This window comes from Anomaloglossus baeobatrachus, chromosome 1 (genome assembly GCF_048569485.1).
Source record: "Anomaloglossus baeobatrachus isolate aAnoBae1 chromosome 1, aAnoBae1.hap1, whole genome shotgun sequence".
Classification (NCBI taxonomy): Eukaryota; Metazoa; Chordata; class Amphibia; order Anura; family Aromobatidae; genus Anomaloglossus; species Anomaloglossus baeobatrachus.
The window spans coordinates 919,388,524-919,532,702 of NC_134353.1; the positions used below are offsets into that span (position 1 = coordinate 919,388,524).

General features: G+C 50.0%; 1 protein-coding gene across 1 annotated transcript; it reads right to left on the reverse strand.

The window, feature by feature from the left end:
• Positions 1–9,935: 9,935 nt before the first annotated feature.
• Positions 9,936–72,679, reverse strand: LOC142256777 (tetraspanin-36-like). Its single transcript, XM_075328701.1, has 7 exons — positions 72,668–72,679; positions 72,312–72,503; positions 47,464–47,538; positions 39,598–39,693; positions 31,255–31,401; positions 30,406–30,489; positions 9,936–10,079 (listed from the first exon to the last, which is right to left on the reverse strand). Exons 1-7 carry the CDS (start codon positions 72,677–72,679, stop codon positions 9,936–9,938), a joined length of 750 nt encoding a protein of 249 aa, XP_075184816.1.
• Positions 72,680–144,179: the final 71,500 nt, after the last annotated feature.

A 144,179-nucleotide genomic window follows, 5' to 3' on the forward strand; every position in this document is an offset into this window, starting at 1 on the left:
GCAGCATTATTCAGTTTTCTTATATTGATGCATGAATGCTGCGACAAATACAGTCAGGGCCAGAAATATTTGGACAGTGACACAAGTTTTGTTATTTTAGCTGTTTACAAAAACATGTTCAGAAATACAATTATATATATAATATGGGCTGAAAGTGCACACTCCCAGCTGCATTATGAGAGTTTTCACATCCAAATCGGAGAAAGGGTTTAGGAATCATAGCTCTGTAATGCATAGCTTCCTCTTTTTCAAGGGACCAAAAGTAATTGGACAAGGGACTCTAAGGGCTGTAATTAACTCTGAAGGCGTCTCCCTCATTAACCTGTAATCAATGAAGTAGTTAAAAGGTCTGGGGTTGATTACAGGTGTGTGGTTTTGCATTTGGAAGCTGTTGCTGTGACCAGACAACATGCGGTCTAAGGAACTCTCAATTGAGGTGAAGCAGAACATCCTGAGGCTGAAAAAAAAGAAAAAATCCATCAGAGAGATAGCAGACATGCTTGGAGTAGCAAAATCAACAGTCGGGTACATTCTGAGAAAAAAGGAATTGACTGGTGAGCTTGGGAACTCAAAAAGGCCTGGGCGTCCACGCATGACAATAGTGGTGGATGATCGCCGCATACTTTCTTTGGTGAAGAAGAACCCGTTCACAACATCAACTGAAGTCCAGAACACTCTCAGTGAAGTAGGTGTATCTGTCGCTAAGTCAACAGTAAAGAGAAGACTCCATGAAAGTAAATACAAAGGGTTCACATCTAGATGCAAACCATTCCTCAATTCCAAAAATAGACAGGCCAGAGTTAAATTTGCTGAAAAACACCTCATGAGGCCAGCTCAGTTCTGGAAAAGTATTCTATGGACAGATGAGAGAAAGATCAACCTGTACCAGAATGATGGGAAGAAAAAAGTTTGGAGAAGAAAGGGAACGGCACATGATCCAAGGCACACCACATCCTCTGTAAAACATGGTGGAGGCAACGTGATGGCATGGGCATGCATGGCTTTCAATGGCACTGGGTCACTTGTGTTTATTGATGACATAACAGCAGACAAGAGTAGCCGGATGAATTCTGAAGGGTACCGGGAAATACTTTCAGCCCAGATTCAGCCAAATGCCGCAAAGTTGATCGGACGGCGCTTCATAGTACAGATGGACAATGACCCCAAGCATACAGCCAAAGCTACCCAGGAGTTCATGAGTGCTAAAAAGTGGAACATTCTGCAATGGCCAAGCCAATCACCAGATCTTAACCCAATTGAGCATGCATTTCACTTGCTCAAATCCAGACTTAAGACGGAAAGACCCACAAACAAGCAAGACCTGAAGGCTGCGGCTGTAAAGGCCTGGCAAAGCATTAAGAAGGAGGAAACCCAGCATTTGGTGATGTCCATGGGTTCCAGACTTAAGGCAGTGATTGCCTCCAAAGGATTCGCAACAAAATATTAAAAATAAAAATATTTTGTTTGGGTTTGGTTTATTTGTCCAATTACTTTTGACCGCCTAAAATGTGGAGTGTTTGTAAAGAAATGTGTACAATTCCTACAATTTCTATCAGATATTTTTGTTCAAACCTTCAAATTAAACGTTACAATCTGCACTTGAATTCTGTTGTAGAGATTTCATTTCAAATCCAATGTGGTGGCATGCAGAGCCCAACTCGCGAAAATTGTGTCACTGTCCAAATATTTCTGGACCTAACTGTATTGCTATGAGTGATAGATTTGGGAACCTCCTTATGTGAATGATTGGTGACGTGTGAACAAACACATGATATGGGAAAAAAAACACTTTAGGACTACTTATGCCTAGACTGGGTGCCACGGACTGTGTAGCAGGGTTGCAAGGATTGCTCATTGTCGTGGCACTGTGTCGCCCGGGGACCAGGGGTACTCAGATCCGGGCCACGGGGTCACTTCTGTGGGTATCACGGTGGCGTGACCCGGTCTGTGATCCCAGGCTCCACAGTAAAAAGGGGATTGGGTAAGGGAGATTGTCTGTGACGCCACCCACGGTTGTGGTGATTGTGTGGACACAACCGCTGCTCTTTATGGGGATCCCGGGAGCGGTGACCGGGAGCAGCTGAGTTGGTGATTCTCCCCTCCGTGGGTAGGGGGTTGGTTGTCCCGGGGCCCGGTGATGGGGTAAGCAGGGAACAGGGCGCAGTGCTGCGGTGCGGTGCCCGAGGGCACGGGCGTACTCACAAGAATTTCACACAGAGTCACTGGTAAACTAGGAATTGCCGGTGTCCGCAGCCTTCGGTACGGGGGGTGTTAGTGTCCCACACACGGTGCAGCAGCTCCTGTTCTTTTCCTGCAGCCAGGTGCCTTTCTCTCCACTCTCTTCCTCTTTCTCCTCAGCCGGGAATGGGGAATCCACTCCCCTGCAGTGATCCGGGTTACCCTAGGTATCGACGGCCACTATCCTGCTCCGGCTACCTCTGGCCCCTTCCTCACTACAGCCTGTCCCGGCCCTTTCGGAGCACGCTTCACTATCAGCCTGGGAGCTACCACTCCAGACTCCTCTTCTGTCTGTCTCTCCAAACACTCTGCTCCAGCCCCTCCCCTCTGCTTTTCTCTTACCCTGGGGGATGTGGTTTGTCCTGCTGCACCGGTGTGGGATCAGATTACCAAGGAGGATTAACTCTTTCTGTGACAACCTGGCTTTGCCAGGGCGTCACACACCACCTTGGCAAAACACGGCCCGTCCTCGGGCCGTCTGGGTACCAACATTTATTAAAACTGGAAAAAGGAAAAATAAACACATTACAATCATACATCTTCCCACATCAGGAGGTACGTTTTCTAAAACTTTAAACTGTTCTGCCACCCCACACCTGCGGAGCAGATGGCCTCCTCCTGAACTTGAGGACGTTCAACAGGGGTGACAGTCCATAAAACAGTCAACTTTTTAACTTGTGGGTAGCCGTCCATGCTCCACTACCACTGCCGCTGCCGCCACTCCCAGTACGGGGCACGGGTTCCGTGCTCTGCCTCCTGCTCAGAAGCCAGGCCCACTTGGATGTCCTCAGCGGCGGCTACAACCGGCCTCGCTAACTGCCGAGGGCTCCATCTCTCACTGGCCTGCTCCTCCTCTCTGCAGGTGCACTCCGGCTGCTCCACAGCCGTGACGGGGTACCTGGGAGCGGCTGGCGCCACATCTGGGGCAGACTTCCAATCGGGTGCCACCTCCTTTGCGGCCGGGCGGACTGCCGGAGCCGACGTCATCACCATGGCGGCTGGGCGGACTGCCGGAGCCGGGTAAGATGTCATCGGGGTTGCGGCTACTGCTTGTCCAGGAACGGAATTAGGCAAAGTCCTGGCGTCCCTGCCTTTACAGTCCTGGTCACATGAACTGCGGTTCCTTCCTCCTGCTCCCCCTTGGTACTCGGGAGCAGTCCTTCTAGCAACTTTTAAAGTTTTCCTTTCGCTTCCGGTCCTCCGGAGCTTCACTTCCGCCCGCGGTCTCAGGGGGCAGAGCCTCTTTTTCGCGCCCACCGCTTGGCGAAGAAGGCGCTGGGCGGAAGATTTTTGCGCCCAAAATGGCGGCAAAGATGGCGACTTTCAAAATTTTCAGCCGGATACCTCCGGCGGTAACAAGGCGCACCTCTACCAAACGGCAGAGCGGTAGGATCCTGTTCGTGACGCCAAATGTGTCGCCCGGGGACCAGGGGTACTCAGATCCGGGCCACGGGGTCACTTCTGTGGGTATCACGGTGGCATGACCCGGTTTGTGATCCCCGGCTCCACAGTAAAAAGGGGATTGGGTAAGGGAGATTGTCCGTGACGCCACCCACGGTTGTGGTGATTGTGTGGACACCACCGCTGCTCTTTATGGGGATCCCGGGAGCGGTGACAGGGAGCAGCTGAGTTGGTGATTCTCCCCTCCGTGGGTAGGGGGTTGGTTGTCCCGGGGCCCGGTGATGGGGTAAGCAGGGCGCAGTGCTGCGGTGCCCGAGGGCACGGGCGTGCTCACAAGAATTTCACACAGAGTCACTGGTAAACTAGAAATTGTCGGTGTCTGCAGCCTTCGGTACGGGGGGTGTTAGTGTCCCACACACGGTGCAGCAGCTCCTGTTCTTTCCCTGCAGCCAGGTGCCTTTCTCTCCACTCTCTTCCTCTTTCTCCTCATCCGGGAACGGGGAATCCACTCCCCTGCAGTGATCCGGGTCACCCTAGGTACCGACGGGCCACTACCCTGCTCCGGCTACCTCTGGCCCCTTCCTCACTACAGCCTGTCCCGGCCCTTTTGGAGCACGCTTCACTATCAGCCTGGGAGCTACCACTCCAGACTCCTCTTCTGTCTGTCTCTCCAAACACTCTGCTCCAGCCCCTCCCCTCTGCTTTTCTCTTACCCTGGGGGATGTGGTTTGTCCTGCTGCACCGGTGTGGGATCAGATTACCAAGGAGGATTAACTCTTTCTGTGACAACCTGGCTTTGCCAGGGCGTCACACCCCCCCTTGGCAAAACATGGCCCGTCCTCGGGCCGTCTGGGTACCAACATTTATTAAAACTGGAAAAAGGAAAAATAAACACATTACAATCATATATCTTCCCACATCGGGAGGTACGTTTTCTAAAACTTTAAACTGTTCTGCCACCCCACACCTGCGGAGCAGATGGCCTCCTCCTGAACTTGAGGACGTTCAACAGGGGTGACAGTCCATAAAACAGTCAACTTTTTAACTTGTGGGTAGCCGTCCATGCTCCACTACCACTGCCGCTGCCGCCACTCCCAGTACGGGGCACGGGTTCCGTGCTCTGCCTCCTGCTCAGAAGCCAGGCCCACTTGGATGCCCTCGGCGCCGGCTACAACCGGGCTCGCTAACTGCCGAGGGCTCCATCTCTCACTGGCCTGCTCCTCCTCTCTGCAGGTGCACTCCGGCTGCTCCACAGCCGTGACGGGGTACCTGGGAGCGGCTGGCGCCACATCTGGGGCAGACTTCCAATCGGGTGCCACCTCCGTTGCGGCCGGGCGGACTGCCGGAGCCGACGTCATCACCATGGCGGCTGGGCGGACTGCCGGAGCCGGGTAAGATGTCATCGGGGTTGTGGCTACTGCTTGTCCAGGAACGGAATTAGGCAAAGTCCTGGCGTCCCTGCCTTTACAGTCCTGGTCACATGAACTGCGGTTCCTTCCTCCTGCTCCCCCTTGGTACTCGGGAGCAGTCCTTCTAGCAACTTTTAAAGTTTTCATTTCGCTTCCGGTCCTCCGGAGCTTCACTTCCGCCTGCGGTCTCAGGGGGCAGAGCCTCTTTTTCGCGCCCACCGCTTGGTGAAGAAGGCGCTGGGCGGGAGATTTTCACGCCCAAAATGGCGGCAAAGATGGCGACTTTCAAAATTTTCAGCCGGATACCCCCGGCGGTAACAAGACGCACCCCTACCGAACGGCAGAGCGGTAGGATCCTGTTCGTGACGCCAAATGTGTTGCCCGGGGACCAGGGGTACTCAGATCCGGGCCACGGGGTCACTTCTGTGGGTATCACGGTGGCGTGACCCGGTTTGTGATCCCAGGCTCCACAGTAAAAAGGGGATTGGGTAAGGGAGATTGTCCGTGACGCCACCCACGGTTGTGGTGATTGTGTGGACACCACCGCTGCTCTTTATGGGGATCCCGGGAGCGGTGACAGGGAGCAGCTGAGTTGGTGATTCTCCCCTCCGTGGGTAGGGGGTTGGTTGTCCCGGGGCCTGGTGATGGGGTAAGCAGGGAGCAGTGCGCAGTGCTGCGGTGCCCGAGGGCACGGGCGTACTCACAAGTATTTCACACAGAGTCACTGGTAAACTAGGAATTGCCGGTGTCTGCAGCCTTCGGTACGGGGGGTGTTAGTGTCCCACACACGGTGCAGCAGCTCCTGTTCTTTCCCTGCAGCCAGGTGCCTTTCTCTCCACTCTCTTCCTCTTTCTCCTCATCCGGGAACGGGGAATCCACTCCCCTGCAGTGATCCGGGTCACCCTAGGTACCGACGGGCCACTACCCTGCTCCGGCTACCTCTGGCCCCTTCCTCACTACAGCCTGTCCCGGCCCTTTTGGAGCACGCTTCACTATCAGCCTGGGAGCTACCACTCCAGACTCCTCTTCTGTCTGTCTCTCCAAACACTCTGCTCCAGCCCCTCCCCTCTGCTTTTCTCTTACCCTGGGGGATGTGGTTTGTCCTGCTGCACCGGTGTGGGATCAGATTACCAAGGAGGATTAACTCTTTCTGTGACAACCTGGCATTGCCAGGGCGTCACAGCACAATATAAAATCAGCATTAGCCCACATGCCCATGACCTTGGGAGTGTAAAGACAGCATTATCGATTTCTGTTTCTCACCGAGGTCAGACACATGCAAACAAGCTAGAAGGCAGAAGAGGAAGAATCCAAGTGGCTCTGTCACAGCTAATAACTGGACATAAGCAACACTCACTACTAGAAGCTGATACATGGTAGCAAGTGTAATAGGGTGACCAGTACCCCCCACTTCTCTGCTGGTGAATGATGGAATTGTAATGTATTGGATTTTTGTAAACTATCTGCATTAATGTACCTTTCCCTGTGTAGTACGGCCGGCTGCCACTAGAGGTCCCGAGTCCCTCAGAGAGAAGGGATGGACTGGGAGATGACAGGGCAGCAAGGGGTTAAGTGAAAGGAGAGCTCATCAGCACAGGAAGATATATACTGTGTTTCTCCAAAAATAAGACACTGTCATACTTTTTTTGCCCCCCCCCCCCCAAAAAGCACTAAGCAGTAGGGCTGATTTTTGGAGGTGGTCTTATTCTTGCAGAAACATGGTTGGGGTTAAGTTTATCCTCCCAAAAAAGTAGACCCCCCCCACTTCCCAGGAAACTCATACTTACCAGACCCGGATATCTGCGTGGCTACCAGGTCCTCCTGTGATCTCCAGTGGGTCCTCCCAGCAGGTATGCTGCACGTCGTCCTCCCCTGCTTCTGGCCGACAAATTCACACACATCAGATCGCACATGCACACACAGTAGATCACACACACAGGGACTCACTCACTCACCACATCCAGCGTTACAGAATGCTTCTTGTCACAGGGAACAATGGGAGGAAGTCACGTGTTGCAGGTCCTGTAAGAAAGCATTGCGGCAGATCCTTGCGCTCCACTGCACTACCTCTCAGGATTCTACAGGCGAGAAGAAATCAGTGTCGCTGGATGTGATCAGTGTGTGTGAGTGATCCGATGTTTGTGTGTGTGAGATCGGATATGTGTGAGTTTGTGATCTAATGTGTGCGGTGCTGCGATCACTGCAGGTCCTCTGCTTGGTGGCTGGTGAGTGTGATTGTGCGGGTGTCTGCTGTCTATAATGAAGTGTCCTGTGTCGCGGGCGGAGGAGGGGACGCCGTGCTCTCCCACTGCTCGGGGTCCGGCTGCCGCTGCTGCCGCGGCCGCTGCTGCTCGGTGGCTCGAGCGATGGGCCGGATCCCGGGGACTCGAGCGGCGCTCCTCGCCCGTGAGTGAAAAGGGGGGGGTTGGTTTTGGGGATTTATTGTCTGTGACGCCACCCACGGTTATGGTGATTGTGTGGACACCACCGCTGCTCTGTATGGGGATCCCGGGAGTGGTGGTATGGAGCAGCTAGATGTTGGCCCTCCCCTCCGTGGGTAGGGGGTTGGTGGTCCCGTGGCCCGATGATGGGGAGTTAGGATGGTTGACAGGCGGGTTATGGGGCCTGTTGAGGTGCAGGGACGCAGGGGCAGCGCTGTGCCGCACGGCACGGAGGTACTCACTCAGCCCAAGGATGATGACACAGTTCACGGTAAACAAGCGGCTGGTTGGACGGGTCCCTCGGACGGCTGCGGTGTTGATGTTCCCTGCAAGTTAGCGGTGACTGTCTCTTCCCTGCACCTAAATACGGTTGTTGGTAGCGATGGATTCCCACTGGTAACCCGCTCCCCAGCTTGGATATGAGCCGGAGGAGCCCCTCTCTTGCCCGCAGGCGCTGGCCCTGAGAAACTGGTGCCTTGGCGGTGGCGGTGTCTCTCCAATATGGTTGGACGGTTGCCTTCAATCGGGACTTTGGCTGTTGGGAGACCCGGAGGTCCCCTTCACTGACGGATTTGGCAAATTGTACGGCGACTCCAAGCCTTGCCGGGATCCGAAAGGCCCCTGCCAATGGTGCTGGCTTCTCTTTGTGTACCGGTCCGGTACCGCCGGGCCACCACCCATCCACGGTCCTTACGGTAGACTCCAATAGGCCACTCCTGCAGACGGTCACCGCCGTCTGTCAACCTTGCTGTCTCAGTCTGGGGCACACACCCGGACCAACTTCAGGCTGTCACTCTCCTTCACTTCAGCTCCTTTCACTTGCTCCTCTACCACTTCCCTCTCACTTCAACTCTCAAACTCATCTGCCTGGTTTTCCCGCCTCCAGGACTGTGAACTCCTCGGTGGGCGGAGCCAACCGCCTGGCCCACCCCCTGGTGTGGACATCAGCCCCTGGAGGAGGGCAACAAGGGTTTTGTGTTCTGACCTTGATGTGCCTGCAGGGAATGTGGGGTGTTTGGTGGTGTCATGACCTGTGACCCCTGGCTTGCCCAGGGCGTCACACCTGCAGTATCTTTAAAATTTTTAGCTGCATGGACACTTGAACCGTGACTAGGGCTTATTTTTGGGGTAAGGTTTATATTTAAGCCTTGCTCCGAAAATGCTGAAAATCCCTGCTAGGGCTTATTTTAGGAGAGGTATTATTTTTTGAGAAACACGGTAGGAGAAGAAATTTCCTGTTACAGGCACATAGGGAGATGCTGTGATAGTGTGAAGAACAAGAAAGAGAGGTCTAGGACTGTCAGAAGAGCAGAGTGGAGTGCATAGGGTGGAGGTGACAGCAGCAGAACAGAGACTGGACAGAAAGAGAAAGAAGAGAGAGAAGCAAAGATACCTCAAGGGGGCTCGACTGCAGAGGAGTGTAGGTCCAGTGTGTCATGGAAACATAAAGGAGAAGTTGGGGCGCTCCTACATTAGGCTAGCACCTACTAGTACGTCAGGGAATGCAATCGCGGCGGGAGGGCAAGAGAGTCCATCCGTCCAGTGCACCAGGCCATGCGATCCGCTGCCATGTTGAAGGAGTGGGTCCGAAATGGTAAGATAAGTCGCCCCTTTACGGCCATCCCTGCAGAGCCGAGCTAGGTACAGAAGTTGATGTGCTTGAGATATGATGATGACAAGTCTGTTGTAAAGAAATGGAAATTGTCTGCCGTCCCTGCAAAGCCGAGCCGGATACTTGAGTTAATGTACCTGAAAGATAATGAGGAGGACAAGTCTGCTGTAAAGAATTTGAAATTGTCTGCTGGCAAGTTACTCAGTAAAGTTATGCAAGCCTTACTGGGTGTCTGTCTCATTCCTGACCAAGTGAGGCACAGGGCCCATGGAGGTGAACAGGACCCAGATGTACGGTAGCTGAAAGGTAACACCTCCACACCAACTACCACCCACACCACTCTGCCCCCCATGTCTGTACTGTGCCGGGGTAGGTTGAGGACCGGAATGACCCTCGCTCTTGACTGCCCCTCTCCGGCGCTTTACACAAGCCACATTATTGCATTAGTTGCCAAATAGTACATGTACTGGGGACATCGGTACACTCACCTTCCTGGCTGCCCAGTGGTGACTACTTTGTCTCTGACTCCTGCTGCCGGCTCCCAGGGCCTTTGCATGCTGCATAGGCCTCCTGGGAGCACTCTTAGGGTGTGCACATACACCTATTCTTAAAGGGTTAGTGCCTCTCAGCCATAGATATTAAAAGCACCCTCCCTTTATAGAAGATGCCTGGGCAACGTGGACTATTCATTTGAGATGCGTTTCAAGTTGTCAGGTCTCTTGTGCTGCTGCTGTCACTTTATTGCTGGGAGAGGCTACCCTAGGTGAGATCAAGTTCTCTCTGTCCTTATTCATATCTGTGTCTGTATCCTGTGGCAACACCTGGTACGCCGAGTCAGCCTTTCAGGCCATTGTGAGTCTTTACTGGATTGCCATCTATCAACTTCAAGTTCCCATTGCAGTGACATCTATGAATGGGATTCCTCTGTCTGAAGGTATCCAGTTTGTCACTGAGCAGGTTGAGCTTCAGGTGGGAATACTGCACATAGAAAAAATTACTTTCCATGTGTTACCAGGGATGTTGCGCCCTCTGCTATTGGGTTTGTCGTGGCTTCAGAGGCATGAGCCTGTCTTGAACTGGAAATCAGGTGATGTACTCAGCTGGGGTCTGTCCTCTCATGAAAAATATCTTTTTACTGTTCAACCTGCCAGACTGCCCGTGATGCCCTCAAATCTTCTGGCTTTGCAGCACCATCTACTAGACCTACGCAGATGTCTTCGACAAGAAGGCAGCTGATACTCCGCCACCACATAGGCCATATGATTGCCGTAGTGACCTACTTCCCAGTTCCATCCCTCCCCATGGCTTTATCTACCCTCTGTCACAAGTGGAGACCCACAACATGTCTTAGTTCATCAAGGAAAATCTGGCAAAATGATTTATCCTGCAGTCTTCCTCACCAGCCAGATTTGGGTTCTTCTTTTTAAAGAAAAAGGATGGTTCCCTGTGCCCCTGTATCGATTACAGGGGACTGAATCAAATCACAATGGAATGCCCTACCACAAGAGGTAGTAATGGCAGATACTATAACAGCTTTTAAAAAAGGGCTGGATGATTTCCTCAGTACACACAACACTGTTGGTTATAAATGACTTAGTGACCAAATGTAGAACTGGTGGAGGAAGGTTGAACTAGATGGACCTAGGTCTTTTTTCAACCTAAGTAACTATGTAACAGTCAAGAATAATTATCCGCTGATGCTTATACCAGAATTGTTCTACTGCCTCCGAGGTTCCAGGTTCTTCCCCAAACTCGACCTCTGGGGTGCATATAATCTTGTCAGTAAACTATCAGGTGACAATTGGAAAACTGTCTTCAATACCCGTGACATACCCTATGAGTATCGGGTAATGCCATTTGGTCTCAGCAATGCTTCAGCGGCCTTCCTGGCATTTGACAAAAATATCTTCCTAGGTCTTCTCTATTCATGTATGGTGGTGTACCTGGATGAAATTCTTGTGTTCTCTCTGGATCTACCCTACACACAGCAGGAATGTTCGCTAGGTTCTACAAAGGCTGAGAGAGAATTGCTTACACATCAAAATTGAGAAGTGCCTCTTTGCACGGTCGTCCCTTCCTTTCCTGGGCTACATCATCTCTGACACCAGCTTGGAGATGGAGCCAGAGAAGGTGTCAGTGGTTCTGAAGTAACCTCGTCCAGATAGAGTGAAGGCGATTGAGCAGTTCCTTGGCGTCGCCAATTACAATCGTCAGTTCATCCTGCAATTTTCGTCCCAGATTCTCCCCATCCCAGCCCTGACTTGCAATCATGTGAATCCCAAGATATGGACTCCTGAAGCTGAGCGTGCATTCATATCACTTAAGAACTTAAGCAGGCCTTCTCTTCAGCTCTGGCGCTGCATAGGTGGAGATTAACAGGCAGTTCTTTCTGGAAGTGGATGCTGCATCTTCCAGGGCTGGTGCGGTTCTAATGCAGAAGTCTTCTACTGGTAAGATGGTAACCGGTGGTTTCTTTTCCAAGGCCTTCTCAGCACAACTGTTTGAATGGAGATAGAGAACTGTTGATGATGAAGATGGCTCTGTAGGCGTAGCGATACCTACTGGAAGGGGTGGTGCATCCAGTTATCACCTACACCAACCACAAAAACTTGGCTACCTTCAGTCGGCTCAGAGGCTGAATCCGCTCCAAGCCCAATGGTCGCTGTTTTTCGCTCGTTTTGACTTTGTCTACATTTCCGTCTAGCCAAAAAGAACATCAAGGTAGATGATCTTTCCAGGTCCTTTCTGTCGGAGGACAACACATTAGTGAGCCCTCCAAAATGCTCACAGTAGCTCCGGTAATTGTGTCTCTAGTATCTCCAAGGAAGACGTTCATTGCAGAACCTGACAAGAAGAGTGTTCTACAGTGGGGTCATTTCTTTAAGTTGGCACATCGGACAGAAGAAGACTTCTCTGCTAATCTCTCAGCACTACTGATGACCAAAGCTGCATCAATGTGTCGCGGGCGGGGAGGAGGGTGTCAGCACACTACGCTCACCCCCTTCTGCTCGGGTCCGGCGGCTGCTGCTCAGTGGTGGCTCGAGCGGTGGGCCGGATCCCGGGGGTTTCTCGAGCGGCACTCCTCGCCCGTGAGTGAAAGGGGGTTGTTGGGTGTGGGAATTTTTTATTGTCCGTGACGCCACCCACGGTTGTGGTGATTTCACCACCGCTGCTCTATACGGGGATCCCGGGGATGGTGATGCGGAGCAGCCAGGTGTTGTGTTGCCCCTCCGTGGGTAGGGGTTGGTGATCCCGGGGCCCGGTAATGGTGAGGGAGGTGCAGGGCCTGGTGGGCGCAGGGACGCGGGGGCAGCGCTGTGCCTTGCGGCACTGTGGTACTCACTCAGCCTGAGACGTTGACACAGTTTTTACGGTAAACCAAACGGCTGGTAAGACGGTCCGACGGACGGCTGCACTTGCTCTCCCAGTAGGTGACGGTGATGTCCCTCTTCCTTGCACCTTTGTTTACTTGTTGGTTGCGATGGGTCCCCACCGGTAACCCGCTCCCCGGCTTCAAGCTGGACCGGAGGAGCTCTACTCTTTGCCCGCAGGCGCTGGCCCTAAGAAACTGGTGCCTTGGCGGTGGCGGTGTCTCTCCTACTCTGGTTGGGCTGTTGCCTTCAATCGGGACTTGGCTGTTGGGGGATCTACGTCCCCTTCACTGACGGATTTGGCAAATTATGGCGACTCCTAGCCTTGCCGGGGTCCGAGAGGCCCCTGCCCTGGTGCTAACTGTCCTTCGGAACACTGCTCCAGACCGCCGGGCCACTACCCGTCCGCGGTCCTTCCAGGAACTTCCAAACGGTCCCCCTCCAGACAGTCACCGCAGTTAGCCCCCTAAGAAGCTTCCCTATGGGTCACGACTTCCCTTACCGATGCCGTCCTCTCTGTGGCAGCACATATCGATGGACTTTATCACCGACCTGTTGAAGTCCTCTGGATGCTCTGTCATCTGGGTAGTAGTCGACATGTTCTCCAAAATGGCCCATGCAGCATATTTTTGGAGATGTTTATGTTTCACAACTATTGCATTAAAAAAAGTCTTATGTTTTTATATGTTGCCATTTTGTGAGCCTGATTTTTTTTTTATTCTTTCACGACTATTTTTTTTCTCTTTGGATTATCTTATCAGATATGTAGTATGCAGGGTGAACAAAAAAACAGCAATTCTGACCCTTTTTTTTGTCCTTTGCTTTTTCGTTTTACATTTGGTGTAAATGATATGCTTACTTTATTTTTTGGGCACGCAGTATTATGATGATGCCTAGTTTGGAAGACAGGATACCACAACCCAAAAGTGAGACCCAACTTTTTCTAGTTGGGCCTTTTAAGTACAGTTTAGGGACAGATTTTATTTATTTATTTATTTATTTATTTTTACTATTGAGAAGTGTCTAATAATTATTTTCTTCGAAAAAAAAATTGCCATATACAGGTGATAGGTGCTCTCAAAAGGGTCTGTATCGTCTTCTTAAATGAGTAAAATTGCAAAGCGTTTGTAAAAACAAGCAACTTTACATTTTACTTTTGAATAGAGGGATTCTTTACTCTTTAATTTACTACCCATTGCCTAGGTGACAGGCCACTACTGTAGTTTATCAGAGGTGGACAGTCTCATAGGCAAGGATGGCATTTTTTTGCGAGCTCTTTGCTATAGAGCTTCCAATCGTTGCGCTGGCCATATTGCTGGATCCAGCTAGTTTCAGTGCCACTGCGCCCCCGTGATGTGCTAGCTGCATGGGAGACTGCATAGTTTTGGCCATTAGCATGACCATGCTCCTGGGCCAAGCTGCCAATCATTAGGAGTGTCACAGGAGGCTGGGGAGCAGTGTGCTCCTGAAGATTGCAGATTAGAAAACAGTTTTAATAAATCTGTTCACACTGATGCTGTGAGACCAATTAAACCACTGCTAGACCCTCAATGCCCTAGCAATCTATAAACATTCTGCTATTGCACTGCTGAAAGATCGAAGAATAACAAAAGCAGCTCCATCTTCCTGTCTAACCACCTAGATATGGTTCTGACGAGATATACATAGCTCCCAAATGCCCCAGATTCAGTAGGACTGTCCCGATTTGAGGGCTCAGTCCCGATGTCCCAGCAGTCAGGGCTTTGTCCGGACTTCCTCTCATCTTTCCTTGCCGACTTCGTAGCTCTGAGGTGGGGGCAGCACTTCTCTGATAAATTAACAATTCTTTTCTCTGGTCTGCTTGAGATTGAAACTCATGAAATTCTAGTCCGTAGGCAGCAGCCTTATTTATGAGCCACAAACAAAGAAAAGAAAGTCCAGCTCACCTGTTCAAAAGAGCACACCGGATAAAAAGTTCCAAATGGCCAATACACAAAAAAAATATCCAGCACTTCTAAAAAAAAGACTTTTATTTCTTCAGATTAAAAAAAGACTCAAACAGGGTAAAGATCCAAAATGTAGCAGTTTACGTGTTTCAAGGTTGAAATGCCTCATAACCATAATTTTAGCCTTAAAACTCATAAATCATTATATCTTGGATCTCATAGATAGGCATATTTTCAGATTCTTGACATCAAGACACACACCACCCAATTGTCGGCAACATTGTGCGACGTGCCTAACAGCAAATAACTCCTCGAAGGAAGCCCACAGACATATCCTATTTACTGTCTATGGATAGATCAAAAAATAATAAGGAAACATATTATTCATATCTTACGTTTGAGACGCTCAGAGACAGAGATATGGGTAAAACTGGAAATCCACATCTCTCTGGACAAGTAAAAGGTGGGAGGAGACATGGAATGTGGCCAGATTCAGAACCACAATGCGGACATTTTGAGTTGTTCTTCTCCGGGTGGTCTTGTGCGATACACATGGGAGGGGTCCCAGGAAACTTGTGGCTCCACAGCACCTCCCCTGTGCCAGCCAATCACCATCCATATACACAAAGAAACAAGGTAATTGATACACCTGCATATCTGTTTGTAACCACATCTTATCTGTAAATGTACTTCTGACACATATTTTCTGGGAGTCCCATCTTGTATATAGTGTATTATCTTGTGTGCCCTTAAGGTGATTAAATATATAATTTAATCGTGAGCTGTTTCTTTTATCTTGATTCCGAACCCCATGTCTCGGAGCTCGGCTTAACACACTACCTGGGCTGGTTTCTGGCCCAATATAATCCTGCAAACAGACCAGGCCTATATCTAACAATGAACTAGTGGCAGTCTACCGCACTGTACTGCACTGGCAGAATTCTGTTCCACTGGGGCTAGTGGAGAGTTCATGTCAGCCTGTCAGGGTTATGGGAAGCTGGGTACTGCGACGGAGGCTGCGCGGCTGACTCGGTTGCACTCCCCGAGGTGTCAGAGCTGCATTGTGCCAGGCGGACTTTACGTACCCCTTTGGGGGCGCAGAATATCGCATGTTGGCGGAAGTGATGAGGTTGTCTCGCGTGGCCTCGACGTATTAGAGGTGTCAGAGTGGGGCTGCGATGTGCAGTTTCGTCACAGATTGACGGGGTCGCTACTGAGTAAGGAAGTCCATGACATATGAGAACCAAAACTCTGTCTAGGGAAGGGGGAGATGATGACTCCTGACCAAACCTACCACTGGTCCCGGGGATCCCTCACTACCCTAGATAGGTTCCGCACCTATGTGCCGAGTTGGATACTTGACGCTAGGTATCTTTAGTGCTGGGCCCTAAATAGGAAACGGATGGAGTGAGCTCTTCGTCAACCCCACACTATAGAAGACACAAGGAGGACACACAGGGGGAAAATACATGAACTACTTATCCACAGATGACTCAGGTAAAAGTTCAGCAAAGTTTCAGCAATAATACTACAGAGGAGTACTAGCCTCCTGCTTGCAACTAGAGCTTGAATGAACTGAATAATATCACTAGCACAAGTTCAGGGAAGATGGGAACATTTAAGCACTTAGAGAATACTGGTAATCAGCAGCGGGATGGAAGGAGGGTTCCGCTGGGTATTACAGGGAAAGAGATGAAAACCCAGCAGAAAAGCTACCTAGTATAATGAATACTAACAGCAGGAACAATAGAAAGTCAGGGAGCATTTGTTGCAGCCAAACACGGTGACCTTCTACTGCCAGAAACCAAATAACGGTCTGTCACCCTTGACATACCCGTGATAATAGACATTGAAATGTATAGTTTTCTGGCTCAATTCTTGCCTTAGTAAAAGGGAGCAGTCTACAGATGAACCAACAATTTTTTAAAGTAGGTATTTGCCTCAGGCCTAAGATTAGGCATGGGATCTGTCCCTATCGTAGATTTTTTTTTTTTTATTGCTTCAGTCTCATCCAAGTTGTTTTGTCTCCAACTGAACGCTGAAAACTATTCTAAGTTTGCATCTTTTCACTTTGGCTGAGCAATCGCCCTAATCTTGCGGAGGGCCACAGAATCCCCTAGGAAAGGTGTGCACCACCATTTACAGGCGAGATTTTCCTGCATATGGTTCCTGTTGCTCTAGGAGGGTTGAAACTGGTGAAGCAACACTTGCACCATCCCTGATTATAGCAGAACATCAACAGTAAATGAGGAAGAAATAGAAATAGACAATTTTTGTTGTCTTGCTGGTGTTAAAGGAAGAGGAACCCAACATGTCCTACTGCATGCTCGAAGGCTGACCTAATGTTTGCACGGCTTGAAGATTGCCACAAACAGACTTTGTCCAGCAAGTTTTATAACATTCCTCCTAATGATGTAGCAGAATTTAAAGGGAACCTGTCACAAGTTTTGGGGCGTATAAGCTGCGGCCACCACCAGTGGGCTCTTATATACTGCATTCTAACATGCTGTATATAAGAGCCCAGGCCGCTGTGTAGAACGTAAAAATCACTTTATAATACTTACCTAACCGATTGCTGCGGTGGAGTTGAGTCATATGGGCGTCTTCGTTCTCCGGTGCCGGTGCCTCTTTCGGCCATCTTTGTCCTTCTTCTGAAGCCGAGGTGCATGACGAGTCCTACGTCATCCACACTCACCGGCATTGAGGTCCTGCGCAGGCGCACTTTGATCTGCCCTGAGCAGGGCATATCAAAGTATTGTAAGGGCACCTGCGCGGGAACGGCGAGTGTGTATGACGTAGGATGCGTCATGCACAAAGGCTTTAGAAGGAGGATGAAGATGGCTGAAAGAGGAGGCGCTGTACTCGGAGAACGGAGACGCCCATATGACCCAACTCCACCGCAGCGACCGTTTTAGGTGAGTATTATAAAGTGCTTTTAACATTCTACACAGCGGCCTGGGATCTTATATACAGCATGATAGAATGCTGTATATAAGAGCCCGGTGGTTGTAGCCGCAGCTTATAAGCCCCAAAATTGGTGATAAGCTCCCTTTAAAGCCTGCTTTACACGTTACGATTCTGCATACGATATTGTATGCGATCGTAACCGCTCCAATCGTATGTGCGGCACGTTCAATTTGTTGAATGTGCCGCACAGACGATTCACCCCCGTCATACGTACTTACCCGTCCATACGACCTCGATGTGGGCAGCGAACATCCACTTCCTGGAGTGGGAGGGACGTTCGCGTCACATCGACGTCACGTGGCAGCCGGCCAATAGAAGAGGAGGGGCGGAGATGAGCGGGACGTAAACATCCCGCCCACCTCTTTCCTTCCGCATTGCTGGCCGGGAGCCGCAGGACGCAGGTAAGATTTGTTCATAGTTCCCGGGGTGTCACACATTGCAATGTGCGCTACCCCGAGTACGATGAACAATCTGACGTTCCATTCATGAGGAATGTATGACGTGTGTCGTGGGCGGAGGAGGGGACGCAGCGCTCTCCCACTGCTGCCGCTGATCTGTGGTGGCTCGAGTGGTGGGCCGGATACTGGGGACTCGAGCGGCGCTCCTCGCCCGTGAGTGAAAAGGGGGGTTTGATTGGATGGTGGGGATTGGATTGTTGTCCGTGACGCCACCCACGGTTGTGGTGAAGTTAGTGACACCACCGCTGCTCTGGACGGGGATCCCGGGAGCGGTGACAGGGAGCAGCTTTATTGTTAGTTCTCCCCTCTGTGGGTAGGGGGTTAGTTGTCCCTGGGCCCGGTGATGGGGTAGGGATGGATGGCAGGCGGGTTACAGGGCCTGGTGAGGTCCAGGGTCGTGGGGGCAGCGCTGTGCCGCATGGCATGGTGGTACTCACTCAGCCAATGATGAGGACACAGTTCTCGGTAAAACACACGGCTGGATGGACGGGTCCCACAGATGGCTGCGGTGTTGTTTCTCCCGGCAGGTTGATGGTGACTGCCTTTCCCTGCACCTATGTACGGTAGATGGTTCCAATGGGTTCCCACCGGTAACCCACTCCCCAGCTTGGATATGGGCTGGAGGAGCCCCTTTTGCCCGCAGGCTCTGGCCCTGAGAAACGGTTGCCTTGGCGGTGGCGGTGTCTCCCTCTCTTGGTTGGACTGTTGCCTTCTGTCGGGACTTGGCTGCTGGGAAACCCAGGAGGTTCCCTTCACTAACGAATTCGGCAAATTCACGGCGACTCCTAGCCTTGCCGGGGTCCGTAAGCCCCTGCCAGATGGTGCTAGCTTCTCTTTGTGTACCGGTCCGGTACCGCCGGGCCACCGCCCGTCCACGGTCCTTACGGTAGACTCCGATAGGCCACTCCTGCAGACGGTCACCACCGTCTGCCAACCTTGCTGTACCGCCAGGGCCACATACCCGGACGCTGTCAGTTAGTTGCTCCACTACCACTTTCCTTCCTCTCACTTTCACCTCCAAAGCTAAACTGTTTACTTTTCCCACCTCCAGGACTGTGAACTCCTCGGTGGGCGGGGCCAACCGCCTGGCCCACCCCCTGGTGTGGACATCAGCCCCTGGAGGAAGGCAACAAGGGTTTTGTGTCTGACTTCGGTGTGCCTGACCGGGAGTGTGGGGTGTGGTGGTGTTGTTCTCTGTGGCCCCTGGCTTGTCCAGGGCGCCACACGTGCATGTGATGAACGTTTTACCGTTCAATCACAATCGCACGTACCTGTCACACCCTGCAATGTACCTTACGATGCCGGATGTGCGTCACTTACGACGTGACCCCGCCGACACATTGTAAGATACATTGCAGCGTGTAAAGCGGGCTTAAAAGCTTTGTGTGCAATCATAAATCTATTCCAAAATAACAAAAAAATAAAGATGCCAACATCAATTTGAAAGTTTTGTAGTTTTTTTGTCTGTTTTCCTTTCTGAGTCGTCTAAATTCACCTTTGTCCTTTTCTTTTGCTCTGTGTTTGTAAAGTCTTTTGTAAATAATGATTTAAGCAAATGATTAATGGAAAAAGAAAGTAATGCAGTCAACCAGCATAATTCCTATGTAATATCCACTGTCATCTATAGACAGATACTAAGTTAAAAATGTTTAAAAATTATTAAGATTTTTTATTTTAATAGTAGCAACCTATTCCGCAGTGTTTTACAATTTCGAGTAGAAGCAACATCAATGAAACACCAAAAGGAAAATGGATATTATCGAGAAAAGCTGTCCACGTCTACAGTAATTGTAGACCAGGCATGGAAAAGAAAAAAATACAAGAACAAAAACTCAAAGTGCATCAAAGAATATAGAAAAAATACAACATGACCACCTCCCTGTCGGCCAGCACTCAGACATCCTCTGGCATATGTATACATGGACTGGGGGAAATGTCAGCATACCGTCCCAAGAAGAGGACATGGATGATCAGAGGCAGGGGCGTAACTACCGCGGTCGCAGGGGTCGCCTTGCGACCAGGCCCGCAGCCGCTTTGCAGATCAGTAGCCAGCTCCTTTCTATGAGAGAGGAGCTGCGCTGATCTGTTGCCGACCACTCGGCCGTTATATGACCCACTGCCGCCGCTGACAACGGGCCCCCCTACCCGGTGTCAGCGGCGGCATTGGGACCCCCTCGCCCATCATCGCACACAGCAATGATAATGCATCGAGTGGCCGGCGCTGCTCCATGCATCATCATTCTCTCCCTGTGCCTATGCGGTGATGTCTCTCCTGTTCGACTGCTGTGCTGAGAGCACAGGGCACAGCATGGGAGGATGCTGACCGGAGCAGCGGGGAATGAGGACAAAGGTGAGGACAGAGCAGCGGGGGATCGAGGAGAGAGGTGAAGACAGAGCAGCGGAGGAACGAGGAGAGAGGTGAGTACTTGTTGTTGTTTTTTTAGATAAATTAGTGAGTACACGGTGGCCTGGGGAGGCTGGCTGCATTATTCTACATAGAATCCTGGGGAGGCTGGCTGCATCATTATACATGGAGGCCTAGGGAGACTGGCTGCATTATTATACATGGAGGCCTGGGGAGGCTGGCTGCTATATTAGACATGGAGGCCTGGGGAGGCTGGCTGCATTATTGTACATGGAGGCCTGGGGAGGCTGGCTGCATTATTATACATGGAGACCTTGGGAGGTTGGCTGCATTGTACATGGAGGCCTGGGGAGGCTGGCTGCATTATTGTACATGGAGGCCTGGGGAGGCTGGCTGCATTATTATACATGGAGACCTGGGGAGGCTGGCTGCATTATTATACATGGAGGCCTGGGGGGGGCTGCATTATACATGGAGGCTGGCTGCATTATTAAACATGGAGGCCTGAGGAGGCTGGCTGCATTATTAAACATGGAGGCCTTTGTAGGCTGGATGCATTATTAAACATGGAGGCCTGGGGAGGCTGGCTGCATTATTATACATGGAGGCCTGGGGGTGCTGCATTATACATGGAGGTCTAGTTATACATGGAGGCCCGGGGTGCTGCATTATATATGGAGGTCTATGGGGCTGCATTACACATGGAGGTCTATGGGGATGCATTATACAACATGAAGGACACCTTATACATGGGCTAGGGGTGCATTATACATGGAGGAGTATGGGGTTGCATAATACAATATGAGGTTTTATGGGGTTGTGTTATAATACATATAGGACTATGGGGGCTACATTATAATATATGGAGGACTATGGAGCCTACCTTATACATGGACTATGGAGTGCATTATAAAACATGGAGGACTATGTGGTGCAGTATAATATATGGAGGACTGTGTGGTGAATTATAATACATGGAGAACTATGGGAAATGCATTATAATACATGGAGGACTATGGGGGTGCATTCTAATATATGAAGGGTTATGTGGGACCCTTTATACTATATGGAAGGCTATGTGGGGACCATTATAGTATTTGGAGAATTATATACAAGGGGGGACAAAGATACAAGCATGGGATGAGAACATTTTGTGCTGAGGAAAAAAGGCTCTTTCCCATCAGCACCCAGCTTTCCCATGCTCTGCTGTACATCTCTCAGCACCCAGCTTTCCCATGCTCTGATATGGGAAATCTGGGTGCTGAGGGAAAGATGTATAGCAGAGCATTGGAAAGCTGGGTGCTGAGGACAAGATGGATATCAGAACATAGGAAAGCTGGGTGCTGATAGAGGGATTTCAGATCATGGGAAACCTGGGTGCTGAGGGTAAGAGCCAAGTGTCAGCGCTATTATCCCGTACCCCAATTGTCGGTGTACGTGGAGAGGGGGGGCCAAGATCTGAACTTTGCACTGGGGCCCATCAAACTCTAGTTACACAACTGATCAGGGGCCTTTCACATCTGGCCGCCCCATCAACTGTGACCCTTGCCAGGTTCCAGCAGTTTTCTGGGGCTACTTAAGAAGAGGAGGAATGTGACAAAGTGCGGGGGGGGGGGGAGTTGTTCTTAATTAGTCCAGATGTTTGGGTCCATAGCTTGTTAAATTAAGAGACGTTAGTCATTGTCTCTTGCCAGACTGATCAGAGCCCCATTGTCTGTAAATGTGTATTCCCTTAGCCCTTCTGATTACATAATTGAGAAGAAAATTATGCAGTCGGATTTAACTTGCAACCAATGAGAGAGCAGCCATCTCCACCAATCTTGGAAGGGAACTGAGCGGTATAAAAGGGCCTTGCTTCTGTCACCAAGGACAGATAGATTCTACATGAACCCAGCCAAGGAGCTTTGGTTTGAGCTGAGGGAACCACAGAACTGCTCATTTGGGATATTCTATATGACCTCAGCTGAGGAGCTACGGTTCCAGCTGTGAGGGATCACAGAACTGCTTCACTTTGGATATTCTACAGGATTTCAGCCAGGGAGCTACAGTTCTGGCTGAAGGAAAACAAAACTACTTCACTGCCCAATGCTGAGTCCACAAATTTGCTTGGAGATCCTAGGTTTGGACGATTTGGACATCTGGTTAGATATCTTTCTGTGCTTGGTCAGCTTCCTAAGCTTACCAGTATCTCTTGTCAGTAGGTGCCTGTGAAAAGTGCTGTGCTGCTGGCTGGGATAGTTGGCCTTGGAAGCCCCAAAGTCACGAAGATTGTAATCCCTGGGGGGCCAGCAGGAGGGTCAGATTCTGTTGATCATACCATCTTATGTTTTGTTGGGAAAGTAAGATATGTTTTTGCCTGTTGGTGAACCAATAAAGGCTTATTAATGTGTGGTTGCCTCACCCTATGTTGTCAGAGTACTATTTTGCTCTAGGGGCAGAAGTGCGAGCGTTTAATGGGATGTGCCCTGATCCATACGGTCTTTCTGAAGACAACTAGGCCAGTGGGCAAGAGCATCCACTGACCCTCATGTCTCTACCTTGCCCACTCAGGAATAGTGGAAAGAATGCAAATCTAGGCGGGTGTTAATCCAACCATTTCACTCACTGTGGAGGCAAAAAACGTCATGGTTAAAATTCTCTGTGTGTACCAATGGTCTGGAAAAAAAAATTGACACATACGTTCGAGAATGGTTTTAAAGATCATACTTACCGATTTAAGGTCTGTTTTTTACTAAATGATTTATAGTAGAAGCTTAAGAAAATTTCCATCAGACTTTTTTTCTCGTACGAGAAAAACAGATGACACGTAGAGTAAAAACAGGCACATGGACTCAAAATGTATTAATATCAGATGAAAAATATATGTTTTTTCCTATATCAGAAAAGAAACTGAAATGGAATTCAGCTTAACGAAAGGCAACATGCTTGATGGTTACAGTGTGAAGCAAAGAGCTTAGTGGTTTTAGCAGTCTTGTAAAATACAATTTTTTTTACCAAACTATCCGTTTGCATGTGTCTGTCTGATGACTTATTTATTTAATGGCCTTCAGCTCGATCTCGAGCCATGGCGAATTGATGGATGAACGGTTTGTAGGAAGATCGATCTTGTGCAGCTTAGATAGATCCACCAGGGTCTTCTCTCCTGTTATCTTGATAGTATCAAGTCATCGGATTACTGGTTTTACTCTTCTCCTTGTTCCTTCTATTCTTTTGATCATGAGGTTTTTCTCCAGTAATTGCTTTCTTTGTATGATGTGTTCAAAGTAGGCAAGTTGTAGCTTGGTGATCTTTTCGAGTGACATGTCTGGCTTGATTTGTTCTAAAGTTTATTTTTGTTCTTCTTGCCATCCATGGTATTGATAATATCTTTCTCCAGCACCACATTATGAAGACATTGATTCTTCTTCTGTTTTGTTCCTTTTACGTCCAGGTTTCGTATCCATATGTTACTCCAGAAAAGACCAGACTATGTACAAGCCGTAAGACCAGACTATGTACAAGCCGTAAGACCAGACTATGTACAAGCCATTTCTTCGTCACCAGTGAAATGTCCCTCAATTTGTGGACTTTGTCCAGTGACGTCATTGTTGATTTGCCCATAGCTCTTCTCCTATTGACTTCCAGTGTCGTCGCATCTTGAGAGATCATTGATCCCAGTAGGTTGAAGTCTTTTACAATTTCCAATTAGTCGCCGTCTATCATGAATGTCCTGGTCCACTAGTGGGGGAAATTGGATGTTTTTTATGGACTTGTCTCATTGTTAGGGGCGTGATCTTGCAATCTAATGCTTACAACTTGGGTAACCAGATGGGATCTCTTCTACAACATAGTTAAGGGTATGTTCACACTACATTTTTTCCAGCATTTTTAAAGCAAGTCCCCTTCAAATAAAGCACTTATAAAACTCAAAAGAATCTTTATTTTCATTGTTATGGGAAAAATGATTTGCTGTTCACATGTTTAGACTTTTCAGGCTTTCAAATACTCCAATAATATAGTTTCTTAATTTTTTAGACATTTTCTACAAAGTGACTCTGCATACTTTACAATAGAGGTCAATGGGAAGGATAATACATGCCCAGAAGACACTCAGTAACTTTTTCAGTGTTTTATCAGCGTTTTCGCTTGAGAAAAAGATAACGTATTGATTGCTTAATAGATATCATAAACATCCTAAAAAAAAGTCAGTTTTGTTTTTTTTACAAATTAAATTTCTTTTATTTCACCACAAAAATATGAAAAATAGACACGTTTGGGATAGCTACAATCGTACTGACCTGGAGAATAATGTTTCAATAACATTTTTATCACACAATAAACAGCATAGAAAGAAAACCCCCAAAACAATGGCAAAACTGCATTTTTTGGAGAGGTGGAGGGCTTCACAATTTTATCCCACATGGAATTGTTTTCCTAGATTCCATAGTAAAATGAATGGTGACATTGAAAACTACAATTCCTCCCATAAAAACAAGCCCCCCCATATGACTACGGTATATGACTATATGGATGTTAAAAAAAAGTTATGTCTTGAAAAACGGCAAAAAAAAATGAAAGCACAATAACTAAATACCGTATTTTTCGGATTATAAAATGCACTTTTCCTGCCAAAAATTTTGGGGGAAAGTGAGGGGTGCGTCTTATAATCTGAATGTAGCTCACCGGTGATGGTGGAGAGGGCTCACAGGAGGCAAGGGCAATACTGCGGGGCTGCGGAGGCTGTGCAGGGTCTGCAGCAGCTGGTGCAGCTGTGGCGGCTGGTGCTATGGCGGCTGTGCAGGGTCTGCGTCGGCTGGTGCTGGGGCGGCTGTGCGGGGTCTGCGGCGGCTGGTGCTGGGGCGGCTGTGCGGGGTCTGCGGCGGCTGTTGCTGGGGCGGCTGTGCGGGGTCTGCGGCGGCTGGTGCTGGGGCGGCTGTGTGGGGTCTGCGGCAGCTGGTGCTAGGGCGGCTGTGCAGGGTCTGCGGCGGCTGGTGCTGGGGCGGCTGTGCGGGATCTGCGGCGGCTGTGTGGGGTCTGCGGCAGCTGGTGCTAGGGCGGCTGTGCAGGGTCTGCGGCGGCTGGCCTTGCGCTGCAGGGCAGGCGGTGAGGACTTCAAATAATGCCATCCAGATTTGGCGTGTGCGCAGATGGAGCTCTCGGCTCAAGCTCTCATCTGCACACGCGCCACCTCCAGCCCATTTATCTTCCAGGATCTTAAAAAAATGGCATACGTAGGTGGCGCTTGTGCAGATGACATCTTGGCTTTCCATTGAGTCGAGAGCTCAATCTGTGCTGACTCCAGGCGCCATTTATCTGAAGTTCTTCCTGCCCGCAGCCACCTCCACTGCCGCAGCCCGAGCCCCAGCACAGCTACCCCAGCTACAGTAGCTCTAGCACAGCCGACAGCATCTCGGACACCGACCGTCCCTGCCTCCTGTCACTCTGCTCCACCACCGCTGCCGCTCCCTCCGGTAAGACACCACCGGATTATAAGACAGATTTCTTTTTTTTTCTTCAACTTTCATTTCCTCTGAATTTGGGGTGCATCTTATAATTCGGTGCATCTTATAAACTGAGAAACATGGTATTCCTGTACAGCGGGACTAAGCCGTCAAATACGGACAGTCCCAGACTGATGGGAGCTACATTGTTGCCGGCTCGTAGGCGGATCATCTACTGGGTCTCTAGATAAGTGTACTAGATAGGAAGTCCAATGGCGCCATCTGATTAAAATCACTTTTATTGCTAGTTTGTTAAAACCGAGATAAAACCGTGATCATTGCAAAAAGTATAAAACATAATACAAAATATTGACATAGGAGAACAACTTTTTAATGAAAGTTACACCCATGGATTCTATTGGTGAGAAAGTCTATAATCGGTGTGATCCCCTCAAAAAAACAGGAGATCTACAAACTATAGACTCTCACCAAAAGGTTTAAATACCGTATTTTTCGGACCATAAGATGCACTTTTGTCCCCCAAATGTTGGGGGAAAGTTGGGGGTGCATCTTATGGTCTGACTATAGGGCTGCGGCCGGGAATGAGGGTGCTGCGGTGGAGAGGGTCATCGGGGGCACGAGCAGGCTGTAGCAGCACCTGCCGTGACCACGTGGGCCCGCTCATTACATATGCACGCCCATCCTCCCGCCCATTTCTCAGCGCAGAAGAGGACGAGCGGTGAAACGCGCATAGTAAAGAGCCGGCCCGCATGATCACCACTGGCAACTACAGCCTGGAGTGATCATGTGCGGCTGTATTCACTGCCCCCCGTGCGTCATCATCAGCGCGGGGTGCAGTGAATCAGTATAACTCACCCGTCCCCGTGTGTGGAGCCGTCCCCCTGCAGCACGCGATGTCTTCCTGTCTGTGCCGGTCAGCTGATCGGCACAGACAGGAAGACATCTTGTGCTGCAGGGGGACGGCTCCGCACACACAGATCAGTGGTGCAGAAAGGAAGATGATCGCTGCTGCATGGAGTGAGGAACAGGTGAGTATAAACGTATATTTTTTTTCTCTGTGCTATAGGATACAGGCCATATACCAGGATGGTATATGAGCACGATAGGGGCATATAGCAGGATGGGGGTATATGAGCAGGATGGATGGGAGGTATATAAACAGGATGGGGGGTATATGAACAGGATGGGGGGTATATGAACAGGATGGGGGGTATATGAACAGGATGGGGGGTATATGAACAGGATTTGGGGTATATGAACAGGATGGGGGGTATATGAACAGGATGGGGGGTATATGAACAGGATGGGGGGTATATGAACAGGATGGGGGTATATGAGCAGGATGGGGGTATATGAGCAGGATGGGAGTATATTAACAGGATGGGGGTATATGAACAGGATGGGGGTATATGAACAGGATGGGGGTATATGAGCAGGATGAGGGTATATGAACAGGATGGGGGTATATGAACAGGATGGGGGTATATGAACAGGATGGGAGTATATGAACAGGATGGGAGTATATGAACAGGATGGGAGTATATGAACAGGATGGGGGTATATGAACAGGATGGGGGTATATGAACAGGATGGGAGTATATGAACAGGATGGGGGTATATGAACAGGATGGGGGTATATGAACAGGATGGGGGTATATGAACAGGATGGGGGTATATGAACAGGATGGGGGTATATGAGCAGGATGGATGGGGGAATATGAGCAGGATGGATGGGGGAATATGAGCAGGATGGATGGGGGTATATCAATAGGATGGGGGTATATGAACAGGAGGGGGTATATGAGCAGGATGGGGGTTTATAGCAGGATCATATACAAGGCAGGAGGATCATTACCAGGATGGGGTACCTTAGTAGAGAATTTGGGGACATTACCCCATAACAGTGTCAGCAGCAGATCCTCGCCCCATAACAGTGTATCATGACCACATTTTTTTGCTTAAAATTTTATTTTCCTATTTTCCTCCTCTAAAACCAGGGTGCGTCTTATGGTCCGGTGTGTCTTATAGTCCGAAAAATACGGTAAAATGAAAGAATTCAATAATCTCCGCAGAAAGGAGCTTTACATGGAAGAGTCAATTCACATTCAATCCCGACATCTGGTGGTCAGATCTAACTATTACACCACCTCCTAACTTGTGCACATCGTTCCATACATCCTATTAGGGTCAGCACACACGGCGAGTAATACAGAGCGAGTGGAATGTGATTGAAAAAAAATATCGCATTCCACTTGGACCAATATTACTCTATGGAGCTGCTCCCATGAGCGATTGTGTTCTTACCCCAAATTGGACCGAGAGAACAATCGCATCATGCTGCGGGTGGAATGCGATCTTGCTCCACTCGCACCCATTCAAGTCTATGAGGAGAGAGAAACATTGCACTGCACTGCGGTGAGATTCTCGCATCAGAGGGCAACGGAGGAGATGGGGAGATAAATCCCTTCCTCCCCTTTCGCAGTGCCAGCCGTCCCCTCCGCAACTCTGGTCTGATCGTACGATCGGACCACAGTCGCATGACACTCACATGACACTCAGCTCCCGCTGCGCTGCGACCGTGTACTGAGTGTCATGCGAGCACTCGCAGTAATCCCCGTGTGGACTCAGCCTAAGGGTACGTTCCACTTGCGCACAGCTTCCCATGTGAGGGCATCAGAAGCGATATGTTAATGACCCTCTGCTGCGAGCGTCAGCCGAGAGTCATGCGACTGTGATGTGATCTTGTGATCGGGTCACAGCTGCGGAGAAGAGGGAGCATTTTCTCCCCATCTCCTCTGCTGCCTGTCTCTGCGTACATCGCACTGCGGTTGGATTACATGCGAGGGCAGTGCAATGTTTCACACGCTCACATAGACTTTTATGGGGGGGTGTGAGCCGGTGTGAGCCAATACTCACTGCCAAACGCAACATACTGCTATGGCATGAGAAACCAATCGCAGATGGACACTGCCTCATAGTTTTGCACTAGAGTGAAAGCAATTCGATGTTTTATCAGAATGCACTCGTCCGTACAAAACCGTGGAACAAAACCCTTAGTGGAATATTCAAAATAGAGAAAAAAAAATTCTACTGTCACATTCATGGACAAAATTCTTTATGTTTTATTGAATCAAGTTAAAAACCAAACCACCATGGTAGTGGTTTAAAAAAAAATTTATCACACCCACATGTTTTTGGCGTTAGCCAACTACTACTCATAATAATCTTTATTTCCACAGCGCCAATATAATCCGCAGCACTTTACAATTTAAGGGGTTAATATAAAAACAGTCATAACTAATACTTATTGAAAATCAATAATTAAAGCAAAAATAATGACAACCCTGCTCGAAAGAGCTTACAATCTACAATAGGTTGAGGTGGGGGTGACAAAGTACTGGTGCTTAATTACAACGATGGTCCAGCAATCTCGAAGAAATGGGGGATTGATAAATACTGCATGAGTTGGTCACCAGCCAATCTTTGTGATGCTTTTGGCTGCGGTGGAGTCTGACGGAGAGTTATGTTCAGAGAAATAGTGGAGGGGATATATATGAACTGACTTTGATGAGGGAGGGTCATAGACCACCCTAAAAAGATTTGTATTCAGGGAGTGTCTGAAGCAGTGTAAGTTGTGGATAATCCTAGTTTTTTGAGGTAGAGCATTCCAGAGGATTGATGCAGCTTGGGAGAAGTGTTGGAGTTGGGCGTAGGAGGTTCGGATTAGTGTGGATGTTAGTCGAAAGTCGTTTGCAGAGCGTAGAGAACGGGTAGGGTGACTGCCAGAGATGAGGGTGGAAATGTAAGGGGGTGCCGCACTGTGGATAGCTTTGTGGGTGAGAACAAGCTATTAATATTGGATTCTATAATGTATGGGCAGCCAGTGCAATGACTGGCACAGAGCGGAAGAGTCCCAGCAATTATTAGCCAGATAGGTGACCCTGGCTGCTGCATTAAGGATGTACTGGAGAGGGGAAAGTTTAGTGAGGGGGAAGCCAATTAATAGAGAATTACATTAGTCAAGGCGGGAATGGATCAGGGCCACTTTGAGGGTTTTTGTAGTTTCTACATCCTACATTATTTACAATACACACTTACATACATTTTTCTTGTAATACAATAGCAGTTCTATGTAGGAGTGGACGTAGTTCACCACCTCCTACAAAAGAGTTATCATACATTTTCCCCCATTTCCTACATCATTCTAGAGGATGTTCCGGAGCGGTTCTAGAGCGTCTCGTATTCTCTTCTTTTATTTCTGCACCAATTGATGAACAAGCAGAGTAAAATTATTGCCTGAAAGATAAAATAAGCACTTGCTGAGACAGAAGCCAATAAACCCAAGCTACACTGATGTATTATGGACAAGTTTCCCAATTCCCTGGTGGATAATCTTATCATGAACATAATATTGCTTTGTGTTCCCTCGTAGAGCAAATTCCTCACTTTCTGTAGTAGTGACAAAAAATAAAGTTCTTACTACCACCACTAGGTGGAGCTACTGCAGACAGATTTTTAGAGCTCCATCTAACATATCTACGAAAAGCTCCCCCTTGGGAATCAACTATATATATATATATATATATATATATATATATATATATTACACACCTCTTTAAGAAGACCATTCCCACCCCATCCAGATCAGATATCTTGAGACAAATTTTGAGTTACATCATATATTTTGAACACTTATTTGGGTAGGAGTGAAGGGGTATCATGACTTATTTATTAAAGGGCCCAAACATTTCCATGTCTAGCCCTTTCTTCTACTTACCTCTGTTAAGAGAAAAACGTATACCACCTTCATGAGCAACTCCAGATTCATGAGTATCAGAGACGCCAGTTTGTCTTCACAGCCCTATAATTAGAAAAAAGGGGAAAGTCAGGTAAAAAATATATCACATATAGTTCATAAATCTGGACAAAGACAATATAACAATCGATGCACAATGCCAGTCTGCTGCAACAAAGATACAGTAAATTAAAAAAGTGATTACAGGTCATTGTTACTGCAGAATAAAGGCTGGGGGGGAAACAAAACCTGAAAATGGCAGAATACATGATCATGAATGGGGTAGAGAGATTTAAATCGCAAGAGGACATGACAGTGGTTTTCCACCATAATTCGGATACTGTGAACAGTGATATTTCACCATCAGCCCTTATATTATGCGTATTTCATCTTCCCAATGGTTTTTGCTGCCAGGTCTAAAGGGCGCCATGATTACCAAAAATGTAAATTCAAAAATCGGGAAAGCCCCTTAACCCTCAACTAGTGAGGTGGGATTTTTGTCACGCAGCTGGTGATGTGGGGCTTCCTATATCCCAGTGTTTAGAAATCTCTAATTTTTACAGAAAATGCAAAGATCACGTTTGTTTTAATCGTTTTCTTATTGGCGATTGATTACACATGAGTATACCAAAGTTTTGACACCCACAAGTATCAGAAAATGTAATACATTGATGATTCATACCAGCATTTTCCAATGAATGCCAGTTGAACAAACTTTCCCTGGGGTGTTGCAAACCCCACCTCACCAGTTGAGGGTTAAAACCACTTTTGAGTTCTGGAAGACTTGAACATGACGCCATCTCATTGGCCAGCGGATGGTCACCATCCTACCTCGGTGTTGATCTTGTTGAGGGCGTCCAGTTTCCCCTGACAGTCCGTCTCGTTCTTCTTACAGCAGCTCACGGGCACTGCGTGGTTGGCCAGGAACCATGCTGTGTTCTCCCAACTGGTGTAGTTCTGTATCCCACAGCACAGCAACTATAGACAGATACCGGAAAATCAGGATTAATATATTGTGTACTCCCCAAATCCTCCTGCGTATCTAAGTATGGTCAATAACAAACATGTACTTCACTTATTTCTTTAATTGTTAATGGGGTGTTCCCGCAAAGTATGATTTAATTAAAAAATCATGGAATATTAAGATCCACAATTTGATGTACTAAAAATAAATGTTCAGTTTTCTGAGTTAATCTTGTGAAAATGTCTCTCCTATTTAGTGTCTAATTTGATATTTCCAACTATATAGAGCTGGTCCACTTCATGGTCAGCACATACCACAGCTCCCGGACAGAGGAGGAAGTATAGAGGACACAACAGGGGACTTGTGTGGTGCCCCTGAGGCTCCAGTCGCCATAGATGTACTGCACCTCAGAGGTGTGGTATCCAATTCCCGGGTAAGGAGGACGTCACAGGTTGTTGCACACAAACACAGACACTCTTTCCTTAGTGACAACCCATTAGACAACGGTTCTGTTTCAGCCGGCTTGGGGGTGGGGTTTAGTTAGCGGGAGCAGACTGTAGAAACTTAGTCAGATAGGAAGGAGGAGCGGAGGAGTGAAGACCTGTGGTCTGGAGCTGGGCAGCTCGACCCAGGTTGAGGAGAGAAGGGGTCCTAGAGCCCACGGGAAATGTGCCATACACCCGTGGCCTCGATCCACAGTCGGCATACCGTAGTGGAGGGACTTGGCCGCATCAGGGCACCGGTCCCTAGACTAGTGGAGAACAACCAACAGGCTCAACTAGTAAACTGGAGGCTAAGGATACTGCAAGCACCGAAGCCGCATCTTTACACATCCAGTGAAAAGGTAATCACATAGAGCCAATGGACAGAGCTTCAAACCACCCGACAGGGTCCACAGACACCGGCACTGGGCACTGTGTGCGTAGGCATGGGGCAGGCAGGAGAGGCTAGCGCAGGAAGACGACCAGGGAAGGAACACAGAAGGGTGTACAGGGTTGTGCCTCCGAACTATCCAGGGATCAGCTGGAGCCCATCACAGCAGGACCCAGCACTCCGGGGGCAACATTTGACTGGTCACGTTGTAGTGGCCCAGAGAAGGGGGTACTCGGTCCTGGGCGGTAACAAATGGAAATGTCTCTCTGGTGGCCGTTGCCCGGTCCCGTGCTCTGGGCCACTTTAGTTAATGGGGGTTATTTACAAGGGAGATAAGAGTTTGTCATATGACGCCACCTGCGGGTTGCGGTTAGGGATGGAGAACCGCCACTGCTTAATGTAGGTACTCCCAGGGCTGGTGGTAGCAGCAGCTATGATGGTAGGCCCTCCGCAGGTAGGGAAGTGCCTGGGAGATGTAGAGGGGCAATAATTGAGACCATACCAGGTTGTCTTTAACAGTCTCTACTCACTGTGGGCCCTCGGCTTGCTAGTCAGGTCCCCGGAGGACCAGTGCCAATGTAGTGCCCCAAGTTGTTCTGCCCCCGCCACTCTCTGTAGATTGAGTCCCCATAGTGTGGAGCGTTTGGGGACCCCGACTGTCCATTGTGGGGTACAGTTTCTTTCTCCGTACGGTAGGCAGTGCGGACCCTGCGGAGAGGTAAGTGTCCGAACCCCAATCCTAGTTTACTGCTATTGCCCCCAGATTATTTGGTTCAGTGAAGTCCGTGAAGGTGTCCTCACCGGCCAGGAATTTGTCAAACAGTCTAAAACTTGCGCTTGACCTAGGGCTCTGTGCCCCGTGCGTGCTCCGGTCCCAGCTGTATCTCAGTATCCATATGGCAACCTCTCTCCTGTGCCCCCGGGGTCACCGTTACACGGACCCAGCTCAGGCACGTCCGCACACCTTCCCTGTGTGCTACTCCACTTCAGACTACTCTCTGACCCCTCCCACCAGGCTGGCTATACCCAGGGACTCGTTCCCATGGCGACCATCCCCTTACGTGGTTAACCCTCTATGCGAAGCGTGGAGATGAGAACAAGGATTTAGATTGTGTATTGGTGGAAAAGGCACTGATACTCCAGGTCCCAGGGGGTAGGTCCTGCATCCCCAAGAGGATGCAGTTCCCTGTAGTGCCCTGAGGGTCTCAGGGGCGCTACAATGTAAACCAGGAACTCTCAACAGTGAGTAAAATCTTGAGTGTTGTGAATGTTAGTTATGTTTTGGCTGCTGGGAGGCTCCCTCTGGTGGCCAGGAATGGTTTGGACTTGGACCAGGTGTGTTGTGCAGTGGGTGTTTCCTTTGCTAACTCTCTGCTTATTTAAGTCCTGGTCTGATTGCAGGCTGTTGCCGGATGTCAGTTGTTCTTTGTATCTCCAGCCTGCTTAATCTTGCTCTACACCACATCTACTCCAGATAAGTGCTTGCTCTTTATTTATTGTCTGGTTCTTTTGTTTATCTGGGTTTGTCATTTGTTGTGGTTGGTTTCAGTTTATTTCCTTCCAGGGATTTTCCCCCTCAGTGGATTGTTGAGGAACTCCCTGCAGTTCTGTGTGGAGTATAGCTCCTTTGGGTCCATGTGTTTGTGGCTTGTTGAATTTGTTAGAATTCTTGTTTTCTGTTCATTGGTATGACAAGGGCACCTGGTATAGGACGGAGTTCAGATCGTGCGACCTGAGGGCCTTTTTGTACTATCAGGAAGTTGGTATTTTGCAGGGTTTTTCTCTGGCCACCATCTGTCCCTTTCCTGTCCTTTCCTATTTTAGTCAGCGGGGGCCTCACCTTTTGCTAATCCTGTCATCTACCTGTGTATTGTGTTTTTCCTATATCACCGAAGTCTTTGAATGTGGGTGGCTTGCTATTCTTGTCTATTTTCTGAGGCAGATAGTTATTCATCTTTCCTACCTTTAGGATAGTTAGTTCTCCGGCTGGGTTCGCGGTGCACAGGATGTTAGTTCACCCCTCGGCTACTTCTAGTTGTGATTGTTAGTAAGGGGATGGCGGCCAGATTAGTTGCCAATGCTCTTGTCATCTTTTGCCAATGATTTATGGTGGTCTTCCATGGTTCCGGATCATAACACTTGAGACTACATCCATGTGTTGTTCATCTATTTGCCTGTGCCTCCGGCCCTGCACCCACCTTTACATCTCCACACCATAGACTTTCGCCATCATTTGTAAAGACTACTATTCCCAACAGCCCTGGGGAGAGCTATACCAACTCAGCTGCGTCACCATCTGCCCCAGCAGTCCCATCCCGCAGTGTCGGCTATAAGTGGCCGAGTACCTCAGATGGCATCATGAACTATCATCCCCTGTAAATAATTCCCCACCACCATTTATAACGACACCACAGGGGTCACGGAACCTGTCTTTGCCACTGCAAAATCCGTCCAGGACAGAACTGGCCCGGTAACGAGTGCCCCACGGCCCCGGTGGGCGTGTCACTTGCAGCTGCTTCTTTCTGAGGTAAGAGCCAACTGGGAAGAAATGGGTCTTCTTCCAATCTCTGACAGTGGCACTTAACGTGTACCAGCAGGGGGCGCATTGTGCTCATTGATATGTTGTCATAACAACCAGGGGTCTGCTGAAGACCCGATGTCTGTTAGACTAGTTTCACACTTGCGTTGAACGGCATCCGTTGCATTGCGTTGTGTGACGGATGCAACGGATGCGTTGCATATAGTGGCACAACGGATGCAACGGATCGTACAAAACAACAGAAACTGATGTTTTTTTCCTTTACAGTTTTATCGGAGGCAGACTATTGTGAACGATCAGCTGATCACCTGGCTGCCGGGTGATCAGCTTATCGCTCACAGCAGCCGGCCGCCGGGTGATCAACTGATCGTTCGGCCGCCGAGAATGTGTGCGGGGTGTGTGTGTCTGTATGTGCGCGTGTGTACATGCGGAGTGGAGTGCGGGAGGGGGCAGAGCCGAACGGGTAAGTGTCAGGCTCCCTGCACACGTAGCCAGGGTAAATATCGGGTAACTAAGCAAAGCACTTTGCTTGGTTACCCGATATTTACCTTGGTTACCAGCGTACACCGCTTAGCGCTGGCTCTTTGCACACATAGCCAGGTTAAATATCGGGTAACCAAGCAAAGCGCTTTGCTTAGTAACCCGATGTATATCCTGGATATGTGTGCAGGGAGCCAGAAAGAGCGGATTACGCTGCTCAAAAAAACGTTACATGCTGCGTTCCGTCCGCCCGACGCAGCGTCAAAATAACGACGCTGCGTCGTCCAGCGGATGCAACGCTGACACTTGCATTACAGTGCATCTTCCATACAAGTCTATAGAGAATAGCGCAGTGCATTAACAGACTGCACTATGCTCCATAGTGATGGACTGCGCTGAACGCAAATGTGAAAGTACCCTTATCACAGTACTCTGAAAACCAGCCCATGGCCAGTGTTCATAGGAGACTGATTTCTGATATATAAATTAATTTTATGGCATTGCTGTATATTGAACAATATTGAACAAGTGATAAGAATATTGCAGGTTTAAGTTCCCTAAGGGGACTATTAAATACATTAAAGCGTAAAAAAACAAAAAATTAAAAAAATGCAAATTGCCTCCTCAGAGAGGAAGAGGGCTTGAACTCTAGTGCTACCTATTGTCACACAGTGACTACTGGGCTTCCGCCAGATTCAAGGGAACTCCCGGTAAGCAACGCAGCATACAGGGGATACAGGGAATACAATACAACGGTGAGCCCTGGCTAATCCCTGTACTCCCTAACGTCCATATACAGGTCCTTCCCTCCATCACCATTCAAGTGCATAGAACCTCGCTTGCCCTGAACTCACCCTTGCTAGTGAGAAGGTTGACTAGGGTACTAGTCTCACCACTGCAATAATAAAACACAAGGAAAGGGGGAAAATAGACAAAAGGAAAACTCTCCAAGCTCCTCCAGACCAGACTCAATATGAAGTGTTTCGTGGTATTGCCCCATGTCAGCGCAAAGCATGAGATCTGATTTAGCTTAGCTTCTCGTCCAGCCAAATCAGATCTCATACTTTGCGCTGATGAAGGGCAATACCCCGAAACACAGTGTCTGCATATTGAGATCCTGGTTTGGCTTATATCCTAAGTCATATGGCAAGGCTCGTTAAAGGTTCGATATTGACTTTTAAGATTACTACTTCCAATAGATGACACTAGAGTTCAAATCTAGTGATGGGCAAACCCTCCGATGTTCAGGATGGGAGCCTCGCCCAAACTTTTTGTACAGTCCGTGTTCGGGGTCGAAGATAACGTAAACTTGCGTCCGAACCCCGAACAGGAATATCATAGGATGGGGTGGGGGGGGGGGGTTGTAAAATAAAGAATATAGTTAATAATAAACATTGTCCTTATACTTACAGGTCCCATGACCATGACGTGTCCTGCAGACCCGCTCAGCCGCTGTCTGCTGGCCGTTTCTGCTTCCGGGTCCGATCATTAACTTCCGGGGGTATACACTAAACTGCTCATCACTCGACAGTCTTCGGCTGGTTTCGGCCATGTTCCCGGTGACGTCAGGGTTCACCCAAGTCCATGGCTGCCATGGACTCGATTGAACTTTGAATTTCACTGTGCGAGTCTCGCATTGGTATCACCCGGCACAGCGCACAATCTCCTGACAGGAGCAGGTCGGCTGCATGTATTTCCATGCAGCTGAGGCACTCCTGTTAGGAGAGTATTAGGCCGTGTTCGGTCATACCAATGCGAGATTCGCATGAGTCATACGCAAGTGGAATCATACCCCTCAGTGTCAGCCTGCATCTCGCTCTGTAGCGACGCTTGTCTGTGCAGAGTGATGAAGCAGAGCTGACAATGCTCTCCGCTTCTCGCTCTGTATAGATGCTTGTCTGTACAGAGCGATGTAGCAGAGCTGCTTTTGCTGTACCTGTGGCCCACGTCAGATTAAGTATTTTTTTTATAATAAAGATGGAGTCTCTAAATGTTTTTTTTTGTTTTATTTCTAATAAAAAAAAATTCTATGAGTTGTCATTTTTTTTTTACTGTTTACCAGAAATTCATGGTGGTCATGTCTAATTTGGCATGACACCATGAAGTTTGGGCTTAGTACCAGCTGAGAATATAAAGCTGGTATTAACCCCTTTATTACCCAGCGTTCCACCGCCATAAGAGCCGCTGGACAAGCCGGTAAGGCACCTGGAAATGGCACTAAGAAACAATGTATTTGTTTGCCAGTCAGGCAAAACCAGGCAGCTGGGGGCTGGAATTCTCAGCGTGGTAAGGCCCAAGCGTTCTGGGCCCACCACACTAAAATCTGCAGCCCGCAGCCGCCCCTGGAAATGGTGCATTGTTTCTTAGCGCCATTTCCCAGCGCTTTACCCGGCTTGCCCTGCGGCCCTGATGATGGTGGCACGCTGAGTAATAAAGGAGTTAATACCAGCTTTGTATTTTCAACTGGTACCAAGCCCAAAATTCATGGTGTCACGCCAAATTAGACATGGGCATGATGAATTTCAAGTAAACAGTAAGAAAAAACCCCACAACACATTGAAATTTTTTTTTTATTAGAAAGAATACAAAAAAAAATTTAGAGACTCCATGTTTACTATAAAAATCTCCTTAGTCCTACGTAGTCCACAGGGAGAGCAATGTCAGCACTGCTTCATCGCTCTGTACAGACAACCGTCTCTACAGAGCGAGAAGGAGGCTGACACTGAGGGTATGATTCCACTTGCAATGACTCGTGCAGTCTCGCATCGGAATCACCCAGCATGGCCTAATACTCTGACAGGAACGCCTCAGCTGCATGGAAATACATGCAGATGACCCGCTCCTGTGCACCGTGCTGGGTGATACCAATGCGAGACTCACACAGTGAGAGTCAAAGTTCCAGCCATGGACTCGGGCAAGCCCTGACGTCACCGCTGAACAGCCGAAGACCGCCATGTGATGAACAGTGCAGTGAATACTGCTGGAAGTTAATGAACGGACCCGGAAGCAGAAGCGGCCGGGAGCAGTGGCTGAGCGGGTCTGCAGGACGCGTCGCGGGATCTGTAAGTATAATCATAATGTTTTTTTTGTTTTTTTTACAGCCCCTGGACCCGAACTGGACCCGAACTGTAACACGAGTTTCCCAGGAAAGCTCATGTTCGGGATCATGTGCACGAACATTATGTGTTCGGTATGGACCCCGAACTTTACAGTTCGGGTTCGCTCATCACTATTCAAATCCTCTTCCTCTCTGGAGAGGCAATATACATGTGCAATTTCACAGAGGATTACGTAAGGTTTTAAAGTCTCCTCATACTGGCATGCCAGACCTGGCTTGTCACTCTCCACAAGGAGAAAACTTACCCCTTAGATCCCCAAAAATAAAAAAGTTAAAATCACCCAATTTTAACAAATTAAAAATTAAGAAATACATATATTTGGTACCTGCATTTGGAAAAGTTCGATCTATCAATAGGTAAAATAAATTATTCCGATTGGTAAACAGCATAATGACGAAAAAAAAAAATCAAAAAGTCAGAATTGTAGTTTTTTGGCGCATTAACAACAAAAACAAATTAACAACAAGCGATCAAATCATTGTATACACCCCAAAATAATATACATAAAACAAAGGCACGTGTTGCAAAAATAGGAACTCACAAAGCTTTATATCCCAAAAACTGAAATGTTACAGGTCTCTTGGAAAGTCATGACAAAAGCAAAAAAAAATAAATTTCAAAACGTCAGACTTTTTTTTACCACTTAAATAAAACAAAACTATGCATGTGTGGTATCTGACCAGAAGAATCATATTGTCAAAATGGCAAAATGAATACTGTAACAAAAAGTCTGAAAAACAATTTCACTGCTTTTGCTATGTTGCCACACTTGGAATTTTCTTCCCACTTACAATTACATTATATGATAAAATAGATGGTGTCACTCAAAAGTACAACTTGTCCTGCAAAAAACAAGCCCTCACATGGCTATATCAATGGAAAAATTAAAAAAACATTATGGCTCTTGGAATATGAGGAAAAACAAATGAAAGCGCAAAACTGAAAAATCGCCCGGTCCTTAAAGGGTTAAATCAATGTGTACTAATTTCACTCATTTTCCTAGAAATGTTCTGAATCCCCACAAGGAGAATCAGCGCATATCATTTAAATAATATTTGCTATTTAGGATCTGGGCGTCCGAAAAGTGAATTTGACACTGGTAGAACATGTTACGACTTACTGGCATTACCATCATGGTGTGCATTTGTGGGAGAATTACCAAATACAGATTTTGCGGTTTGACTCCATACCGGCCTTACCTTTTGTTGGATGATATCGACGGCAGAACTTTCGGTAGTTTTCCCATCATATTCTTCAAACAAACAGTTCATGTTTTCCTGAATTTCTGGACTAACCTAAAACATGAGAAAAATTAGAAAAAAAGGATAATAATAATAATAATATTTTTTTTATATTTGGCTTCTATATGATCCACTTTGGCAATTATTTATTTATTTTTTACAAAATAATCAAATAATGAGTGGCATAACCGTTCTTTGTGTGTCAGAGATTACATTTATTCCACTATGTAGTCATATCTATAATCATGGAGATAAGGAAATCCAGCTCACCTTTGCCACATTGTTATCCGGAACAGGGGTCAGCTTCTCTGCCAGGACATGGCTATGTAGGTATTTAAAACAAAAGTGTCCAGCTCCATGAACGTGCAATTTTTTTTACTGAGTAAAGAACGTCTACACTTTTCAGGTGCTCACAGCACCCTTAATCATCATTGAGGATGCTATGAGCACCTGAAACTCATAGATGCATGGGGATTTTACACATGTCACCCCCTTTGTATTTATTTAAAGGGAACCTGTCAGGTGCAATTGTACGGCCCCGCGCTCGGCTGCAGCCGAGCCACTCGGATCCGGGCTCGTTTGTGGGTGGCTCGAGCGCCTCCGGACCGGGGGTCACTTCACTCTGAAAGGGGCTGGCGCTTTGAGGGGGTTTAGGGTTACGGCCAAGGCCATGGTTTTTGTTAGAGTTCGTGACGCCATCCACAGGTTGTGGTGAATGTGGACACCACCGCTGCTGTTTACTAGGCACCCGGGAATGATGTTGCGCAGCAAAGGTGTTAACCCCTCCGTGGGCAGGGGTGATGGCCCCGGGACCCGATGGATGTGATATGTCGGTGCTTGGCGGTGCAGGGCGATGCGTGTCCCAAGGGCACAGTTGTACTCACTATTACAGATGCACAAGAGTCTCTGGTAAACTAAGATGATGGTGGTCGGCCGGCTGCGTCTGGTCCCCTACTCGGGTTGGTGGTCTCCGCCTTTCTCCTGCACCTTCTTTGTTGCTGTGGACAGCCTGTGCTTCAGCAACGGGAGCCCGCTCCCCGGTGTTGTGTGTCGGGAGAGCCCATTTGCCCGCAGACGCTGGCCCGTGGGATCTCTTTGCCTGAGCGGTGTCTTTTTATCCCTCTCGGTGGGCTGTTGTCTTCAGTCGTGACTTGGGTGGGAAAAGACCTAAAGTCCAGACCTCAATCAGTTAATTAACTGGGTCCACTGGTTTCTGGACTGAGTTGAAGGGTCTGCGTACCCCCCTTTTGTGCTCCGGTTTCCAGTCGGTTCCCCGGTTCGGTACCGGCGGGCCACTACCCTGCCCCGGTCCCTTACGGTTCCACCGAGCCATCTTCCCGGCTCCTGCAGGCTGAGGCCACCGTTTGCCTCCTAGCCAGAGGTGACTGGGCTCCAACCCAGACACCGGTTGTTAGACTGCGGCAGACCTGGGCACAGGTCTGCCTCTGCACTTGAACCTCACTACTCCACTCCTCAAACTAATCTAACTGTTTTTTCCTGCCTCAGGACCTGTGAACTCCTCGGTGAGCGTGTCCAACCGCCTGGGCATGCCCCCTGGTGTGCCCATCAAATCCTGAGGGAGGTGACTAGGGTTTTAAGGGTGGCTGATGACACCTTTTTAAGGGACGGGTGTTGTGCAAGGGCCTACCTGTGACTACCTGGCTAGTCCAGGGCATCACACAATATGCACCCAGGACCACGAGTAGTTCTGGGTGCATATTGCTAATCCCTGCCTAAAAGTCCTTGTATCTAGTAGCATATGTAAAGTGATCTTTAGAAAAAGTATTCCTAAAGATCTTTTATCGTATGCTAATGAGCGCAGGGACTAGTCGCAAGGGCGTTATATCCCCCCCCTGACTAGTCCGCCCTCTTAGCATGTTAGCACGCCCACAGGGGTGTACTAACATGTTATTCAATTCAGCATCACCACCTGTGTATCTGTGTTTCTGGTGTCCTTCGACAGCTCTTTGGTCTTCATCATAGTGGAGTTTGAAGTGTGAGGTTGTGGACAGGTGTCTTTTATACTGATAACAAATTCAAACAGATGCCATTACTACAGGTAATGAGTGGAGGACAGAGGAGCCTCTTAAAGAAGAAGTTACAGGTCTGTGAGAGACAGAAATCTTACATGTTTTTAGATTACTAAATACTTATTTTCCACCATAATTTGCGAAAAAAATCTTGCCAAATCAGATGCGATGATTTTCTGGATTTGTTTTCTCATTTTGTCTCTCATAGTTGTGGTCACCTATGATGACAATTACAGGCCGACCTCATCTTTTTAAGTGAGAGAACTTGCACAATTGGTGGCTGTCTAAATCCTTTTTTTCCCCACTGTATATGTATAACATTATACCCAGACCACCATATTAATGTGTGTGCTGTGGTGCCATTATGGATCCGGTGGACATTTGTTTGCTCAACTAGGCCTTGTCTCTGGAAGTGACAAATATCAAGAAGCATTAGAAAATATGAAATACAGGAATTCATCATATACAGATCATGAGCTGACCGAAATCACCATATCATAAATTAGCAAAAAAAGATTGACTCAGTCCAAAAGTCTGTAAATTCACGCAATAATATCATAGATACACACAATTGTTGAAAAAATACAAAGTATTTATTATTTTGAGTGTGATACATGCAAGACAGCACAGAAAAAAGTGAATTAAAATCATCACAACAACAAAGGGGGCGGTGTGACAATGAATGGAGCCTTTGTTATATATATATGTACCCCACAAATAGTGGGTTTCATTTGGGGAGAGAGCTTAGATTGAAATTATGACAAGAATTTCAGTCAAATACAGCAGGGACCACAAATTATTATTATTTATTATTATTTATTATTATAGTGCCATTTATTCCATGGCGCTTTACAAGTGAGAGAGGATATACGTACAACAATCATTAACAGTACAAAACAGACTGGTATAGGAGGAGAGAAGGATCCTGCCCGCGAGGGCTCACAGTCTACAGGGAATGGGTGATGGTACAATAGGTGAGGACAGAGCTGGTTGCACCGTGGTCTACTGGACTGAGGGCTATTGTATGTTGTAGGCTTGTTGGAAGAGGTGGGTCTTGAGGTTCCTCTTGAAGCTTTCCACGGTAGTGGAGAGTCTGATGTGCTGAGGTAGAGCGTTCCAGAGTATGGGGGATGCACAGGAGAAATCTTGTACGCGATTGTGAGAAGAGGAGATAAGAGAGGAGCAGAGAAGGAGATCTTGTGAGGATCTGAGGTTGCGTGCAGGTAGGTACCGGGAGACTAGGTCACAGATATAGGGAGGAGACAGGTTGTGGACGGATTTGTATGTCATGGTTAATGTTTTGATCTGGAGTCGTTGGGCGATGGGAAGCCAGTGAAGGGATTGGCAGAGTGGCGAGGCTGGGGAGTAGCGAGGGGAGAGGTGGATTAAGCGGGCCACAGAGTTTAGGATAGATTGGAGGGGTGGAAGAGTGTTGGAAGGGAGGCCAGAGAGCAGGAGGTTGCAGTAGTCGAGGCGGGAGATGATGAGGGCATGCACTAATGTTTTTGCAGATTCTTGGTTAAGGAAAGCACGGATCCGGGAGATATTTTTGAGTTGTAATCGGCATGAGGTGAAGAGGGCTTGGATGTGTGGCTTGAAGGATAGAGCAGAGTCGAGGGTTACTCCAAGGCAACGAGCTTGTGAGACTGGGGTGAGTGAGCAACCATCGAGTTTGATGGAAAGGCTTGTTGGAGGAGATGAGTGAGGAGGAGGAAAGACAATGAACTCTGCTTTGTCCATGTTAAGCTTTAGAAATCGTGCAGAGAAGAAGGATGAAATAAGTACAACATACATAATGATCTTAAATAGGATTGTATATCCGAAGGTAGTAATGATACATGGTACTAAAAACAGGTTTTACTTTTGATTATTAATAAATGGCTGGTATTGTATGTCAAGTACACTCAGAGGAATACATAAGACCAAATTGGTTCATATTAGAAAAGTGTACATAGTCAGACATAGCCAAATATAAATAGACACAAATAATCAATGTTTATCAATGAACCACCACAATCGGCTATCGCAGCTGCTAGATGACATGAATGTTAGGACTACATAGTCCAGCCAGCCACAACAACGTTGTTGCACAAGTAGGTGAGGAACCACAAGATAAGGCTAAATAGCCATAAGATAGGAGAAAACCCGCTACCTACTCTTTCCTCTCCTTGTGACCCTGCTTAAGATGACTGAGCCTACTGACAGGTTCCCTTTAACCACACATTTTATTTTAAACAACTAGACAAAAAAGTATAAGGCCTAAAATAATTTTTTTGAATCAAGAAAAAAAAAAAAATTACATTCAACGTTTGAAAATGGACAGCAATGGACGAGAAGGGCTGCAGAAAAATAGCCAACATTCATATATAGAGTATACAATTTTTGAAGATCTCCACATGCAATAGATAAATGACCTATTGTATCAAAAATAGATATTTCTTCTTTATGTAAAAATATATACCAAGAAAAGTTACTCAAAATTTTAAAGTGCTAGTGCATCAATATATATGCTACAAAAAGAAGAACTATTTTGACACAATAAATTATATAAGTGGAATAAAGTGTCAGGTGCTAAAGTGCACAAGAAAGAACAACTATTGCATGTGTTGCTATATAAATATTTAAAAGGCTAAGTAAATACTATTAATTGCACTGGGGTTTTATCTAATATCAAAGAGCAATAATGCAAAATCAGTCCCTTAATATATTAGTGCAAAAGCAAGTATGTAACAACCCCCTGAAGGTCTCAATTTAATCAAACATGTAAGATACAGCAAGTGTATATGGAGATAGTCTGTCCCTTTAAGAATATATAATCCAGCATGCCCAGGTGAAGGTCTAAGTAAACCAATACGCAAGTGTCACACTAGGGACAAGCATAGATAACAGTGCAAACAATTATACTGCCAGGCCAGAAACAATAGAGGTATATGTGACCAAACAACAGGGGGTAAATTACATCACTTACAGAGTAAATATGCAATTGTTTACGTCTACTCCTATCGCCCCAACGTACGTCTCATAGGAAAACTTCTTCAGGACTACAAGTTATTTACCTATTGCAAGTGGAGATCTTCAAAAATTGTTTTCTCTATATATGAATGTTGGTTATTTTTCTGCAGTCCTTCTCATCCATTCCTGTACCACCATTTTCAGACGTCGTATCATATGTAATTTTTTTTTATTTTAATTTATTCAATAAAAATTATTTTAGGCCTTATACTTTGTTGTATAGTTGTTTATAATGAATTAAGTTTCACAGCATTTTATGCATGTATTAAAGGGTACGTAGTGTGCACACATTATTTGGGGAGTTGTAGAGTTTTTTCCTACATTTTACCCATTAGCTTTCCAATAGAAACAAAATGTATTAAAATGCACATATAAAAAATGCCCCAAAAAAGTATTACCTTCATGTTTACAAGCAAAAAAAAGTGAATGTGAAAAATGTAACAAATAAAAAAAAAGTAAAAATAGTATATATATATATATATATATATATACAGTGGTACCTCGCCTAACGAGTAACCCACATAACGAGAATTTCGCTTAACAAGCAAAGCTTTCTGTAAATTTGTAACCCGCTTTACGAGAAAGCTTTGCTGTACGAGCGAAATTCTCACCCCCACACACTTCCGGTTTCATCCATCCACCGTGCTCTGACCCGCACATGCAGTCCACACAAGCACACACATGTATGCACAAACACACACAAACACACACGCATGCACGCACACACAGTATTATGCTCACCTTACCTTCCGTTCCATCGGCGGTCTGATGGATCTTGTAGTTCCCGGGTACATCGCGACGTCCTCGCGGCGAACTACAAGACCCAGGAGGCCAGCGATGGAACGGAGGGTAAGGTGAGCATATAACATAGTGTACCTTACGTTTCATCGCCAGCCTCCTGGGTGCTGTAGTTTGCCGCTCCACTCCGTTCCACGCTGTGATTCTGCCTCCATAGCGACGAGGGAGGAACTTCCTGTCACCGCTGCTGAGTGGCAGAGCGGTGGCCAATCAGAGGCAAGCAGCTCTGCCTTGACGTCAGCACTGTGGCAGGGAAGTTCCTGCCTTGTCGTTATGGAAACGCGATACACGGCCCGGCCCCGTACTGGTGAACAGCAAGTCATATGTGCGTGTGCATGTGTGTTTGTGTGAGTTTTTGTGTGTTTGTACGTGTTTGTGTGTGTTTGTGCATGTGTTAGGGGACCAGGATGGGACATTTAACCCATTGTGGAATGGATCGTCAGCACTGCAATGATTTCCTATGGGAAATCTTGCTTTGCTGAACGAGTACCTTGTTTAACAAGCACAGTCCCAGAACGGATTGTTCTCGTTAAGCAAGGTACCACTGTATATATATATATATATATATATATATATTATACACACTGAAGTATTACAAGAATAAAAAGTGAAAAAAATAAATAAACAAATTTATCCATATTGTTTGAACATGTCCTTATACGAGGGGATGCTGATAAGTCTTTGGCTTTACCCAGAAAGAAACGATATGGGATGATGAAATTACATTTATTCCACATACTCTCCACTGATGTCAACACACTTATTATATTGGTATTTCAAGTTCTAGAAGCCTAGCAAAAAGAAGGATTTCGGTTGTGCCTCAAACCAGGCATCTGTAGCAGCCATGGCAACAGAAATGGTAGAAATTTGGTACCCTTGAGGTGTTTCTTCAGGTTTGGAAACAGATGATAGTCGGAGGGAGCTAGATCTGGTGAATAAGGTGGGTGGTCACCAGCTGGAAGCCCAGCTCTGCCAGTTTTGACATGGTCGCTTGTGCAGTGTGAGCAGAGGTGTTGTCTAGAAGGAACAAGATTCCTTTGGACAGCTTGCCGCGCCTTTTGGCCTTGAGAGCTGCCTTCAATTGGTCCAAAAGTTCAATGTAATACCTTGCATTGATGGTGAAACCCTTTTGAAGGTAGTCCACTAGCAGCACGCCCTCCTTATCCCAGAACACAGATGCCATCACCTTAGTGGCCGATTTTTGCACCCTGAACTTCTTTGGACGAGGAGAACCACTGTGTCTCCACTCTTTTGACTGCTCCTTGTTTTCAGGGTCATTCAAATAAATCCAGGTCTCATCCATAGTGACTAGTCGCTCCAGGAAGTTCTTATCAGTCCAGAAACGCTGACAAATGGACCGGGAAGTTGTCACTGGCATGCTTCTCTGATCTGTTGTCAAACATTTGGGTACCCACTTTGCAGATCGCTTCCTCATTTCCAAATGTTCATGGATAATGACACAAACACGTTCACGGGAAATCCCCATGATGTCTGCTATTGCTTTAACTGAAATTCGTCGATTCTCCAGTATGAGGTTGTGCACAGCATTGACGATCTCCAGAACAACAACGGCTCGTCCAGGACGTTCCTCATCATTCGTGCTGAAGTGGCCCGTTTTATATTTGGCAACCCGGTTCTTATCTGTGGAATATGAAGGGCATTGGTCCCCCAATGTCTGCGACATATCACCATGAAAATCCTTCATGGACTTTCCTTGCAGAAACAGGAATTTTATCACTCCTCTGCTCTCAATTGCTGTGAATATCTCGTTAGACGCCATCATTTTGTTTTCCCGCTTGCGTAGAACACTGTTGCCATAAGCAACAAACACAAAATTTTGAAAATATATATTAGACACATAAGGCTTTCATGTGATGTAACATTCATTACCATAGAAACAAAAAAAAAATCAGAAGGCCAAAGACTTATCAGCAGCCCCTCATATCCTTCTGTAAAATGTCTCTTTACAATATTTGTATCTCACCTTATCTTTATAGGAAGCTGGTAAGATCAGTTGGATCAGGATTACAGCATATACGATACATCTCATGAATGTGAACTGAAAAATTAAAGAAAGTGAGAAATCTTACTTGGCATTTTAGTGGTATTGGGATTCATTGAAATAATTCATGGAGTTTTAGAAATGAGAATTAGTAGAAAAGTATAAAGAGAAGAAAAAAAAGTAACCACAATGTCTGTCTGCTATTTCATAGTATCATAGTATCATAGTATCATAGTTTTTAAGGTTGAAGGGAGACTCTAAGTCCATCTAGTTCAACCCGTAGCCTAACATGTTGATCCAGAGGAAGGCAAAAAAACCCCAATGTGGCAAACAAGTTCCAATAGGGAAAAAATTTCCTTCCTGACTCCACATCCGGCAATCAGACTAGTTCCCTGGATCAATACCCTGTCATAAAATCTAATATACATAACTGGTAATATTAAATTTTTCAAGAAAGGCGTCCAGGCTCTGCTTAAATGTTAGTAGTGAATCACTCATTACAACATCATGCGGCAGAGAGTTCCATAGTCTCACTGCTCGTACAGTAAAGAATCCTCGTCTGTGATTATGATTAAACCTTCTTTCCTCAAGACGTAGCGGATGCCCCCGTGTTCCAGTCGCAGGCCTAGGTGTAAAAAGATCTTTGGAAAGGTCTCTGTACTGTCCCCTCATATATTTATACATTGTGATTAGATCCCCCCTAAGCCTTCGTTTTTCCAAACTAAATAACCCCAAGTTTAATAACCTGTCTTGGTATTGCAGCCCACCCATTCCTCTAATACTCTTGGTGGCTCTTCTCTGCACCCTCTCCAGTTCAGCTATGTCCTTCTTATATATCGGTGACCAGAATTGTACACAGTATTCTAAGTGCGGTCGCACTAGTGACTTGTACAGAGGTAGAACTATATTTTTTTCATGAACACTTATACCTCTTTTAATACATCCCATTATTTTATTAGCCCTGGCAGCAGCTGCCTGACACTGTCCACTAAAGTGAAGTTTACCATCCACCCATACACCCAAGTCTTTTTCTGTGTCTGTTTTACCCAGTGTTCTACAATTAAGTACATAATCATAAATGTTATTTCCTCTACCCAAGTGCATGACCTTACATTTATCTACATTAAACTTCAATTGCCACTTCTCAGCCCAATCCTCCAATTTACATAAATCTCCCTGTAATATAAAATTATCCTCCTCTGTATTGATTACCCTGCAGAGTTTAGTATCATCTGCAAATATTGAAATTCTACTCCGCATGCCCCCAACAAGGTCATTTATAAATATGTTGAAAAGAAGCGGGCCCAATACTGACCCCTGTGGTACCCCACTATGAACTGAGACCCAGTCCGAGTACGTACCATTAATAACCACCCTTTGTTTCCTATCACTGAGCCAATTTTTAACCCAGTTACACATATTTTCCCCTATCCCCATTATTCTCATTTTATGTACCAACCTTTTGTGTGGCACCGTATCAAAAGCTTTTGAAAAGTCCATATACACAACATCCACTGCATTTCCCTGGTCCAGGCTTGAACTTACCTCTTCATAGAAGCTGATCAAATTAGTTTGACAGGATCGATCCCTCATAAACCCATGTTGATACTCTGTCATAAGGTTATTTTTCTTGAGATACTCCAGTATAGCATCTCTCAAGAAACCCTCAAGGATTTTACCAACCGTAGAGGTTAAACTTACCGGCCTATAATTTCCCGGCTCAGTTTTTGTCCCCTTTTTGAATATTGGCACCACATTTGCTATGCGCCAGTCCTGCGGTACCGACCCTGTTATTAAGGAATCTGAGAAGATTAAAAATAATGGTCTATCTATCACAGAACTCAATTCCTGTAGTACTCTGGGGTGTATGCCATCCGGGCCCGGAGATTTGTCAACCTTAGTGATTTCGAGGCGGCGGCGTACTTCCTGCTGGGTTAAGCAGGTAATATTCAAGGGTGAATTTATGGTATCACTGGTCATGTCATCTGCCATGGCATTTTCTTGTATAAAAACCGTAGAAAAAAAGTCATTCAGCAGGTTGGCTTTACCCTCATCCCCTTCCACCATTTCACCAAGACTATTTTTAAGGGGGCCAACACTATCGCTTTTCAGTTTCTTACTGTTTAAGGGTGGTTATTAATGGTACGTACTCGGACTGGGTCTCAGTTCATAGTGGGGTACCACAGGGGTCAGTATTGGGCCCGCTTCTTTTCAACATATTTATAAATGACCTTGTTGGGGGCATGCGGAGTAGAATTTCAATATTTGCAGATGATACTAAACTCTGCAGGGTAATCAATACAGAGGAGGATAATTTTATATTACAGGGAGATTTATGTAAATTGGAGGATTGGGCTGAGAAGTGGCAATTGAAGTTTAATGTAGATAAATGTAAGGTCATGCACTTGGGTAGAGGAAATAACATTTATGATTATGTACTTAATTGTAGAACACTGGGTAAAACAGACACAGAAAAAGACTTGGGTGTATGGGTGGATGGTAAACTTCACTTTAGTGGACAGTGTCAGGCAGCTGCTGCCAGGGCTAATAAAATAATGGGATGTATTAAAAGAGGTATAAGTGTTCATGAAAAAAATATAGTTCTACCTCTGTACAAGTCACTAGTGCGACCGCACTTAGAATACTGTGTACAATTCTGGTCACCGATATATAAGAAGGACATAGCTGAACTGGAGAGGGTGCAGAGAAGAGCCACCAAGATTATTAGAGGAATGGGTGGGCTGCAATACCAAGACAGGTTATTAAACTTGGGGTTATTTAGTCTGGAAAAACGAAGGCTTAGGGGGGATCTAATCACAATGTATAAATATATGAGGGGACAGTACAGAGACCTTTCCAAAGATCTTTTTACACCTAGGCCTGCGACTGGAACACGGGGGCATCCGCTACGTCTTGAGGAAAGAAGATTTAATCATAATCACAGACGAGGATTCTTTACTGTACGAGCAGTGAGACTATGGAACTCTCTGCCGCATGATGTTGTAATGAGTGATTCACTACTAACATTTAAGCAGAGCCTGGATGCCTTTCTTGAAAAATTTAATATTACCAGTTATGTATATTAGATTTTATGACAGGGTATTGATCCAGGGAACTAGTCTGATTGCCAGATGTGGAGTCAGGAAGGAATTTTTTTCCCCATTGGAACTTGTTTGCCACATTGGGGTTTTTTTGCCTTCCTCTGGATCAACATGTTAGGCTACGGGTTGAACTAGATGGACTTAGAGTCTCCCTTCAACCTTAAAAACTATGATACTATGTAGTTAAAGAATATTTTAGGATTATTTTTACTTTCTCTCGCAATGAGTCTCTCTGTCTCAAACTTAGCTAACTTAATTTGCTTTTTACATATTTTATTTAATTTTCTATAATTATATAATGCCTCATCACTACCTACCCTCTTTAATTCTTTTAAGGCTTTCTGTTTTTCTTTTATTGCTTCCCTTACAGCTCTATTTAGCCATAGGGGTTTCCTCCTATTTCTAGCATGTTTGTTCCCATAGGGTATATTTTCTGCACAAGCCCTATTCAGGATGCTCATAAAAGTCTCCCATTTGCTTTGTGTACTTTTATTACTTAGTACATCATCCCAGTTTATTGCACTAAGATCATCTCTCAACCGTTTAAAATTTGCTTTCCTGAGGTTTAGTGTCCTTGTAGCCCCTCTACTATACATCTTACTAAAGAATACATGAAAACTTATTATTTTGTGATCACTATTCCCCAAGTAACCCCCAACTTGTATATTTGATATGCGGTCTGGCCTATTGGTTAGTACAAGGTCTAGTAGTGCTCCCCCTCTTGTATCATAGTATCATAGTATCATAGTATCATAGTTTTAAGGTTGAAGGGAGACTCTAAGTCCATCTAGTTCAACCCGTAGCCTAACATGTTGATCCAGAGGAAGGCAAAAAACCCCAATGTGGCAAACAAGTTCCAATGGGGAAAAAATTTCCTTCCTGACTCCACATCCGGCAATCAGACTAGTTCCCTGGATCAATACCCTGTCATAAAATCTAATATACATAACTGGTTATATTAAATTTTTCAAGAAAGGCATCCAGGCTCTGCTTAAATGTTAGTAGTGAATCACTCATTACATCATGCGGCAGAGAATTCCATAGTCTCACTGCTCGTACAGTAAAGAATCCTCGTCTGTGATTATGATTAAACCTTCTTTCCTCAAGACGTAGCGGATGCCCCCGTGTTCCAGTCGCAGGCCTAGGTGTAAATAGATCTTTGGAAAGGTCTCTGTACTGTCCCCTCATATATTTATACATTGTGATTAGATCTCCCCTAAGCCTTCGTTTTTCCAGACTAAATAACCCCAAGTTTAATAACCTGTCTTCGTATTGCAGCCCCCCCATTCCTCTAATAATCTTGGTCGCTCTTCTTTGCACCCTCTCCAGTTCAGCTATGTCCTTCTTATATATCGGTGACCAGAATTGTACACAGTATTCTACGTGCGGTCGCACTAGTGACTTGTACAGAGGTAGAACTATATTTTTTTCATGAACACTTATACCTCTTTTAATACATCCCATTATTTTATTAGCCCTGGCAGCAGCTGCCTGACACTGGCCACTAAAGTGAAGTTTACCATCCACCCATACACCCAAGTCTTTTTCTGTGTCTGTTTTACCCAGTGTTCTACAATTAAGTACATACTCATAAATGTTATTTCCTCTACCCAAGTGCATGACCTTACATTTATCTACATTAAACTTCAATTGCCACTTCTCAGCCCAATCCTCCAATTTACATAAATCTCCCTGTAATATAAAATTATCCTCCTCTGTATTGATTACCCTGCAGAGTTTAGTATCATCTGCAAATATTGAAATTCTACTCCGCATGCCCCCAACAAGGTCATTTATAAATATGTTGAAAAGAAGTGGGGTCCTTGTGGGGTCCTGTACCATTTGTGAAAGGTAATTATCTTTCATTGTTATCAAAAATCTATTTCCTTTGCTGGAACTGCAAGTTTCTGTTCCCCAATTTATATCAGGATAGTTAAAGTCCCCCATAATAATTACCTCTCCGAGACTCGCTGCTTTATCAATTTGCTTTATGAGGAGATTTTCTACCTCTTCCATAATATTCGGCGTCTTATAACACACCCCTATCAGTATTTTATTATTCATTCTCCCCCCCCTTATCTCCACCCATAGGGACTCTACATTCTCAGTACCCTCACATATGTTGTCACGCAGGATGGGTTTTAAGGATGATTTTACATATAGACACACACCTCCCCCTCGCTTATTTGTACGGTCATTCCTGAATAGGCTATAACCCTGTAAATTAACAGCCCAGTCATAGCTCTCATCCAGCCATGTCTCTGATATCCCCACTATATCATAATTTTCTTCCAACAATATTAATTCTAATTCCTCCACCTTATTTGTGAGGCTTCGGGCATTAGTGTACATGCACGTTACGTATGACTCTGTACCTATATTCCTGCTTACTGTATTGACTGTCCTAACCCTTGCCCCCGTACCACCCCCAATTTCATTACTTGTGCCCTGGTCACTATCTGCACTACATTCCCCTTCTATAAAGTGAATACCCTCGCCCCCCATTCCTAGTTTAAACACTCCTCCAACCTTCTAGCCATTTTCTGCCCCAGCAGAGCTGCACCCTCCCCATTAAGATGCAGCCCATCCCTAGCATAGAATCTGTAGCCAACTGAAAAGTCGGCCCAATTCTCCAGGAACCCAAAACCCTCTTTCCTACACCAATTCCTGAGCCACCTGTTAACCTCCCTGATCTCTCTTTGCCTCTCTGGTGTGGCTCGTGGCACAGGTAGTATTTCCGAAAATACCACCTTTGAGGTCCATGCTTTAAGCTTACAACCTAATTCCCTGAAATCATCTTTAAGGACCTTCCACCTACCTCTAACTTTGTCATTTGTGCCAATGTGTACAATGACCGCTGGGTCCTCCCCAGCCCCTCCCAGTAATCTGTCAACCCGATCAGCGATGTGCCGAACTCGAGCGCCAGGAAGACAACACACTGTTCGGCGATCCCTGTCTTTGTGACAGATTGCCCTATCTGTCCCCCTAATAATTGAGTCCCCCACTACCAGTACCTGTCTTGCCTGCCCTGCACTCCTATTCCCCTCCTTACTGGAGCAGACACTCCTCTGGCATTCAGAGGTCATGCCTTGCTGCAGCAATGCTACCCCTGTAATGACATCCCCCTCATCTGCCAAGTTTGCAAACCTATTGGGGTGTGTCAGTTCAGGACTAGCCTTCCTAGCACTTTTCCCTTTACCCCCCTTTCTAACTGTCACCCAGCTACCTACCTCACCGTCCTGCCGCTCCCTACTATGATCCTCCCCCACATCTGACCCAGCAAGCTGCTGCTCAGTGAGCAGCACACTCCTTTCCATATTGCTAATGCATCTCAGAGTTGCCAGCTGCTCATTTAGATCCAGTATCTGGGCTTCCAAACGTGCAACTTGCGCACATCTCGAACAACAGTATGCACCCTCCAACGGCTTTTCAAGGACTGCATACATGAGACAAGATGTACACTGGATTGCATTAGCAATAGTGGAGCACATTTTCTAATGGGGATAGCACTAAACAAATGTTAAGTAATTAAACAACTAAATACAAACAATTCTACTCACACTTACTTTTGCTCACACTTTGCTCACTCACGCTCACAATGAAGAAGACAGGCTAAAATTCGCTCGCGGTGACTCTTCACTTATCCCAGAAGGCACTGGGAATATGCAAATTATCCTCGCAAGACTCCTTCCCTGGCTTTCAGAAGTCTTCCTTCCGGCTGTAATGGCCAAAACCCGGTTCTCCTTGAGCTCGCGGTGACTCTTCACTTATCCCAGAAGGCACTGGGAATATGCAAATTATTCTCGCAAGACTCCTTCCCTGGCTTTCAGAAGTCTTCCTTCCGGCTGTAACGGCCAAAACCCGGTTCTCCTTGAGCTCGCGGTGACTCTTCACTTATCCCAGAAGGCACTGGGAATATGCAAATTATCCTCACAAGACTCCTTCACTGGCTTTCAGAAGTCTTCCTTCCGGCTGTAACGGCCAAAACCCGGTTCTCCTTGAGCTCGCGGTGACTCTTCACTTATCCCAGAAGGCACTGGGAATATGCAAATTATCCTCGCAAGACTCCTTCCCTGGCTTTCAGAAGTCTTCCTTCCGGCTGTAACGGCCAAAACCCGGTTCTCCTTGAGCTCGCGGTGCTCTTCACTTATCCCAGAAGGCACTAGGAATATGCAAATTATCCTCGCAAGACTCCTTCCCTCATTTCATCCTTTTTTTTTTTGCTTGATTTTTAAAACTGAACATGGACAAAACAGAATTCATTGTCTTTTCTCGACCTCAATCAACCACCCAAATGACCTATCCAGCAAAGTCAATGGCTGCTCACTCTCCCCAGTCCCACATGCTCGCTGGCTGGGGGTGTCCTTTGACTCTGCTCTCTCCTTCAAGCCACACTTCCAAACCCTTTTCACCTCCTGCCGCCTCCAACTCAAAAATATTTCCCATCTTAGGTCATTCCTTTCCCATGAAGCTGTAAAAACCCTAGTGCATGCCCTTCTGATCTCCTGCCTGGACTACTGCAACCCCCTGCTCTGTGGCCTTCCTTCTAAGTCTCGCACCCCTACTATTTAGTCTAAACTATGCTGCCTGAATAATTGACCTGTTCCCTCGCTACTCCCCAACCTCCCCTCTCTGCCAATCCCTTCACTGGCTTGCCATTACCCAATGGCTCCAGTTCAAAGCCCTAACCAGGACCTACAAAGCCATCCACAACCTGTCTCCTCATTACATCTGTGACCTAGTCTACTGGTACCTACCTGCACGTAACCTCCAATCCTCACAAGATCTACTTCTCTACTCCTCTCTTATCTCCTCCCACAATCGCATACAATATTTCTTCTGTGCCTCCCCCATACTCTGGAACTCTCTACCCCAACATATCAGACTCTCACATACCATAGAATGCTCCAAATGAACCTGAAGACCAACCTCTTCGGACAAGCATACAACCTGCAGTAACCCTCAGTCTGATATAGCTCCACACGACCATCTCCACCCTCACTTACTGGATCCTCACCCATCCCCTGTAGACTGTGAGCCCTCGCAAGCAGGGTTCTCTCTTCTCCAGTATCCTCACCCATCCCCTGTAGATTGTGAGCCCTCATGGGCAGAGTCCTCTCTCTCCCTGTACCTGTCTGTGCTTTGTATTGTCTACAATTATTGTACTTGTCTATGTATGCCTCTTTTTCACATGTAAAGTACCATGGAATAAATGGTGCTATAATAATAATAATAATAATAATAATAATAATAATAATAATAAAAAATAATAATAACCAAAATGAAGAATTTGCAAGTGTCAGGTATATAATTTCACTTTTTCGTTATAAGATGCTGACAGCAGATATTTCCACCTCTGACTTAGGCTTCACCACCCATCATTGGTTTTAGCATCATATTTATTACTTTATTACATCGAGATATATCCCACTATCCTACACTAGAGAGGAGGGCATTGGTTTGGATAATTTCTTTACTATGTCAGTCGCAGGGTGTCTTACTACTGGTTTATTTTACCTACAGCGCCTCCACAGGAGATGCAAAGCATTACTTTGGTCAATCCATTCACTAAAGAGAGAAAAACGGGGTAAAAAAACAAAAATTGAGAGGATGCAACTTCAAGAAAATCCACAGCAGCTCCTTCCACCAAGGTGGCTTTCATGCAAATGGCTTTGTATAGTCAGCAAAGTTTGCTGGGAGATCTATCTATTTAAACACAAGGGGTTGTGACCACAAAGCAGGTACAGCTGACCTTAACTGCAGGAGAGCTGCTGGAAGAAAAACTGACATTAACTACTTCAATACCAAAGGAAATAAAACAACATTTAAATGCAGAGTCCCAGATAGAGATAAGGGGCTCCAGTCCTCAAGCTGCCACTAGTCTCCCAAAACAGGAAGATGGCCGTGACATTGCACTGGGGGTAACAACAGCGTGATAGGATGTGCACCAAACAAAAAAAAAATAATATTCCTTGCCCACCCGTCCCTGGAAGTGATTTGTTTATGGCTGGCTGCATGAAGGTAGAGACCCAAAATGCCCAATTAGTGACTTCCATTGGGGTTCAGGTCAAGTTCGGGTCTCAAACCGTACTTTATCTAGAGTCCGGCTGAACGTCGACGTATTTACTCGTCTCAATCACCTGAGCCCCTAGTAGTCTGTATAGCAGCTAGAGCACCCCACCAGATATGGAGGATAATATGGAGTCTAATCCATGCTTATTACACTTGTACGTTATTATCTGTACATGTCACCACTTAATTGTAAAGTACTGCAGAATATCTTGGTTCTATATACCGTATTTTTCGTTTTATAAGGTGCACTGCATTTTAAGACTCACCCCAAATTTAGAGCTAAAAAAGGTAAGAAAAAAATGGGGTCCGTCTTAGGGCAGCTTTGCACGTTGCAACATCGCACGTGCGATGTTGCTGGGGTCAAATCGAAAGTGACGCACATCCGGCGTCACTTTTCACATCGTTGTGTGTAAATTCTAGATGATACGATTAACGAGCGCAAAAGCGTCGTTATCGTATCATCAGTGCAGGCTCCGACTTTTCCATAATTACGCTGCCGCGACAGGTACAATGCTGTTCCTCGTTCCTGCGGCAGCACACATCGCTGTGTATGAAGCCGCAGGAGCGAGGAACATCTCCTACCTGCCGCCGGCGGCTATACGGAAGGAAGAAGGTGGGCGGGATGTTTACATCCTGCTCCCCTCCGCCCCTCCACCGCTATTGGCCGCCTGCCGTGTGACGTCGCTATGACGCCGCACGACCCGCCCCCTTAGGAAGGAGGCGGGTCACCGGCCAGAGCGACGGTCGCAGGGCAGGTGAGTGCATGTGAAGCTGGCGTAGCGATAATTTTCGCTACGCCAGCTATCACAAGATATCGTACCTGCGACGGGGGCGGGGACTATCGTGTGCGATATCGCAGCATCGGCTTGCGATGTCGCAACGTGTAAAGCCCGCCTTATACTCAAGTGGTGTCTTACCTAAGGGGGGCCACAGCAGTGGTGGAGCGCGGTCACAGGAGGCAGGGTAGGTGCTGGAGTAGGGTGATGCTGGCTGCTGTGTGGGCCGTGCTGGCTGTGTGGAGCTGGGCGGTGCAGCGGGTGTCCCAGATACTCTATCGGTGGTGCGATCTTCAAATATTGCCTCCCGGAATCGGTGCCTGCATGGCTCAATGGCAATCTGAGAGCTCCATCATCACTCCTGTCGGCATTATTTGAAGATAACACCGCTGGCAGAGTGGCTCACCCGCCGCAGCCAGCACAGCCCCGCACCACCGACAGAGCACCTCACCCGCCGCAGCCAGCACAGCCCTGCACTGCCAACAGAGCATCTCACCCGCCGCAGCCAGCACAGCCCCGCACCGCCAACAGAGCATCTCACCCGCCACAGCCAACACAGCCCCGCACCACCAACAGAGTATCTCACCTGCCGACCGAAGCCAGCCCAGCCCCGCACTGCCGACAGAGCATCTCACCCGCCGCAGCCAGCACAGCCCCGCACTGCCGACAGAGCATCTCACCCGCCGCAGCCAACACAGCCCCGCACCGCCGACAGAGCATCTTACCCACCGAAGCCAGCACAGCCCCGCACCACAGACAGAGCACCTCACTCGCCGCAGCCAGCACAGCCCCGAACCGCCAACAGAGTATCTTGTGACGCCCTGGACCCCAGGGGTTACAGGTAATTACATCTACCACATACACACACACACCCACCCCCTGTGAGGTCACACACATGTCACCCGAAAGGGCCAGTAGAGCACACCAGGTCGGCGGAGTCAGGCGGAAAGGCACGCCTACCGAGGAGACTACTGTCCTGGGGCAGGAAGTTCAAACAGATAAGTTTTGAGTTGACAGTGAGTGATAGTGGAGCAGCTGTCAGGGACCCGGGTAGGAGCCTGGGCCCCCTTGGAAACATCAGGCAGGCAGACGGTGGTGGCCGTCTGCAGGAGTACCGGTACAGCAACCGGCGGAACCGTACGGACCGGGCCTGAGTTGGAGCCCGCCGGTCCCGAACCGGGGAGTCAACCGTGTACCTGAGCACCAGAAACCGAGTACTCAGACCCCGTCCTAGCTTAACCTGCAGAGGATGTCTGTTGAATGGAGTAGATGCACCTGAATGTTCATGGGCATATTGATGTGTTCCCTGTGCTCTGCAGAATAAGGGTACCTTCACACTTAGCGATGCAGCAGCGATCCGACCAGCGATCTGACCTGGTCAGGATCGCTGCTGCATCGCTACATGGTCGCTGGTGAGCTGTCAAACAGGCAGATCTCACCAGCGACCAGTGAACAGTCCCCAGCCAGCAGCGACGTGCAAGCGACGCTGCGCTTGCACGGAGCCGCCGTCTGGAAGCTGCGGAGACTGGTAACTAAGGTAAACATCGGGTATGGTTACTCGATGTTTACATTAGTTACCAGCGCACACCGCTTAGCTGTGTGTGCAGGGAGCAGGGAGCCGCGCACACTGAGCGCTGGCTCCTTGCTCTCCTAGCTACAGTACACATCGGGTTAATTAACCCGATGTGTAATGCAGCTACATGTGCAGAGAGCAGGGAGCCGCGCACACTGCTTAGCGCTGGCTCCTTGCTCTCCTAGCTGCTGTACACATCGGGTTAATTAACCCGATTTGTACAGCAGCTACATGTGCAGAGAGCTGGAGCCGGCAGCACAGGCAGCGTGAGAGCTGCGGAGGCTCGTAACTAAGGTAAATATCGGGTAACCACCTTGGTTACCCGATGTTTATCTTGGTTACAAGCTTACCTCAGCTGTCAGACGCCGGCTCCTGCTCCCTGCTCGCTTCATTTGTCGCTCTCTCGCTGTCACACACAGCGATCTGTGCGTCACAGCGGGAGAGCGCCTTTGAAGAAAACGAACCAGGGCTGTGTGTAACGAGCAGCGATCTCGCAGCAGGGGCCAGATCGCTGCTCAGTGTCACACACAGCGAGATCGCTAATGAGGTCACTGCTGCGTCACAAAAAGCGTGACTCAGCAGCGATCTCGGCAGCGATCTCGCTGTGTGTGAAGCACCCCTAACTCTCTTTGTGAACTGTTCACCTTATTTAAGCAGCATTTGAGATAAATGGTATATATCACTACTATAGGGCATGTCAGTAATTGACTGGATGCACCCTGACTGCTGTGCCCAGGCAGTACAGGGTTAAGCATTCTTCCCATGTCCGATTTAACACACCCTCCCCTTATACATTTTGCCTCTCCCCTTATAGATTTTGCCCAATGGGATCGTTCCCAGAGTTCCATAGTTTTCCCCTATATAAAGTCCCTCTCTTCCTGATTCCGGCCTCTCCTCACTGCGTGAGAACCGGATTAAGCTGGTGAGAGATGACTGACATGCTTGGTGACGCTGTCAGGGACAGGATCAGGAGGGAAGGGGACGCATGGCTTGCTGCAATTCTAGGTGAGCAGCGTTCCCCCCCCTCCTGAGGCACAGACACTACAACCGGTGGCTAGGCGGCCTGCCCGTTTAATCCGCCCTCCGGAGCGTCTGAGCCCCTCTGCAGGAGCGTCTCAGCGCAGGCGCGGGGGGCGTGTGCGCGCCTCGCGCTCGGGACGCGCGCGTTCACGTCCCTCATGTGAAGCCCCGCCCACCCGCCCAGCTCCAACGCATGCAGCGGCCGCAAGCCTTACCTGTCCTGCAGGCAAAGCGGCGCTGCCATCTGTACAAGTAACGCTCCCTGCTCTGCTTCCGTCGCCTGTTCCCCAAACGCTGCAGCGCTCCGCACCTCCTCCACCTCCTGTAAGGCCTATTCCCTCTGCTATGGGAGGCCATAACAGCCGCAGCAGCCCCTCCTCCTCCTCAGCAGAGGAGTGTGCTGCACAATCAATGCCCCCAATAGCAGTGGCTTATCCTTCCCTCACACCCTGCAATGCCTCAGAAGTATGCAGGGTGGGATCTGTGTCAGAAGCCACAAATGTAGCACCCCAAACACTGCCACAAATCATTAACAATCAAGGGGGGATGGCTGCTCATTCTGCTATGGCTGCAGTGATGGCTTGGCCTCCTGCAGCATCTGCGGTGATGGCTTCGCCTCCTGCAGCACCTGCGGTGATGGCTTTGCCTCCCCCTGCAGCACCTGCGGTGATGCCTTGGCCCCCTGCAGCACCTGCGGCGATGGCTTTGCCTCCTGCAGCGCCTGCGGCGATGGCTTGGCCTCCTGCAGCCCCTGCGGCGATGGCTTTGCCTCCTGCAGCGCAAGCAATGATGGCCTTGCCTCCCACAGGGCAGAACGTACCCCAGCCCCCTCCTACTCAATCTGCCCCCTGGGTGGATTATGCAGCGGGTGCTGGAAGCACGGCCCACGGTCGGCGACGCCGTGGGCGCGGTAACCACTCTGCTGCCTCCTCAGCCTCTTCGCATTCCCGAAGCCCTTATAGGCGTAGTCGCTACGATAGGGATCAGGATCGACATACCGGCTATTCTACGCGCCGGTCCAGGTCCACTCGCCGACGGCATCGTTCACGGTCCTCAAGATGGCGTTCGCCTTCAACCACGGCGGAGTCGTCAGATGAGTCTGGAGTGTCTGGTAGGCCCTCTCGACACAGAACCAGCCGCCAGAGGGACGCCGAGACATATATGGACCAGGCGCACGTTTCAGCTGCTCCACAGATACCGCTTAATCCTACAGATCCACCTGCTGTCGGTGAGTACAATTATTCGGGGGCTTGGGCAGGGCCTGATACAACGGCTATGTCATTACAAACACTGCTAGCACATATTAATACCCCGGGTAATAAGATATTAGTTAACCCTTTATTACTTGGCCAGCCTAAACAGAGACCCGACCCCCCTCCCCGTGCGGATATACATAGGGATACGTTTTTTTGTGGTATTTCCCCCTTGGGTTCGCACCTTGATACCGAGACTACTAATAAAATATGGGCCAATGACTACATTGACATTTGGTCCCTGGTATCCACTGAACAATTCACAATTGACAAAGAACGGCGGTCTGCTGAGCGGCCTTTTGAGAGAAAACCCAGAGTCGCGAAAACAATTAACAATTGGCTGCAAGCCTTTTTTGTCATGGGTTGCGTTATGGGTCAAAAGCACCCCGAACGTTGTTCTGAACTCTTTATATATGCCGATTCAATTTATAACTCTTTCAAAGCGCATGGAGGCTCGGCCTGGTGGCGCTATGATGAAGACTTTCGGCGCCGTTTAGCACTCCAACCCCATTTAGGTTGGGGAGTAAAAGCTACGGACTCATGGTTGCGTTTCATGATGACACCAAAAACCCCCTTTCCGTCTGCGGCCTCTGGCAACTCCGCCGGTTCCAGTTCAGTGGCCGTGCGTAGACCCGGCACGTGCTGGTTGTTCAACGAGGGTCACTGCCGATTCTTCGGCCTCTGCAGATATAAACATGAATGCTCCAATTGTGGAGGCACACATGCTGCAGTCAAGTGCTCTCGACCTTCTCCAAAATTGCCAGCTAAATCGTCAACTCCGTCCGACCAGAAAGACCCCAGTGAGCGTAGCCGCGATGGGGCCGTGGCTCGACCGTTACCCCAATAAAGAGGCGGCCGCGCAGTTGCGCTTTGGATTCAGTTTCGGGTTCTTCATCCCCTTCAACTTTACCAGACTCCCTCTTTTTGCTCAGAATCTTAAGTCCGCGTATGAATTCCATGACGTCCTGCTAGACAAGCTTAATACTGAGTTAACAAAAGGCAGAATTGAAGGCCCTTTCCTTTCACCACCATTTTCCAACTTGCGGGTGTCCCCCCTTGGAGTCATACCAAAAAAAGAGCCTGGAAAATTCCGTTTGATACACCACCTATCTCACCCTAGAGGTTCTTCCGTTAATGACGGTATACTCGAGTGTGAGGCGTCGGTGACTTATGTATCTTTCGACAGAGCCGTTGAGTTGGTCAGGAAGGCGGGTCCGGGTGCGCTCATGGCCAAGTCAGATATTGAGTCGGCTTTCCGCCTCCTGCCGGTCCACCCGGATTGTTACCATTTACTTGGTTGCTTCGTAGATGGTTATTATTACTTTGACACTTGCCTTCCTATGGGATGCTCAATCTCATGTTCCTATTTCGAATTATTCAGTTCGTTTTTGGAGTGGGCGGTTAAGGTTGAATCCCGTTCCCAATCTGTCATTCATTATCTTGACGACTTCCTGTTTGTGGGCCCTCAAGGCTCCTCCCATTGTAAAGTCTTATTGGATACGTTCTGCACCCTCATGGCCAGATTTGGCGTTCCGTTGTCTGAGGACAAAACTATCGGTCCTTCCCCAGTCCTGTCTTTTCTAGGTATCGAGATTGACTCAAACGTAATGGTCTTCCGGCTTCCAGATGACAAGGTGTCGAGGCTGCTGTCCATGATAAAGGGGTTCTGCGCTGTACGGAGTGTGACCCTACGTCAGATGCAGTCGTTGCTGGGCCTCTTAGTATTTGCCTGTCGGGTCATGCCAATGGGCAGAATTTTTTCCCGTAGGCTCTCACTGGCTACAACAGGTGTTCGGCTCCCACATCATCGTATCCGGATTACCTCCCGCTTGCGTGAGGATTTGGCCGTGTGGGAAGAATTTCTTTCCAGGTACAACGGTCGCACTTGTTTTCAAGACAGTTTCGTGTCCAATACAGAGCTACCACTTTTTTCTGAAACATCTGGGTCGTTGGGTTTTGGCGTTATCTTTAAAGACCAATGGTGTGCGGAGCGATGGCCTTCCTCCTGGCATACCAATGGTTTCATTTCCGATATAACGCTCCTTGAGTTGTTCCCCATTGTGGCAGCGGTGTCTATGTGGGGCCCTGCTATCCAGAATAAGCGGATTTTATTTTGCTCGGATAACTCGAGCGTGGTCCACGCGATTAATCACCTGACTTCGTCTTCCCTGCCTGTTATCAAGCTGCTGAGATTTTTGGTTTTTAAGTGTTTGGAGCTCAACATTTGGTTAAAAGCTCGCTATGTTCCTGGTACGTGTAACATGATAGCTGATTCCTTGTCCTGTTTTGACTTTCAGAAATTCCGACACCTTTACCCTCAGGCCCAAGCAGAGGGACTCTCGTGCCCATCCAGCATGTGGGACCTGCTGGACTGCAGTTGATGCCGTTGGTGACATCCTCCGTGGCCCCGGTGACATGGCGTTCTTACGGTAAGGCATGGGCCGAATGGTTAGTTTTTGCTGCGGGCCTCCCGATTGCTACATCTGAATGTTCCAGGCTGGAAGCGACTTGCCAATACCTGATGAATATGTATAACAATGGTTTGTCCAGCGCGGTTGCTAAGAACCGGTTGTCCGGCCTCGCTTTCCATTTTAAGCTACGGGGATGGTCTGATGTTACCAAATTTTTCATCGTGCGGCAGGCAGTCAAGGGATGGAGCAGAGGGCGGCCTGGCAAGGAGAGCAGGAGGCCAGTTTCCTTTAGCCTCCTGTCTCGCATCATTGACGGCATACCTGCCGTCTGCCCTTCTCCTTTCGAGTCCGCCCTCTTCTCCGCCTCTTTCGCGTTGGCCTTTTTTGGTGCATTACGCATCGGGGAGTTGGTGTCTTCTTCTAAAGGCACCCAGGGTGGCCTCTGGCATGACGATGTTATTTTGACTAATCTGGGTTTACGTATTCGCATACGTAAATCCAAGACTGACCAATCCGGTAAGGGCTGCTGGATTCCCTTATTTTCCATATCCGGACCAGTGTGCCCCGTTAGATTAGTTCAAAATTATATGGCGGTCCGCCATGGGGAATTTTCCTTCCTAGTTCATGAAGATGGTTCCCCTATGACGAGATTCCAGTTCCTGTCGGTTTTTCGGAAATGCCTCAGGTCCTTGGGTTTTTCTCCATTGGAGTTTGGCACTCATTCCTTTAGGATTGGGGCTGCAACGGAGGCAGCCCGGGCGGGATTGCCCAATGAAGTTATTCAGCGTATTGGCCGCTGGCGTTCGGCTTGTTTTGCGCGCTATATCAGACCGGAACTACTGCTTCATTGATAATTTCCTTTGCAGGTTGTCTGTTAAAATGCCAGTTGCTGTTCCCGCACTAACGGTTTTTTACTTTTAGGCGCTGCTAAACCGGTGATTTGGCTGCTCGGCCATTCCTATATTTTCTGGGCTGGACAGCGAGCCGAGAATCGACCTGGCGGACGGGTTCGACATCGGCAATTAGAAGGGGACAATTCGCCCCTCATGATTACGGATGGCGTTCATTTGAACGAAATTGGTTTAGACATATTCTTGTCTGGCCTACAAGACGGCATAGAACAAGCGCTGTGTTTGATGGGTGGGGGTCGGAGCGCAGCCTAAAGTCTTTGCTCCTCCGTGGCGGTATTTATCCAAAACTGGTATGTTTGTTAAGCTGAAGTGCGCCGGGAGTCCGGCCTGGCACAACGCTTCGTTTTGGAAGTTGCTAATAGTGATGGTTATCTTTGCTGTGACCGACCTACCTCCACAAAAAAGATGAGAGTATATGAGTGTTTTTGATAAAGCTCTCCAATAAAGTTTTATATGTTTGGTTACATTGGTGTCGGTGTGTTTAATCGGACATGGGACGTGTTGGTTGGGGTTCAGGGTCTCAGCAGTCTAGCTGCTAAGTGTGACCAGTTTATGTTATAGATCCATTCAATACAATATAGCATTGCTTCTAGTGAATAGTCTGCCCTAAAAGGGACACATTGGCACTGACTGTACAATTCTCTGGACAACAGTCCATAGAAAGCACATAATTCACACATTCAAGCTATGCTAAATACAAGGATTGCAATCAAGCACACTGACCTACACATATAACCTGCAGAGGACGTCTGTTGAATGGGGTAGATGCACCTGAATGTTCATGCGCATATTGATGTGTTCCCTGTGCTCTGCAGAATAATTCCTTTTGTGAACTGTTCACCTTATTTAAGCAGCATCTGAGATAATATGGTATATATCAGTGAATGTTATAGATCCAATTAATTTAATATAGCACTGCCCCTGGTGAAAAGTCCGCCCTAATAGGGATATACTGGCACTTGTCCATATAGTGACTGTACCTCTCTCCGGACAACAGTCCATAGAAAGCATATAACTCATACATTCACCAGGCAGGCTATAGGATAGCAATTAAGGTATAAATATGTCAATAAATTTACATATGGAACTAATATGAGCCACTATTATTGATATAGACATAAGTATTTACCCCAAGGCAAATTAATTGTGCAAAATCTGTATGATCATACTTTACATTAAGATCAGCATTTATCATATGATTTTGTGACGCCCTGGGCAAGCCAGGGGTCACAGGTCACAACATCACATGCACCCCACATTCCCTGCAGGAACACCAAGCTAACCTAAAATCCTTGTTGCCTTCCTCCAGGGGCTGATGTCCACACCAGGGGGTGGGCCAGGCAGTTGGCTCCGCCCACCGAGGAGTTCACAGCCCTGGAGGCGGGAGAACCAGGCAGATGAGTTTAGGAGGAGGAAGTAGAAGGAGGTGAAGTGGTAGAGGAGCAAAGGAGAGGAGCTTGAGTGAAGAAGTAAAAAGAAACAGTTAAGAAAGCCTGAAGTTGGTCCGGGTGTGTGCCCCGGACTGAGACAGCAAGGTCAGCAGACGGCGGTGATAGTCTGCAGGGGGACTGCTTGGAGGTTGCTGGAAGGACCGCGGACGGGTGGTGACCCGGCGGTACCGGAGCAGTATACGAAGAACAGTCAGCACCAGGGCAGGGGTCTTTCGGATCCCGGCAAGGCTAGGAGTCGCCATAATTTGCCAAATCCGTCAGTGAAGGGGACCTCTGTCTCCTAACAACCAAGTCCCGATTGAAGGCAACAGCCCGACCGTGAAGGGGAGACACCGCCACCACCAGGGCACCAGTTTCCCAGGGCCAGCGCCTGCGGGCAAAGTAGGGCTCCTTCGGCCCAGATTGAAGCCGAGGAGTGGGTAACCGGTGGGGACCCATCGCTACCACGAGACTTTACATAGGTGCAGGGAAGAGACAGTCACCGCCAACTGTAGGGAACCGCAGCACCGTAACCGTCCGAGGGACCCGTCCAACCAGCCGTTTACCGAGAACTGTGTCGTGTTTACTGGCTGAGTGAGTACCTCCGTGCCGTGCGGCACAGCGCTGCCCCTGCGCCCCTCCACCTCCACAGGCCCCATACCCGCCTGTCCACCATACCAACCCCATCACTGGGCCCCGGGATCACCAACCCCTACCCACGGAGGGGCAAAACAACAACTGGCTGCTCCATACCATCACTCCCGGGTTCCCCAGCCAGAGCAGCGGTGGTGTCCACTTAATCACCACAACCGTGGGTGGCGTCACGGACAATAAACTATCCCAAAAACCAATCCCCCTTTCACTCACGGGCGAGGAGCGCCGCTCGAGTCCCCGGGATCCGGCCCATCGCTCGAGCCACCGAGCAGCGGCAGGCCGCAGCAGCCGCGGCAGCCGGACCCGAGCAGTGGGAGAGCGCGGCGTCCCCTCCTCCGCCCGCGACAATTTTATTCTTTTGTACTATAACAAAAGCCCACCGAGACCAGGTGAGCGCCTCCGCCAAGGGCCAAACACCCGACGGGCCAGCGGCTGCGGGCAACTGAGGGCTCCTCCGGCAGCTCACACCAGTGCCATCTGGGCACGCCACTACACCGCGGCACGGTACCCTGCACCCCGACAACAACATCAGCGCTCCAGTTCCACACCAAACCGGGGCCCCGGGACACACCGCCCCTACCCATGGAGGGGCTAACATCTAGGCTGCGGCCGTGACACCGATCCCGGACGAGCCCGCCTTCACTCCAGCCGCAGCGGTGGTGCATCCCGTCACCACGACCCGTGGGTGGCGTCACGACCCATTGGAGACGACCGCGCGGCCCTCCCCGGCTGCGTGCCTCGTCCCGTCACCACCACCACCACAACCCCGCTACCTCTCCCCTCTAACAGAGCGATGTGGCCCCCCGCTCCGGAGGCGCACGTGCCACCGATAACCCGAGCCCGGACCTCAAGCGGCTCGGCCCGAGCAAGCGGAGGAAGCGGCCGGGCCCCTCTCAGGGTGGTACACATTGACTCTTCTGGCGTCACGAACAGGATTTGGACAGTCCACTTACCTGTGGAAAGTGCGCCTTAGAAGTTTCTGTCAGCGGCATCCTGCCGAAAAAGTTGAAGTACCGCCATCTTGGCGCGAAAATTTCCCGCTCGAGTCATCTTCCCGAGCAGTGAAGGCGCGTAAGTGAAGTCCCGCCCCCGAAGGAGGAGTGCGAAGAGAAAACCAAGGGGGAGGCAGGCGAGAAGGCTGCCTGATGTAACCGAGCAGATAAAAAGGCAGGGACTCCAGGACCCTGCATCTGTACTGTTCCTGGACCCCGTTGGTGCAGAAACAGCATGTCTGCCCCATCCGCGCAGCCCGAGGGTTTGGAGCCCGCGCCCGGAACATCGGCATGGCTGGAAGCCCAGACGATGCTGACGTGTCGCCGCAGCCAGGTGGAACTACGCCGCCTGATGGCCCGATTGCCGGCCGAGGTGGAGGAGCTGGTTACAGCCGCGCGGTTGTACGAGGTGGAGGCTATTCTGGAGGAGCAGGTAGGTGACCCACGCCCCTATGTCCCTGAGGAACTGGCCGCTGCGGCTGAGGGACCCGGTCTACCCCCGGCCCTTATCCAGTCTCCCCTGCTGCCCGCGGCGGCTGCTGGCCTTCCTCCACCTAGCCCGCTGGCGCCTCCACCGACAACGGAGGCCGCGGTCCCGGCTCAAGGAGATCCACCCGCAGAGAGGACCACCAGCAAACGAGAAGAGGCTACAGTTCCCGCGTGGGCCTCCGGAACGGCGCCCACCCAAGACGCAGAGGCAGAGACGGCCCAGGACCCGTGGCCGCCAGGGACGGCGGTGTGGCTAGCGAACAGGTTGGCACAGTTCTGCATCCAGTTGTGGGTCGAATCAATGCAGCAGGCTATGAGTTGGAAGCAGGGGATACAAGAGATGGCAGCCGCGGTGCAGGCGAACGAATGGCCCGCCTCGGAGAATGCGCCCCGGCCTCCACACCACCAACCCACGAAGAAAAGTAGGCAGCGGACTTCCCGTTGTAACAAAAAAGACCCGTCCCCGTTGGGACTTGTGTTTGGAAACCCCGTTTACCCTGTTGTGAGAGTGACTGCTCAGACTGCTCATGGACAAGGCCGTGGACTTGCCGGCCACCCAAAAACTATTGGGCTTGTAAATATTGCCCTGTCTGCCCCCTTTAACATGCCTTCCAGTTCCGTTAGCCTCCGGAGAGGCAGATTGGAGTTAGGGCCCGCAGCAGAGCAGGCTGGGGTCCGGTCACCACCGGGACCGGTGACCATCCTCCGGGGAGCCCTTGACAACTGCCGGATACGCCGCACCATACCCGTTCCCACCTGGGTGACCTGCCATGTTCCTGTTTCCGGACTGGGGAAAAGGGGTGCTGCCCGTTTCTTCAGGGCAGCATCAAGGCTAGGTTGTTTGGGTGGGAAAGGCGGAAGGACATGAACCCGTTCCGTTTAATAAAGTTTGAAACATTAAAGTAAAATGCCTCCCGTTATGGGAAGACCTTCAGTAACCATAGTTTGTACAAATGTTATTATAATTGTAAGTGTTTTCCCGTTTTTCCCGTTTTTACAGTTGAAAAATAAAAATAAACCGGAGTTGGTCGGGCAGCCCGCGGACAGTCTGCATTAAACCAAGGGGGTATGTGACGCCCTGGACCCCAGGGGTCACAGGTAATTACATCTACCACATGCACACACACCCCCACCCCCTGTGAGGTCACACACATGTCACCCGAAAGGGAGACCTGATGCCTCCCTCAGGGCTAGTAGAGCACACCAGGTGGGCGGAGTCAGGCGTAAAGGCACGCCCACTGATGAGACTACTGTCCTGGGGCAGGAAGTTCAAACAGATAAGTTTTGAGTTGACATTGAGTGGTAGTGGAGCAGCTGTCAGGGACCCAGGTAGGAGCCTGGGCCCCCTTGGAAACGTCAGGCAGGCAGACGGTGGTGGCCGTCTGCAGGAGTACCGCAAGTACAGCAACCGGCGAAACCGTACGGACCGGGCCTGGGTTGGAGCCCGCTGGTCCCGAAATGGAGTCAACCGTGTACCGGACCACCAGAAACCGGGTACTCAGACCCCATCCTAGCTTAGAAGCCACTGAGTATAGGCAAATTGACTGATTGCTGGCTGGACCTCACGGGTTCATCCACACCCAAAGTCCCGAAAGAAGGCAAAAGCCTACCAAGACCGGGTGAGCGCCACCGCCAAGGGACAAACACCCGACGGGTCAGCGCCTGCGGGCAACTGAGGGCTCCTCCGGCAGCTCAACGCCGGGGAGCGGGCTACCACTGCTCAGGCAGGGAAGCCAAGACACAACATCCAGAGGTGCACGGAAAAAGGGGCCACCATCAACCCCACAGGGGACATCAGCAGCCGGCCGCGGGGACTGACCACATCCGAACTTTGGTTTACCAGTGACTCTGAGTGTGAATCAATCGTGAGTACACCAGTGCCATCCGGGCATGACACTACACCGCAGCACGGCACCCTTCACCCCGACAACAACATCAGCGCTCCAGTTCCCCACCAAACCGGGGCCCCGAGACACACCGCCCCTACCCACGGAAGGGCTAACATCTAGGCTGTGGCCGCGACACCGATCCCGGACGAGCCCGCCTTCACTCCAGCCGTGGGTGGCGTCACGACCCATTGGAGACGACCGCGCGGCCCTCCCCGGCTGCGCGCCTTGTGCCGTCACCACCACCACCCCGCTACCTCTCCCCTCTAACAGAGCGACGTGGCCCCCCCGGTCCGGAGGCGCTCGTGCCACCAACAACCCGAGCCCGGACCTCGAGCGGCTCGGCCCGAGCAAGCGGAGGAAACGGCCGGGCCCCTCTCAGGGCGGTACAATCTCACCTGCCGAAGCCAGCCCAGCCCCGCACTGCCGACAGAGCATCTCACCCGCCGCAGCCAGCACAGCCCTGCAGTGCCGACAGAGCATCTCACCCGCCGAAGCCAGCACAGTCCCGCACTACCGACAGAACATCTCACCTGCCGCAGCCAGCACAGCCCCGCACCGCCGACAGAGCATCTCACCCGCCGCACTGCCCTGCTCCACACAGCGCCCATTTTCCACCTCCTGGTAAGCTACATTCGAATTTTAAGACGCACCCCTCATTTTCCTCCCAAACTTTTGGGAGGAAAAGTGTGTCTTATAATCTAAAAAATAGGGTAAATAAAATTATTATTATTATGTCTTTTGATGTCTTGTCTGTTGATATTATCTTTTTATATATTGTACATTTTTTTTCTCCCTTGTATATTTTTTATATTTTGTTTATGCATTTCTTCTTATCATTTTAGTAAACTTTATAATTCATTTTGCTATTGTACCGCCCCGCGGGCTCGGCTGGCTGCCGAGCCGCTCGGATCCGTACCGCCCCGCGGGCTCGGCTGGCTGCCGAGCCGCTCGGATCCGTGCTCGTCGGTGGATGGCTCGAGCTCTCCGTGGACCCAGGGGTCACGTCGCTCTGAAAGGGGGTTGGCGCTACACGCAGGGACTTCGGTGGGGAGTTCCACGGCCGGGGCCACGGTGGCTTGTAGGGGATTTAAGTTCGTGACGCCACCCACGGGTTGTGGTGAATGGATGGACACCACCACTGCCGTTGACTAGTCCTCGTGCAGCTTGGTGTTGACCCCTCCGTGGTTAGGGGAGTGATGGTCCCGGGGGCCCGAGGGAGATGCTGAGGCGGGGGAACGGGTGCGTGCTGGGAGTGTCGGTGCGGTGCGGCGCAGTGCGCGGCCCAAAGGCACTGGTGTATTCACTATGATGAAACACGCTGGAGTCTCTGGTAAACCAAACAAGATGGTGAATGGGGCCCGCAGCCGACTGCAGTTTTCTCCCCTTAATAGGTTGATGGTTTCCGCCTTTCTCCTGCACCTCACTTATATAATCTGTATTGACTCCTATGCCTGAGCAACGGTAGTTCACTCCCCGGCTGCTTTGTGCCAGGGGAGCCCTCTTTGCCCGCAGACGCTGGCCCCTTGGGTCTCTATGCCTGAGCGGTGGCGTTACGCTTTATGGTTGGGCTGTTGTCTTCTAGCGGGTCTTAGGTGGGATAGGTCCTTAACTCCAGTCCTCAATCAGTTGATTTGACTCAGCCCTTTTTGTTCTGGGCCTCGTACTGGGTCTGAGTACCCCTCCTGGTGCTTCAGTTTCCAATCGGTTCCCCGGTTCGGTACCAGCGGGCAACCGCCCGTCCCCGGTCCCTACGATTCCACCGGCTGTAATTCCAGCTCCTGCAGGCGGCCACCACCGTCTGCCTCCTTGCCAGAGGTGACTGGGCTCCAACCCAGACACCGGGTAGACTATGGCAGGCATGGTCACAGGTCTGCCCTTGAACTTGACTACTCTTCTCCACTGTCCAAGCTAATCTACTTAGAACTACTGTTTTTCCCGCCTCCAGGCCTGTGAATTCCTTGGTGGGTGGGGCCAACCACCTGGCTCCACCCCCCTGGTGTGGACATCAAACCTGGAGGGAGGTGAGAAGGGTTTTGTAGTTTGGCTGCTGTCACCTTTTTAGGGAGGGGTGTGTGTGTGTGGGACTACCTGGGACGACCTGACTAGTCCAGGGCGTCACACTATCACGTGTGAACTCATTTCATCTTGCATCTTCTAATCGATTCTAAAACAGGAAACATCCTCTATAAATGCCAAATTCCCTAATGGGTTTTGGGGGGAAACCAAAATTCTAAAGAGGCAGAATGACAAAATACTTACATATTGAAGGTCATGTTCGGAGTCCTCCATGGCACAGATACAGCTCACCAGTCCAATGAACAACCTTAATCCAGCCACGGCAAGCATAATGACGCCAATCTGCAAAATGTGCCCACTTTTCAGGAAGCTCTCGTATTGGTAGTAGGTGATAATGATGTTTATTGCAATACAGCCGAATACTGTCGCAGCGGCCTATAAGGTAAATATGTGTCTAATAAGTAAGATACGGCACGAGAATAGAATATATTTATACACAATTGAACTGAAATATCGTCACAAAACCATACTTGATACTAATACAGATTTTTCTGTAATGGATTTTCACTTCCAAGATATTGTATGTATAGTGTTCTTACTCTTGCAAACATTGCTCCGTCTACAGGGTGAGATATGTGTTGGTTTTACCCTTGGAGAAGAAATAAAGGGCTCGTTTAGACAGTTTTCGGTCCATTTGCCAAACGCACAGCACACAGACAAATCCAAGTGAGTGTAGTATTACAGATGAATATTTCTTGATCCTTCAGTATAAAATCAAGTGCGTATACAAAAACGGATGCCATACAGACACCAGCCATAAGGTATCCGGCTTTAACGAATCCAGTGTAATTATTGACATAGGAAATGGAATTTGCCCCTTTGTTTTGTTTTGTTTTTTTAATTATAAACTCATAAAACAGATGCAAATAATGATAATATTATCTACTTACATAATCACCAGTTTTGTCTGTTCTCCTATTCCGTCATGCACCGCGCCAGTGTGAGTTGCGCAGGCGCAGTTCAAACTGCCCTTGTGCAACGTGCAACTGACATAAACGTCACCCGCAGATCCACACGCGGCTCTGCCACCCCCGCACACTACATTACACCCGCGGCTCCGCCCCTGCACATTACATCCGCGGCTCCGCCCCCTGCACATTACATTACACCCGCGGCTCCGCCACCCCCGCACATTACATTACATCCGCGGCTCCGCCACCCCCGCACATTACATTACACCCGCGGCTCCGCCACCCTCGCACATTACATTACATTACACCCGCGGCTCCGCCACACCCGCACATTACATTACACCCGCGGCGCCGCCACTCCCGCATGTTACATTACACCCGCGGCTCCGCCACCCCCGCACATTACATTACATTACACCCGCGGCTCCGCCACACCCGCACATTACATTACACCCGCGGCGCCGCCACTCCCGCATGTTACATTACACCCGCGGCTCCGCCACCCCCGCGCATTACATTACATTACACCCGCGGCTCCGCCACACCCGCACATTACATTACACCCGCGGCGCCGCCACTCCCGCATGTTACATTACACCCGCGGCTCCGCCACCCCCGCACATTACATTACATTACACCCGCGGCTCCGCCACACCCGCACATTACATTACACCCGCGGCTCCGCCACACCCGCACATTACATTACACCCGCGGCGCCGCCACTCCCGCACATTACATTACATTACACCCGCGGCTCCGCCACACCCGCACATTACATTACACCCGCGGCTCCGCCACACCCGCACATTACATTACACCCGCGGCGCCGCCACTCCCGCACATTACATTACACCCGCGGCGCCGCCACTCCCGCACGTTACATTACACCCACGCACCGCCACCCCCGCATATTACATTACATGCACGTCTCCACTTCATGCTCCTGCACAGCAGAGTCCTGCAGACACAGACCAGAGTCCCCTGATCACATGACAGTGACATCACACAGGTCCTGTAAGCACAAGGTTGCATCTAGATTGGAGTGGATTTTTGAGGATCTCCCTGCAGCTTCCATTCTAGACAGTTCAGTGCTGTGTGTGTGTGTGTGTGTGTGTGTGTGTGTGTGTGTGAGTGTATAGCAGAGCTGTGCACGCCTGTCTGTGTGCGCCTGTGTCTGTGTCTGTGCGCGCCTGTTCTATGCCTGTGCCTGTTTGTTAGAGCTGAGTGTATAGCAGAGCTATGTGTGTTAGAGAAAGAGAGAGATAAATATAAAAATATATATACAGTACTGACCAAAAGTTTGGACACACCTCCTCATTCAAAGAGTTTTCTTTATATTCATGACTCTAAAAATTGTAGATTCACATTGAAGGCATCAAAACTATGGATTAACACATGTGGAATGAAATACTTAAAGTGTGAAACAAGTGAAAATATGTCTTATATTCTAGGTTCTTCACAGTAGCCACCTTTTGCTTTCTTTACTGCTTTGCACACTCTTGGCATTCTCTTGATGAGCTTCAAGAGGTAATCACCAGAAATGGTGTAAGAGGGTGGTCGCAACCCCAGAGAGAGAAGATGCCCCCCTGAAGACATCACATAGTTGTGAAGCATTTATTGAATATGTTGTATAGAGTTATTAATGTATTGTCACAATAATGTGTAGTTTTATGGGGTCACCACTAGATGTCACCCAAGAGTAGCACACTGACACTAGGAACAGGCATAGGTATGCAGTTGAAGGTTAAATCTGCCTGGTAACAGACAGTTGGGATTTTGAAATTAGCCTATAGAGGAGAAGCTAGGGCATAGGTAGAGAGACTGTTTCTGTGGAAACGGGAGTTAGGGCTCAGCCTGGGTCGGAGTCAGGCCTCAGGCCTGTGGAGCAGCAAAGTCGCTGGCTATGTGGAACTTATAACAAGGAAAGTGAAGATAAAGTTACAGTGGAGGCAGATAGAGACGGTTGAAGTTAGTTAAGTTTGGGACACAAGACAGAGCAGGAGCAAGGGAACGAGAAAGAAACCAGAATGAAGGAAAGTGGGACACCTCTGATGATGGAGTAAAGAAGGAGACACAGGAGAGAAGGCGCTGCGAAGAGAGACATAATTTGGACCACACTACTGAGTCCCTGAGGCTGGCACAGGATCCTGCAGCTGGAGGCCTGAGAAAGTCTGCGGAAAGATTGTGGCTTGCTGGGGAGCAGTGCGGCAAATAGGGGTAAGCCTTATGGGCACCTTCTTGTGACTGTAGTGTGGAGTAGTGTCCGAGGGCACTGTATCTAGAAGTTAATTTTGGTGGCGGCCTGAACTACCTGTATGAGGTCATGGTGACCGGTCTCAAAGCCTTTAACAATACACACATACCAGAGGTGAGAAAGACAGAAGGATGGAGCTAATATACAGCTGTAAGATGGACTTTAATAAAGAAAACCTGTTTAAGTTTCCTGGTTATCTTGGACGATTTCTTGTTGCTAAGGACGGTGCCGGTGATCAGGAGAGGACCACTGTGCTGGAGAAACCAGGTATTTCCCTGTGGGATCATCCCCAGCTCTCCATATTCCCCTTACTGCTTGCTCCATGTGATCCCATGTTTTCTGTGATGGTCACGGCTGGGGTGCGCTTGGTGCCCTCCGGGCACAGGACCACGACTACTGCTGAGGCTTTCCAACAGTCTTGAAGGAGTTCCCAGAGATGCTTAGCACTTGTTGGCCCTTTTGCCTTCACTCTGCGGTCCAGCTCACCCCAAACCATCTCGATTGGGTTCAGGTCTGGTGACTGTGGAGACCAGGTCATCTGGTGTAGCACCCCATCACTCTCCTTCTTAGTCAAATAGCCCTTACACAGCCTGGAGGTGTGTTTGGGGTCATTATCCTGTTGAAAAATAAATGATGGTCCAGCAAAACGCAAACCGGATGGAATAGCACGCCGCTGCAAGATGCTGTGGTAGCCATGCTGGTTCTGTATGCCTTCAATTTTGAATAAATCCCCAACAGTGTCACCAGCAAAGCACCGCCACACCATCACACCTCCTCCACCATGCTTCACGGTGGGAACCAGCCATGTAGAGTCCATCCGTTCACCTTTTCTACAAAGACACGGTGGTTGGATCCAAAGATCTCAAATGTGCACTCATCAGACCAAAGCACAGATTTCCACTGGTCTAATGTCCATTCCTTGTGTTCTTTAGCCCAAACAAGTCTCTTCTGCTTGTTGCCTGTCCTTAGCAGTGGTTTCCTAGCAGCTATTTTCCCATAAAGGCCTGCTGCACAAAGGCTCCTCTTAACAGTTGTTCTAGAGATGAGAAGGTGTGTCCAAACTTTTGGTCTGTACTGTATATATATCTACTTACATAATCACCAGTTCTGTCTTTTCCCCTATTCCATGATGCACTGCGGCATTGTCTGTTGCGCAGCCGCAGTTCGAACGATGCTCCACCTTCCGGGTCCTCACTGCACGCACGCACGCATACACACATATACACACACAGCAGACACACATAGATACACCGAGCACATACACACACATAGCGCACATGCACAAACACAGCCACACACACTGCGGTATACTCATCTGTCCGGGGCCGCCGCCAATTCTGCTGTCAACCCTTTACTGCAGTTGAATGCTTTGTGGCGCCGTAAAGCATTCAACTGCAGTAAAGCCATGACATCAACCTGCAGCAGCCGCTCCGTACACCGCATGCAAGCACGGAGGAGTCTGTCTGCTGCAGCTTGAGGCTCCGCGGGCACGGAGGACAGGTGAGACACGGTAAAATAGGGGACAGATGGGAACCAGCAGGGCACATTACTAAACAATGTGCTCATTGCTGCAGGGGACATCAGCCTCCCTGCACCAGATCTGTATACCCCCAGCCCCCCCACCAGATCTGTATACCCCCAGGCCCCCCACCAGATCTGTATACCCCCAGGTCCCCCCCACCAGATCTGTATACCCCCAGCCCCCCCACCAGATCTGTATACCCCCAGCCCCCCCACCAGATATTTATACCCCCAGCCCCCCCACCAGATATGTATACCCCAGCCCCCCCACCAGATCTGTATATCCCCAGCCCCCCCACCAGATCTGTATACCCCCAGCCCCCCCCACCAGATCTGTATACTCCCAGCCCCCCCACCAGATCTGTATACCCCCAGCCCCCCACCAGATCTGTATATCCCCAGCCCCCCCCACCAGATCTGTATACCCCAGCCCCCCCCCCCACCAGATCTGTGTGCCCCCAGCCCCCCCACCAGATCTGTATGACCCCAGCCCCCCCACCAGATCTGTATGACCCCAGCCCCCCACCAGATCTGTATACCCCCAGCCCCCACCAGATCTGTATATCCCCAGCCCCCCCCACCAGATCTGTATACCCCCAGCCCCCCCCCACCAGATCTGTGTGCCCCCAACCCCCCCACCAGATCTGTATGACCCCAGCCCCCCCACCAGATCTGTATGACCCCAGCCCCCCACCAGATCTGTATACCCCCAGCCCCCACCAGATCTGTAGCCCCCCACCAGATCTGTAGGCCCCCTCACAGGATCTGTAGCCCCTCCACCAGATCTGTAGCCACCCCACCAGATCTGTATGCCCCCAGCCCCCCAACAGATCTGTATACCCCAACCCCCCACCAGATATGTATGCCTTCAGCCCCCTCCACCAGATCTGTATGCCCCCAGCACCCTCACCAGATCTGTATGCCCCCAACCCCCCCACCAGATCTGTAACCCCCCCACCAGATCTGTAGCCCTCCCACCAGATCTGTATGCCCCCAGCCCCCCCACCAGATCTGTCTGCCCCCAGCCCCAACAGATCTGTATACCCCCAACCCCCCACCAGATCTGTATACCCCCAACCCCCCAAAAGATCTGTATGCCTTCAGCCCCCTCCACCAGATCTGTATGCCCACAGCCCCCTCACCAGATCTGTATGCTTCCCACCAGATCTGTCTGCCCACAGCCCCACCAGATCTGTATACCCCCCAGCCCCCCCACCAGATCTGTATGCCCCCAGCCCCCCAACAGATCTGTATACCCCCAACCCCCCACCAGATCTGTATGCCCCCAGCCCCCCAACAGATCTGTATACCCCCAACCCCCCACCAGATCTGTATGCCCCCAGCCCCTTCACCAGATCTGTATGCTTCCCACCAGATCTGTATGCCCCCAACCCGCCCCCCACCAGATCTGTATGCCTTCAGCCCCCTCCACCAGATCTGTATGCCCCCAGCCCCTTCACCAGATCTGTATGCTTCCCACCAGATCTGTATGCCCCCAACCCGCCCCCCACCAGATCTGTATGCCCCCAACCCGCCCCCCACCAGATCTGTATGCCCCCAGCCCCCCCATATCTATATGCCCCAGTCCCCCATATCCGTATGCCCACAGCCCCCCACCAGATCTGTATTCCTCCAGACCCCCACCAGATCTGTAGGCCCCCAACCCCCCCACCAGATCTGTATGCCACCAGCCCCCCCACCAGATCTGTATGCCCCCAGACCACCTCACCAGATTTGTATGCCCCGAGCCCCTCCACCAGATGTGTATGCCCCCAGCCCCCCCATATCTGTATGCCCCCAGCCCCCCCCCCCCCCCACTAGATCTGTATGCCCCCAGCCCCTCCACCAGATCTGTATGCCCCCAACCCCCCCCACCAGATCTGTATGCCCCCCACCAGATCTGTATGCCCCCCCCATTAGATCTGAATGCCTCCAGCCCCCCTCATCTGATCTGCATGCTTCCAGCCCCACTCACCACTGCTCCTGTCAGCACCACTAAGCATAGACAGATGTTTTTTTCCCCGCACTCCTGATGCGATAGCATCGGGCCTATTTGTAGTATATACAGTACTACAGACCAAACGTTTGGACACACCTTCTCATCTCTAGAATAACTATTAAGAGGAGACTTTGTGCAGCAGCTTTCATGGTAAAATAGCTGCTAGGAAACCACTGCTAAGGATAGGCAACAAGCAGAAGAGACTTGTTTGGGCTAAAGAACACAAGGAATGGACATTAGACCAGTGGAAATCTGTCCAACCACAGTGTCTTTGTAGAAAAGGTGAACGGATGGACTCTACATGGCTGGTTCCCACAGTGAAGCATGGAGGAGGAGGTGTGATGGTGTGAGGGGCTTTGCTGGCGACACTGTTGGGGATTTATTCAAAATTGAAGGCATACAGAACCTGCATGCCTACCACAGCATCTTGCAGCGGCGTGCTATTCCATCCGGGTTGCATTTAGTTGGACCATCATTTATTTTCAACAGGACAATGACCCCAAACACACCTCCAGGCTGTGTAAGGGCTATTTGACTAAGAAGGAGAGTGATGGGTGCTACGCCAGATGACCTGGCCTCCACAGTCACCAGACCTGAACCCAATCGAGATTGTTTTGGGGTGAGCTGGACCGCAGAGTGAAGGCAAAAGGGGCAACAAGTGCTAAGCATCTCTGGGAACTCCTTCAAGACTGTTGGAAGACCATTTCCGGTGACTTCCTCTTGAAGCTCATCAAGAGAATGCCAAGAGTGTGCAAAGCAGTAATGAAAGCAAAAAGTGGCTACTTTGAAGAACCTAGAATATAAGACATATTTTCAGTCGTTTCACACTTTTTTAAGTATTTCATTAAACATGTTTTAATTCATAGTTTTGATGCCTTCAATGTGAATCTACAATTTTTAGAGTCATGAAAATAAAGAAAACTCTTTGAATGAGAAGGTGTGTCCAAACTTTTGGTCTGTACTGTGTATATATATATATATATATATATATATATATATATATATATATATATACATATATATATCTATGTATCTAACTATCTAGATAGATAGATAGATAGATAGATAGATAGATAGATAGATTAGGCAGATTAAACTTTGCGAAGGACGTATGAATCAAGCCGCATACAAGGTTATCCTGGAAAAACAGTTGCTTCCTTCTGCTCAGGCAATGTTCCCCAACTCTGAGGACTGGTTGTTCCAGCAGGACAATGCACCATGCCACACAGCTAGGTCAATCAATGTGTGGATGAAAGACCACCACATCAAAACCCTGTCATGGCAGCCCAATCTCCAGACCTGAACCCCATTGACAACCTCTGGAATGTAATCAAGAGGAAGATGGATAATCACAAGCCATCAAATAAAGAAGAACTGCTTACATTTTTGCACCAGGATTGGCATAAGGTCACCCAAAAGCAGTGTGACAGACTGGTGGAAAGCGACGCATGAAATCTGTGATTAAAAATCATGGATACTCCACAAAATATTGATTTCTGAACTCTTCCTGAGGTAAAACATTATTAGTATTGTTGTTTCTAAATGATTATCAACTTGTTTTCTTTGCATTGTTTGAGGTCTGAAAGCAATACATCTTTTGTTATTTGGACCATTTCCAGTGGCGTAACTAGAGTTTGATGGGTCCTGGTGCAAAATTTGGACCGGGACCCCCCTCCACGTACACCGACACTTAGGGTACAGGATAATGACACTGACACTCGGGGTACAGGATCATGACTCTGACACTTGGCTCTTACCCACAGCACCCAGGTTTCCCATGATCTGAAATCCCTCTATCAGCACCCAGCTTTCCTATGTTCTGATATCCATCTTGTCCTCGGCACCCAGCTTTCCACTGCTCTGCCATACATCTTTCCCTCAGCACCCAGCTTTCCCATATCAGAGCATGGGAAACCTGGGTGCTGAGAGAAGATGTACAGCAGAGCATGGGAAAGCTGGGTGCTGAGGGAAAGAGTCTTTTTCCTTCAGCACAAAACTTTCCCATCCCCTGCTTGTATCTATGCCCCCCCTCGTATATAGTTCTCCAAATACTATAATGGCCCCCACATAGCCTTCCATATAGTATAAAGGGTCCCACATAACCTTTCATATATTAGAATGCACCTCCATAGTCCTCCATTTATTATAATGCATTTCCCATAGACCTCCATGTATTATAATTCACCCCATAGTTCTCCATATTTTATACTGCACCACATAGTCCTCCATGTTTTATAACGCACCCTCATAGTCCATGTGTTAGGTAGCCCCATAGTCCTCCATATATTATAATGTAGCCCCCATAGTCCTATACTGTATGTATTATAATGCAGCTCCATAAATCATCATATTGTATTATGCAGCCCCATACTCCTCTATGTATAATGAACCCCTATATTCCATGTATAAGGTGTCCTTCATTTTGTATTATGCAGCCCCATACTTCTCCATGTATAATGCACCCCTAGTCCATGTATAAGGTGTCCTTCATGTTTATTATGCAGTCCCATAGACCTCCATGTTTCATGCAGCCAGCCCCCCCAAGGCCTCCATGTATCATGCAGCCAGCCCCCCCAAGGCCTCCATGTATCATGCAGCCAGCCCCCCCAGGGCTTCCATGTGTCATGCAGCCAGCCACTCCATGGCAGCAATGCATCATGCAGCCAAACCCCCCCCCCCCCCCCCCAGGGCCACAATGTAGCATGCAGCAGCCGCCCCAGGGCCTCCATGTGTCATGCGGCCAGCTGCCCCAGGGCCTCCATGTGTCATGCAGCCAGCCCCCCCAGGGCCTCCATTTGTCATGGAGCCAGCCCCCCCCCAGGGCCTCCATGTGTCATGCAGCCAGCCCCACAAGGCCTCCATGTGTCATGCAGCCCAGGGCTTCCATTTGTCATGCAGCTAGCCCCTCCAGGGTCTCTATGTGTCATGCAGCCAGCCCCCCCCCCCCCCCCTCCGGGCCTCTATGTGTCATGCAGCCAGTCCCCCCAGGGCTTCCATATGTCAAGCAGCCAGCCGCCCCAGGGTCTCCATGTGTCATGCAGCCAGCCCCCCAGGGCCTCCATTTGTCATGGAGCCAGCCCCCCCAGGGCCTCCATGTGTCATGCAGCCAGCCCCTCCAGGGCTTCCATGTGTCATGCAGCCCAGGGCTTCCATGTGTCATGTAGCCAGCCCCTCCAGGGCCTCTACGTGTCATGCAGCCAGTCCCCCCAGGGCTTCCATGTGTCATGCAGCCAGTCCCCCCAGGGCCTCCATGTGTCATGCAGCCAGCCCCCCCAGGGCCTCCATTTGTCATGGAGCCAGCCCCCCCCAGGGCCTCCATGTGTCATGCAGCCAGCCCCACAAGGCCTCCATGTGTCATGCAGCCCAGGGCTTCCATTTGTCATGCAGCTAGCCCCTCCAGGGTCTCTATGTGTCATGCAGCCAGCCCCCCCCCCCCCCGGGCCTCTACGTGTCATGCAGCCAGTCCCCCCCGGGGTTCCATATGTCATACAGACAGCCGCCCCAGGGTCTCCATGTGTCATGCAGCCAGCCCCCCAGGGCCTCCATTTGTCATGGAGCCAGCCCCCCCAGGGCCTCCATGTGTCATGCAGCCAGCCCCCCCAGGGCTTCCATGTGTCATGCAGCCCAGGGCTTCCATGTGTCATGTAGCCAGTCCCCCCAGGGCTTCCATGTGTCATGCAGCCAGTCCCCCCAGGGCCTCCATGTGTCATGCAGTCAGTCCCCCCAGGGCCTCCATGTGTCATGCAGCCAGCCCCCGCCGGGCCTCTACGTGTCATGCAGCCAGCAAAATAAAAAAACAAGTACCTCTCTTCTCCTTCTGACCCCTGCGACTGCGGTAGTTACTCCCCTGCCCCCATATGTCACACACCCTGCTCCCTATACAGCCTGCACCCCCATATCACACACACTACACCCCCATATGTCACACACCTTGCCCCACATATCTCACCCTGCCTGTACCGCAACTTACCCCTCTCAAACACTCTGCACCCCTTCACATCCTTCTGTCACAGTCTGCACCCCTCTTATGCCACTCACCCTGCACCCCCACCCCCTCCCCCTCATGTCCCCTTTTTTCTCATTACCAGTCATGAGTCCAAATCTCCCTCAGGAATCAGTATCTTCTGATGCTTTCTGCCCGGCATCCTGTGTCTCCTCTCACACAGTCACATGGGCATGACATCATCGCAGGTCCTGGCAGGATGGATTCCGTCTTCTGTGCAGGAGCGATTCTGCTCTGCTGCAGCTCAGAAACGGCTGGTGGGCCTCTCCAGGTCAGGGGCCCCTCCACTGACATCAGGCCCCCCTGACTCACAGGCTGGCCCCCTGGCGGTTGCGTGGTCGGCCACTACACAGCGCATCTCCTCTCTTAGGCCCCCTTCACACGTCCGTGAAAAAACACGCACGTGTGTTATGTCCGTTTTTTGTGTCCGTTTTCCGTTTGTGTCCTTTTTTTGTGTCCGTGTGCCATCTGTGTGAATGCCGTATGCTAGCTGTGTGTGCGTGTTGATTTTCCGTTTATGCGTGAGAGAAATAACGGACATGTGTATGTGTTGTCCGTGTGAATTTATGAGTGTTTGTGATGCACAATGTCGTAGATACATACCCGCTGACAGCAGACAGAGTCGCGCGTAGAGAATGAACTGGGGTGAACTTCACCCGACTTCATTGTCATACCGCGGCTCTGTCTGTGTCGCGTCCTGATTAGCGGTCACCCGTGAAAGACTCACCGGTGACCGCTAATCACCAGAGTGACTGAATGGAGTACCCCTCTCTCATACTTACCGTTCCCCGATTTCCGGCGCGGTGCTGCACGGCTGTTCTCTAAACTCCGGCGGCTTTTCCTCTTTTGAAAAAGCCGGCCGCTCATTAATCAATCTCGTATTCCCTGGTTTCCACGCCCACCGGCAAATATGATTGGTTGCAGTGAGACACGCCCACACGCTGAGTGACAGCTGTGTAACTGCAACCAATCACAGCAGCCGGTGGGCGTGCCACTATGGAGCAGAGAAATAAATAAATAAATAATTAAAAAAAACACGGCATGCGGTCCCCTCAATTTTAATACCAGCCAGATAAAGCCATACGGCTGCAGGCTGGTATTCTCAGGATGGGGAGCCCCACGTTATGGGGAGCCCCCCAGCCTAACAATATCAGTCAGCAGCCGCCCAGAATTGCCGCATACATTATATGCGACAGTTCTGGGACAGTACCCGGCTCTTCCCGATTTGCCCTGGTGCGTTGGCAAATCGGGGTAATAAGGAGTTAATGGCCGCCCATAGCTGCCACTAAATCCTAGATTAATCATGTCAGGCGTCTCCCCGAGATACCTTCCATGATTAATCTGTAAGTTACAGTAAATAAATACACACACACACCTGAAGAAATCCTATATTTGCAATAAAAAACACTAACACATACCCTCAGTCACCACTTTATTCAGCCCGATAAAGCCCTCCATGTCAGGCGTAATCCAAGGAGTTCCAGCGTCGCTTCCAGCTCTGCTACATGGAGGTGACAGGAGCTGCAGAATACAACGCCGCTCCTGTCAGCTCCACGCAGCAAATGAGGTGAGTAGCCAGGGCTGTGGAGTCGGAGTCGGAGTCGTGGAGTCGGAGTCGGAGTCGGAGCTCATTTTGGTGGAGTCGGAGTCGGAGTCGGAGTCGGTATAAAATGCACCGACTCCGACTCTTAAAATATATAATAAATTGGGGACAGGAGTGCAATGCAGAATGTGCTGAATATTTTACTAAATAATAACATTTAGTATAATGCTTATATTTAAGTGAAAAATTTATTGTAGTACAATGTGAACATCAGACATTTAATTGTTTTTATGATACAATAATCAAGATATTTGGATAGAACATAAAATATTTATTGGAATACAACTTTAGAACACAAAAAACTAATAAATTGTAAATATGTAATATATATATATATATATATACACACAGTGTATATACACACACAAGATATATATGTAATCTACTGTATATTACATAGTGTATTACATATTTACAATTTATTACAGTTTTTTGTGTTCTAAAGTTGTATTCCAATAAATATATTTTATGTTCTATCCAAATATCTTGATTATCGTATCATAAAAATTATTAAATGTCTGATGTTCACATACACATATTCATGTACTACAATAAATTTTTCACCTAACTATAAGCAATATATGTAGGAGTCGGAGTCGGAGCCGGAGTCGGAGTCGGAGCCGGAGTCGGAGTCGGTGCAAGAGAATTTGAGGAGTCGGAGTCGGAGTCGAAGGTTTGGCTTACCGACTCCACAGCCCTGTGAGTAGCGCAATCAGCTGCTGTCAGTCCGGTAACTCACGGCCACCGCTGGATGCAGCGGTGGCCGCGGGTAACCTCAGTGACAGCTCCGGACATGCTTCCGTGCAAAACGGAGACACAAACGTAGCACGCACACGGACCCACGGACCTTAATGAAAAACGCACATGTGTCCTCAAACATTAAATAACATTGGTGCATGTTTGGCCGTGTCTCCGGTATATACGGAAACGGACCAAACACGCACGTGTATCACAGACGTGTGAAGGGGGCCTTACAGAGAGGAGCCGGCTCTGCAGAGCGGCTGCCGGGCCCCTATAACCCTGCGGGCCCGTTAGCAGTGGGGACCTATGCGACTGCGGTCGTTACGCCCCTGACAATTTCTCATTTTCAGAAAATAAATACTATATTTATTGCTTGGAAATTTGGAGACATTGTCAGTAGTTTATAGAATAAAAAACAATTTACATTTTCTTAAAAATATACCTATAAAGAGAAAAATCTGAAAAACTGAAAATTTGGAAGTGGTCTCTTAATTTTTGCCAGAGTTGTAGATCTACAGTCACTTTATCTTATTATACATACCAGGAAAAAATATACTGATGCATTACTTACCAAGAGGATCAGATTGAGAAGGCAAAGGACAGGCTTTAGAGTGGATACCCCTGGCTCCATGGTCTGAGGACTTCTCCAGGGACTTCACACAGATTGACTGCAGCTCTCGCCTCACACAGATACTATCACCCCAGACCAAGCAGTCACATTCCTCCCCACCCACAACCCAAAGACATAAAGGAGGAGTTAAAATGTACCTATTATTACCTAGTGTGTGTGTACATGAGGAATAATGTAATCTCTGACCATTTTTAAGAAGTTTCAAATGCTTGCCTATTTTATTGCAGTATGGAAAGTTTGTTAAAATCACAGAAAATATTCAACTTGGATAGAGATTGGGATTCAAGAAGCATCCAGAACCAGATAGCCAAACATGGCAGAAGTAAAATGAGATGCTGATCCTGTGGCAGATTTGCTGCAGATTTGCCCTATGCTTTGCAAAGGGTGAAATGCACATCAAAAAGCCAGCAAAGAAACCTGGAGGTCTACAATCTCCACTTAGGAGAAGTGGAACCGCAGCTAAAGAGATGGCTGGGGAAGCCTTTTGAACCTGGATACAAGAGGGCAGAGTTCTGAGTTATTATTATTAATTATTTTTTATTATTATAGCGCCATTTATTCCATGGCGCTTTACATGTGAAAGGGGTATACATAATAGGGGTATAGGGGTATACATAATACAATAATCCGAAACAATACAAGACACATACTGGTACAGGAGGATAGAGGTCCCTGCCCGCGAGGGCTCACAGTCTACAAGGGATAGGTGAGGATACAGGAGGAGAGAGAGGACCCTGCCCGCGAGGGCTCACCGTCTACAAGGGATAGGTGAGGATACAGGAGGAGAGAGAGAGGTCCCTGCCCGCGAGGGCTCACCGTCTACAAGGGATAGGTGAGGATACAGTAGGTGAGGGTAGAGCTGGTTGTGCGGCGCTATATCAGACTAAGTTAGGGCTCAATGAAGAAAAAACAAAAAAGCTAGCACTAAATGTGCACTACAGCACTAAAAAATTCCAACTGTACTTATTATAAATATGAGATTTTTGGCAAAAAATTGCAATTTCTTGAGCCACCCCGCCACTCCACGGCAATCTCTGTAGGGGCAGTCCTAACATTAAAATATTTTTATAAAATGTGCCAAACGGCCTCACATATGAAATAGCAGAACTGATCTCAGCAGCACTCACCTGGTCTATTTCAATCCCGTACCCATGACTGAATCATGGCTTTGGGCGGGACAGGTCCAGGCAAATGCTGCATGAAGTAAATAGCCTGTGGACAGGGCCTGATGACTGAATGTGAACAGTCACCAATCGCCAAAATCTAGACAGGTGGAATACATCCCAAATTGGGGTGCATAGCAAGGTGGGGGTCAGCCACCGACCAATTCAATGAAGAAAAAACAAAAAAGCCAGCACTAAATATGCACTACAGCACTAAAAAATTCCAACTGTACTTATTATAAATATGAGATAAGTTAGGGCTCAATCAGACATCAATGATTTTTTTGCAAAAAAACAGAAATAGTTTCATCACCGTTTTGTATCAGAATTTGGTCAAGGTACCAATTTTTATCATCAGGCTTTGTTCATTTTCTCTCAAATGAGAAAACAAAAAGAAGAGATTTCTTAAACTTCTCTTAATTATCAAATAGTCCGTGAATAGTCCGACTTTTTCACGGACCAATAGTGCTGCTTCTGGATTTGGCTAACCTAGACGAGCTGTTGAAATATTTTTTTTACATGGGTGATGTTGCGTCACGCAAGTACAGACACTTCTTCGTCGATCGTCGGCCATAAATTGTCCCAGTTCCCTCGGAATGTTCATTTTCGGAGACATGATAGGTCCAAACCCAACGAGACCTTTCACTAGCACTATCCTCCTCTTTCCAAGATTCTTTCCACAATCTCATTTCTTCATCAACACCACTCCTTCTACGGGAACAGTCAACTGGTTTGCAGCCATCAGCCGTATGGTCAGTTCCTCTTTAGAGTGAGCTAGATCTGGGAAATGTAAACAGAAGTATTCTTCGAGCATGGTGGTCACCTAAAGGCCACTTCCCACATAACAAGATTGCTAACGACAAACGACTTCACCAGCGATCTCGTTATGTTTGACACGTACCAACGATCCGCCCCCTGCTTTTAGATCGTTGGTCGTTGCTGAATGTCCTGGACCATTTTTTGTTAGTTGGAGTCCTGCTGGGCAGCATTGATCTGTATGTTTGACACCTACCAACAATCTCGTTAACCACCTAGATGAGAACTTAAAGTGTGACACGTAGGCGTGTAGTTGCGTCAACTTTTCCGCGCCCCCTCTGCGCCGATTGGTTGGCGCTGAGAAGAGTACTGCGTTCTGATTGGGTATCACTTCATTCTTTTTTCCTTTTTGAGCATTGCTTTGAGGATAGAACCTGCGACTACACCTGGATTCATTCGTACTTTGTTCCTGATTGCTTGCTTGCTTTTCGGATTGAAGCTGAAGTCCCAGGTTCTATCCTCAAAGCAAGGCTCAAAAAGGGACAAAGGATGAAGCAATACAAAATTGCCTTCTAGGCCGGCCACCTAATCAGAACGCAGTATTGGCCACCAATCGGAGCGGAGGGGTGTGAAAAAGGCGACGTAAATGCACGCCTACGTGGCTTACAGCGTCAAAGACTACGCCCCTATTCGAGGTCGCAATCGTTACATAGCTGCTGTGTGACAGGGTCCCAACGACCAACGAGATCGTTATACAGGTCGCCGCATCGTTACTAAAGTCGTTGGGAAAATGACTGTGTGACATCTCACCAACGATCTCACCAACAATTTAATAACAATTCGGAAACTGTGACTGTCGCGGGCGGAGGAGGGGACTCTACGCTCTCCCACTGCTCGGGTCCGGCTGCCGCTGCTGCTGCGGCCTGCTGCTGCTCGGTGGCTCGAGCGATGGGCCGGATCCCGGGGACTCGAGCGGCACTCCTCGCCAGTGAGTGAAAGGGGGTTGGTTTTTGGGATTGTTTATTGTCCGTGGCGCCACCCACGGTTGTGGTGATTGTGTGGACACCACCGCTGCTCTGTATGGGGATCCCGGGAGCGGTGACAGGGAGCAGCAAAGTTGTTGGTTCTCCCCTCCGTGGGTAGGGGGTGGTTGTCCCGGGGCCCAGTGATGAGGTGGGGGATGAGGGATGGCGGGGTCGGTGCAGGGCTTGGTGGGGTGCAGGGACGCGGGGGCAGCGCTGTGCCTCACGGCACTGTGGTACTCACTCAGCCTGAGACGGGGGCACAGTTCTTGGTAAAACACATGGCTGGAAAGACGGTTCCCACGGACGGCTGCTGTTGCTTTTCCCCAGTAGCTGACGGTGACGGTCCTTTTTCCTGCACCTAAGTCTATGTTGGTAGCGATGGGTTCCCACCGGTAACCCGCTCCCAGGCTTGGATATGGGCCGGAGGAGCCCCTCTTTGCCCGCAGGCGCTGGCCCTGAGAAACTGGTGCCTTGGCGGTGGCGGTGTCTCTCTCCTACGGTTGGACTGTTGCCTTCAATCGGGACTTAGCTGTTGGGAGACCCAGGAGGTCCCCTTCACTGACGGATTTGGCAAATTCACGGCGACTCCTAGCCTTGCCGGGATCCGAAAGGCCCCTGCCAATGGTGCTGGCTTCTCTTCGTATACCGTTCCGGTACCGCCGGGCCACCACCTGTCCACGGTCCTTTCGGCAACCTCCGATCAGCCTCTCCTGCAGATGGTCACCGCCGTCTGCTGACCTTGCTGTCTCAGTCCGGGGCACACACCCGGACCAACTTCAGGCTTCCTCAACTGTCACTTTCTCTTCCACTTTTACTCCTCTCACTTGCTCCTCTACCACTCTCACTGAACTCCAAACTGAACTCAACTGCCTGGTTTTCCCGCCTCCAGGACTGTGAACTCCTCGGTGGGCGGAGCCAACCGCCTGGTCCACCCCCTGGTGCGAACATCAGCCCCTGTAGGAAGGCAACAAGGATTTTTGGGTAGCTTCGGTGTACCTATCCGGGGTGTAGGGTGTGGTGGTGTCATGACCCGTGACCCCTGGCTTGCCCAGGGCGTCACATGACGTAGAAACGATCTCGTTATGTGTGACTGGACCTTTAGACCCTGTGTCAATTAAGCAGTGAATTCTTCGCACATTAAGGTTGTAGAGGGAAGTGTCACCCAGTAATATCAGTGTAAGCATATATATATATATATATATATATATATATATATATATAGTGTATGTGTATGTATATAAAGATGCTGGGAAATATTTCATCTGAGCATCTGAGTTCCCACAAAATATCTCTGTGAAGTGTAAAATGTCCCTTTACAATCCATTGCCTGCAGATACATTTGATAATCTCAGGCTCAGACACTTCATTCCTTCACACAATTCATAGCCCAAACATTACCTGTCTAATTACAGGTCTGCCTTTGTCACCGGAGTCATTAAAATGCAAGCCTCTTCTGTTTGCTACCATAGATAACCAGGGTGTATCAAAGGAATGACCATCTGTCCATCAGATATGCAGACCCCCTCTGTGTATGGACAACTCTACCCATCAGATAAGATCAGGTTCTCATGTATAGTATCATAGTATCATAGTTTTTACAGTTGAAGGGAGACTCTAAAGGGTACTTTACACACTGCGACCTCACTAGCGATCTCGTTAGCGATGTGAAATTCTAGATTGCAAGTGCGATCTTTTGAGATCGCACATAGGTTATTTTACGCATGTGCGATCTCGAAAGATCGCACTTGCGATGTAGAATTTCACATCGCTAACGAGATCGCTAGCGAGGTCGCAACGTGTAAAGTACCCTTAAGGTGGGCTTTGCACGTTGCGACATCGCAAGCCGATGCTGTAATATCGTACGTGATAGTCCCCGCCCCCGTTGCAGGTACGATATATTGTGATAGCTGGCGTAGCGAAAATTATCGCTACGCCAGCTTCACATGCACTCACCTGCCCTGCGACCGTCGTTCTCGCCGGCGACCTGCCTCCTTGTTAAGGGGGCGGGTCGTGCGGTGTCACTGCAACGTCACACGGTAAGCGGCCAATCGGAGCGGAGGGGCATCCCGCCCACCTCCTTCCTTCCGCATATTCTACGGAAGCCGCGGTGACGCCGGTAGGAGATGTTCCTCGCTCCTGTGACTTCACACACAGCGATGTGTGCTGCCGCAGGAGCGAGGAACAACATCGGACCGTCGCGTCAGCGTAATTATGGATTACGCCGACGCTGCACCGATGATACGATTACGACGCTTTTGCGCTCGTTAATCGTATCATCGAGCCTTTACACACTACGATGTCGCATGCGATGCCGGAAGTACGTCATTTTCAATTTGACCCCACCGACATCGCACCTGCGTCACAGCAGCTTCACTGAACCGCCGTCCAATAGCAGCGGAGGGGCGGAGATGAGCGGGACGTAACATCCCGCCCACCTCCTTCCTTCTGCATTGTGGCCGGGAGGCAGGTAAGGAGAGCTTCCTCGTTCCTGCGGTGTCACACGGAGCGATGTGTGCTGCCGCAGGAACGAGGAACAACTTCGTTACTGCTGCAGTAACGATATTTGAGAATGGACCCCCATGTCACCGATGAGCGATTTTGCACGTTTTTGCGACGATGCAAAATCGCTCATAGGTGTCACACGCAACGGCATCGCTATTGCGGCCGGATGTGCGTCACAAATTCCGTGACCCCAACGACAACGCATTAGCGATGTCGTAGTGTGTAAAGCCCCCTTAAGTCCATCTAGTTCAACCCGTAGCCTAACATGTTGATCCAGAGGAAGGCAAAAAAAAACCAATATCGCAAACAAGTTCCAATGGGGAAAAAAATTCCTTCCTGACTCCACATACCGCAATAGTACCATCAGATATGAGACCATCTTCAAACAGATGCAGATCGCTGCTGAGTCACAGGCTTTGTGACGTACCAGTGACCTCATCAGCGATCTCGCTGTGTTTGGCACTAAGCAGCGACCTGGCCCCTGCTGTGAAATCGCTGATCGTTACACACTGTTCTGGTTCACTTTTTGCTCGTTGGTCTCCCGCTGTGCTGTAATAACCTGCAGGTAACGGGATACGCAAGGACTGCACGGAACCACGGGGGTTAATCAATGCAAATTTAATAATGTATTGCACAACACAGGTGGAGGAAAAGTGAGGGAAGGGAGCACAGCAGTGGAGATAATGCAATATACATACAACTACTTTGAATAACTTGTCAAAGATAGGAAGCCTCAGATTGTACTCCCAAAAGCAAAACACAGAAATCCTTATTAAACAAAAAAAAAAACTCAGAGTCCTTGTTATCTTACTCGTATAACTGTAATGGGATCAACAATTCAGACTGCATCATTAATGTAGAAATGGATTTGAATATTGCTTCAGCCCTTGCCCACAAGGGGGCAGTGTCAGACTGTGCAATCACAAACACAGAGATGGGAAATTCCCTACAGCAGCTTGTGTGTTCTAACCAGGAAGAGAAAGTGCGGGAAAATTATTCAGCCCCGGAGCTTAGCCAGGAGAGAGCTGCGTGTGGTCTCTCTGAACACAGGGCTCTTTTGCCACCGGATTCTTGGAGGAATCACCCTGTGGAAGTGGTTCCTGCCATCCCCGGACTGCAGAGCATCACGCCCGGAGTGCAAATCCAGGGGCTGTGACAACTTGACTGCAGAGCATCGCACCCTGAGTGCAAGTGCAGGGGCTGTGATCTCCCTTCTTCTGCTCGGCGTGCCCCGGGACTAAAAGACTGACTAGAATCTGTTACCAGCGGGAGAAGATCAAAGGAAAAGACCGAGGAGCTGCATCCCTTCAGCGCTGCACCGGGACCCATCATCGTGAGACTCCAGGCCTGCGACGTGGGAGCGGCATCTTCTTCTGGGATAGACTGGTACGTGATTGTAGGGAAAGTTAGGGAAAGTTGCTGCCATTTCTTTGTTGTTTTCTTCCTTTCTTTTTGCTGCGTACCCGGAAGGAGTGTAGATCCGGGGGGGGGGGGGGGACTCCACTATACACATGTGCGCAGATAGTTCGGTTGATTGTATTATAAATGTTTCCTAGTAAAGAAATGTTACTACCGGTAAAATCTGAGTATAGGGATTTTGTTGGAATAGAGCATACACACACACCCGCGGCCCTACCACCGGTCGCTTCATGTGGCGTAGTCGGCAGGATGTGTGACCAACAAAATCATCCCCCGGTAGTAACTTATAACCGGACAGCTCCCCCGCCGTCTATTGTCAATCAGGTGAGAAAGTTTGACGGACGGAACTATCCTGTAACTGAATGGACTGAACAGCTTAAGATAGTGGGGGAAATGTATAACACTGATCCTAAGACCTTAGCAGAAATGGCCATGCTAACATTAGAGGGGGAAGCGTGGACGACAGTCAGGCTGGAGACGGTTAGGGGCCAGCGTACGTTGGATGACTTGGTGCGGGTGCTGGAGAACACCTATGGGCCGACCACATATGCGGGAACATTGCGCTATATGTTCTTCCGGCATACTCAGCTCGAGTCGGAGGACATTCCTCAATATGCCAATGCCCTGCAAGTGCTACTAGAACAAGCCTGTAGAAACGAAGAACAGATAGCTAGTACGGGTGCCCGTGACCTGGTGTTGAGAGATCAGTTCGTGACCGGATTGAGAGACCCGTACCTTAACCGCTCGTTGCAAGATCTACTCCGGATAAATCCGGCCTTTACGTTCGCTGAGGTCAAACAAGAAGCTATAGAATGTTCAAGGGGACCTGTCGTGGAGACACAGACATATACCGCGGCTTGCAGGTCCATATCTGGTATCGGGACTCCGACCAGCAACACGGAAGAACTGAAGCAGATGGTGGCAGAGTTGCAGAAACAGATGTTACAGCTCACCCTAGACCAACAGGCGGGCCGGCAAGCGAGACAACAACCCAGCCGGCCGATGGGAAGATGCTGGACATGCGGTGATCCCCGCCATAGAGCCAACCGTTGCCCCCAGAACTTTCAAGTTCATCCACAGTCCGATCTACCAGAACCAGAAAGCCATGTCCCACAACAGCGGCCGCCTTTAAACTAGACGCCCCTGCCAAAGAGGCTCACTCGGCAGGGGACGCCAAAGAGAGGGGTGTAGGAAAACAGAGCCAGCCACGGAACAAACTTGCATCAAATAGCCCCACCCTGGAAGTATTACTGGAAGGGATCGCCGTACAAGGGTTAATGGATACTGGGTCTCATGTATCTACCATCTCCGAGCAGTTCTACGAAGAGTGTCTAAAGCCGCGGGTTGCCTATGACCCTGATACCGCCATCAAGATCAAAGCAGCCAATAATCTACCCATTCCGGTGACGGGAGTTGCCTGGATGAACACCGAAATCTGTGGCCAAGATCTCGGGAAGAGAGGGATAATCGTGGTCAGGGAAGGCTTTGGATCAGAAACGCCCATGATTATTGGGATGAACATCTTGAAAGACCTGAATCTGGTGTTGTTTACCAAGAAGGGGCCCAAGTACTGGCAAGAAGTGACCGCACATAGGGCCACCCGCCGTGCCTTTCAGCAAGTGGTCCGGACCTGCAACCTCCAGCGAATGACAGAAGAACAACTGCCGCTGGCCATGATCACCATACCCCGCCATACTAGGATCACCTTACCGGCTGGGAAAGAGACAGTTATCTCACTACCCCTTAGCACCACGAGACAGCTTGAAGGCGTGGAGGTGCTGATTGAGCCGCGCACCCCGAAGGAAGGGAAGCTGAATCCACTAGTCGCTCGAACTCTAGCAGTAGTGAGAAAGGGAAGAATTCCTGTCAGGCTGGGCAACACGGCTAACGTGAGCGTTGACCTAGAAGCCGGGACACAGCTCGCCCGAGTCTACGCTCTAACCGAAGAGGTGAACCCTATGAGCCCCCTCCAGTTTGTACCGTCTACAGAGGGAGATTGGACCGTGACGGTCTCTGCCATGGCCGCTGTCGCGGGTGACACCAACGCGGGGCGAGAACTACGAGAGAAGTGTCAGTTGGACGTATCTCAATACTCCAAACGGGAGGTGTCCCAGGTGGAAGAGCTACTTCAAGAGCATCAGGCGTCCTTTGCCCGGCATGACACCGACTTTGGGTGCACCACCAGTATCAAGCACGAAATCCCCACAGGTGACACTGCTCCTATCCGTGAAAGGTACCGCCAAATACCTCCCCAGCAATACCAAGAAGTGAAAAATCTCCTGAATTCCATGCTACACGCTGGAGTGGTACGAGAAAGCCAGAGCCCCTGGGCTGCACCGGTGGTGTTAGTCAAGAAGAAGGACGGGTCCCTGAGGTTCTGTGTGGACTACCGCCGTTTGAATGCTTGCACCATCCGAGACTCATACCCTTTGCCAAGGATCGAAGAATCCCTGACAGCCCTGAAGAAAGCCAAATACTTCTCTTCGTTGGATCTGGCCAGCGGATATTGGCAGGTACCTATGCACGAGAAAGATAGAGAGAAGACTGCTTTCATCCTACCCATGGGCCTGTACGAGTTCGACCGGATGCCCTTTGGTCTGAACAACGCGCCGGGGACTTTCCAGCGGCTGATAGAGCGCTGCTTGGGAGACTTCAACTTCAACTTCACCCTCATCTAGCTGGACGACATTGTAGTTTATTCGGCCACATTTGAAAAACACCTGCAGCAGCTGGGCCGTGTGTTCAGTAGGTTGAGAGAACATGGCCTGAAGTTGAAACCCAGCAAGTCCCGTCTTCTGCAGCCCGAGATCAATTACCTGGGCCACCGGATCTCAGCTGAAGGTGTCCAGCCATCTTCAGAGAAGATAGCCGCCGTACGGGATTGGCCGCAGCCCACAAACGTCAAAGAGGTCAGGGCTTTCCTGGGGTTGGCCGGCTACTACCGCCGGTTCGTCAAAAACTTCGCCCGGCTTGCTGCACCCTTACATGACTTGCTTCGAGGGACCACCAACAGCCCCAGAGGACGACCCATCAGATGGGGACCCAGCCAGGAAGAGTCCTTCCAAGCCCTAAAGGGTGCCTTAACGTCTCCCCCCATCCTGGCATATGCGGACTACAACCTGCCCTTCTAACTACACACCGATGCCAGTCTACAGGGTCTAGGGGCAGTACTTTCACAGTTCCAAGAAGGCAAGGAACGGGTCATAGCCTATGCCAGTCGGTCCCTACATGAGGGCGAGAAGAACCCCACCAATTATAGTTCGTTCCGGCTGGAGCTGTTGGCCCTAACATGGGCTATGGCGGAGAAATTTGCAGGATACCTCACGGGGGCTGAAGTACTAGTCCTGACCGATAACAACCCGTTGGCCCACTTAGAAAATGCGAAGCTCGGAGTCATGGAGCAGCGTTGGATGGCTCGGCTCTCCAAGTTCAATTACAAGATAAAATATAGGGCTGGAGCTGAGAATCAAAATGCGGACAGCCTGTCTAGAGTGTCATACCCCTTACTCAACCGAGACCAGGATGAAGAATTAGAAGGGGACGAGCCGCCTGACTTTGCAAAGCTCGCCCAACAGATGATGGATTACCGCCAGTTCGTTGTGGGCGAAGCTGGAACTCCAGTGGGGGTTTCCTTACCACCCCAGGAGTGGTGCAGACTCCAGGACCAGAACCCTGAATGGGCTCTACTCAAACAATGGGTGAAGCGGCAGCAGAAGCCTCCCGCCGATATACGGGCACGACTGTCTACCGGGACCTTGACCCTGCTCAGTCAGTGGGACCGGCTGATTCTGAGAGAAGGAGTTCTATACCGGAAGGTTCTCCTGTTGCACATGCTGGAGGAATGCACACAAGTTGTGGTGCCTGATCAATTGGCCCGTGAGATGGTGGCCCAAGCCCACAAAAGGAATGGACACTTCGGAATAGACAAGACCTTTCGGTGGATTCAACAGTCCATCCATTGTCCGGGGCTCCGCAAGCTGGTTGAAAACGTCTGCCAGACCTGTCGCACCTGTGAACTACACAAGTCCCCTGAGCAGCGTGCACCTGTCCAGACAATTAAAACATCCAGGCCCCTTGAGCTGTTGATGGTGGACTATCTGCTGATTGGGACGGCGAGCAGTGGCTATCAGTACTGCCTAGTCATGGTGGATCACTTCACAAAATTCGCTGTCGCTGTTGCTACCAAAGACCAGACGGCTGAATCGGCTGCGCAGGCCATCTGTCGACAATTCATCCACGTCTATGGGTGTCCGGAGAGGTTGCACTCCGACCAGGGGGCTTGTTTCGAAGGCCGAGTCATCGAAGAGCTGCATCGGATGAATGGGATCCAGAAGTCGAGGACCACTCCTTACCACCCACAAGGGAACGGTGCATGTGAACGCTTTAACCGGACTCTACTCCAGCTGATCCGCACCTTGGCCGATGATAAGAAAGACCAATGGCCCCAATTCCTTCCCGATCTAGTATGGGCCTACAACAACCAGGTCCACTCCGTGACTGGTTACACCCCACACACCCTTCTCTTTGGCCGCCCCGGAAAAGGGGTCCATGACCTGTACCTATTCCGCCCTGGAGATGATGTCTGCCATATCTACCCCTCCTGGCTAAATGCTCACCGACAGAAGATGGAGACTGTACACCGGCTGGTGAGCCAACAAATCCGGGGCCAGATACATGCTGACCCACTCCCCGTGCAAGAGCAACCCTTGAAGTTGGGACAGCTAGTCCTGCTCCGTATCAAGAAGCCACAAGGGAAACTTCGAGCCAAGTGGGAGACTGAAGTCTACCGGGTATTCGAACGCCCCTACCCCAACGGGCATGTATACCGAGTGCAGGGTGAAGACAGTCGCAACATTCGCACTGTTCACCGAAATATGTTGCGTCCCTGCCGATCCCAGCCTGACTCCCCTACCACAGTACCCGGAGGGGGTGACGCTGCCAACACGACTAACGTCACGGACGCTTCCCAGCATAGTGATCACGTCGACTCTGAGACCGGTGACCCACCTACACAACCCAGTGCTTCCCCCGGAGTGCTGACTGAAGTGGGGCGTAAAGACAGTGACGGGGAGGGGAACAACCGACCCTTGAGACGCACTGACCGCACCACTGCTGGGATCCCGCCCGGACGGTCTTACAGGGACCAATATGTATGGCCCACTTCTCAACCAACCCCTGTGACATCTGCAGTCATCGCTGCCTGGGAACCGACGGTAGTTGACAGGGACTGCCAACCTTTAAGTGGGGGGGTATGTAATGGGATCAACAATTCAGACTGCATCATTAATGTAGAAATGGATTTGAATATTGCTTGAACACAGAGATGGGAAATTCCCTACAGCAGCTTGTGTGTTCTATCCAGGAAGAGAAAGTGCGGGAAAATTATTCAGCCCCGGAGCTTAGCCAGGAGAGAGCTGCGTGTGGTCTCTCTGAACACAGGGCTCTTTTGCCACCGGATTCTTGGAGGAATCACCCTGTGGAAGTGGTTCCTGCTATCCCCGGACTGCAGAGCATCACGCCCGGAATGCAAATCCAAGGGCTGTGGCAACTTGACTGCAGAGCATCGCACCCTGAGTGCAAGTGCAGGGGCTGTGATCTCCCTTCTTCTGCTCGGCGTGCCCCGGGACTAAAAGACTGACTAGAATCCGTTACCAGCGGGAGAAGATCAAAGGAAAAGACCGAGGAGCTGCATCCCTTCAGCGCTGCACCGGGACCCATCATCGTGAGACTCCAGGCCTGCGACGTGGGAGCGGCATCTTCTTCTGGCATAGACTGGTACGTGATTGTAGGGAAAGTTAGGGAAAGTTGCTGCCATTTCTTTGTTGTTTTCTTCCTTTCTTTTTGCTGCGTACCCGGAAGGAGTGTAGATCCGGGGGGGGACTCCACTATACACATGTGCGCAGATAGTTCGGTTGATTGTATTATAAATATGTTTCCTTGTAAAGAAATGTTACTACCGGTAAAATCTGAGTATGGGGATTTTGTTGGAATAGAGCATACACACACACCCGCGGCCCTACCACCGGTCGCTTCATAACACAGTGCAGAGTCTTTTCCTATCTGTCCCTAACTAAAAGTAGTGTGCACACTTAACTGCAGATTTCAGCGTGGGGTACCTCGTCACCGTTGGGGCCCGTATTCCGCCGGCAGACACCTCTAAAGTTCAGTCTTTGTCCCGGATCTGTAACTCGCACGTGCTGCCTGGCTCCTCGCTCTCCACATCCAGCCTCTTTGGATCTGTAATTTGCACGTGCTGTCTGGCCCCTCGCTCCACATCCAGTCTCTTTGGATCTGTGTCTTGGGGGGGACACCACGCAACACTCTAAGGTACTTGGACCTCGGAAAACAGGGCAGACTGAGGCCTTCTATCTTACAGCCCACTCAAGCACACTCCTCTCTGCAAAACACAGCCACAAGTAGACTCCTCCTCCTCCTGTTCCAGACTGAACCAGTCACTCGAGCAGTAGGACGTTTGCCCGCTGTTCTCTGTTTTGACAGCAGGTGGCAGCATAACACAAGGAAGTCCACCAAACAGTCTTTTAACCTATATATATATAAATGTTAACAGGTCTTACATTTCCCCCCCTCTTTAACCTCGGCCGTCCCGGCCGATACACTCCTGAGGCACTCTGCAAAGGGGCACACAGTGGCAACTACTGCCCTGCTTCACAACCTGTTGCTTGTGAGCCAATGTCGTAAAACAGGATTCAGTGACAGAACACACAAATTCATCTGCCAAGTACCGATCAGGGGGAATACCAGCATTAGCCCGCTCAGTCCGGCGTGGCACCACAGCTAACTCACCAGACGTCGGCGCCGTATCAGGGAGTACAGTATTCCCGTCCCCATCTTTGGAGATTAGTGACTCCTGCTCTGCAGGGGTGGCACCTGTGTCTTGAAAGGATGGGGATGTGGATCTCTCCCAGTCTGCTGGGTTGGTCGGGGCCCGCCACCATTCTTCATCGTCAGAGCCCTCTTCGAAGGTAACAGGAACAGGCACGGGCACCGTCTCCGAGGTACTTTGTCTGGTCCTGTCTTCTGAATAGCAGGGCCTCAGCATATTACGATGCAGGATGAGGGTGTCGCCTCTTCGCTCACCTCTCACTTCGTATACTGATCCGTGGGGAGAGATTCTTCTAATCACAATGTACGGCTCTGTTTTCCAGCGCTCACTCAACTTGTGTCTCGGGTGTTTCTCTGCAACTAGTACTCGGTCTCCTGGCAAGAACGGGGCTTCACACACAGGTTTCCGCTGCGGGTGTGTCTTTTCTTGCAACTGCTTGGTGACAATTCGATGGATAGTCTCCAGCCGCCGACGGTGACAGTCAACCCAGGAACCTACGCTCTGACCTTCACTGATCTCGGGGGGAGCCAGGTTGAGCTCTTCTATGCCTCTTCCGGCTCTTCCAAACAGTAGTACGTATGGGGTGTACCCAGTGGTGGAGTGGACACGATTATTGTACGCCCACACGAGTTCTGCGAGATAGCCGGGCCAGTGATTCTTACGATCATCCTCCAACGTGCGTAGCATTTGTAGGAGGGTCCTGTTAAATCTCTCGCAGGCTCCGTTGCCCTGTGGATGATAAGGCGTAGTCCTTGACTTCTGCATTCCGTAAATCCTTTGCAGCTCTCTCATGACACCGCCTTGAAAGCAAGCCCATTGGTCGGAATGTATTCTTTTGGGGCAGCCCGTACACCCGGATAAAGTCATCACTGATGGCTCGAGCAGCTGATTCAGCTGTCTGATCTCTGGTGGGCGTCACCACCGCAAATTTAGAGAAGTGATCTGTCATCACAAGGCAGAACTGATAGCCCCGGTGGGAGTGACCAATCTTCAGATAATCGATCATGAGTACTTCCAACGGCTCTTTGGTTACAATAGTCTGTACTGGGTGCTTGCTGTGGGGGAGCCTTACTTAACTCGCAGGAACGGCACAGTTTACAGGCCTTCTCTACTGCCCGAAGCATCTGAGGACAGTATACTATTCTTTGCAACCACAGGTAAGTCTTGTCCGGTCCGAAATAGGCTCCCTTCTCATGCGCCTCTCGGGCCAGTGGTACTGCCATCTTCTGGGGTATCACTACTTGCCACCGTACTTCCAACTCTGTAGCTAGGTGCACCTTCCGATACAGCATCCCTTCTTGCACCAACAGCTTATCCCACTGGCTGAGAATCTGGAGGGCCACGTGCGACAGCGTGGCCCGTATTTCCTTTCTAGGCTTCCGCTGCTGGATCACCCACTCTTTCACTTGAAGCAGTTCTGGGTCAGATGACTGAATTTTCACCCATTCCTCTCTGGTTTGGCCAAGCAGGCGTGATGTCGTGCCCGACGTAATTTCCAGCATACGAGCCTCTACCACTTGAGCGGTGAATTTACTGAAGTCCGGAATTTCGTCTTCCTCCAACTGTTCATCTCTCTCCCCCACTGGGGCTTCGGTGGTAACACGAGAAAGGGCATCCGCATTCTGATTTTCATGCTTAGAGCGGTACTGCACATGATAATTGTATCTGGAGAGTCGTGCCAGCCACCTCTGTTCCATTGCTCCCAGTTTGACGGTGGAGATGTGAGCCAGGGGGTTATTATCCGTATAGACTTCAATTTGAGCTCCCGTGAGATATTCCGAGAACCTTTCGGTTATCGCCCATACTAGTGCCAGTAACTCCAGCCGAAAGGAACTGTAATTCTCGGGATTGCGCTCGGCTTCTCGCAACGTCCGACTTCCATATGCAATCACCCGTTCAGTACCATTCTGTACCTGGGCCAGTACTGCACCCAGGCCGTAGAGGCTCGCATCTGTATACAACCGAAAGGGGAGGTTATAGTCTGCATAGGCAAGCACAGGGGCGCTAACCAAGGCCTCTTTCAATCGGTGTAACGCTTCTGCTTGTCTTGGTCCCCAGCAAATTTTCTGTGCTTTTAGTCCTTTCGCAGTCCCTCGGAGCAATTCGTGCAAAGGTTCTGCCTCCTTCGCAAAATCTTTGATAAAGCGACGGTAATATCCGGCTAGCCCCAGGAAAGCTCTCACTTTCCCATCGGAGGGCTGTACGCCGGCTTCTGACACCTTGTGTCCGAGATATTCAATCTCTTCCTGAAAGATCCGGCATTTTTTTGGTTTTAGTTTAAGCCCATGGGCCCGTAACCGCTGAAACACTTGGCCCAGGTTTTCTAGATGTTTCTCAAAGGTTGCAGAATACACTACTATGTCGTCCAGGTAAATCAATGTGGCCTCGAAGTTCATGTCTCCAAGGCAACTTTCCATGAGGCGCTGAAAAGTTCCTGGGGCATTATTTAGTCCAAACGGCATGCGATTGAACTCGAAGAGTCCCATGGGTACAATAAATGCGGTCTTGGCCTTGTCTTTCTCTGCCACAGGGACCTGCCAATATCCGATGGCCAGATCGAGGGAGGAGAAGTAACGTGCCTTTCCCAACGCCGACAGGGACTCCTCTATCCGGGGCAGAGGGTAGGAATCACGAACCGTGCATCCATTAAGCTTGCGGTAGTCAACACAAAAGCGGGTAGACCCATCCTTTTTCTTGACCAGCACGATTGGGGCAGCCCATGGACTCTGACTTTCTCTTACCACCCCGCTCTTCAGCATCTGCGCCAAAAGCTCTTTTACCTCTTGGTAGTACTTTGGGGGTATTTGCCTGTACCTTTCCCTGATCGGTGGGGCATCTCCTGTGGGTATTTCGTGCTGAATCTTGTCAGTACAGCTGAAATCTTCTGCGTGACGGGAGAACGTGGCTTGATTCTCCCAAATAAAGTCCTCTATGGCTTGGGCTTGCTCCGAAGCGAAGGGGCTCAGGTCCACTCCCATCTGCCCTAAGATGACGCGACTGTTCCATTGATCAGTGGGTTTCTCTTTTCTTTCCATAGAAAGAGCCCAAGTCCAGGCTTCCCCTGCCATGGGCTGCAATTCAATCGATTCTGCGGCCGCCACCTCTTCAGGCGCCAGGTAGACATGGGCCAGAACAACTCCCGAGGTCAAGGTGTAGGCCTGTTCACCGGTGTTCACGCAACGGAAAGGGACCCTTCCATTTCTTACTGTTGCTAAAGTGTGAGCCACCAACGGTTCGTCTCCGTTCTCTTCACCACGATAAGGCTCCACCAACACCTCCATCCCCTCGAGTGTACGGTGGGCCCCGACTGGCAAGGTGAGGACTGTCTCACGATTTGGAGGTAGAGTAATTGTTGTCTGTCTTGGGACTCGAACCCTCCCCACCGGGTAGCGGCTCCCACCATTCTTCCACAGTCCTCGGGCACGGATAAGGTGTTGGAAGACCTTTTGGGCAGGCCGGTTAGCAACTGTCGTCTTCCAGTAATCACAGCCCCCCTTGTTGAAGAGCAACTGGTCTAATTCTTTCAGGATGTTCATGCCCACGATAGCTGGCACCTCTCTGTCGTACCGGCCCTCCGTTAACACAATCCCTTTTTTGCCTAAGTTCTGGCCACAGGCACGTATGTTCATCCACACGACCCCTACAACCGGAATGGGAGGATTGTTTGCAGCCCTCAGTTTGATATGTGCCCCTTTGTCAATGAATACAGTTTGTCCAAAATGTTGGTAGAAGAACTGTTCTGGCATGGTGGTCACTTGGGATCCAGTATCCATCAGGCATCTCACTTCTTTCCCTTCAAATTCAGCCATGATCGTCGGCGTGCTGGCTGCTATATCTTCAGGTCGTTGGTTTTCTCTAAGCTCAGTTAGTCTCCCCGCCATGTGCCCATCCATGGAGGGAGGCACTAGTTTAACGGTGGTCTTTCTTGAGACGTCTTCCTCTCCGGACAGTGTCGGAATAAATGGTTCCGATTTCCACAATTCCAACACTGGTAGTCTCCAGCGGGTCTCGATCGTCTCTGCTCGATCTGTCCCCTCTCTTCTTGATAGGTATGCGTGCGGGTATTTGGCCACGGTGCTGTAGTTCCTACTTCTGACGCCGGGGCTTGCATATTCTTCAGCAACTCTTGTAGAGCAGTAACAGTCTCTTGTAACTGATCCACTTTAGCCTCAAGCTAGCTCGATTCTCGGTTTTTCTCACCCGGGACTACCTTATGCATACAAACTTCACCCCAGGCGTTCTGCGGGTCGCAAATTTCAGTTTGTGTGCGGGAGACTGCTTCTTCCAATATCTCCTGGAAAGTTAGTTTTTTTTCTACCGTGAGTCGTTCACGGAGGGCACCTTTGATCTTGGGGTTATGTAACCCACGGAGGAATTGATCTCATAGGGTACGGTCAGCATAACCGGGGGTTTGTGCTAGCTCTGGCTCTGCTGTAAGCATTTGTCTCATTATTCTCTGGAGTGCATTTGCATACTGTGGCAGACCTTCTTCTTCACCCTGCAGCCTGTAGAACAGTTGCGCCTGTAAATCTCCTGCTTCTGGTTTCCCGCCATACACTCTCTTGAGCATGGCCTTCAAGGGCAATCAACAGTATCTCCCCTTGATTTTCTGCAGTCACTCCTGCTACTCTCAACATGCCCCTCACTCTCTGCGCCCAGTCATGGAGAGGTACATTGCTGCCAGTAAATTTTGGTATATGGGTCAGCATAGCCCCCAGGGACAGTTGCCTTGCTGGTATTCCCCCATCAGGTTGTATTAGAACACCTCCATCAGCGGCACCCCCCTGTCCGTCCATTGTTCCGTACCAGCCTGCGTATCCTGCCGACTACGCCAAATGTAATAACCTGCAGGTAACGGGATACGCAAGGACTGCACGGAACCACAGGGGTTAATCAATGCAAATTTAATAATGTATTGCACAACACAGGTGGAGGAAAAGTGAGGGAAGGGAGCACAGCAGTGGAGATAATGCAATATACATACAACTACTTTGAATAACTTGTCAAAGATAGGAAGCCTCAGATTGTACTCCCAAAAGCAAAACACAGAAATCCTTATTAAACAAAAAAAAACACGCAGAGTCCTTGTTATCTTACTCGTATAACACAGTGCAGTCTTTTCCTATCTGTCCCTAACTAAAAGTAGTGTGCACACTTAACTGCAGATTTCAGCGTGGGGTACCTCGTCACCGTTGGGGCCCGTATTCCGCTAGCAGACACCTCTAAAGTTCAGTCTTTGTCCCGGATCTGTAACTCGCACGTGCTGCCTGGCTCCTCGCTCTCCACATCCAGCCTCTTTGGATCGGTAATTTGCACGTGCTGTCTGGCCCCTCGCTCCACATCCAGCCTCTTTGGATCTGTGTCTTGGGGGTGACACCACGCAACACTCTAAGGTACTTGGACCTCGGAAAACAGGGCAGACTGAGGCCTTCTATCTTACAGCCCACTCGAGCACACTCCTCTCTGCAAAACACAGCCACAAGTAGACTCCTCCTCCTCCTGTTCCAGACTGAACCAGTCACTCGAGCAGTAGGACGTTTGCCCGCTGTTCTCTGTTTTGACAGCAGGTGGCAGCATAACACAAGGAAGTCCACCAAACAGTCTTTTAACCTATATATATAAATGTTAACAGGTCTTACAGTGCAACACGCATCGGCGTGTTTGACTGCGGGAGACCAATGAGCACCGACTCTCTGTAAGCAGCATACGCTGGTAAGGTAACCAGGGTAAATATCGGGTAACCAAGCAAAGCGATTTGCTTAGTTACCCGATATTTACCTTGGATACCAAGCGCAGCATTATTACACGAGTCGCTGGTGGCTGATGGCTGGTCGCTGGTGAGATCTGCCTGATTCATGGCTCACCAGCGACCATATAGCGACGCACCAACGATCCCTGCCAAGTCGGATCGCTGGTGGGATCGTTGGTGCATTGCTACGTGTGACCCCAGCCTAATTATTACACAGGGATGGGCCTGTAAGGTTTAAATATTTGGCAGAGACACATAGGGGGAACTATTCATTTTCTCTCTACTATAAGACTGCACTTCTCTCTGAGTCTTTACTCTACCCTCTCTGTCTGTATTACACTCATCTTTCTCTCCTACCCCTGCTGCTCTAATCTAATCTGATCTAATCTAAAGCCAGCAACTGAGGGAGGTTATTCTCAAACTGAGGAGATCCATGGTTATGCCCCCCCCCCCCAAGTCTACAAATAGCAGCCCCCAGCTGCTCAGAATTGTTGCATCTCAATTGCCCTGGTGTGGTGTAAATTGGGGTAATATAAGGGGTTAATGATAGCTCACAGCTGGCATAAAGCCCTAGATAAGTAATGGAGAGGGTCTATGAGACACTCATATTACTAATACTGTAAGTGAAAAGAAATAAACACAAACACCAAAAAAATACATTATTTGAAGAAAATACCAACTGCGCTAAGGTTACAACCCTCCGGGTCTCTGTGGACTGATTAATAGTATTGTCATGGCTATACATATTTTGTTTGGGGACTATATGCTTTGGTGGATGCATTTGGATTTTATTGTTTTTTACCCTGTGCTTTGTGTTTCCATAAACTTTTGACTTTTTGACCGGTGATGTACTCATCTATGTGTTAAGTTCTTTTTCGTATTCTACCAGCAATGGATAGTGATGGGATCCCTACCATCCACTACAGATTACTGTGAGTTCTGCAAATCGATTCCCACTAACTCTTTTATTCACCTCTAGTGTAAATGCACCTGTTTCAAGGAAATACAAAAATAAACTGAAATTCCCTATCACAGGTGTGTCACAGGTGACAGACAGTCCTGTGGTGTCCGGCTATAAAAGGTCACAGCATTTTTCTGGGCAAGCTACTCCCTGACATTCTATCATTCCTGATTTTCTTCATCCCTTTCCTTGTAGGACCCTGCGAGTTCCTCAGCCATTCAGCAGCTTTTTATCAGCACTTACCTTGGTGTCTTTAAATACCTTCACTTACTATTATTTGGTGCTGGAGATAGCTCTTATACCCTAAATAAGTCTTCAGTGCTTTCATTATCTTTTATATGTCATGAGGCATTAACCTTTTAAGCACTCAGTGATGTTTTTTTTAATTTTTTTAGTTACACTTTGAGGGGCTATATACCTCCCCACATGTTGTAATTCTCAGAGGACAACCTGTTGCCACATAGAGGGCCTACTCACCTGGTGATTCTGGTAAATGCCAGCGGGGGGATACTTTGGCAGTGCAAAGAGCCATTGGCTCTCTGCCCCATCACTCATGCTTTCAGTCCGCAGCCTGCCTCACTTCATTGCGCCACCTAAGCTGAGTTGCAAATGTAGTACCCCACGGGGCAGGGGCTGTCGACTGTTGTCGTCATGGGCGGCCTAGCCCGACTCCGTTGCCCCGAGGCAAACAGAAGATGGTGTGGCGCCCCAGGACCTGGTCGCCACAACAGTATTGCCCCTCCAAGGGTGATGCTGAGCCTGGAGGTAATTGGGAGGTCTATTGGCCAGTAGGTACCAACACCCAACACCATCCTTTCTCAGGCCAGCAGGGGGAGCTCTGAACCTGGAGTTCCAGGGAGCATTCCACAAGTCTGACCTGAGGGAGGAGTTAGTGGTCAGTCTGTGTAGAGAGAGCAGAGAATGCAGACGCAGAGTAGTGCTGTCTTGTGAAACTGGGGCCTAGAGCTGGAATAGCTTGGCCCAGTGAAGCAAGATTTGCAGAGAGGCACAGAAGAGACTCAGACATTAGAGTCTGTGGTTGCCAGGGTGTAAAATCCTTCCCTGGTAGCTGAATCCGGAGGGCAGGAGAGCTGCAAGCCCCCTGGCCCAGAAGCAATCTGAAGGTACAGCTGCATCCCAAGGGCCTGGTGTAGACTCCAGCAGAGAAGTACCAGAGAGGGCCTGCGCAGCCTACCACACAGAAAAAGGGACGAACCACCGGTCCCAGCAGCAAGAGGGCCATTGCCAATCCAGAGAGCAGGGTCCTATAACAGTAAGGAAAGAACAGGAGTAGGCCTCATACTCATCTAGCCAAAAAGATTCCTCAGTTACTTCCAGGCCGGCCGGAGGCCTCAACCACCTGTAACGGTCTCCCAGGACTAACCGTTTGCAAAGTAAAAGAGGAGAAGGTAAAGAGACTGTTGTTTGTGTCCGGTCCTTTCACCGCCTGTCGGCCCTGCACTACACTTTACACCATAGACTCTCACAAGCACCAACAGTGGGGAGCAGTACCACCATTGCTGCCATTCCATCACCCCGGAGGCCTCATACAGCAGCGGCGGCTTAATAGCCGCAAACCACAGGTGGCGTCACGACAAATATAAACTTTATTCACCCCAAGTCACCAGCCATATTAATTGACACCCACCAGGGCCACGGAGCCGGGCCCCGCCACCACTGACGACCCTCGGACTAGTCCGGCCCGGCACCGGGTGTCCCATAGCCCTGGGGTGGGCGAGTCAACTTTAGCGTCACAAACAGGATTTCGTGCCCGGTCCCACCGGGTACTGTGCGCCTGCAGAAACTGTGCTTAAAAGACTGTGTTACTGTTTGAAAACTGCCGCCGCCATTAGCCTCGCTGAGCGCAGGAAGAAGGGGGGCGTGCCCGAAAAAGAGCGCGAAGGGAGCTCGTCATCAGAGCAGAGCGCCGTTAACCCCGCGCGACCCAGAAGGGAATTTGAAAAGTGAACGGAGCCTGGTAAGGTTCACTAAGGGGGAGGAAGATGTCCAACTCAGAGGGAGAGCAGGTGGCTGCCATAGCCCGAGACGCCGCAGCACCAGCCGAAGCAATCCCGGTCGCCGTCGCCCGAGCCCCCGCTGTAGCGCCGGTAATGCCGATCACAATGCCGTACATCCCGTGAGCAGAATGGCTGCCGCAGTACTCTGGGGAGTCCCATACCCTGAGCAACTTCAGAGAAAGGCTGCACAGCTTGTTCATAGTGTATCCGCTGACTGAGAGCAGAAGGTGGGCATATTAATGGGGCAGCTAGCCGGCGCGGCCCAGCGTGAAGTGAAGTCCTGGCCTGATACAGATAAAGGGACAGCAACCCAGATACTGGCCAAGTTAAAGAGTACTTTTGACACCCGCACCGCAGCAGAAATAAAGATGAGATTCTTCGGGTGCAAACAACGGGCCACAGACAGCATAAGGGACTATGCCTTAAACCTGCAGGAGGCCCTGAGAGCAATTAAACAGGTGGACCCAGAGAGTGTACGTGAAGAAGACAAACTCCTAACTGAGCAGTTCATAGAAGGGCTCCTGTCAGATGCCCACAGGACACAGCTGCGTATCATGGTCCTGCAGAACCCTGCTCTGGACTTTGCAAAGTTTAAGGACCAGGCCATCCGGGTACTGAGAGAATCTACACCGAATGACCCAGTACCTCTCCGGCCTCTTGCTATCACGTACCCAGGGGTGGTGCCTGCAACACGAGCCACTGCGGGGGCTGAGGCGCAGTTGTGGCGCCCCTGAGGCTTCCATCGCCACAGGTCATTGCACCCCATCCAGCGGTGTGATGCCCCATTCTGGGAGAGGAAGAGAGTGAACTCCGGTCCCCTGGTAAATCCACACTACACCCATTGTTAGGTACATACTGGGACCAGGGAAAGTGGCAGGCAACCCTCCCATGCTGCATGCTGAGAGGGGCTGTAAGACCCATCCCTGCTCCCATAGGGTGGTAGCTTAGCAACTGGGGAGGTGGGAGGAGCCACCAGAGAGCAGATAGAGAAGGGAAGGTCAAGTTAGTTTCAGTCTACCTCAGGGAGTGAGAGAGTGAGCATGTAGTTGGAGAAGAAGAACGAGAGAAAGGAGGGAGGAGGAGGCCTACTAGAAGCAGGCAAGGAGGAGAAAGAAAGAAAGAAAGAAAGAAAGAAAGAAGGAAAGAAAGGCTCCAAGTCAGTCAGGAGCAGAGAACCAGAAGGAGACGCTTCCTGGTGAAGACCCTGGGACCCAGAGGTCCAGGTGACACCATGTAGAAGACAGAAGGAGTCGCAGGGCCACGGGTAGTCCTAGAGGTACCACGAGCAGTCCTAGAGGTACCAAGGAGAGGTCCTAGAGGCGCCACGGGTAGTTGTAGTCTACGGTGGCCTGTTCCACAGTAACATCGGTGGAGGGATTAAGCTGCGACAGGGGACGGTCCCTAGAGACTGGAGGAGTGCAAAATCATCTCCAAACAGTAAAAACCGAGGCCCAGGGACGTTGTAAGCTCCCAGGGCCAGAACCCATAGCAGACTTCCAGAAAAGGGGTAATCAGCCGACAGGTGACCCCCCAGCCTGGAGGCTGTAGTGGAGGCCAAGCCAGGTCCATCCTAACAAAGGCAAGGCTAAGGAAGACAGCAGAAGAAAGAGATACTAAGAGAAGGGCACCGGCTTTCACTCTCAGAATCACCCAGAAACGGCGGAGGTCCCTGACAGTGGTCCCAGCAGTCCAAGGGTCCCTACAGCTGTGACAAGAACTGTGAGTAAAGAACTTGAACTGCACCCTTGAAGTGGTCTCTGTCATTTCCGCTGCATAGACATTCACAGGCACCAACTGTGCCCCGGGCATTGCTCCACCTGTGGGGAGCAGTACCACCATTGCTGCCATAACACCATCCCGGAGGCCTCACACAGCAGCGGCGGCTTAATAGCCGCATACCACAGGTGGCGTCACGAACACAACCTTTATTCAGCAAGCCACATAGTCCACTGACACCCACCAGGGCCACGGAGCCGGGCCCAGCCACCACTGACTACCACCGGACTAGTCCGGCCCGGCACCGGGTGTCCCATAGCCCTGGGGTGGGCGAGTCACAGTCCCTGGATAAGGATCCCGCTGCAGAGCTCAGACAGCAGGTCCAGGAGCTGACCAAGACTGTAGATGCCCTTGCCAAGACCGTGCAGTCTCTACAAGTGACCCCATCGCCTGCAAGAATCGAGTTGGCCTCCAGCCCAGATGACGTCCCATGGATGCGACAGAGGAGGATTCCGCCGACCCGAGGAAAAGACACAGACCGGTATGATTCAACTGGACAACCGATCTGCAAGACTCTGTCCTTTAAATGGGCCGAGCCTGGGGCCAGGAGCCAACCCCCAGGTGTAAGGAAGCCCGGCTCAACCCCCAGCCGCAGCAAGTATGTGGGAGGACGACCGGTCCTTCCTATTGTGCTGGATGGGATCCCTTTGAATGCCCTCCTGGATACGGGGTCCCAGGTAACAACCATCCCTTATAAATTGTACAAAAGATATTGGGCTGATTCAGACATTGACCATGGCCCAGATGATGATTTAACAATTGTGGCCAGTAATGGTCAGCCCTTGCCTCAAATTGGGTATAAGGAAGTAACCATTAAAGTGGGGTAGAATTGCCATGTCAGGGGATGATAATTGTAGATATTGATCGCAAAGAATCTAACCCATTGCTAATCATTGGTACAAATGTGATGGAAAATTGTCTTGCCGAAGTGATAGTTTTGTTGCAGCAGGCGTCTGAAGGTGCCAGCTCCGGGCAGCAGTGTGCCCTACAGAGGGAGATCAGAGCCCTGATGAGGAGGCAGCAGGTAGAGCTGGCCGGAGGAGAAATTGGCAGTGTAAGGGTAAGTGACCCCCTCCCCATTGCAATACCCCCAAAAAGGGAAATGTTGATATGGTGTCGAGCAGCAATAGGCCTCAAGGGTCAAGATTACCAGGCCCTGGTGGAACCTGTGTATTCAGAAAGTAGGCCTGGAGCCCTGATAGCCAGAGGGGTAGCAGACGTCCGCAAGGGAAGAGTGCCCGTCCGCGTCCTGAATTGTGGGGAGGAGGAAGCCAAATTGCCCCGGTACGCCACTGTAGCAAAACTGTACACTGTCAGTAACAATACCATCAAAGCAGTGGAACCCTTGATCCCGTCCGACCAGGCGGAAGACAATGGCTCCAAGGGACAGCTGGAAGACTGGTGCCAAAAATTACATGTGGGCACCGACTCCACCCCCTCACACCAAAAGCATGGGGTTTACCGGGTGGTACAGGAGTACGAGCGGGTCTTCAGCAAACACCCCCTAGATTTTGGGCAGGTAAAGGGGTTAAACATCAAATCCCCACGGGTGATCATCATCCCATTAAAGAGAGATACCACCCTGTACCCCCAGCACAGTATCAGCGTGCCAAAGGAATGTTACGGGAAATGAAGGAGGCTGGGGTTATCAGAGATAGTTGTAGCCCCTGGGCAGCTCCACTAGTGCTCGTAAAGAAAAAAGATGGTACAATGAGAATGTGCGTAGATTACAGACAAATTAACCACATTACACATAAAGATGCTTATTCACTACCCAAAATAGAAGAGTCACTAACAGCCTTAAAATCAGCTAACTATTTCTCCACCTTGGATCTCACCAGTGGGTATTGGCAGGTTCCCGTGGCAGAGGCGGACAAGGAGAAGACTGCATTCACGACACCAATGGGCCTCTGCGAGTTCAATTGTATGCCATTCGGGCTCTGCAACGCCCCAGGGACATTTCAGAGATTGATGGAGTGCTGCTTGGGCCATCACAACTTTGAAACCGTGCTATTGTACCTGGATGATGTCATAGTCTACTCCAAGACCTACGAAGACCACCTGAGGCACTTAGCAGAAGTGTTTGAGTCCTTGTCGGTGTATGAGAAATTAGAAACACACAAAGTCCAGAAACTTATCAAAGTAGCCTTCAAAGAAGCAATTATATTACAAAAAGTACCCTTAGGTAAACTACCTGGGTATTTTGAAGCAACGCTAAGAAATAATGCAAATATCATAGAATAAATTCAAATATTTTTATTTCATCATTTTTTATTCAAACATAAACCACACCACAAAGGAGATCGTGTTACATCCAAAACTGCCTCGGGTTAGAAAAAGTTCGGCAATACATGTCCTAGTGAGCAATAACATCGATTTTTCAATTTTATATCAATTCATACGGTGCAACAGCTCATCATACTGGCAAAAAAATACACTCATCTATATAACAATATAGTGGTATAGTAAATCCTAATCATCCTCAAACTTTAATTTCGTTATTTGGCTTTCTTAGTAATGCTTCACCGTCTTGCTAGTTTTTATTAAATATAGGAAAAAATCTAAGAATAAAATGCAAAAAATTACACTATTCCTATCTGTAGACAAATATGCGGAATTTCTTGATTCTTCCTCTAAGAATAGCAATTTTGTCAGTGAAGTCAGTATCTACCCATTAATCCGTTTGTGATTTTTTTTAACCAGCTGAATTTCACCTATGAAGCAGTGAATGGGGGCATGGGGCATCGGCATCTGTATTAAAGACATATGTCAATCGGCTAGTAAAACCGTAGGCATCCACAAGCCACACAAGGCTACAATAAGTGTGGCCGTAACCAATGTAAACTCCCAATATATACCCGGCAGTATCACACATCACCGCAAGACTCAAATGTTCAACACTACATCATTTTTCTAAATATAACATCATTATAATATTGAGCGTTAGCCAAACTTCAGTAAATACCTGAGCAGTGGATGACTCTCTCCTTTCCCCTGGGGAAAGGAGAGAGTCATCCGCTGCTCAGGTATTTACTGAAGTTTGGCTAACGCTCAATATTATATTGTAGCCTTGTGTGGCTTGTGGATGCCTACGGTTTTACTAGCCGATTGACAGATAGAGGTGTGTTATTGTTTCATATGCCTTATTTTAGGTAAAATCGCAGATACTGTCTGTCTATCGGCTGGTAGTAGGATCTTTTTGCCGGAGAGGCACTTTGAATATAACATTTGGCTATGTGGTATTGAAACCCTCTCTTAGTGGGCCGGCTTTATCTCCAGACATATGTCTTTAATACAGATGCCGATGCCCCATGCCCCCATTCACTGCTTCATAGGTGAAATTCAGCTGGTTAAAAAAATTCACAAACGGATTAATGGGTAGATACTGACTTCACTGACAAAATTGCTATTCTTAGAGGAAGAATCAAGAAATTCCGCATATTTGTCTACAGATAGGAATAGTGTAATTTTTTGCATTTTATTCTTAGATTTTTTCCTATATTTAATAAAAACTAGCAAGACGGTGAAGCATTACTAAGAAAGCCAAATAACGAAATTAAAGTTTGAGGATGATTAGGATTTACTATACCACTAAATTGTTATATAGATGAGTGTATTTTTTTGCCAGTATGATGAGCTGTTGCACCGTATGAATTAATATAAAATTGAAAAATTGATGTTATTGCTCACTAGGACATGTATTGCCGAACTTTTTCTAACCCGAGGCAGTTTTGGATGTAACACGATCTCCTTTGTGGTGTGGTTTATGTTTGAATAAAAAATGATGAAATAAAAATATTTGAATTTATTCTATGATATTTGCATTATTTCTTAGCGTTGCTTCAAAATACCCAGGTAGTTTATCTTGTCGGAGTATGGCCTGAAGATAAAGCCGTCCAAATGTCACCTCTTGAAGCCAAAGGTACAGTACCTGGGTCATGTGGTCAGCGCAGAAGGTGTGGCACCTGATCCGGAGAAAGTCACTGTATCAAGGACTGGCCAAGACCCACCACGGTAAAGGAGGTGCGGCAGTTCCTTGGGCTGGTGGGCTACTACCGAAGGTTCATTGATGGTTTCACCAAGATAGCAGCGCCTCTTCAAGATCTCCTGGTGGGCCAGCCAAAGAAGGCTAAGAAGCAAAGCCCTCCATTTGAATGGAACAGCCAAATAGAAACATCTTTTGTCCGGCTGAAAGGGACTCTCACGGGAGAAGAAATTCTGGCCTACCCTGACTACAGCCAGCCGTTTGTACTGTACACAGACGCCAGCAACGTGGGACTGGGAGCAGTTCTGTCCCAGGTGCAGGGAGGCAGAGAGAAGGTGATAGTTTACGCCAGTAGGAAGCTTCGTCCCACAGAAAGGAATCCAGAAAACTACAGTTCCTTCAAGCTGGAGTTCCTCGCTATTGTTTGGGCAGTGACTGAACGCTTCAAGCACTATCTGGCGTCAGCCAAGTTCACCATCTTCACGGACAACAATCCGTTGACACATCTGGCAACATCCAAGCTAGGTGCGTTGGAGCAGCGATGGATGGCCCGGCTGTCTAACTTTGACTTTACCATCAAGTACCGGGCTGGCAAGAAGAATAACAATGCTGATGCGCTGTCCAGAATGCCTCACTTACCCGAGTCTGGAGAAGACCTGGATGAACTCGAAGAGATAGAGTTACCGGCTTTCCATCACCAAGGTGTTTCCCAGTGTGAGCATGCTGTAAGAGAGAAGCGCTCGAGCCAGCACGAGGTCTCGGTCAACCCATTACTCCACCATAATTGGGAAGAGACACAGAACGGTGACCCGGCCGTGCGATTGGTCAAAGAAAAGCTAGCACAAGCTGAGACCCATCTCGGTCCAGACGCTCTACAAGAAGCCCAGCAGCTGTGGAAGGAGAGGGGACGACTGTTCACCTACCAAGGCAAGCTCTGCAAGAGATATGTCAACTGGCAAACGAATGAACTCGTCTGGCAGATAGTGGTCCCACAGAGGGATGCTCCAATGGTCCTAGCAGCTTACCATTATAAAGCAGGACACTTCGGGTGGAAGAAGTTGGAGACCCTACTCCGTGATCGGTTCTACTGGGTGCACATGAGAAAGACAGTCGAGAAGTGGTGCCGAGACTGTGGTCCGTGTAACCTGAGGCGGAAGGATGATGCCAGCCAGAGGTCTCCCCTACAGCCAATTGTCACGAAGCAGCCCCTGGAGTTGGTGGCCCTGGACCACTTGAAGTTAACACCAAGCCGGTCAGGCTATGTGTACGCCCTCACCATTGTGGACCATTACTCTCGTTTCCTGGTAGTAGTGCCTGTGAAAGACCAGACAGCCAGAACAGCAGCTAGAGCATTTCAGGCATACTTTTGTCGACCTCACGGTTACCCTGAAAGGGTACTGACTGATCAAGGTCCTGCATTCGAGGCAGAAGTGTTTCAAGAGTTCTGTAACATGTACGGCTGTAAGAAAATCAGTACAACACCGTACCACCCCCAAACCAATGGATTGTGCGAGAAGATGAACCATGTGGTTATTCATAGTATCATAGTATCATAGTTTTTAAGGTTGAAGGGAGACTCTAAGTCCATCTAGTTCAACCCTAGTTGAACATCTAGTTCTAGTTTATTGATATACTCAAGACTCTACCTCTGGAAGAAAGAAACCAATGGCCAGAGAAGTTACCAGATCTGGTAGACCTGTATAACCATATCCCAGTAAATTCGACCAACTGCAGCCCTGCTTACCTGATGCGAGCAAGACCTGGCAAGTTACCTGTAGACTTTGAGATGGGAACTGTGTCACCTGAAGCGGTTCAAGAGATAGAAGACTGGGATACAGAGCGACAACAGCAGTACCGTAAAGTCCAGGAATGCGTAGAAAAGAGCCTGTCCCAAGCAAGAACGAGACAAGAACAGAACTACAATCAAACAGCCCCAGCAACTCCCTTAGCACCTGGAGAACAGGTCCTCAAGAAAAAGCGGAGGGCGCATAAATTAGATGATCAGTGGGAGAATGAACCCTACACCATTATTCCCTCCAACTTTGACAATAGTAAGGTATGCCTCATAAGCAAGGATGAAGGCAAGACCTATCAAACAGTTTCTAGAGACCGCCTGAAAGCGTGCCCTGAGCGGTGCAAAATCCAAAAAGAAGTGGAAGAAGTACAAGAAAGTCCCCAAATTCAAGAAAAAGAGGAAGAGATGATACAAACAATCCTTGGAAAATTCCCCAAAACTTGGACCCGAATAAATTATGCCATAGTGGTATCAGTCTTGACGTTCCCGCAGTTGGTCGAGCCAGAGACAGAAGAGGTTCCAGATCCACCTAAGGAACTGTCCGCCCCAACACAAGACGACACGCCAGCAGTGGAACAGGAGAATCAACCCCTTGTCAGTGGTGAACCTGTCGTACCCTTGGCGACTCTCAGACCACATGGGCAATCATCACGCATACCTATAAGGGTTAGGCCTACCCGTAGTGCTGAGGTAGCAGACACACCAAGTAGTCAGGGACAAACACCAGAGCTACTTAGGTCCCAACGCAGCACTCGGGGACAGCCCCCTCCAAGGTATAGAGAGTAAAAAGAAAGAGTACCTATTAGAATGTAAATAGTTATTTAAAATGTCTGTAATGTTGTGTATAAAATGTTTTTTTTTTTTTATTCAAATGATTGAGTAAATGGACAATTGGGCCACTGGACTATGGGTGACCAACACTCTAATTGTACATAGTTAGCACCAGTGTGCTTAACACCCCTGAAGAAAAACCCGTCCAGCGTGCATAGAGTGGGGTCATCAATGCTCTGACGCACGCCCAGAGCCTACGTTGGGGGTTTTATCGCGGCGGGTCCCCCATGGAGCAGTGTAATGGACACCCGGCAGGGAGCCACACTGGACTCTTATAGTTGTTTAAGGTTGTAACATGTTATGTCTTGTTTTGTTTTCTTCAGTCCGGGAGAACGGAGTTTAACTAAGGGGGAGTGTGGCGCCCCAGGACCTGGTCGCCACAACAGCATTGCCCCTCCAAGGGTGATGCTGAGCCTGGAGGTAATTGGGAGGTCTATTGGCCAGTAGGTACCAACACCCAACACCATCCTCTCTCAGGCCAGCAGGGGGAGCTCTGAAACTGGAGTTCCAGGGAGCATTCCTCAAGTCTGACCTGAGGGAGGAGTTAGTGGTCAGTCTGTGTAGAGAGAGCAGAGAATGCAGACGCAGAGTGTGCTGTCTTGTGAAACTGGGGCCTAGAGCTGGAATAGCTTGGCCCAGTGAAGCAAGATTTGCAGAGAGGCACAGAAGAGACTCAGACATCGGAGTCTGTGGTTGCCAGGGTGTAAAATCCTTCCCTGGTAGCCGAATCCGGAGGGCAGGAGAGCTGCAAGCCCCCTGGCCCAGAAGCAATCTGAAGGTACAGCTGCATCCCAAGGGCCTGGTGTAGACTCCAGCAGAGAAGTGCCAGAGAGGGCCTGCGCAGCCTACCACACAGAAAAAGGGACGAACCACCGGTCCCAGCAGCAAGAGGGCCATTGCCAATCCAGAGAGCAGGGTCCTATAACAGAAAGGAAAGAACAGGAGTAGGCCTCATACTCATCTGGCCAAAAAGATTCCTCAGTTACTTCCAGGCCGGCCGGAGCCCTCAACCACCTGTAACGGTCTCCCAGGACTAACCGTTTGCAAAGTAAAAGAGGAGAAGGTAAAGAGACTGTTGTTTGTGTCCGGTCCTTTCACCGCCTGTCGGCCCTGCACTACACCTTACACCATAGACTCTCACGAGCACCAACAGTGTCCCGGGGGCACCGCTCCACCTGTGGGGAGCAGTACCACCATTGCTGCCATTCCATCACCCCGGAGGCCTCATACAGCAGTGGCGGCTTAATAGCCGCAAACCACAGGTGGCGTCACGACAAATATAAACTTTATTCACCCCAAGTCACCAGCCATATTAATTGACACCCACCAGGGCCACGGAGCCGGGCCCCGCCACCACTGACGACCCCCGGACTAGTCCGGCCTGGCACCGGGTGTCCCATAGCCCTGGGGTGGGCGAGTCAACGGCAGGGGAAAGATGATGGGGGTAGTAGTGACATGAATGTCGTGACGCCACCTGTGGTATGCGGCCAGTGAATGGGCCACTGCTGCTGTCGCTATCCTCCGGGGCATTTCCAGGATGCCCTTAACAGCGGCCCCAGTCCCACTAGCTAAGGACCTAGGAGGGGGAAGGTGCAGCCAGTAGGGGGAGTCAGGAGCCAACAGAACAGTTAGAGAGTTCTCCAGCAGGAGAGGAAGGGGGCGGTCGCATCTCAGTGGTGCTCCAGTGGGAAGGAGGAGAAAGTTCATACGATTGCCGTGGGCAGAGTGAATCTGCCCCCACGGAATTGACGCCACACAGGACGGCAGGACCCTAGGGACGATCATACTCCATGTTGGTTTTCCAGAATCTGCCTGGACGGGGAGAGTTTCAAGCTTCCCTAACTACACAGCACCTGACAGCACAGTGCCAGAAAGGGTTCGGGGTTTTGCATCAATCCGGACCCCATATCGGAACGGCGGCACCTGCATATAGGGAAAAGAGTGCATCTCGTGAAAACCTGGGCCCCCATGTAGCCTCAAGCCAGGGGATCCACAGACAGGTGTTACTAGGAGGGAACCCACCAAACACCCAAACCGGACTGATCTCTAATAGCTTCAGGTTCGACGGAGCCCATCATAGCAAGTGACTGGTATTACCCGGGTGAGCAGCACAGCACTAAAAGTGAGTAAACAACCTGGAACTGCGGCCATAGACTCTGACTCATTATTACCGGTACTGCCGCTTCACGCCGCCATTACTATTCCCCTCATCATCCAACCGGGAGCCTGCTCCACCTGTAGGGAGCAATACCATCCCTGGCTGCTACTAACAACCGCCCCAGAGGACAGCGACAACAGCAGCGGCCCATTCCCTGGCCGCATACCACAGGTGGTGTCACCACATTCACGTCACTACTACCCCCATCATCTCTGCCTTCTTCTGTACACCTCGGGGCAACAGAGCCGGTCTAGGCCGCCCATGACGACGACAGTCGACGGTCCGGCAACGAGTAGGTTATTTGCCCCTGCCCCGTGGGGCGCTACATTTGCAACCCAGCTTAGGTGGCGCAATGAAGTGACGTCACTGTGTGACCCTGACATCTGTCAGGCTGCGGACTGAAAGCGTGAGTGATGGGGCAGAGCGCCAATGGCTCTTTGCTCTGCCAAAGTATCCCACCGCTGGCATTTACCAGAATCACCAGGTGAGTAGACCCTCTATGTGGGAACAGGTTGTCCTCTGAGTATTAATACAGTGCTTACAAGTAGTATTCAACCCCCTGCAGATTTTGCAGGTGTACACATTCGGAATTAACTTGGCATTGTGACATTTGGACTGTAGATCAGCCTGGAAGTGTGAAATGCACTGCAGCAAAAAAGAATGTTATTTCTTTTTTTTTTTTTTTTTAAATTGTGAAAAGTTTATTCAGAGGGTCATTTATTATTCAACCCCTCAAACCACAAGAATTCTGTTTGGTTCCCCTAAAGTATTAAGAAGTATTTCAGGCACAAAGAACAATGAGCTTCACATGTTTGGATTAATTACTATCTCTTTTTCCAGCCTTTTCTGACTAATTAAGACCCTCCCCAAACTTGTGAACAGCACTCATACTTGGTCAACATGGGAAAGACAAAGGAGCATTCCAAGGCCATCAGAGACAAGATCGTGGAGGGTCACAAGGCTGGCAAGGGGTACAAAACCCTTTCCAAGGAGTTGGGCCTACCTGTCTCCACTGTTGGGAGCATCATCTGGAAGTGGAAGGCTTATGGAACTACTGTTAGCCTTCCACGGCCTGGACAGCCTTTGAAAGTTTCCACCCGTGCCGAGGCCAGGCTTATCCGAAGAGTCAAGGCTAACCCAAGGACAACAAGGAAGGAGCTCCGGGAAGATCTCATGGCAGTGGGGACATATGGTATTGACTGAAACCAAAGTAACGTACTCCACCGCAATGGTCTCCGTTCCAGATGAGCCCGTAAGGTACCTTTACTTTCAAAGCGTCATGTCAAGGCTCATCTACAGTTTGCTCCTGATCACTTGGAGGACTCTGAGACAGACTGGTTCAAGGTTCTCTGGTCTGATGAGACCAAGATCGAGATCTTTGGTGCCAACCACACACGTGACGTTTGGAGACTGGATGGCACTGCATACGACCTCAAGAATACCATCCCTACAGTCAAGCATGGTGGTGGCAGCATCATGCTGTGGGGCTGTTTCTCAGCCAAGGGGCCTGGCCATCTGGTCCACATCCATGGGAAGATGGATAGCACGGCCTACCTGGAGATTTTGGCCAAGAACCTCCGCTCCTCCATCAAGGATCTTAAGATGGGTCATCATTTCATCTTCCAACAAGACAACGACCCAAAGCACACAGCCAAGAAAACCAAGGCCTGGTTCAAGAGGGAAAAAATCAAGGTGTTGCAGTGGTCTAGTCAGTCTCCTGACCTTAACCCAATTGAAAACTTGTGGAAGGAGCTCAAGATTAAAGTCCACATGAGACACCCAAAGAACCTAGATAACTTGGAGAAGATCTGCATGGAGGAGTGGGCCAAGATAACTCCAGAGACCTGTGCCGGCCTGATCAGGTCTTATAAAAGACGATTATTAGCTGTAATTGCAAACAAGGGTTAATCCACAAAATATTAAATCTAGGGGTTGAATAATAATTGACCCACACTTTTATGTTGAAAATGTATTAAAATTTAACTGAGCAACATAACTTGTTGGTTTGTAAGATTTATGCATCTGTTAATAAATCCTGCTCTTGTTTGAAGTTTGCAGGCTCTAACTTATTTGCATCTTATCAAACCTGCTAAATCTGCAGGGGGTTGAATACTACTTGTAGGCACTGTACATGTGGGGAGTTATCAAGCCCCTCAAACTAAAAATTAAAAAAAAAAAAACCATCACTGAGTCCTTAAAAGGTTAATGTCTCATGACATATAGAAGATAACGAAAGCTGCCATTACACAATCTGCACACATTCCTTATCATAACCAGTTAGTTTGCATTTCCTGCTTCTCACTGGTGTACTCCGGTGAAGGTGCTGATTTCTTTGAAATCACGTGACTTATAAGATCAAGAGAAATCCTTCCACGAGTACCTGGCTGTTTTGGGGGACTATGTCAGTATTCCACACTTCCAGTACTGTGATACCCACAAAAGGGTGACGGGTCTCATCTCTATATTAACTCCCATGGTTGTGAAATGGGATGTCCACCAAACTCATATGGGTGTACTGTTCAGGAATTCACATACTTGTGAGCTTATAGTGTATATAAAATAATAAAGGCACCCCTGTCTGCCATCTTGGTACTCCTATGAAGTCTTGTCTCACTTATGGCTAGATAGGCAAGTGCCGACAGTACAACACAATATTGCTGCATATTACGGTATACCAGAAGATTCCTGTCCTAGTTAAATTAAAAATAAGCAAACAACTTTATATAAAAAAATAAATAAGTAGTGTAGCGCCCCTGAAGCCATCAGGAGCTACAAGGTCCTGCATCCTATCAAAGATGCAGAGCCTACCCCCAGGGACCCAGAAGACCAGCGCCTGTAGCACCAAAACACATATAATCCCTGTTTTTCCCTTCCCCAAGGACTGGTGACATGCTAGAGTTGGACCCAATGGATGGCCACCTAGGGGTGGAGCCGATCCAGTCCACTAGGCGACAACCAGGGAGGAGGGGACAGACAGTCAGTAAGTGGAAGTGGTAGGAGACGGACATAACTGTACTGACGGGAGTGTGTAACAGTGACCTGTCAGGCGCAGGCATGTGGTTGCTGAAGGAGTACGGTCAAGTACTCTCGGAACCATAGCACCGATGGGGTACAGGGCCCTAGGTCAGGCAAACGCTGCAGGCAGATCTGATAAAATCTGCACAGTGAGGGTGTGACGCCCTGGGCAAGCCAGGGGTCACAGGTCATCACACCACCACACCCTACACCCCAGTTAGGCACACCAAAGCTAAACTAAAATCCTTGTTGCCTTCCTCCAGAGGCTGATGTTCACACCAGGGGGTGGGCCAGGCGGTTGGCTCCGCCCACCGAGGAGAACACAGCTCTGGAGGCGGGAGAAAACCGGGCAGATAGAGTTTTGAGGAGGAAGTGAGAGGAGTAAATAGTGAGAGCTCAGGGAGAGCTTGAGTAAACAGCTAAGATGAGTTAAGGAAGTGAAAGTAGAAGTGAAGTGAAGTGGTAAAGGAGGAACTGAAGGAAGGTGAAAGGTGACAGAGAGAAAGCCTGAAGTAGTCCAGCTGTGTGCAGGACAGAGTCAGCAAGGTCAGCAACGGCGGTGACTGTCTGGAGGGGGACCGTTTGGAAGTTCCTGGAAGGACCGCGGACGGGTAGTGGCCCAGCGGTCTGGAGCAGTGTACCAAAGGACAGTCAGCACCAGGGCAGGGGCCTCTCGGACCCCGGCAAGGCTAGGAGTCGCCATAATTTGCCGAATCCGTCAGTGAAGGGGACGTAGATCCCCCAACAACCAAGTCCCGATTGAAGGCAACAGTCCAACCATGGTAGGAGAAACACCGCCACCGCCAGGGCACCAGTTTCTCAGGGCCAGCGCCTGCGGCCAAAGAGTAGAGCTCCTCCGGTCCAGCTACCGGTGGGGACCCATCGCAACCAACACAGAAATAAAGGTGCAAGGAAAAGGGACATCACCGTCACTTACTGGGAGAGCAAGTGCAGCCGTCCGTGGGAACCGTCTTTCCAGCCGTGTGGTTTACCGTAAAACTGTGTCAACGTCTCAGGCTGAGTGAGTACCACAGTGCCGCAAGGCACAGCGCTGCCCCCGCGTCCCTGCGCCCACCAGGCCCTGCATCTCCCATCTCATCATCGGGCCCCGGGATCACCAACCCCTACCCACGGGGGGGCAACACAACACCTGGCTGCTCCGCATCACCATCCCCGGGATCCCCATATTGAGCAGCGGTGGTGAAATCACCACAACCGTGGGTGGCGTCACGGACAATAAACAATTCCCACACCCAACAAACCCCTTTCACTCACGGGCGAGGAGTGCCGCTCGAGAACCCCTGGGATCCGGCCTACAGCTCGAGCCACCATTGAGCAGCGGCCGCCGGACCCGAGCAGAAGGGGGTGAGCGTAGTGTGCTGACACCCTCCTCCCCGCCCGCGACAACTTGGCGTCACGAACAGGATCTTACCGCTCTGCCGTTTGGTAGAGGTGCGCCTTGTTACCGCCGGAGGTATCCGGCTGAAAAATTTCAGAAGTCGCCATCTTTGGCGCGAAAAGTTCCCGCTCGAGCGTCTTCTCGAGTAGCAGAGGCGCGAAGGCCAAAACCCCGCCCCGAGAGAGGAGTGGCCGAAAAGAGCTAAGGGGGACGCGATGGCGGCTGGCTGCATGTAGCTGCAGCTATAAAAGCAGGGACGCCAGGACTCTGCAGACATACTGGGTTCCTGGAAGGCACGATTGCCGAGATGTACAACCCAACTCCCAACGAGGAAGCCCCTGCGCCCGGCACGGCGACGTGGTTGAGGGACCGGACTGTCCCGCTGAGTAATCGTCTGCAGGCCCATATGCAACTCCTCCTGGAGGAGTGGGAGACCGACATGGCGGATGTGGTGGCTGCTATGTGGAGACGCGAGGCAGAAGAGGATTTGGAGGAGCGGGTAAGCGACCCACGCCCCTGTATTCCTGAGGGATCGGCCGTTGGAGCTGAGGGGCCCGGCCGGCTTCCGCTCACCCTGCCTCTTTCCCCGCTACCCGTGATAGCTGCTGCCGCTCCGCCATTATGCCCGCTACCTGCCCAACCGGTAGCGATACCCTGCCCAGCCGCTCCTGCGGACCAGCCGGCTGCAGACGTCCGGGACGTCCCTGAAGTACACCAGGGGGAACCGCTAGAACCGCGGCCCCTTGACAGCATGGTGCCAGAAGTCCCGGCAGTGACTGTGCCAGACCCTGAGCCTGGAACCGTGGCCTGGATGAAGGCCCGGGTGATGCAATTCCACCAGCGTCAGCAGGATCAGATCTTCCGGATGATGGAGCAGTGGACCAACGAGGTGGAGGAGCTGATTACAACTGCCCCGATGTACGGAGGGGAAATGGATGTAGCAGAGTCGACTGGAGACCCACGTCCCTATGTCCTACCAGGACTGGCCGCTGCGGCTGAGGGGCCCGGCCTAGTCTCGGCCTATGCATCGCCCTTGCCGTTACTTATGGGGCGCCTCAGTGTAAGCTCGCCTAATATGCTGCTCCGTGCTACCGCGGAAGGGTCTGAAATGCTGGATGCTGGAGGCCAGGAAGCTGCGACAGCTGGCGGCAACCCGCCTGACGCAGGAACAAGAGATGACGACTCCTGCCCCAGCCTCGGGTCTGCTGTTGAGTTTGAAGAAGCCAGTGAGCGTTCCCGCTATGTAGGAGACCCCGTGGTTGTCCATACCTCGCGTACCGGTGGAAATGGGTACCGGGTGCCCCTGTCACCGCAGGCATGTCAGTGCATGTTTGATATGCTGGTGGCAGAGGATGGGTCCGCCTCAGCAGAAGAGTAGGAGTAGGGCAGCGGAGCACCGTTGTCCAGTCCCCGTTGGGACCACCACTAAGTCTGTGTGAATTTCTGTTTAAAAGTTTGAAAAGTTGAAAATGATAAGTGAAATGATACCGAGTACCTCATCAGATTGTCTGCTTGATTTGCAACCGGCCGGAGCCGTCACAGTTGTCCCCGTGGGGACCGTTTAAAAAGTTGTTTTGCATGGGAACTATCCATGGACAAGCCCGTGAACTTGCAGGGCAACCACAAACGTTAAGTGGCTTGTAAATAAGTTGTTTGTCGTTACCGTTTCCGCAATGCCGCCTCCGGAGAGGCAGGTTGGAGGGAGGGCCCTCAGCGGAGCAGGCTGGGGCCCAGCCACCAAAGGAACCGGTGGCTACTCTCTGGAGGGGAAGGACAGATCCCGCTCGGGTACCGTGTGCTGGACTGTGGGTCAAGGGGTGCTGCCTGGGCTTTAGGGGCAGCATCAGGGCCAGGTTGCTTGGGTGGGAGAGAGCGGAAACCGTAACCGTAAACCGTTATGCAACGTTTAAGAAATGTGCCTCCCGTAATGTGAAGAGTTATTAAAAATGTATATATGTTGCCGTTTTACCATGTTATATTTTGCAGAAAAATAAAACCGGTGTTGGACGGGCAGCCCGCAGACGGTCTGCATTTTGCTAAGGGGGAATGTGACGCCCTGGGCAAGCCAGGGGTCACAGGTCATCACACCACCACACCCTACACCCAGTTAGGCACACCAAAGCTAAACTAAAATCCTTGTTGCTTTCCTCCAGAGGCTGATGTTCACACCAGGGGGTGGGCCAGGCGGTTGGCTCCGCCCACCGAGGAGAACACAGCTCTGGAGGCGGGAGAAAACCGGGCAGATAGAGTTTGGAGGAGGAAGTGAGAGGAGTAAACAGTGAGAGCTCACGGAGAGCTTGAGTAAACAGCTAAGATGAGTTAAGGAAGTGAAAGTAGAAGTGAAGTGAAGTGGTAAAGGAGGAACTGAAGGAAGGTGAAAGGTGACAGAGAGAAAGCCTGAAGTAGTCCAGCTGTGTGCAGGACAGAGTCAGCAAGGTCAGCAACGGCGGTGACTGTCTGGAGGGGGACCGTTTGGAAGTTCCTGGAAGGACCGCGGACGGGTAGTGGCCCGGCGGTCTGGAGCAGTGTACCAAAGGACAGTCAGCACCAGGGCAGGGGCCTCTCGGACCCCGGCAAGGCTAGGAGTCGCCATAATTTGCCGAATCCGTCAGTGAAGGGGACGTAGATCCCCCAACAACCAAGTCCCGATTGAAGGCAACAGTCCAACCATAGTAGGAGAAACACCGCCACCGCCAGGGCACCAGTTTCTCAGGGCCAGCGCCTGCGGCCAAAGAGTAGAGCTCCTCCGGTCCAGCTTGAAGCCGGGGAGCGGGTTACCGGTGGGGACCCATCGCAACCAACACAGAAATAAAGGTGCAAGGAAAAGGGACATCACCGTCACCTACTAGGAGAGCAAGTGCAGCCGTCCGTGGGAACCGTCTTTCCAGCCGTGTGGTTTACCGTAAAACTGTGTCAACGTCTCAGGCTGAGTGAGTACCACAGTGCCGCAAGGCACAGCGCTGCCCCCGCGTCCCTGCGCCCACCAGGCCCTGCATCTCCCATCTCATCACCGGGCCCCGGGATCACCAACCCCTACCCACGGAGGGGCAACACAACACCTGGCTGCTCCGCATCACCATCCCCGGGATCCCCATATTGAGCAGCGGTGATGAAATCACCACAACCGTGGGTGGCGTCACGGACAACAAACAATTCCCACACCCAACAAACCCCTTTCACTCACGGGCGAGGAGTGCCGCTCGAGAACCCCTGGGATCCGGCCTACAGCTCGAGCCACCATTGAGCAGCGGCCGCCGGACCCGAGCAGAAGGGGGTGAGCGTAGTGTGCTGACACCCTCCTCCCCGCCTGCGACAAGGGGACCATCCAGGACCTCACTGACCGTAAAGTCCGGGGGCATCAGCAGTGACGGGAGAACCAGGGACCGGAACAGAACACTGACCCAACAGGGTTCACAGGGTTCAAACTGCCCGCAGTACGGATTAAAGACTGAGAGACTAACAGGAGGGGACCCCCAGACGCTCCAAGCCACGGGGACGCACCAACTAGAGAAAGGTGCAGGAGAAATAAGCCACCAGGTCACCAAACCGGCACTGGGACTAAGGGGACCAGTGGTCAGGACCAACCTTCTTCAGGTTGCCAGCCATAACAACGCTGTGAGTAAAGAAACTAGTTACACTGCAATCCCTTGTGTGGCCTACCTTCTTTCCGCGCCCAACTCCATCACCTACCCCCTGGGGCCCGGCCCTACTTGCTAAGGGCCCAACATCCAGGCTGCCATTAACATCAGCCCCAGCGGTGAGAGACTGTGCAGCGGCGGCTCCATCTACCTATCCGCAACCCGCAAGTGGCGTCACGACAAAACCTTTATTACTATTCCCCTGTATATAACCCCTTTCAAGCGACCCCCAGGGTCACGGAACCGGGCAACAGCCACCCAGTGAACTGTCCCCGTAAATATACGGCCCGGGACCAAGTACCCCATAGCTCTGGGGCGAGTCAGTTGCAAGATATAAAAATTAATAGTTTCACCCATTTTCATTAATAAAAAATATCTCAAATGAAAAAAAAAAAAGAATCTTACTTGGCATCCATGAGCTTGTAAAAGTCTCAACTGTTGATTTAATATATTTTTCCAGCATGATGACAAAAACCATTAAAAATGCCAGAATTGCTATTTTTGGTCAGAATGCTACAATGGCTTAATTATTATTATTTTTTGTTTTTTCATTTTCTTTTTTTTTTTTTTTTTTTAAAGAACGTTATATGGTCAATTAAAACCACAACTCGTCCAACAAAAAAAACAGATTCTCATGTAGCTGGGCTGATGGAAAAATAAAAAGGCTGCTGTACGGACTGTCAGTGCACTGGATACAAGAAAGGGGAGATGGGAGCAAAGTGAGAATGTGTTGTGGGTTTTTTTTATATGTGTATGGGATATTTGCTGATATATAAGGGGTCTATGTGGGGGCTCATTATCAACATAGTAAGCTATCTGAGGCTCATGTTGTATTTAGAAGGCTATGTGGGGGCTCAGTGCATATAGTGAGCTATTTGAGTGCTCATTCTGTATATAGGGGGATATGTGGGGCTCATACTGTGTATAGGGGATTATGTGGGGGCTCATACTGTATTTTGGAGGCTATGTGGGGGCTCATACTGTGTATAGGGACTATGTGGGGGATCATACTGTATTTTGGAGGCTATGTGGGGGCTCATACTGTATATAGGGGCTATGTGGGGGCTCATACTGTATTTTGGAGGCTATGTGGGGGCTCATACTGTATATGTGCCGCCCCCGTGCCAGCAGCCGGCGCTGCTCAAGTCCGGACCTTCAGGGGTGGTGGCTCGAGGGTCTCCGGACCCGGGGGTCTGGCGGACACGCCGAATAAAAGGGGAGGACGTATATGTACGGGCGGGGCCGTATTAAGTTCGTGACGCCACCCACGGTGTGTGGTGAGTTGGGACACCACCACTGCAGGTACGGGGCACCAGGGGGAGATGTTGCGCAGCAAGTTGTTAACCCCTCCGTGGGCAGGGTTGGTGGCCCTGGGACCCGGTGGCTGTGGTGCAGGGGATGGCGACCGCCGGGGGTGCTGGTGTACTCACTGTTAGAAACAAACACACGAGTCTCTGGTAAACCAAGATGATGGTGGCCGGTGCCGCGGCCGGTTGCATTCAGGCTCCCCCACCCGGCTGGTGGTCTCTACCTCTGTCCGCTGTACTGTTTTAAGTAGAAAATGACGTCCTAGTGTGAAACGTAGGAGTCCGCTCACGGCAGGATGTGGCCTAAGGAGCGGTGCCCGCAGACGCTGGCCCGTGGGATTTATGGGCCCTGGCGGTGACCTCTTATCCCTAATCGGTGGGCTGTTGTCTTCTATGAGGGACTTTGGGTGGGACAGGACCTCTAGTCCTGGCCTCAATCGGTTAATTAACCAGTCCAGTCGTTTCTGGTTTCCGGCTTCAGGGTCCGAGTACCCCCCTTGTGCTAAGGTTTCCGGGTCGGTTCTGTGACGCCCTGGACACCCTAGGGGTCACAGGTCACTACACCACACACCCCCCCCACATAGTAATGCCACCACTGTACCCCCACATAATGCCACCACTGTGCCCCCCCCATAATAATGCTACCACTGTGCCTCCACATAATAATGCCACCACTGTGCCCTCCACATATTAATGCCACCACTGTGCCTCCACATAATAATGCCACCACTGTGCCCCCCACATAGTAATGCCACCACTGTGCCTCCACATAGTAATGCCACCACTGTGCCCCCCACATAGTAATGCCACCACTGTGCCCCCACATGGTAATAATGGCACCACTGTGCCCCCCACATATTAATGCCACCACTGTGCCTCCACATAGTAATGCCACCACTGTGCCCCCCACATAGTAATGCCACCACTGTGCCCCCACATGGTAATAATGGCACCACTGTACCCCCACATAATGCCACCACTGTGCCTCCACATAATGCCACCACTGTGCCTCCACATAATGCCACCACTGTGCCTCCACATAATGCCACCACTGTGCCTCCACATAATTCCACCACTGTGCCCCCCACATAATGCCCCCACTGTGCCTCCATATAATGCCCCCCACATAATGCCACCACTGTGTCCCCCACATAGTAATGCCCCCACTGTGCCCCCACATAATAATGCCCCCACTGTGACCCCACATGGTAATAATGCCCCCACTGTGACCCCATATAATGCCACCACTGTGCCTCCCACATAATAATGCCACCACTGTGCCCCAATATGGTAATAATGCCACCACTGTGCCTCAACATAATAATGCCACCACTGTGCCCCCCACATATTAATGCCACTACTGTGACCCTCACATAATAATGCCACCACAGTGCCCCCCACATATTAATGCCACCATTGTGCCCTTTACACAGTAAAATGACTCCTTTCTGTTCTCTAGATGGTAAAATTGCCCCCTAGAAAATATTAATGCCCTGTGTAAGTGCCCTAGAAAAGTGCCCACATATTGCTCCTAGAAAGTAATAGAAACCCCAGTGTTCCCGTGACGGTCACAATGGACGGGACAGAAAGACGGAGGGCCAGAGGGACAGAGGGATGGATAGACAGAGGGACGAATAGACGGTGGGGGGTGGGGGGGTCTCACAGCAGGTGTGGGGTCTCACAGCAGGTGGGGGGTCTTACACCAGGTGGGGGGTCTCACAGCAGGTGGGGGGGTCTCACACCAGGTGGGGGGTCTCACAGCAGGTGGGGGGGTCTCACACCAGGTGGGGGGGTTTCACAGCAGGTGGGGGGGTCTCACAGCAGGCGGGGGGTCTCACAGCAGGTGGGGGGGTCTCACAGCAGTTGGGGGGGTCTCACAGCAGGTGACAGAAAGACGGGACAGAAAGACGGAGGGCCAGAGGGCCAGAGGGAGGGATAGACAGAGGGACCGATAGACGGTGGGGGGTGGGGGGGTCTCACAGCAGGTGGGGTGGGGGGGGTCTCACAGCATGTGGGGGGTCTCACAGCAGGTGTGGGGGGTCTCACAGCAGGTGTGGGGGGTCTCACAGCAGGTGGAGGGGGTTTCACAGCAGGTGGAGGGGGTTTCACAGCAGGTGGGGGGGTCTCACAGCAGGTGGGGGGGTCTCACAGCAGGTGGGGGTGGGGTCACAGCAGGTGGGGGGTTTCACAGCAGGTGGGGGGTCTCACAGCAGGTGGGGGGTCTCACAGCAGGTGGGGGGGTCTCACAGCAGGTGGGGGGTCTCACAGCAGGTGGGGATGGAGGTCACAGCAGGTGGGGGGTTTCACAGCAGGTGGGGGGGTCTCACAGCAGGTGGGGGTGGGGTCACAGCAGGTGGGGTCACAACAGGTGGGGGGTCTCACAGCAGGTGGGGGTGGATTCACAGCAGGTGGGGGTGGATTCACAGCAGGTGGGGGTGGATTCACAGCAGGTGGGGGTGGGGTCACATCAGGTGGGGAGATCACAGCAGATGGAGGAACGTGAGAGGTGGGAGGGGGGCAGCGGCAGATGGGTTCAGTGCTGCTGGATCAGTGACTGCTGCAGCAGGCAGCTGAAGGGTGGGGCTGGGGCAATGGCGGCGGCTGAAAGGAGACAGTGTCTTTAAACTTACCGATCGCTCTCCTCACCTTCCACGGACGCTGGAGTGAAGCTGAGGGGAGTGGTCACCGGCCCCAGATCCACAGTGATTGGAGAGATCGATCACAAGGCCGGTCTCTCCAATCAGAGCTGGGGGCGGGTGAAACTGAGGTCACCCAGCTCCAGCCAATAATCGGTGCTACAGCTGCACTGATCAGGGCTGTATTTTAATGTTTCAGCCATTTTCAATGGTTGGAACATTACAGTGGCAGTGATTGGCTGATGAACGCCGCTCAGCCAATCACAGCCTCCTTAGGTCCGGGGAGGAGAGGGCCCCTCCTCCCCGAATCTAAGGTATTTGCAGCGATCGCAGCCACCGAGGCCACGATCTCGCCATGACGTACTGGGTACGTCATGGGTCCTTAAGTACCAGGGAGCTATGTCGTACCCAGTACGTTTTCAGGCTCTAGGGGCCCGCTCCCGCTTGGGGCCCCTGTGCGACTGCAGGTGCTGTCAGTGCAACGTCCCCACCCCCTGCCCATGGGGCCCGGTGAGCAGAGAAATGAAAGGGGAGGGGCCCGGTCTGGCAGCGTGTCCAGACCCCGCCTCCTGCTCACTGCACGACCAGCCCGCCCTGCGAAGTGTACTGTCAATGCCCCCTGCGCTGGGGCCCGGGGAGCAGAGGAATGAAAGGGGAGGGGCCTGTCAGCATGTCCGGGCCCCCCCTCCTACCTGCTGCTCACCGGGCCCGCTAGTGCTACAGGAGTTCCACTAGTAATGCCCTGATGGCGGCCCTGCCGCAGAGGTTAGCTATATCAGCGCTCGCTGTGCACGCTGATATAGTTAATGGTATCGCAGCTCCAGGTGGGCCCTCTCTGAGAGCGGGGCCCGGGGCGGCCGCACCCTCTGCCCCCCCGCTAGCTATGCTACTACACGGAGGTGTTAAACACCTTGCTGCTATACCACCGCCACCGAGCTCCCCCACCAACAGCAGCAGGGATACACCATCTTACCACACACCGTGGGTGGCGTCACGAACTTTCCAAATCCCCTCTACATATTCCCCCTTGCATCGAGTGGCCGCACGACCCCCCCCCCCCCGGGTCCGTAGACCCCTCGAGCCACCGCGGATCCAGACCCGAGCAGTCCGGCTGCTGGCACGGGGGCGGCACACCTCGATTTCCTGGCGTCACGAACAGGATACGAGCAGGATCCACTTACCTGGGTGATGTGCGCCTTGAAAGCCAAAAACCGTGAATCAAGAGTCCTTTTCCCGCCAATTCTGCTATTGTCCGCTATCTTTTGGCGCCAAAAAGCTGTCTTCATAGGAAAAGTGCGCGAAGCCTAAGCCCCGCCCTTCGTCTTCCTTGTGAGGCCGGAACCGGAAGTTCCCAGAAGGCCATGGTCAGCGAGACAGTGCTGCGAAAAGACCAAGGGGGCGCGCAGAGATGTTGGCTCCGAATGATGCAAATGTGGTGGCGCTCCTTCTCCCCAACCAAGGTAACGTGCAACCGCCACCTGCCAGTAGCCACTAGTAAGATCAAGGGTAGAGAAATAATTAGCAGTCCTCAGTGCAGCAAGCGACTCTTCAATGCGGGGGAGAGGGTAGGCATCTTTATGTGTTATCTGGTTGATCTTCCGATAATCCACACACATCCTCATAGTGCCGTCCTTCTTCCTTACCAGCACCAATGGAGCTGCCCAGGGACTACAACTATCCCGGATGACCCCTGCCTCCTTCATGTTCCTCAACATGTCTTTGGCGCACTGGTAGTGTGCAGGTGGGATTGGCCTGTACCTTTCTTTAATGGGCGGATGTGTGCCCGTGGGGATATGATGTTGAACCCCTTTTAGTCTCCCAAAATCTAGCAGGTGCTTGCTGAAAACCTGCCCATACTCCTGCACTACCCTGTACACCCCTTCCTTATGATGTGTGGGCGTGGCTTCAGTGCCGACATGCAGCTCCCTGCACCACTCCTCTAAGTGTTCGGGTGGAAGGTCACTGCTGGATTGGGGTGTAGTGGTTGTGGGGGGGGTGTCATGGATATCGTGTGCGTCTACGGTGAACAATTTGGCTATGGTGGCGTAGCGGGGGAGCCTGACCTCTTCCTCTCCATAATTCAGCACTCTCACGGGCACTCTCCCCTTGACATCAATCACCCCCCTGGCTGCCATTACTGTGGGCCAGTGCTCCGACGGCAAGGGCTCCACCACTGCCGGGTAATCCTGTCCTTGGGGTCCTACTGCTGCCCTGCACCAGATCATTATCTCACTTCGCAGCGGCACCACCAAAGGCGCTGCGTCCATCACCCGCATGCCACCAATCTCTCCGCCTGTCACGTTCACCTGCTGTCGCTGCAGGAGGGCCCGGATCTCACGCTGCAAGGCCCTCTGCCGGCCCCCTCCCGCAGTGGCAGACAATTGCTGCAGCAAGCTCAGCACTTCTCCCATACAGTTCTCAATCACATTAGTCCCGAGGACCACCTTCGGGTTACGGTCACTGGAATCATTCAGCACCACAATCATCCCTTGACGTCTCAGCTCTGTTCGTCCCACAGTCAGGGTCACCTCCTTAAACCCCACCTGGACCATAGGGAGCCCATTGGCAGCAATAATAGTTCGGCTATCGTCCGGAGGGGCAAGTTCACTATCAGCCCAATACCGCTGATACGAGTAAGACATAGTGGTTACCAGTGATCCAGTGTCAAGCAGGGCCATGGTCGAGACACGATCCACCGCCAGGGAGATGATAGGGCGGCCTCCAACGTACCGATCCCGCCAATTAGCTGGGCCTTGAGCGTCTACTCCTGAGGATCGGCCCTTGGCCTCAGGGGTTGCTCGTTTAACGGACACTTTCGGGAATAGTGGCCGGTCTTGTTACACTTGTAGCAGACAGGCGGTCCATACCGAGGATCGTGGTTCCTCCTCCGCTGCATCCAGGGAACGTCCTCCGGGCTGTTGGCGAGCTTTATTTTCTCCACGGGCTTGACTCTCGTCGGTAGCTGGAGAGCAGCAAGAATCCGGGTGACGTCCTCGCTCAGGTGTCGGACTTGCGATGTCAGCTCCTCCATAGCTCTGGTGCCTGCGGCAGGGGCCGGAAGGGCTAGTAAGGGGGGTGCTACGGAGACGGGAGCAGTATCGACCGGCCAAGATGGCGGATCAGGGGCGCCGGCTTCCGGTGTTTGTAGGGCCTTGATGTCTCGCTCCTTCAGAACGGCAAAGTCCAGATCAGCGTGCTCCAAGGACCATAGCCGCAATTGTTTGCGATTTTCAGCGGACCCCAGTCCCTGCAGGAACTGTTCCACTAGCATTTTGTTGCTGTCAGCCTCATTGATGGGGTCCACCCGCTTTAGTGCACACAAGGCTGTTTGTAGTCAAAAGGCATAGTCTCTTATACTGTCTTTTGGACGCTGCCGACAATGGTAAAACTGCATCCGCAACTCGGCTTCTGTGCGGGTTTCAAAGGCGACCTGGAGTTTATCAAAGATGGCGATTACCGAGGCCGGTCCGTGTCTGCCCAAGTCTCCACCTCCTGCTCGGCCGCACCGGTTAGCTGCCCTAGTACTACCGCTGCATGCTGCTTGCCCGTCATGGCATACAAGTCGAGAATCGTGCATATCTTTTTCCGGAACACCTGCAAGGTGTCAGGCTTCCCATTTTACTGGGGTATCCAGGCAGCACGTAGGGCAAGGAGATTGGCATTACCTGGGCAACTGTCGGAACCGCGGCCTCCCCCGCTCCTGCGACCGGAGCGAGCGCCGTCACGTTCCCATCGTCGGGCACACCTGCAGTCGCCACCGCTCCAGCGATCGGCACCGCTCCGCCATAGGGATTAGGTGCAGACATCTTCCCGCTTCTCCCCTTTGGTCTTTTCGCGGCACTCCCTCTCTCTGCTGGACAGTTTCACTTTTCGGCACGACCGAGTTCCCAGGGGGCGGGGCTTCAACTCTCGCGCTGTTTTTGTGGGGAAGACGGCTTTGGTGGGAATCTTCACGCCAAAAGATGGTGGCAAGATGGCGGATTCTGATTTTTTTCAACGGTTCACCGCTCACTTCTACTTCAAAGCGCATTTCACCAGGTAGGTGATTTGGTAAGTATCCTGTTCGTGACGCCAGAAGAGTCGATGCGTACTGCCCCGCGCTCGGCTGTATAGACCAGTACCACCGGCTCACTACCAATGCGCCAAAGACATGCTCAAAGAAATGAAAGAAGCAGGGGTAATAAGAGACAGTTGTAGCCCCTGGGCAGCCCCACTAGTGCTAGTTAAGAAAAAAGATGGGACCATGAGGATGTGCGTAGACTACAGACGGATCAACCGCATTACACACAAGGATGCATACCCATTACCTAGGATAGAAGAGTCATTGGCTGCCTTAAAATCCGCTACTTACTTTTCCACCCTAGATCTGACTAGTGGGTATTGGCAAGTTCCTGTGGCAGAGGCTGACAAGGAGAAGACAGCGTTCACCACACCGATGGGCCTCTGTGAGTTCAATTGTATGCCGTTTGGACTCTGCAACGCGCCTGGTACCTTCCAGCGACTGATGGAGTGCTGCCTAGGACATAAGAACTTTGAAACTGTCCTCCTGTACCTGGATGATGTCATAGTCTACTCCAAGACCTATGAACAGCATCTACAAGACCTGGCAGAAGTGTTTGAAGCCTTATCCGGCTATGGCATGAAAATCAAGCCATCCAAGTGTCACCTTCTAAAGCCAAGGGTACAGTACCTGGGACATGTCGTGAGCTCAGAAGGGGTAGCACCAGATCCTGAAAAAGTTACCGTGATCAGAGATTGGCCGAGACCCACCAGCGTGAAAGAGGTGAGGCAATTCCTGGGACTGGTGGGCTACTATAGAAGATTTATAAAAGGGTTCACGAAGCTAGCAGCACCCCTACAAGACATCCTGGTAGGACAGTCAAAGAAGTCTGCAGCCCGAAATCCTCCTTTCCAGTGGAGTGATGAGAGAGACGAGTCCTTTAAGAAGTTGAAGTGGGCGCTGACAGGAGAAGAGATCCTGGCATATCCAGATTACCATCAACCCTTCATTTTGTACACGGATGCCAGCAACGTAGGCCTGGGAGCAGTATTGTCTCAAAAGCAGGAGGGCAAGGAGAAAGTTATTGCCTTTGCAAGCAGGAAGCTCCGGCCTACAGAAAGAAACCCAGAGAATTACAGCTCCTTCAAGTTAGAACTACTGGCAGTAGTTTGGGCTGTAACAGAGCGTTTCAAACACTACCTGGCAGCTGCAGAATTTACCATCTTTACTGACAACAATCCGTTGACCCACCTGGACTCTGCAAAACTAGGTGCGCTGGAACAGCGATGGATAGCCCGACTGTCAAACTACAACTTTGTCATCAAGTACAGGGCAGGCCACAAGAATGGGAATGCAGATGCCTTATCCCGGATGCCACACTCGGGGGACGTGGAAGAGGAACCGGAGGGACTGGAAGAAATTGAGCTGCCGGCCTTTCACCGTCCTAAGATGGGACAGTATCAACCGAGTGTCTACCAAAAACAACAGCAGGCAACTCTCAACCCATTAGCACACCACGGATGGGCTGACACACAAGACAGCGATCCAGCTGTGAAGCTAGTGAAAGAACTGCTTACACAACAAGGTGCATACCCTAATCAGAATGCCCCAGCTGAGACACAACATCTCTGGAAAGAGAGAGGTAAATTGTTCCTGTACCAAGGGAAGCTCTGTAGAAGGCACACCAATCCAAAAACACATGAGTTGGTCTGGCAGATCATCGTGCCCAAGAGAGACGTCAAGATGGTTCTGGAAGCTTACCACGACGGTGCTGGTCATTTTGGTTGGAAAAAGTTGGAAGTGCTCTTAAGAGAAAGATTCTACTGGGTTGGCATGAGAAAATCAATTGAAGATTGGTGTAGAAAATGCGGACCGTGCAACCTCAGAAGAAAGGATCAACAGAACCAGAGAGCTCCACTCCAGTCCATAGTAACCAAGCAACCACTCGAGCTAGTCGCATTAGACCACGTCAAGTTGTCACCAAGCCGATCCGGCTATGTCTATGCCTTAACCATCGTGGACCATTACTCACGCTTCTTAGTGGTGGTACCCGTGAAAGACCTTACAGCTAGAACAGCAGCTAAAGCATTCCAGACGTACTTTTGCAGACCCCATGGTTACCCAGAACAAGTCCTTGCAGATCAAGGTCCAGCTTTCGAATCACAGATCTTCCAAGAATTCTGCAACATGTATGGCTGTAAAAAGATCCGCACAACAGCATACCATCCCCAAACAAATGGCTTATGCGAGAAGATGAACCATATTGTGATTGACCTGTTGAAGACCTTACCAGAGTCAGAAAGAAATCAATGGCCAGAGAAGTTGCCAGACCTAGTGGACTTGTGCAATCATGTCCCGGTGAGTTCTACAAACTGCACCCCCGCTTACCTCATGCGTGCAAGGCCCGGTAAACTGCCAATTGATTTAGATATGGGAATTCTGAAGCCAGATGCAGAAATTCAAGAATCCAATTGGGATACCCTACGTCAGCAACAGTATCGCCAAGTACAAGAGTGCGTAGAGAAAAGTCTCCAACAAGCTAGGGGAAGACAGGAGAGAAACTTCAACCAGCATGCTCTAGCAACCTCATTGCAACCTGGTGACCAAGTTCTCAAGAGGAAACGGCGCACAAACAAATTGGATAATCAGTGGGAAACCACCCCATATACAGTCTTACCATCCAGTAAGGATAATCCCAAAGTGTGTCTCATCAGTAAGGATGAAGGAAGGACATCAGCTGTCGTGTCAAGAGATCAACTCAAACCGTGTCCTGAAACCCTGAAGACACCAGAAGTCACCTTACCCATACAGGTACAACCTGTCAAGAAGGAAGAAGATGTATTCCATACAGTCTTAGGAGATTTCCCAAAAACATGGCCAAATTACCATGGAGCAGTAGTAGTCCCAATGATCGCCTTCCCTCAAGTGGCAGAACCAACATCAGAATCCATACCACAAGAAGTCTCAAGACAAGCAGAACTGGAAGTTGAAACCGTAGAGGAAGAACAGATTCCTGGTCCCAGTGAGCTTTCCAGTCCTACAGTCAGCCCCCCATCCTCACAAGTACCAGAAACACCAAATAGGTACACTTCCACCCACACCATTATGCTAAGTACACCCAGTACACCAGCAGTACGCAGATCACAGCGTAGTACTCAGGGTCAGATACCAGCAAGATATAAAGACTAATGTGGAATTGCATATAAAATGTACATATGTTATAATGTTTATATGAAAAACCGTAACAGTTTAGTGTACAGAAAAGGTGAGAGAATAGTGGTGTAAGGTGGCAGCACGGAGAGTTACAACTTGATCACATGTTGGTGGCCCGAGGGCCGTGAGGCCTACTGCACTTACGACCAGAGTAGAGACACCTTTAAGAAGCGTTTGGTTGTTTAAATGTTTATATAATTGCAACGTTAAGACCAAAACCCCAGTACCTACAGAGACTATACTGTATGAACACATATATTTTTGAACATTTTGGACTCTTTTTGAACTTTAAGGTTTTTGTATTTTTTCCTTTTGAGACTCTGTATATATATAATTGTTGTGATAACTTGTTTGTTTGTTTCACAGTCCCGGAGTACTGTTCTTCACTACGGGGGAATGTGGCACCCCAGGGTTGCCACACAAAGGGTTAACTCCCCACACACAACACCAAGACCTCCTGGCCAGAAGGGGGAGACCAAGCTGCTTCCCTGTATATTCTGGTGGGGGGAGGAAATGGTCAGGAGGAGTTTCAGTTTGGAAGTTCAGTGCAGAGGACTGAGGAGAAAGGATCTGCAGGTTGGAAGCTGGCTTTAGCTCACCTCAGGATCCACTGACCAATTCCAGGCCTAAGCTGAGGGCCCGAGGAAAGGAGAAAGAGTACACAGAGGAACATTCCTGGGAGACAGAGCATTGCTGAGCTCATCCCAGTGGAGCACACAGAACGGATGCTGGATCCGAGACTGCAGGTTACATACTGTACAGTGAACACCAGAGAAGTGAGGATTCCACATTCTCTATCTGTACCACAGACACAAGCAACATAGGAGAGTTCAGGAACATACTAGGAAGGACTCGAGTTGCCTGTCAGGTCGGTACCTAGGAGCAGAGCAGAGCAGAGCCAGCTGCATAGTGCATACAGCAGCAGGGCCACAGACACACAGTGCAGGCAAGGAAGCCAAAACGGCCCGGCTGGGTGGGAGAAGCCCTGAACCCCTCACAGACTCCGTGGACAGTACTCTGCTGAATACCATCATCAGTAAAGGACAAAGAAACTGTAAAACCGTGAGTCTGCCTGTTTATTGTGCTTGTGTCCTGCACTCCCCTCATAGACTAACACACTGCCCCGGGGAAAAGGCTCTACCCGTGGGGAGCCGTCCCATCTCAAGCTGCCTTCCATCACCCCGGTGGTTCTGCAGCAGCGGTGGTCATCTCTGATCACATTCCACGGGTGGCGTCACGAACACAACCCCCCTTTTTATTGTGGAACCAGGGAGCACAGACCGGGTCACGACACCGTGATCCCCTTTCCAGAAGCGACCCCTTGGCCCGGTTCTGGGTATCCCCTTAACCCCTGGTGACACACAGGCAACGGCACTGGGAGGAGTGGGAGGACAGACAGACAGCAGAGGAGATGTGTCCCACTCTAATCAACCCACTGAACCGGGGGACCAGAGAGCGAGCACCACATATGCGAGCTCTCTACCCACCATTGCTACTGACAGGACACACCAAGTGTGCCCACCACACCCCCCTTTTTACACATCCTTGATAACTAACCCCTTTTTACACATCCTTGCTAACAGTGTGCCCACCGCACCCCCCCTTTTTACACATCCTTGATAACTAACCCCTTTTTACACATCCTTGATAACTCACAGCTCACTGACCAGCCCCCGCCGCACCCATGGGGCTGCTCTGGGTTACAATGCTACCACCATTGTGGAGGACACATCCTCAACCATTTCAGGCTTCTTACAAATCTTAGCTTACAAATACAAAACTTACATAATAAATAGCTTTCATTTTCATTTCTTTGGGGGAGTGGGGTCTTTCTATTCAATTCGGGGTCAGCAGATCCCAACTCGGGGTGTTGTTACAGTCTTGTGTCCCGTAATAAAGTGCACATCGGTCGGGGTCCGGCGGGAAGGCTCCCGATGTGCCCGGCACTGCTCACCACTACATTAACACAGAAAAGGGTCAGACATCTCTGTGTCACTAGAGTTCAGTAAGGCCGGACTTCGGCCCCACAGCCTAGGGGGAGGCTGCCCTGACAGGGTTGGACGGGAATGAAAGTGTTAAATAATGCTGGGCTTGGGGGTTTTTCAAGTATAGGGGAATTTTCAAATAATGTGGGGTTTAGGGGGCTTTGCTAGAATTAGGGAAATAAAGGATAAAAACAAAGGCGGGGAGATCCCAACGAGGCGGCGTAGTGAATTAAGGGTATAAATAGGGGAAGCCATTAGCGTAGGGCAGCCAATTAAGGCAGCCTACAATTAAACACCCAGCCACCCTCCCTTTTAGTGCGGTGCCACTACATGGTGAGGAGGTCTGAGCGGCTACGTATGGGCTTTCATTTAGTCGTACAGGTATATATGTTTAGGTTACAATCAGAACTGAGATTTAGCTTGGGGTGTACATTTGACCTATTAGTTTCTGTAATTCTTGTCACAGCGGCGGCAGGTGGAGCGGAGGGTCCTCCAAGTTGGGAATGTGATCTCACGGTGGTTAGATGGGGGGGAGCTCAAAAGGCTCTGGGCTCCCCAGGTGGATTCAATGGAATGGAAGACGGCAGAACGCCACACAGGTGGTGAAGGGGGAGCCCGTGGGGGTGCGGTAAAAAATCAGACAGCTGGTTTTGCAGCGAGTGCCTCTGAGCAGGAGTATAATCGGCTAGGGGTCATGCCACCTTGTAAGTCTATGCTGGGCCGTGCCCGCAATAAAAGAATTGTTGGGGGCTTCGAGGACCATTCCCCTCTTAATAGCGGTATCATTTTGGTTATATGTTGTATGTTTAAATAAAAGGCTGCTGTGGCCAATTCATTCCGTCCTCTGGCGTGGTCTCTTTATTTTAGTTTAGTATGTAAGCTATGGGCCTAGAGGGGAGGATGAATAGGACGGGGGAGGCAAGGACTTAATTTGGGGTTAGGAATGACTCGTCAATACCCATTGTCATGTGCGCTCTACTGTTTTCGGAAGTCCAGGAAAAGGAATGGAGAGAGACACGTATTCGTTGCCCCCTCCTCATTTCTGACCCAAACTCCGGCCGTTTGCCGGCTCCAGCGCAGGGAGGGCCCCGCATCTTGGAGACACTTATGGCACATCTTGTCAGTACGCCTGGTTCTCACCTGGGATCTATTATAGAAGGGGCTGTCAGGGCATATCATTTTGATGACCTGACATCAGTACGGCAATGGTGGGCGTGTCGGACCCCCACTCATGTGATGATATTGATGATCTGTCCTGAGATTAAGTCAGCAATATCAGACGCCTGGACAATAGTGTTAAAGGGAATCTGTCAGCAGATTTGTGCTATATGATCTGAGCGCGGCACAATGTAGGGGCTGGGACCCTGATTCCGGTGATGAGTCACTTACTGGGCTGTTGGCTGTCATTCTGATACAATCCCTGGTTTCTCTGCTGCAGACTGACCTAGCAGTGCTCAGAATGCTGAGCCATGTATAACCCTGTCCACAATACCGATTGGCAGCTTCTGTGTACACTGGATATTAACAGAAAGCCGCTAATCAGTGGCGGGGGTGGAGTTACACCGAACAGCAGGAAAAGAAGGTACGAGACACCAAGTCCTGTAATGAATGATCCTTTCAAGCTGATTAAACACTAATTTTATTGAAAAAGAAACACACAGCCCAGTAAGTGACACATCACCGGATCAGGGTCTCAGCCCCTACGCCGTGCTGCTCTCAAATTACATAGCAAAAACATGGTGACCAATTGCCTCTAATATTAGTGGGGGTTGGGGTGTCAGAATCTATTTAGGTGGTATCAGGTATAATTTTATTACAGGGGACCTGAATAGATCAGTCCTTGTCATATAAGCTACACAAAGGGAAAGCTCACTTCTATCTTTCCGGTGAAGGTCTCCCCTAGATTGACATCTCTGACAGTGTGATAGATAGAACTCTGTCGGTGCAAAAGTCACGGCTTCTAGAAGGACGTGGTGCGTTTTTACCACTTAAACGTGTACACGCGCAGTCTCTTTTTCCTAGGGTGAGGGCCAAAGATGGTGTGAATTGATTGCCCGGACCCAGATGGGAGTCCTGAGTCCGAGAACTTTGGGTCAATCTAGTAGACGGTGATCCCCAAATGTTCCCTAATTTACAAAACCCTCCACCGGGCTTCAATCTACCAAGGAAAACATGGGTCACTCTAAATCGTATCAGAACAAACTTTGGCGTCTGTGCAGATTTTATGTAGAAGTGGGGAAAATATCACTCTCCCACCTGTGACTGTGGAGCAGATGGTCAAACCATCCAGCACATTGTTGAGGACTGGAGCGCCCCCTGAGATCCTACCATGGTGACAAGAAGGATTTCTAGATTGGAAATCATGAGAACGCTATTGCATATATAGAAAATCTTGATATTCAACTTTGATTTTTATCCTTTTGATATTTTTCTATCACTGTCTATTGTCTGGTGTTTATTTTTAGATGATGGGAAGGTAGACATTCACACCATTAAATAAATCCTTATCTCTCCTGATGATTAGTTTTTGTTGCAGCCATACCTACAGTACGAGCCGCCGGATACCCTCACATCAGCTCTCTGCAGCCTGTCTACAGTACCTTCTCTAGCTCGCCTCTGCATTTTCCAGCCAGCCAATCAGAGCTCTCGCTCACCGATAGATGCAAATCAGCTGCTGCTGGCAAAAAAACAACAGACAACCGCTTTTTAACCATTTTATCCTAAATATTCAGCAGGGGCGGAGCATTCTGGCAGCAGGGGTGGCTTCACTTTCTCACCAGGTTTCATTTTTTTTTTTCATCCCCATAAGGTAAAAGGCTCGGACAATCTGGGCACATAAATAGCGATCGCAACATTCTATTCACTTGGGTGCGGAGCGCAGGCAACGGCACTGGGAGGAGTGGGAGGACAGACAGACAGCAGAGGAGATGTGTCCCACTCCAATCAACCCACTGAACCGGGGGACCAGAGAGCAAGGAGCACCACATATGCGAGCTCTCTACCCACCATTGCTACTGACAGGACACACCAAGTGTGCCCACCGCACCCCCCCTTTTTACACATCCTTGATAACTAACCCCCTTTTACACATCCTTGATAACTCACAGCTCACTGACCAGCCCCCGCCGCACCCATGGGGCTGCTCTGGGTTACAATGCTACCACCATTGTGGAGGACACATCCTCAACCATTTCAGGCTTCTTACAAATATTAGCTTACAAATACAAAACTTACATAATAAATAGCTTTCATTTTCATTTCTTTGGGGGAGTGGGGTCTTTCTATTCAATTCGGGGTCAGCAGATCCCAGCTCGGGGTGTTCTTACAGTCTTGTGTCCCGTAATAAAGTGCACATCGGTCGGGGTCCGGCGGGAAGGCTCCCGATGTGCCGGGCACTGCTCACCACTACATTAACACAGAAAAGGGTCAGACATCTCTGTGTCACTAGAGTTCAGTAAGGCCGGACTTCGGCCCCACAGCCTAGGGGGAGGCTGCCCTGACAGGGTTGGACGGGAATGAAAGTGTTAAATAATGCTGGGCTTGGGGGTTTTTCAAGGATAGGGGAATTTTCAAATAATGTGGGGTTTAGGGGGCTTTGCTAGAATTAGGGAAATAAAGGATAAAAACAAAGGCGGGGAGATCCCAACGAGGCGGCGTAGTGAATTAGGGGTATAAATAGGGGAAGCCATTAGCGTAGGGCAGCCATTTCAGGCAGCCTACAATTAAACACCCAGCCACCCTCCGTTTTAGTGCGGTGCCAGTACATGGTGAGGAGGTCTGAGCTTGGCTACGTATGGGCTTTCATTTATTCGTACAGGTATATATGTTTAGGTTACAATCAGAACTGAGATTTAGGTTGAGGTGTACTTTTGACCTATTAGTTTCTGTAATTCTTGTCACAGCGGCGGCAGGTGGAGTGGAGGGTCCTCCAAGTTGGGAATGTGATCTCACGGTGGTTAGATGGGGGGGAGCTCAAAAGGCTCTGGGCTCCCCAGGTGGATTCAATGGAATGGAAGACGGCAGAAAACCACACAGGTGGTGAAGGGGGAGCCCGTGCGTGGGGGTGCGGTAAAAAATCAGACAGCTCGTTTTGCAGCGAGTGCCTCTGAGCAGGAGTATAATCGGCTAGGGGTCATGCCACCTTGTAAGTCTATGCTGGGCCGTGCCCGCAATAAAACAATTGTTGGGGGCTTCGAGGACCGTTCCCCTCTTA

Bases quoted from the DNA above. Each gene is read 5' to 3' on its own strand.
- LOC142256777 (XM_075328701.1), bottom strand. The intron at 47,539-72,311 runs GTAAGTATTTTG...TTAATTTTTCAG, and splicing joins CCGAACATGACCTTCAATAT to TTCACATTCATGAGATGTAT. The intron at 31,402-39,597 runs GTAAGGCCGGTA...ATCTGTCTATAG, and splicing joins TCGATATCATCCAACAAAAG to TTGCTGTGCTGTGGGATACA.